The 141406-nt window shown below is 33.5% G+C and overlaps 14 protein-coding genes and 3 long non-coding RNA genes across 35 annotated transcripts in view; 11 read left to right on the forward strand and 6 right to left on the reverse strand.

Annotated features, from left to right (window-relative positions):
- The window catches only part of LOC110652192 (indole-3-pyruvate monooxygenase YUCCA2-like), a 4619-nt gene extending 4464 nt beyond the window's left edge, over positions 1-155 (reverse strand). The window contains exon 1 of the mRNA XM_021807747.2: positions 1-155. This exon is cut by the window's left edge and continues 907 nt beyond it. The gene's annotated coding sequence lies outside the window, so the exon portion shown is untranslated.
- An 11940-nt stretch (positions 156-12095) lies between these two features.
- Positions 12096-17397, forward strand: LOC110672480 (BURP domain protein RD22-like). Its single transcript, XM_058146369.1, has 5 exons — positions 12096-12209; positions 12699-12871; positions 12964-13066; positions 15959-16102; positions 16328-17397. Exons 1-5 carry the CDS (start codon positions 12096-12098, stop codon positions 17177-17179), a joined length of 1386 nt encoding a protein of 461 aa, XP_058002352.1. The 3' UTR covers positions 17180-17397.
- A 768-nt stretch (positions 17398-18165) lies between these two features.
- Positions 18166-24327, reverse strand: LOC110672478 (kinesin-like protein KIN-13B). The gene is made up of 12 exons (XM_021835270.2): positions 23772-24327; positions 23516-23692; positions 22666-22860; positions 22390-22497; positions 21604-21681; positions 21444-21525; positions 20322-20481; positions 19941-20243; positions 19490-19708; positions 18904-19405; positions 18748-18813; positions 18166-18672 (listed from the first exon to the last, which is right to left on the reverse strand). Exons 1-12 carry the CDS (start codon positions 23880-23882, stop codon positions 18493-18495), a joined length of 2181 nt encoding a protein of 726 aa, XP_021690962.2. The 5' UTR covers positions 23883-24327; the 3' UTR covers positions 18166-18492.
- A 3181-nt stretch (positions 24328-27508) lies between these two features.
- On the forward strand, positions 27509-39818 carry LOC110672482 (uncharacterized). The gene is made up of 2 exons (XM_021835275.2): positions 27509-27981; positions 39337-39818. The coding sequence occupies exons 1-2, from the start codon at positions 27706-27708 to the stop codon at positions 39529-39531; spliced, it is 471 nt and encodes a 156-aa protein (XP_021690967.2). The 5' UTR covers positions 27509-27705; the 3' UTR covers positions 39532-39818.
- Positions 39819-40572: 754 nt separating this feature from the next.
- Positions 40573-41126, forward strand: LOC131179085 (uncharacterized). The gene is made up of 2 exons (XR_009148081.1): positions 40573-40671; positions 40845-41126. It is a non-coding gene; the product is annotated as an uncharacterized LOC131179085 (long non-coding RNA).
- Positions 41127-45912: 4786 nt separating this feature from the next.
- LOC110672481 (uncharacterized) lies at positions 45913-50429 on the forward strand. Its single transcript, XM_021835274.2, has 6 exons — positions 45913-46195; positions 46291-46423; positions 46790-46893; positions 48019-48163; positions 48260-48400; positions 48646-50429. Exons 1-6 carry the CDS (start codon positions 46155-46157, stop codon positions 50077-50079), a joined length of 1998 nt encoding a protein of 665 aa, XP_021690966.2. The 5' UTR covers positions 45913-46154; the 3' UTR covers positions 50080-50429.
- Positions 50430-50926: 497 nt separating this feature from the next.
- LOC110672473 (ras-related protein RHN1) lies at positions 50927-54729 on the reverse strand. 2 transcript variants are annotated; one of them, XM_058146036.1, is made up of 8 exons: positions 54452-54729; positions 53962-54039; positions 53709-53876; positions 52936-52984; positions 52268-52341; positions 52007-52100; positions 51443-51572; positions 50927-51178 (listed from the first exon to the last, which is right to left on the reverse strand). In XM_058146036.1, the coding sequence occupies exons 1-7, from the start codon at positions 54488-54490 to the stop codon at positions 51475-51477; spliced, it is 600 nt and encodes a 199-aa protein (XP_058002019.1). In that variant the 5' UTR covers positions 54491-54729; the 3' UTR covers positions 50927-51178; positions 51443-51474. The 2 variants fall into 2 exon arrangements, with proteins under 2 accessions (XP_058002019.1, XP_058002020.1); XM_058146037.1 differs by having other exon boundaries at positions 54448-54570.
- A 208-nt stretch (positions 54730-54937) lies between these two features.
- On the forward strand, positions 54938-56125 carry LOC131179341 (uncharacterized). The gene is made up of 2 exons (XR_009148364.1): positions 54938-55753; positions 55866-56125. It is a non-coding gene; the product is annotated as an uncharacterized LOC131179341 (long non-coding RNA).
- Positions 56126-60178: 4053 nt separating this feature from the next.
- Positions 60179-63425, forward strand: LOC110654089 (uncharacterized). The gene has a single exon (XM_058146038.1). The coding sequence runs from the start codon at positions 60293-60295 to the stop codon at positions 60941-60943; it is 651 nt and encodes a 216-aa protein (XP_058002021.1). The 5' UTR covers positions 60179-60292; the 3' UTR covers positions 60944-63425.
- Positions 63426-65604: 2179 nt separating this feature from the next.
- On the forward strand, positions 65605-66797 carry LOC131179342 (uncharacterized). Its single transcript, XR_009148365.1, has 2 exons — positions 65605-66412; positions 66557-66797. It is a non-coding gene; the product is annotated as an uncharacterized LOC131179342 (long non-coding RNA).
- Positions 66798-73519: 6722 nt separating this feature from the next.
- Positions 73520-74657, forward strand: LOC110654088 (FRIGIDA-like protein 4a). Its single transcript, XM_058146039.1, has 2 exons — positions 73520-73722; positions 73814-74657. Exons 1-2 carry the CDS (start codon positions 73549-73551, stop codon positions 74399-74401), a joined length of 762 nt encoding a protein of 253 aa, XP_058002022.1. The 5' UTR covers positions 73520-73548; the 3' UTR covers positions 74402-74657.
- A 1339-nt stretch (positions 74658-75996) lies between these two features.
- Positions 75997-76747, reverse strand: LOC110654087 (multiprotein-bridging factor 1c). The gene has a single exon (XM_021809973.2). It carries the CDS (start codon positions 76589-76591, stop codon positions 76157-76159), a length of 435 nt encoding a protein of 144 aa, XP_021665665.1. The 5' UTR covers positions 76592-76747; the 3' UTR covers positions 75997-76156.
- Positions 76748-84246: 7499 nt separating this feature from the next.
- LOC110654086 (DNA mismatch repair protein MSH7) lies at positions 84247-95762 on the forward strand. Its single transcript, XM_058146040.1, has 17 exons — positions 84247-84686; positions 85154-85649; positions 86111-86206; positions 86346-86401; positions 86885-86951; positions 88025-88120; positions 88701-88832; positions 88928-88961; positions 89041-89088; positions 89817-90016; positions 90138-90264; positions 90379-90659; positions 91420-91614; positions 92365-92778; positions 92904-93000; positions 93819-93946; positions 95213-95762. The coding sequence occupies exons 1-17, from the start codon at positions 84349-84351 to the stop codon at positions 95687-95689; spliced, it is 3282 nt and encodes a 1093-aa protein (XP_058002023.1). The 5' UTR covers positions 84247-84348; the 3' UTR covers positions 95690-95762.
- Positions 95763-98409: 2647 nt separating this feature from the next.
- Positions 98410-102705, forward strand: LOC110653973 (ARF guanine-nucleotide exchange factor GNL2). Its single transcript, XM_058144784.1, has 2 exons — positions 98410-99474; positions 99555-102705. The coding sequence occupies exons 1-2, from the start codon at positions 98426-98428 to the stop codon at positions 102643-102645; spliced, it is 4140 nt and encodes a 1379-aa protein (XP_058000767.1). The 5' UTR covers positions 98410-98425; the 3' UTR covers positions 102646-102705.
- A 12586-nt stretch (positions 102706-115291) lies between these two features.
- LOC110654085 (probable protein phosphatase 2C 22) lies at positions 115292-119565 on the forward strand. 2 transcript variants are annotated; one of them, XM_058146058.1, is made up of 5 exons: positions 115332-115468; positions 115688-116051; positions 117455-117661; positions 117941-118152; positions 118674-119565. In XM_058146058.1, exons 2-5 carry the CDS (start codon positions 115887-115889, stop codon positions 119236-119238), a joined length of 1149 nt encoding a protein of 382 aa, XP_058002041.1. In that variant the 5' UTR covers positions 115332-115468; positions 115688-115886; the 3' UTR covers positions 119239-119565. The 2 variants fall into 2 exon arrangements, with proteins under 2 accessions (XP_021665660.2, XP_058002041.1); XM_021809968.2 differs by having other exon boundaries at positions 115292-116051; positions 117461-117661.
- Positions 119566-119697: 132 nt separating this feature from the next.
- Positions 119698-127967, reverse strand: LOC110654082 (pleiotropic drug resistance protein 1-like). Of its 17 annotated transcripts, none has more exons than XM_058146057.1 (24): positions 127639-127967; positions 127425-127545; positions 127232-127320; positions 127069-127153; positions 126562-126721; positions 126396-126472; positions 126216-126269; positions 126036-126126; positions 125634-125935; positions 125255-125536; positions 124618-124934; positions 124378-124538; positions 124184-124287; positions 123926-124082; positions 123785-123854; positions 123495-123600; positions 122609-122941; positions 121986-122276; positions 121813-121896; positions 121587-121720; positions 120998-121225; positions 120739-120910; positions 120263-120517; positions 119698-120059 (listed from the first exon to the last, which is right to left on the reverse strand). In XM_058146057.1, exons 1-24 carry the CDS (start codon positions 127965-127967, stop codon positions 119802-119804), a joined length of 4260 nt encoding a protein of 1419 aa, XP_058002040.1. In that variant the 3' UTR covers positions 119698-119801. The 17 variants fall into 17 exon arrangements, with proteins under 17 accessions (XP_058002040.1, XP_058002038.1, XP_058002039.1 ...); XM_058146055.1 differs by having other exon boundaries at positions 123495-123633; XM_058146056.1 differs by having other exon boundaries at positions 123495-123597; positions 123776-123854.
- Positions 127968-132242: 4275 nt separating this feature from the next.
- LOC110653972 (pleiotropic drug resistance protein 1) overlaps positions 132243-141406 on the reverse strand; it is a 9934-nt gene continuing 770 nt past the window's right edge. The window contains exons 4-24 of the mRNA XM_058146060.1: positions 141292-141376; positions 141030-141189; positions 140847-140923; positions 140700-140753; positions 137876-137966; positions 137441-137742; positions 137051-137332; positions 136564-136880; positions 136319-136479; positions 136122-136225; positions 135859-136015; positions 135679-135786; positions 135421-135593; positions 134831-135163; positions 134343-134633; positions 134186-134269; positions 133958-134091; positions 133522-133749; positions 133269-133440; positions 132831-133085; positions 132243-132747 (exon numbers count right to left, since the gene is read on the reverse strand). Of these exons, the coding sequence (XP_058002043.1) occupies positions 132490-132747; positions 132831-133085; positions 133269-133440; positions 133522-133749; positions 133958-134091; positions 134186-134269; positions 134343-134633; positions 134831-135163; positions 135421-135593; positions 135679-135786; positions 135859-136015; positions 136122-136225; positions 136319-136479; positions 136564-136880; positions 137051-137332; positions 137441-137742; positions 137876-137966; positions 140700-140753; positions 140847-140923; positions 141030-141189; positions 141292-141376 (3826 nt within the window). The 3' untranslated portion in view covers positions 132243-132489. The remainder of the gene's footprint in view (positions 132748-132830; positions 133086-133268; positions 133441-133521; positions 133750-133957; positions 134092-134185; positions 134270-134342; positions 134634-134830; positions 135164-135420; positions 135594-135678; positions 135787-135858; positions 136016-136121; positions 136226-136318; positions 136480-136563; positions 136881-137050; positions 137333-137440; positions 137743-137875; positions 137967-140699; positions 140754-140846; positions 140924-141029; positions 141190-141291; positions 141377-141406) is intronic.

Below are 141406 nucleotides of genomic sequence, written 5' to 3' on the forward strand. Positions count from 1 at the left end.
ATTTTTGGAAAAATGGATTACTTTGAGAAGGTCTTCCCTCCTCGTGAAATTACAAGGGGTTTGATCTTCTGGTTTTGTTCAATGGATGAGAAAACGAAGGGCGAGAGCTGCGGAACCAAAAACCAACACTTTGAAGGTGTGATTCACAATATGGAATTGAGTTGAAATTATAGGGCAACTTCACTCTCTGCATATATATACAGTAGAATCCTTTTATTTTATTTTTTAATTTTGTTTGGTACCATGACGATACTTCTCTAGCTCTGTTACTGTTAGTAATCACTAACTACCATTAACCAATTTCGTCCTCTCTTCATTGAGAGAGAAAAAATGGATTGCATTAACAACCAACAACCGAAGAAAGATCAGCTTGACAAGCCTCAACTACAGAACAAAGGCACAAGGACATCTAGCTACTCCCTTGGTCCTATTAATTACTTAAAACTTTTATAATAATTAGAATATGATGTGTAATTAATTTTTACATGATAATAAAAGACCTATTGGGTTGGAACTGCCCATTTGACCGCTTATGGTTGGGATTAGTTTTAGTTCAAAATGATTTTGATTCAAAATTGTTCTATTTTAAAACAAATTCGGTTTAAAATGATTTAATACAATTTTGGTTTGATTTTAATTTGATCAATTCGGGTATTATCAAATTATAATAAATTTTTAAACAATATTTATTTTATTTTATTGTGTAGTTGATCAAACTGATAAACTAATGTGAGCTAATCAATTCAACTAATCAATAACAACAAAATTTATTTACTATATATTGGCGAGAAAAAATAAACCCATAATTTTATTTTAAAAAAAAGTCTTTAAAGTTAAAAATAAATTGAGTTAATTTGGTAATTTTTTATTTTTTATTTTAAAATATAATCTCTTATTTTATAATAAATAATAAATATATATAAATAATATTTTTATTTATTTTTAACATATAATTAATATTTCATAAATATTTAAACATTCATAGAAATTTTTTTATGCACTACTCATAAGTATTAAAAAATTAATAATAATATTTAAAAATTAAATAGTTTTATATAAAAGTAGTAATAAAAGTAATAATATTTATTGATTTTTTTTATCTATATTTAATTTATTATAAATTTAAAATATTAAATATATAGTAAAATAAATCAGACCAAGTAATAATTTCCCTCGAATCTGAACTAGTAATTGTTGACACTTCCCATCCTAAACAAGCTATAGCATTGACGCATCAGGAGGTAGGAGATTCAAAGATAATATGACCCTGAGATAAATAGACGACATAATATTATTATTATGAACTAAGAAATGAAGAGTTTGAATTTTGAAATTATTATTATTATTATTATTATTATATTATGTGAGAAATGTGGGTGTGTACAAAAATTCCACAACTCCAATCATTTTTGAGGATTGTATCTAAAATAAATGTGTGAAGTACACAGTGGGATGGTATGTACGTGAGAATCAAAGTGCACTATTTTGCAGATCACATCCATCAATCACCTCCGAAAGAGTTTTCTTCCATGCCAAACATTATACAATTATACAAATAATATTTTTCTTTAAAAAAAATATATATATATATATATATATATATATATCCTTCCTCTCATCATCAGTGATTTGGGTTTGGTAACTCTCCAAAAAGGAGGGAGTGTTATCCCTTGACCTTTGCCAAGCAAGGGGTCAAAGGTGAGCATTAAGGGCTTCACTATTTATTTTTTATCCTTTCACTAAATTTAGCGGTAAATGTGAAATTATTTAATTAAAAATGAGTATCAAGATTTAAATAGTGGTGAGCATTCAATTTAAATTGAATTGAATTGAATTATTAAAATTAAATTAATTAAATTATTATATTTTAAAAATTAAATCGAATTAAAATATTTAAAAAATTAAATTAAATTGAATTGTCTCAAATTAGTTTGATTCGGTTCGAACCGATCGATTTTTAGGCTTTAATAAAAAATTTTTATTTATATTTGATTTTCAAGTTATTTGATCTAACTAATCTTATAACCATCAATCAATGAAATTAAATAATTTATATATATAATACATAAATTCTCTGTAAAAATAAAGTAATTTAAAAATCAATAAAATAATTTAGTTCAATTAATTTTTTTTCTTAAAATCAAATCGAATTAAAATATTTAAAATCTAAAACCAAACCAAATTACCTTAAAAATCAAATCAAATTACTGAATTAAAACGATTAGGTTTGATTGATTCATTTCAAAATGAATAGTGCTCGCTACTAGATTCAAATACCATTAAATACTATTTCATTCTTTAATATTTAAAAAATAACAACATTAAAGTTATTGTCATAAATTAAAGACAATATACATTGAGGTAGAGTGGCTCATATTAAAAAAAGCAATTGTACTAAAAATATCAAATATTTACATCAAATCATGATTATATTTAAAATTTTTAATTTTATTTGAAATAGTTAAATCTTTAAAATTTTACATAATTGTATGCAAAAGGATGAAATTGAATTTAAAAAGTTAATGGTAAATTATAATATATTACCTAAAGTTTTATATGATTAACAATACAAATTTTAAATATAATCATGATTTAACATAATGTTTGACATTTTTAATACATTGATAAACTTTATATTTAAAAAGAAAATATATTTTATATTTATTTTTAATTAACATTTTATACTAAAAAATATTTTTATTACTTTAAATTGACGTAATTATTTTTTAAAATTAAATTAAATAAATATATGTATATGAAGATTAACATTTTTTTCTTAAAAATAAAAAGAAAAAAAATCATAATTTGAATACATAAAGAAAAAAAGAAAAAAAAATCATAATCTTCATAATTTGGATATATAGATACATTATATTATTGGATTTTTTTTATTTAAACCCGTTTTACTATTGACCCAAGATATAAAATGTATAATGGGGTTCTCTTATTAAATATATAATTCTCATATATTTTTATATTAAATTCATAATAGATTGAGTTCAGTATATATATATATTCTTTTATTTGGCGCAGCTGAGCCATTCTGGACTTGAATCAGAGACCTCAACCGTGAAGTAAATCATCACACTTACGGTGCAACTAATTGGGAAAGAATTAATAGATTCCTTTTAGGAAGTGATTCATCCTTTTATTTATGTAAAGGAAATGTGTCACATATAATAATGTTTCTACAAACATAATGAGAAGAAATAAATCCATTCCAAAATGCACTAGTTAATGATTCTGAAAAAATGAATTAAAATTAAAATTTATTTATTTTATTAGAATTGGATACAAAAAGTTCTTGATTTGTGAATATACATTGTTAGGTGATCTATTTTATTTTCCTATTGAGGTCAAACTTAAATTTGTACTCGAAAGATAGATGTTCATACATTGATAAGAGATGCATGAATTCTCGAGAAGAGATGAGCCATGATGATCCTCTAGACTGCCCGAAGGTAGTATAGATATCATTATAGAATAAATTGATCGTTGAAATGATAATTGATATAACAGAAATACAAGTTATTAATTTTTTATTTATATATATATATATATATGAGCTCCCACAATATTTTGAAGCGTGCAATATAACAACTGTTAGCCTTTCCCTTTGGTTTTCTATTCCATGTTGGCATTTCCAATACAAACGCATGCCATGCTCTGCCTCTTCACGTCTATTAAAGCAACCAGTCCTCCATTATGACATGCCCACAAGTTCTCTTTCTGTCAGACCAATATTTTCTTCTCTTATAGTCTCTAGTTTGCATGATTTTGATCAGTAGCTTTTTTTTTTTTACTCACCCACAGACTCAACGTGAAGTGATGGCTTTTACTACTCTAGGCTTAAAATAATTACAGTTTGAGTAAGGTTTGAAGAATAATTATATATTCTTTTAACACATTTTGTATATGCTATTGTCTATTGAATTTGAAATGTGAATAAATATAAGTCACAAAGGGGTGGGTCTCATCTTTTTAAATTTTAAACTTTACTATTTTATATAAATATTTGATGTATTGAATATATTATTTAATTTGTCAAATTTAAATAAAGAAGAGGAAAAAAAAATCAAAGAAGAAAATTTTGGCTCAGTTTATGGATAATTTAAGTAGGCCCAATAAAACCCAGAGACAGAGAGAAATTATCTCCCAATAAGTGTGTGTAGATGACTAGCCCAACAGACAGAATCTGTATGCGGATGCTGCTGCTGGGCTATTTCTTTAGGCTCTAAGTTAGCACTTCCTAGGCTTTTCTCCAATCTCTCATCAATCACAGTCTGTCTTTAGTTTTTCCCACTATTTTTATAAGAATTTATTCATTGTATTTGTTTTATGTATAATGAATACACTTTGATCTTTAATTATAATAAAATTTATCATAATTAATGATCATAATACATCTATCATATAAATTTTTGCATTCTCATATGATAAATTAAACTTTTTAAAATGTATATATAAATGAATATAAGAAAAGGTTGAGGATGGTATAAGTATTTCGCAATACATTTTTATGGAACTCTCCTTGTTCATCTTTTATTTTAGTTTATTCATATCGCCCTTCTTAAGAAACTAGGCTCTGATACCAATGCTAGTGGGGAGCTTCTTAATCAAAACAAGACATAACAATACTCATGTAGTATCAAAGTAATAACACCCTATTAGCTGAGGATTATTTATGGGTGGCGTTATTTATTTATATTTTTTGTATGCTAAGTCTGCTTCAATATAAGTTTTCAATCTCTTGATTCTTGATTTATTTTTTCAATTAAATTGTTGACCAAATCTTTTTTTTTATTATATAAGAGTTTTGAGATCTGTATCCAATTGATTGATTTCTTTCTCTTTAAAAAATATCATTTTTGTTTGGTGTTGAAGGTGGAAGATTAAAAAAAAAGAATATTTAAAAAAAAGCTCTAAACTTTTTTTAAAAAATTATATTTAAATACGATGTAATTTAGCATTTCATGTTAATATTTAATGTGGAATGACAAACAAATAGTATTTAGATTAAGTATACGATTATAATTTAAAAAAAATAATTATAAGACTTATAAAATTATGAAACCTATTCACGTATATATATTTATTTAATAGGACTCACAAATGTTTATATGTTCGCTTATTATTGAATCATCATTCTATGTAAAATATCTTACATGAAATAATATTTTACTGTATAATTTTTCTTAAATCTAAATTTAATAAAGCTTATCTCTGTTAAATATCTTTATATAAAATATGATGATACATATTTAATACAAAAATAAATATAAAATTATTTTAAAAATAATTATTGATTAAATTTTATACTCATTTTTATCAATATATTTTATATTTATTAATTTATTATTTTCATACAAATAATCTTACATAAAATTATAGCTTTAACATATAATGATTCCTCTTTCTTCGTAAGTCTCTCTCTCTCTCATACGTATACTCTCTCTCTCCACTTGTCTCTCTCTTAATCTTTTTCTCAATCAATCTCTCTATACCATAAAATTTCTACAATTCCCTTTTAGTTCTCACTCTATTTTATCCAACATGAACTGACAAAAACATATCACAAATCAAATACCAATCCAATCCAAAACAATTAAGAAGATAACAAATAATCTATGGAAATAAAATTCACATAATTCCATAATCAAATTCAAGTACAAACCTAAATAAATCAAAAAGCTAAATCAATTTACAAATAATCAGAATCATAAGGAGAAAGTGAAAATTAAACAATATGAATATGCTAAAAGAAACCAAAAGAAACCAAAACAACTACAACAATGGTGACTTTATAGCCAGCAATCTCATTTCCCGGCTAAACCTGGTTCTTTGCATCATCTCCCTCGCTAATCAATCTTTGGAATCCTCTGTCTCCTCATTTCCCAGCCTAAAATAGACAAATTCTCCATTAATTGTAGTGGCTATTTAAGAAGACTGGTGATTTGAGAAGATCGATTCAAGGAGGAGAGGTATAAGGAGTGGGTGAGGAACGGTGTGTTGAATGCAAAGCCAAACATGGCTGCAACTGTTTCCAAAAATGGTGCCGACTTCCATGGTTTTCAAGGGATATGAAGGGACTAAAGTATTGTTGTTGTTGATGGCTGATTTAGAGGAGGCAGAGTCCTGGTCTTCATCTTGATTATGAGATTCTTGGCTGGTTGTGGGTTAGAAAGATTATTGCAAATGGAGGTGTTGAGGCATTAAACTATAAAAAAGAAAATCAAAATTAACTTAGAGATCTGGTGAAGATAACACATTAACAGATGCAAAATCCACTAAAAAAAAGGAAGGGATGAACCATCTTTCAATGGACAAGAATCATCTATACTCTCCAAATTTAAAGAGAAAAGAGAGGTACAGTGAGTGGAAGGGATGGCGTTATCACAGAGAAGAAAGGGACAGTAGGTGAATAGTTGATGGTGTTATCATAGAGAAAGGAGAGAGAGACTGTGAATGACTTTATTTGAGGGGTAACAAAGTCATCACATTTTCTCTTTTATTTTCTAATTAGTATAACATCAGCAAATTAAATGGAGACCGATTATCTTAGGTGATGAGGACTTTTGTGTTTAGCAAATTAAAGTTGTGGAAATTTTATATTACAAGTTAAAGTTGAAGGATAACACAGTTATAATATCTTAAGTTTAAGGTCAATCAAATAATTATAATTATATTTTAAAAAAATTATTAATTAATTATTATTTTTTAATTTATTATTAGGTAGTTATTATTGTATAGAATTCACTTTTATATATATGTGTTAATATTTTTTTTATTATCATTTTATATAAATTATCTTACATGAAATAGGAAAAAGGACAAATTTTAGTGCAATTTTTAAACACAATATAAAATAAATTAAATTAAATATCAACTTTAATAAAAATTAAAACTTTAATAAAAATTAAATTAATTATAATAAATTATTAATAAATAAAATAACTAATAATTTTTAAAATTGATAAATAATTTTATTAATAAATTTAATAAATAAAAATTTTACTAAAAATAAAAAAATTTTGCAAATAAATAATTATTAATTATTTTAATACAAGATTGTTAAAATCACTTTTTTAATATAAAATAGGTGAGTGATTGTAAAATCATATTATAAGATTGTAAGATTTTATTACTTACTTAAAATACTTTTTAAAAAATATATAATGATATTTATAAAAATCATATCATGGGCTAATAAGTAGTTCATTTACTCACTAAAAGGGCTTTGGCCACTAATGTTGATGAGCTCATTACTCTCTTTGATTCACTCCATTTCGTTGATTTTTCAGTTGGGTTGTGGCCGAGGGCCTTGTGTCCAATGGGTAGGACTCAAGTTGTCTAAATGAAGCAGCCTCTGCCTCTCTTGATCAACTTTTTCTTGAACCTGAATCAGGCCGAAGCCTATTGGACGATCCATGAGTTGAGTATTTGATCCATCTTTTGGCTAATGCGCGCGTGTCACCCCATTTTATTTTGCCCCGAGAAGTCCAAATGATTTTGGTGTTTGTTGGCTGCTCATTTGAGGTTCAGTGGTACGCATGAATATTTGCTAAGGCAAGGGAAGACGTGAATTGCATGAGAAATGGTTCACGTGAAGAGTTGTCATCTTGCATGGGAAGTGAGTTGGGCAATTGGAGAGAGTTCACGTGAAGAATTACATGCATGGGGTTCTTCAAAATGGACGTGAAGCCTTGAGTGAATTGCTTTGCATGGAGTCCTAAAGTGGACGTGGTGAACCTTGCATGGCATGGGAAAAGAGGTTCACGTGAAATGTTTCACCTTGCATGGGAATTGAGGGGGCGCACTGTCATGGTCATAGTGGTGTGCATGTGAACACTTGTGAGTGGAAATTGTGTATTGCATGGGAGATCACATGCAATGGCATGGGAAGCATGTGAGGCGCACTAAAGTGGTGTCCATGTCCACTAGAGATGCATGGGCCATGTGGCGTGAGATTTAATGGCCAAGTGTAGTGTGGAGTGCATGTGGCATGAGAAGTGGACGTGGATTTGCATGGAGTGGTTCACGTGAAGTATGGCAATTGCATGGTACACTAGTGGCGCATATGGACATCACATGCATGGAGAATACATGCACATGGGACTTTGAATTAGTGGGCGCACTATGAAAATCCAAAGGGACCAAGAGTGGCCATCACATGGGCCTTGCAAGGTGGAGCGCACCATGTGAAAACCATGGGACCAAATGAGAATTGGGGCGCAGCATGGCCTTGACAAGTGGATAGTTGCATGGGAATCGCTAGGTGGCAAGGAAGCATTACGGCAAATGGGAGTTGGGTGGCCAAAATTACGTGCATGGGAGTTGAGCAATTCATGCAACGTGAATGAGAACCAGCCCATGAGGGCGCATTTGTGATGACCAGCCCATGTGGGGCGCACACATGGCCAACAGCCCAAGTGGGGCGTGTGAGAAAGTGGCCAGCCCACTTGCCAATTGGAACCAATGTGTGGCGCCAAGTTTTCCCTCCCATTGCCCACTTGAAGTCTACGGCAGGTTGAGGTGTCAATGCTTGCCGGTTCCTCTTGTCCTTCCCCTTTGTATTTTATTCATGTTTAATTATGGCCACATAAGGACCATCATGGGAGCAGCCGGCTTATGTACATAAGGGATTTGTTTTCCCTTGTTCATGTAGATAGAGATAGAGAATTGTGAGAGAAGAGTGAGTTGCGGGAGGAAGCTTTGAGAGTGTTTTCTTTCCTTTGCAATTGTAAAGCTTGGGTGTGTAAAGCAATAAAAGAAGTAGACCCACTACTTCGTATCTCCTGCCTTCTACCTTTCTTTAAGCCTATTGTGATTGTGTATGGTTGTTTATTATGCATGGTTGTTGGCTTTGTGGCTTGTATATTGCGCATGGATTGATGTTGCCGTGTGGTTCTTGTTGCCTTGCGTGGGACTCTTGTGCGTGAATGGTCACTTGTAGCTTGTCATTGCCGTGAGGTAAGCTTACTTGCTTGTTACTTCGGATGCTTGGTTACTTGTTGATTATTTGAGGTGCATTGTTGGGTTGCTTTACCTTGCGTGAATCTTTGGCTTGCCTTGTGTTGGTGCTTGAGTAATGATGCGCATTGTGATGGTGTATTGCCTTGCGTGATTGTTGGACCCTTGTTGCCGTTTGAATACTTGTTGAGTTTACTTGTTGCTTGCGTGAGCTTGTGGTGCTCTTGGTGAGAGTTTTGGCCTTTGTAATCCAAGTGTGGGTTGTTGTTGCCGTGGGACACTTTGAAGATTTGTTGTAGCCGTGAGCCTTGTGTTTAAGGTTGGCATTTCACCTTGTGGACGTGAGGTTCCTTTGTGGTAGCCGTGGGGTTCACTTGGTGTTTGAAGGTATTATTGCCGAGAGTATCATTGTTGAGCTTTGGGTGACTTGTTAACCGTGAGGTTCTTTGAGTTAGGGTGACTTGCGGGACTCTTGGGTGTGGAGTTGTGCCGTGTGGACCTCTTGGTGTTGGGAGTTATTACCGTGAGCTTGGCTTGGTACACTTGGTGTTTGAGGGAGTTATTGCCGTGAACTTGGGTGACTTGGGTTTGGTGGTAAACCGTGTTGCCGTGAGGTTCATTGTGATCCTTTGAGGTTGGGATTGGTTGCCGTGAGTTTGGTGTTGAACTTGGTGGCCGTGAGGATCCTAGGGACCAAAGAGTGAGGCTGACTTGCTTTGGTGAGTGCAAGTGCCGCACGGGGTGCAGTTTTTGGGTTGAAAAAAATTATCCCGTGACAGTTGGTATCAGAGCCTTTGGATTGAGGTGTGTTTCGGCAACAATGGCTGAAGTGAGCAACAAGGCGCAAGGTATTTCTTCTTTGGTGGAGAAAACGGCTGGTGCAAAGGGCAAGGGACTGCCCGTGTTCATGAGCTCTTCCAAGATGAAGGAAGAGTTGGGCAACGTTGAGATGAGGCTGGACAAGGTGGAAGACCACTTGAGAAATGGAGATGGCAAATATGAGGACTTGGACACTCGTTTAGTGGAGCTTGGAGACGAGTTGGATGATACTCGTGCGGAGTTACAAGCTGCCATTAATATCACCGTTGAGAGGTTAGTGAGTGAAAATGAGACCCTCAAACTTGCACGTGACAAAGTGGCCAATGAAAGTGAGGTTAGGAAACTTGTTCACGCCAAGGAGATGGCCACCGTGAGAGAAGACAACCATGTTCTTAAAGAAGAGGTAGAAAGATTGAAGGGAGAAATGAAGGGTTTACGGGGAGAGCTTGAATTGCTTGCAAGATTGGTGGCCCAAAAATGTGGGACCAATCCTCACTCCACATTCTCTACCCCTACGGCAAGGGTGGTGAAACCCATGCCAGGCGCATCCGAGAGTGAAGGAAGCGTGAGGGAAAACTTCCACAGCCGGGAGAAGGACCGAAGAGGTTCAAGGGCAGTGTTGAAGTGTTACCAATGCAAAGGACCGCACAAGAAGCGGGACTGTCCGAAGAAGGCAGTATTTGTGGCCAAGGGAGAGGAGCCAGAAAAAACTTCTGCACCACTGGAGCCAGCAAGTGAGGGAAGCTTGCCGTGTGGGTCACTTGGTGCCATGAGTTTGGTAGGACCAAGTGAGGTTCCTAGCATGGATGCAGTGGATGTTTGTGGGACTCGAGAGCAGTCCGAATTGCCGAAGAAGCTGCCACCTGGGGGAGAGGTGGGCTGTGTAAGTGAACTAGCAGCCGGATGTCCAAGTGAAATGGTATTGCCGAAGCAAGAGAGGCCGAGGCAACCTCGCTCGAGAAAGAGGAGGAATAGGTGCAAGGCCAAGAGAGTGGCGCAGTCACCTAGCCACACGGACGGGGAAGGTGTTGGAACACAGCAGAAGGCCGATGGCAATGGGTCGCATGGACAAGAGAGAAGTCCTGGGCGACGAGGGAAATTCCGAGAGAATTTCGACCGGGGAGGTCGTTCATGGCAGTTGACCGAGTGGGCGTGTCAATTGGCCAGTTTGGTAGCAAACGGGCTGAAATTGCTGGATGAGAAGCAAGCCGATCGAAGAGAGAAGATTGGTAAGCCGGGAATTGCTACGGGCTCAAGGGGCAAGAAAGGAGGTTCACCGCCTAAGTGGAGGCAGTGTGAAGCACCAGTGAAGAGCCGTCAACTCGAGGCAACGGGGGCGTTGCCGAGTTGAGTGGGGGAGAGTGTCACCCCATTTTATTTTGCCCCGAGAAGTCCAAATGATTTTGGTGTTTGTTGGCTGCCCATTTGAGGTTCAGTGGTACGCATGAATATTGCTAAGGCAAGGGAAGACGTGAATTGCATGAGAAATGGTTCACGTGAAGAGTTGTCATCTTGCATGGGAAGTGAGTTGGGCAATTGGAGAGAGTTCACGTGAAGAATTACATGCATGGGGTTCTTTAAAATGGACGTGAAGCCTTGAGTGAATTGCTTTGCATGGAGTCCTAAAGTGGACGTGGTGAACCTTGCATGGCATGGGAAAAGAGGTTCACGTGAAATGTTTCACCTTGCATGGGAATTGAGGGGGCGCACTGTCATGGTCATAGTGGTGTGCACGTGAACACTTGTGAGTGGAAATTGTGTATTGCATGGGAGATCACATGCAATGGCATGGGAAGCATGTGAGGCTCACTAAAGTGGTGTCCATGTCCACTAGAGATGCATGGGCCATGTGGCGTGAGATTTAATGGCCAAGTGTAGTGTGGAGTGCATGTGGCATGAGAAGTGGACGTGGATTTGCAAGGAGTGGTTCACATGAAGTATGGCAATTGCATGGTACACTAGTGGCGCATATGGACATCACATGCATGGAGAATACATGCACATGGGACTTTGAATTAGTGGGCGCACTATGAAAATCCAAAGGGACCAAGAGTGGCCATCACATGGGTCTTGCAAGGTGGAGCGCACCATGTGAAAACCATGGGACCAAATGAGAATTGGGGCGCAGCATGGCCTTGACAAGTGGATAGTTGCATGGGAATCGCTAGGTGGCAAGGAAGCATTACGGCAAATGGGAGTTGGGTGGCCAAAATTACGTGCATGGGAGTTGAGCAATTCATGCAACGTGAATGAGAACCAGCCCATGAGGGCGCATTTGTGATGACCAGCCCATGTGGGGCGCACACATGGCCAACAGCCCAAGTGGGGCGTATGAGAAAGTGGCCAGCCCACTTTCCAATTGGGACAAATGCATGGCGCCAACTTTTCCCTCCCATTGCCCACTTGACATGTCATGGCAGGTTGAGGTGTCAACACTTGCCGGTTCCTCTTGTCCTTCCCCTATGTATTTTATTCATGTTTTAATTATGGCCACACGAGGACCATCATGGGAGCAGCCGGCTTATGTACATAAGGGATTTGTTTTCCCTTGTTCATAGAGATAGAGAGTGTGAGTGAAGAGTGAGTTGCGGGAGGAAGCTTTGAGAGTGTTTTTCTCTTTATGCAATTGTAAAGCTTGGGTTGTAAAGCAATAAAAGAAGTAGATCCCCCTACTTCGTATCTCCTGTCTTCTACCTTTCTTTGAGCTTGTGATTGTGTATGGTTGTTTATTATGCATGGTTGTTGGCTTTGTGGCTTGTATATTGCGCATGGATTGATGTTGCCGTGTGGTTCTTATTGCCTTGCGTGGGACTCTTGTGCGTGAATGGTCACTTGTAGCTTGTCATTGCCGTGAGGTAAGCTTACTTGCTTGTTACTTCGGATGCTTGGTTACTTGTTGATTATTTGAGGTGCATTGTTGGGTTGCTTTACCTTGCGTGAATCTTTGGCTTGCCTTGTGTTGGTGCTTGAGTAATGATGCGCATTGTGATGGTGTATTGCCTTGCGTGATTGTTGGACCCTTGTTGCCGTTTGAATACTTGTTGAGTTTACTTGTTGCTTGCGTGAGCTTGTGGTGCTCTTGGTGAGAGTTTTGGCCTTTGTAATCCAAGTGTGGGTTGTTGTTGCCGTGGGACACTTTGAAGATTTGTTGTAGCCGTGAGCCTTGTGTTTAAGGTTGGCATTTCACCTTGTGGACATGAGGTTCCTTTGTGGTAGCCGTGGGGTTCACTTGGTGTTTGAAGGTATTATTGCCGAGAGTATCATTGTTGAGCTTTGGGTGACTTGTTAGCCGTGAGGTTCTTTGAGTTAGGGTGACTTGCGGGACTCTTGGGTGTGGAGTTGTGCCGTGTGGACCTCTTGGTGTTGGGAGTTATTACCGTGAGCTTGGCTTGGTACACTTGGTGTTTGAGGGAGTTATTGCCGTGAACTTGGGTGACTTGGGTTTGGTGGTAAACCGTGTTGCCGTGAGGTTCATTGTGATCCTTTGAGGTTGGGATTGGTTGCCGTGAGTTTGTGGTAAACTTGGTAGCCGTGGGATCCTAGGGACCAAGGAGTGAGGCTGACTTGTTTTGGTGAGCGCAAGTGCCACACGGGGTGCAGTTTTTGGGTTGAAAAAAATTATCCCGTGACACGCGACATGGGGATATATTGTCGAATAGGATTTAGGGCACATTGGGTGAGAAAAATCGATTATAATTAAAATTTTAAACTAAATTAAATTATTTTAATTAAAATTTTTAATATAATTTTCAATTAGTTTAATTTAATTAATATTTTTTAAAAATCAAACTAATCCAATTTTCGATTTATGACTTTTTTTTTTGTTTTATGAGTTTTTATTTAATGCAATATGCAATTTATAAAATTTATAATAAACTTGAAAAAATAAAAAAAAAATACATAAACTTAATAAAATAAATTCAAATAGATAAATCAAACAAAACTGAAAATTTTCAATTCGATTTAATCTCAACTTTTATTCTATTTGATTATTATTATTATTATTCATTAATTTGATTTTTCTATTACTTTAGCTGGATTCAACTCAGAAATGAACTGATATATGTGTGTATTTTTCCACATTTGTGTTGCAGAATGACATGTAACCAATTCGTTTGTGCAACAAAAACCTTCGACTCACCTAATGTAATATTCATTTTGTTTGACAAATTGTAAGCTTCTTGTCCTAATTCATTATATTGTTTTTCTTTTCTTTTTTTTTTTTTGACCTTTTCTTTTGGATAGAAATCACAGGCAATCTTAACGGTAAACAAAGTAATTGAGAAAATAATTAGATGTTCAACTAGCAATTTAATAATTGAGTAAAAGCAACTTAATAAGATTAGCTAGTAAGGATAGAAGTTCTTTGTTATTAATCAAATTTTATTTTTGTTAAAAGAGAATTCAAGAATAATAATTTTAAATGCATTCGTGCATGAAAATTTAATTTAAGAATGTTTCTAATGATAATAATAATAATAATAATAATAAGGGAACAAAAATTAAAATAGCACCTCTTTATATTCTCTTTTTAATTTTGAAAAGATAAAGTCTATACTATATATTATATATAAAAAAAATGGAAAGCTTAATTTTAAGGATTTTTTTTTTTAAATAAAAATTTTAAGGAGTGTTGAACCATGAGATAAAGAGGATAATTTCCATGATAATGTAGGAGTTGAGCCGTTTCGGAGAATGAAAGTGGCGCTGGTTTGGCAGATGAGCCACCGGGGGGTAATGCTTTTTTGGGCTAGATTCAGCTAGACCCACTTAATCAAATTTTTAGGAAAAAAAAAATATTTAGTCTATTTATTCTAACGACATTAATTATTTAATTTTTATACTTTAAAAAATATATTATTTAAATTTTATATTTTATTTTTAATAAATTATTTAATCACTCGATTAAATTTTTTATTAAAAAATATTAATTAAAGTATTATTTAATTTTATTTTAGTGAAAATTAATTTCTATATTTTTAAAAATATTATTATTTAATTACACTATTTTAACAAAAATAATTAATTGATCCCTTATTTTAAAAAACCATATTTTTAAATAAAAAAATAAAAATTTTGTTATGTAAAAACTATATATGAATTTATATATATATTTTAACTGTTCAAATATAATTTCATTCAATTCCCTTAGTATTAGTTTTTTTATTTTCTTTATTGGGAATTAATATTATTGAATTATCACATTGATTATTTAAAAATGTATATTAAGTAATACTTTATTGAGTATTGTTCCCAATATAAAAAAAACATAAAAATAATGTTCAGGTAATTAAATGAAAATACTTGAATAATTTTAAAAAATATTAAGTTTGAATTTATTCTTCATGTGATAAAATTTATATTTTTTATATAAGAATATTTTTTTATAATATAAGGACCAACTAATTAATTTTACTAAAATAAAGAGACTAAATAATAATATTTTATAAAATATAAGAATTAACTAATTAGTTTCACTAAAATATATGGATTAAATAATAATTTGACTGGATAAAAATTTGTTCACTAATGGAAAGGTTGACTAAGGGAATATAATTTAACATATTAAAAATAAAAAAATTAAATATTATATTTTTAAAAAATATAAGAATTTCCATACAAAACCTAATAAATGGCATATGGTCCTTCACATAATCCCAAAGTAATTTCTGATTTTATCGGATCATAGTCTACTCATAAATAATGATGATGCGGAGCATAACTGTACCATAACATGACCATTACACTTCCAATATGATCCATGACAAGTCTATTATGTTTGCCATCACACAAACTATTTTTTATCAAGAAAAAGATCATTAAACTCTTGTTTTGCTTTGTCACCACTTAATTCTGTTGATTCAGTTTCATTATGTACGAGTTGATAGTTCACTTACACAATCATTATAGCTTTCTTTCGTCCCAAAGCCTCTATATATACGTGTTGTATTCTGAACTCTTTCTGTGCAAATGTATCCCTTGGTCTCTCTCTTCATTTCTGCACTAAACTGCTCTTTCTTCATCCTTCAAATGGAGTTTCGTTTTGGCATGGTTCTTTTCTTAACCTCAGTGAGTATAGAGTACTAAAATTTACAGTTGTTTCTTTAAATCTTAATTCTAGTTGCTGGTTGATTATTAAAAATTAAATCAATCATCGCTCTCTTTGCAGCTTCATCTTGCTATGAGTCATGCGGTTCCACCCCAAGAGGTCTACTGGCAATCTGTGCTGCCTACCACTCCCATGCCTAAAGCTCTCCGCGATCTTTTGCCATCTGGTGCATCTCTTACCTCAGATCTTCTCATCCTCATCTATGTTCTAATTTCAGCCTGATATAATTTTCAAGATCATCTTAGCCTTTAGAGCTCTTTCAAGAAATTGGCCATGTATAACTCTCAAAACTTTCCTGGTCCTTTACCGTCATCACTATCTTTCCCAACCGCTTCTAATATTTTGACAACAAAGTGGTGCATAGCTATGATCTGCTAATTTTCTTAAGGATTCTAACTAAATCTGATTTCACCTCGACTAACAGTGCAGATGAGTGATACTAGTGATGGAATCAGGAATAAACGACCCATCGACATGAGTTTCAAAGATCATGCTGTCACGGTACAAGTTGGCGGCATAGTCATAGATGTGGGTCATGGAGCATCTGTGGATCTCAAGCCACCATTTATCACAGAAACAAGTCCATTCTCGTATGATTATGGTGCCTCCAAGGATGAACTAAGAATCAATCGAAATGCAACTTTCATCTTCTTAGACAAAGACCTGCATCCTGGCACAAAAATCAACCTCTATTTCGCCAGAAGAGCAACTAAGACCAAGTTTTTACCTCGCCAAGTTGCCAACATGATAACATTCTCCTCAAACAACTACTCCGAAATCTTGCACAAATTTTTTATCAAGCGTTATTCAACAAAAGCTGAAATAATGAAGAAAACAATAGAAGAGCGTGAGAAGCCGGCATTACAGGGTGAGTCCAAGTATTGTGCGACATCATTGGAAGCAATGGTAGATTTTAGCACTACAAAGCTTCGAAAGAACATTCAAGTTTTGGTAACACAGATTGATAAAGATGGCACACAGCCGCCGGAATTTCAGATCAGCCAAGAAGTGAAGAAGATAGGAGGCAAGATAGTAGCATGTCATGTCCAAAACTATGTGTACCCCATATTCTACTGCCATGAAACGCATACTGTCATGGCTTACATGGTTCCACTGGTTGGAATTGATGGAACCAAAGTCAAGGCTGTTGCTGTTTGCCACTCTGATACATCAAAATGGAATCCAAGGCACTTGGCTTTCCAAGTTCTTAAGGTTAAGCCTGGGGCTGTTCCAGTTTGTCACTTCCTACCAGCAGACCACATCGCCTGGGCTGCTAAGTAGATAATGAAATCTAAAAGCTACATATGAAAGGAGACAAATGGTGATCATATTTTACTTTTTTAAGTATTTTGACTTCCCTGTGTGTGTTGCTTATATCAAGCGTGTCAATGAAAAATTCGAACCCACATTTCCTTGTTACATTTTTTTTCTAATATCCATCCATCAGTGTTTCAATGGAAATTATGGTTTTCCTAGTTGGAGTAGAATTCATAACATGATAAGTAAGAGTATATAATCAGAATAACCAGCCTATAGATACAAACATGATCAGAAAATGGTTAACAATCAGAGTATGAGTCAGGCAATTAAAACAGTTTAGTAGAACATGGATAATGCAAATCTGGACAAAAACCAAAAATAACAACAATGACAGAAAGTACATGTTACTTACAAGTTGAGTAGAACCAAAAACATGTCTTCCAGATTAAAGATCCAGATGACCCACATGAAGCAACTCTACCATCTCCATTAGCACATACCAAGAAGTTGAGAAATGCAGCTACTATATTATTCATTCATGATGAGCACCGATCCAACATAAGAGTCGGGCAAATTAAGCCATCACTACTGATTCATGGTACACATGAAAAAACCACCAAAAAAACAACCAAAATAGCAATTAACAGCATTTATATTTCAATTCCCAGACTAAGTTTTCACTATCAATAGATTATAACCAGCAACAAAGGGTCACCAGGATCGCATTTTTGTCGAGCAAAAATCTACTTATATCTCATATCACTGAACGCATATCTTTTAGAGATTGCATACTTTTTTCTCTCCTGACAAGTGAAGCAAAAAAGACCAAAAAAACCCACAAATAGACATTAAGGTAATGGCATGGCAAGGCAAGGGGCATAATAAAGAATATCCTGTTCTGCAATACTATTCATCCCACTGCAGAAAAAACAATGCTTTGGAGCCCAGATTTTAGTAAATTAGCGTAGATGCCAGCTATCAACATCATTAATGCTATAAAACAACAAACCAAACAAGATATTTTTACCAAAAATATATTACAGTGCCACACATGTTACAAAAAGAAGCCAGTGAGCACAGGCATAATTATCAGGTTTCTTTTAACTCAAGTCAGAATAGTTACTGATTATACAATAATAATAATAATAATAATAGGCAAACAGACAAGGCTCCGCCGCTAACCACTGTCCCCAAAAAAGCATTATTTCTCTGTAACCACGTGTGGTTACAATGCAGAAACCACCATCAATGAAGAAATGGAGTCATCACTTCACCTGCCTCCCAATATTTGCACTCATAAGTAACTGCATTCATTTGCACTCTCCAAGATCTGATCAATTACCATATGAAGATACCAAAACATTATGTTCATTCAGATGCCTCTGAAATTGAGCCAGACGAGTCTGCAGTTGTAGAATTCCTGCAGCCTTCTGTGCAAGAATCGCATTTAACTTGGAGATATAATCATCCAGCTGATTGCCTGGTTGATCAGCTTCAACTAGCAAGTTCATCTCCTGTATTGAGCATTAATATCAAATTAGGACAATTATGACAGAAAAATGTAGCAGACTGAAAATAGGTTCACTAACCTCCCTAACAATATCAATTGTCTCCTCCACTTGTTTACGGTGGGCAGATACAAGATCTTCTTCTTCCTAAAGAAACCATAGCAAAATTTTATCAGCACCTGAATAACCTTCCAGAGAACCAATTAGAAGATATCTAGAATGTGAATATGTGATTACCTTCAACAGGGCATTCAGATGATTATCATCTGAGTGAGAATTATTTGCCAAAAAGTGTGGGACATCTCTCCTTTTCATTGGAGCATCATTTCTTCGCTTATCCTCCAAAGCTGAAATTTCATAGCTTTCTGCTTTATTATTGTTCATCCATAATGGTTTTTCTTGTTCAAAAGCTTCCTTTGTGTAATCAAAATCATCCTCAGCAATGCCGTTTTGACCACCTGTCTGGGACTTGTAATAATCTGAATACACGGATGCAGCTGCATGTCCCTCTGCCCTGCCACTTGGAACACGATCCAAATTAAACGTCGGAGATGTTTCCCTTTCTGTTGGTTTAGCCCATGCAAACATGTTCTTTCCATTGGGAACATCAGCTATGTTATCATCAAAGGTTGCTTCATTAGGCAAAGCTGATGTCAAAGGCAATGCAGTTGAGTCTCTAAGGTTTGAAGAAGACAGTGGATCCCGTTTGGAGTTGTTCCCTTTTGAAAGACTCTTCACCCTGAAATATAAATATCCATCAGAGATTTTCAAGCAAAACTATCAGTTTCTTCCTGACATCTACTTTTTTTACAAAGAAGAATACCTATCAGCATATCTTAGTGTATTAAGAGTGTGTTCACATGATCCTGAGCTTGGTGAAATACATGATATCATAACAGTGCGTGAGTCACCAACGAACGAATCTCTAAGAACTTCAGTCAGCTTACTCCCTCTGAAGGGAATGTGACCCTGGTCACTGTCAAGAGCTCTAATGCATTCTTTCAAAGCCAGTAAGCTCTTGTTAATTTCAGCACCTTCCATTCTGTAAAGATGTAAAAGCAATTACTTGCTCTCTTAAATGCTAAAACATTTTGAGACATCAGTATTTAATGATGACCAAACGTAAAATACACAGAGAAAAGATTAGATCATTTATGAGCATTGCATGGGTCACATGCAATGTAGCACAGAAGGTCTGAAGGAGCACAATAAGCACAGAGAGTTTCAAGGAGAGAGAGAGGGGAGGGGAACCACCTAATCCAATCAATCCCCACCTCGTTTGTTTGTCATTATCAGTAGTATCTGCACCGCGCTCACTTCCAGCCAGATCTATGAAAGACAACTTTCCTACAAGTCGAGCAGGCTTTGATTCAGAACCATCAACTGATCTCTTGATGGCAAGCTGAAGTATAGCATGTGATCGGGAGGATTCCTCATTCGCACCAGTTGTACCAGTGCTTCTAGTGGCATTTCCTTTCTCAATGAACTCCCTGATTGCCTCAACATCTGATACTCTGAATTCCTGCAAACCCACAATGCACACTTGTTGTTTCCCATCTTCCCTCATACAAAGCTTTCTGCAAAAATGGAATTCCATTCAGATTAATCAACATAATTTCTAATCTACCCAAAAACTATAAGCATAATTAACATACTTCCGATCATTGAGGAGATCAAAAAGCTTCCCTCCATATATCTCAAAGAAACTGACAAACAATTGAAATCCCTGGTTCCTGTACATGTGGTGCATTAGTCTTAATATATCTTGGGAAGCTTTGAGAGGCAATGGTTGCATGGTATAAGTCTTTCCACTCCCTGACAGAAAAACCAGACGGAACCAAGCTTATTCACGATAATATAACATCTAATAACCAAACATAGTGATAGAAAGCAGATAGAAAACAAGTAACCACCTGAAAAAATAAAGATAGCTTTTGGTTTTGTCTCTAACATCCTTTCCCAAATTTTTCCTTTCCTTTTTTTCTAAATGGTTTTCAATTTTAGCTTTCCTTTTCAAAGAAAGAATAATGCACACTTAAATTCCATTTATTTTACTAAAAATATTTACACATTTTTTAGCATTTGAGACACTCAAAAAATAGGTCAACAAAAATATAAATATACTAAACTATTTTTAAGGAAAATGACTTTCGCTTTTCAAAAGAATAAGTTTTTTTTCTAACTTTATTAATATAAAAATGTGAGAACACTAATACATGTATGGCATAAATACATATTATTTATTCAACATTGCAACTAAACATGAAAAATATTTTCACGAAAACTATTTTCCATATACAAGTTATTAGGCTTAATATGTAAACTTTGTCCGAGCACCATCAACCCAAATAGTCAAGAGAGTTCTGTTGTAGTCAAAACAAAATAAAAACTAATAACATTGCAGGTACCCAGCACATCATCGGAATAAAAAATTGTGCAGTTCCCATTTCAGAAACTGTATGAGAATGACTTTGGAAAAATTAAGTGCTAAAAATTAGAGAAATTAGGATATGTTTGGCTTTATTGTTTGAATTGTTGTTGAGAAACTAGCACTTTAAATATATTAGTAAGAGGCTTTTAAAAATCGATAAACTAAATTTGACATGTTTTAATGATAGGAATTCCAAAGCAGCAAAATTATTTTTTCAAACTACTTTTCCAATGACATCTAAAATCACATTTTTTTTTCAAAAAAAAAAAAATAATAAATCATAATGCCTAATAGGATAGTAGTCAGTTTCCAATAGTGAAGTATCATTGACATCAAAACCACTTGCCTGTTTGCCCATATGCAAAGCAGGTTGCTTTTGTTCTATGGAAAATTAGAGGAACTATAGGCTCCACAGTCTCAGAGTACACCTACAGGGATAAAATAGAATCTGGTGAAATCAACTGAATAACATTCATATTATGGACTAACTCTCGTTGCATACTCACTTCATCATTTGAAACACCTTCATTCAGCACAGCATCAAAAACAAATTCATGTTTCTCCACATATTCTGTTAGGTCAACCTGCAAAATTGGTAGATTAGTAGAGGTGGCAAATTTTGAACCAACACGTTAACCAATTCGATCAAAAGCAACCAGTAATTTTTCACACAAAACTTGAAACAATCCTAACCTGAGTAACACAAGATTCAATTAAGAGTCTACTTGACATCTCAAATGATCCTATTCCAAGCAAGCTTGTTTGGATTGACCCGATCAATCCAATTCTAACATGAAAATTAAATTAATAAAAAAAAAATTTTCTGATTACATTAATATTTTAATCCAAAATGATACATAACCTGCATATTGATCCAAAACTAATCTAAAATCATTTTAATGTAGTGACTCGATGCATAATTTGAATCAATCCACAACTCAAAATAACTCAACCTAGATCTGCTAAAAAAAGAGACTCAAATGATTCACAGCCCAGAATAACCTAAACCAAAACCAGTTCAATCGAACCCATTCCTCTATTAGATTTTTGAACAAAGCAGAGAAAGGATACTGCTAGTGCACTTAAGGTCCCATATACCAACATTATATTAGAAATTGAAATTTAGACAATCTTGCAGTTATAATTAATTTGGTTGGAAGCAATTAATCAAAATATTACATAGCATGATAGCAAACTGATTAAGAATTTAAGATAGAAAACTAGAAAAACATTTAATCCCTTAAACAAGGAAAAGTTAAGCACTTAGTTGCAGTTCCTAGGCACAGACTCACTTTAAGTTTGGTTTCATGAACCGTGAGAGCATTGGAATTTGGCTCTATGGTAATGATATCTTCCTCTTTCTTTGATGTTTCCTTCTTATTTAATGGTCTCTTGCGTACCTAAATAAAAAATAAATAAATAAATAAATAAAACACCAGCATTTTTATTAATAAAAAAGGATTAAGAAAATAGCCCTATTCACAGAAGAAAAAATGAGAGTAAAAAACCAGATTCTACCACATGGTATCAAATAAGAGAAGCATCTGAACAGCCTCAACAAGACATACCAAGACTTTGATCTTTGCAACATTGTTGGCTCTTTCTTTGTCCCCTAAGAAACTTTTAAGAAAGTTATTCTCAGGCAAATTTCGGGCTGTGCTTGTCAGTTTGCTGGCTGCAAGATAAGATTCGGAGTCATCAAAACTTTTACCACGAGCAGGTTGATTATGCAAGTATCCCTCATGTAGGCTGGGAACGGACACCTACAAGGACATACATAATGAATATCAATACAAAAACCGAAGCTTAAAGATACAATATATTATCCTTCAATTAGGTTCTTTCTACTTCTTAATTGCACAGGTGACTTGAAATATTGAATGTCGCTAAATTTACAGGCTATGGGAGATGACTTGAAATATTGTCGCTGAATTTACAGGCTATGGGAATCAAAATAACTGCCCCAGTGCTGCACAAAATGCCCCAGCTAATAATCTATAATTAATTGTGAGCAACCAATAAATTTACATCAACGAAGAGCTCTGTAATTCTGACACACAGAAAGCACAGAATTCAAAGATTTTACAAAACCATTCATCCATAAAATTCATTAAGCGTAATTGTTCTTCGCAAAAGATATAAGATGAAAGTTTATGGTCCCATTGCAACAATGATGGTGAAATTAGTGATTCATTTCTTACAGTGACTTCGTCGCATATTTCAGTTTCAGATAATGGCTACTTAACATGCATTTTCTTTTGTAGCGTTTTACACAATGAAATCATAATTCTGCGTTCAAATAACATCCAAAACAAAAGCCAAAATTCTTCAAACAAAATATAACTTCCAATCGCGCCATGATAAAACGATCATCAACTGTGCGAGTATTTTATTAGCGAAAATAAAAGAATTTATTACCTCAGGCAATAGCTCAGTATCAAAAGAATGCAGATCGAGCAAGCCAGGGCTGAGCTCACACGGCGACACGTAATCATCGCCAATCTTCCTCATACTCGATGACCGCGAACAAACCGGAGGCGTCAACGGGTCCATTGACAGCATGCTCCGGTTCATCCTTGAGCCGTATCCGAAGTCCTGCGAAAGGGAAAAAAAATGTAAAAGCTACTTTAAATTAGCTGCAACTAACTACCAGTACAAAAGAAAAACTGTAGACCTGCGAAGCCGATTGAAGCCATCTGCCATTGTCAAGGAAATTATCGGAATACTGCCGGTGGTGATGCGCCGTCGAACTGGATCTCGACATTTGTCTCCCTGCCACATTCATCTTCAATTCAAAAATATCTCCCTCTCTCTCTCTTTCTCTCTCTCTAGAAAATAGTCTCAGCCTCTATATATCAAATTCCAAAAGAACAGGATACTGCCGGCCGTACAGTAACCAAGCCATATATACATATACATGTATGTACGAATAAATACATAAACAGAGAAAGGGGGAATTGCAGGGGCTTCTGAGAGAAGCTGTAATGGAGAAGACGGTGGTTGGGATTTTTATTTTTTATTAAAAAGTTTTTTTTTTTTAACTGGCAGTGGCAGTACATGGGAGAAATGATGCCTTTGAAACTTTGAAAAGAAACACCCGGGTTTACACCTCGCACCTCTCGAGGATGGCTTGCTCCTTTAACTCCATTGAGCACCTCGCGTGTTTTGCACCTTAGAAGCGGAGGAAGACTGGAAGTGGCGGGACCATGATGCTCCTTTTCGAATGAGTGAGGGAAATGGCACGTTCGGGTCGATGTTGGAATAAGCCTGCGCGCGGTCCATTCTACGCCGGAATTGAAGTTGGACAAACTGTTCGACACCAAAAATTGGATAATTAGAAATTATTTTCTTTTAATTTATATTGAAAATTTTTAATAATATTAATTTATTTAATATTTTTATTTTTAAAAAAATTAAATATAATTATTTATTTAATAATAATTTTTGAAAATATTAAATAATTATTAATAATTAAATTAAGATAATTAAATTATTGGCGGATGTTTGGATCCGCCCTTTTGACTTTGCGTGGTAACTGGCAAGGTCAAATAATTGAAGGGTGAACCACGCGCAAGGGTAAAAAGGAAATGGAATCACTCGCGCGTGGTTAAAAAGACTGAAACAGTCGTTCAGAGGGAACAGCTGAGAAGGCATTGGACTCTGATTAAAAAAAAAAAAAAAAGGTGTTGGACAGAGTTGCTGGTCCTCACGTCTTTGAGTGAAAAGGTGGCCCATTTCAGTGAATCGCGGACTCTCGATTTTTGTTGCTATATGATTTCTACGCCGTTGGATTGTCATCTGTAATTGTTGCTTTGGAAAGGTGGCACCGATTCACGATTGGCGTGTTATGATGATTGTCGTCCATGGAACATGATGCCTGATTTGTTCTGATAAGACCACGTTTGACGCATAACATTTTCGTTTAGCAGTGATGCAGAGGGAGGGATATTTGCATTTGAATTTGCAACTCTGTTTTGGGACGATAATAGCTCAAATTTTTATAATTATTTAATTTAATTAAATTTTAATCAAATAAATTTAAATTTTATGTAATTGAATTTAAATTTAAAAAATAATACTTATAAAGGGTTTATATCGATTTTAAGTTTTACATGCTAGATATTCTTTATGAATTCATTTATATAAAAACTTAATTAAATATAAAATACATATTTTTTATAATAATATTTATAAAATTTTATTTATTTATTTTATATAAAATTAAATTTAAATATTTTATGAAATTATTAAAATTTTAAAATATAAATTATTAATTAAAAAATATTTTTATACAAAATATTAATTAAAATATATAAAATTATACAGATTTAGGTTCTTTTAGACAATAATTATAAAATTTAGGACGAATTCAAATAGTTGATAATAAATTTTAATAAAATATAAGATATATTTAAATTTTGATAATATTAATTAAGATTGAATATAATAATTTTTGTAAGTACATTATCGGTTGCTTCCAAATTAAAATAATGAGGGTAGTTGTTTTATTGACATTTATCGGTAATGGACGTTTATAAGATTCGTCTACTTGCACATTGAAATGAAATATATTATAAAGTAATTCTTTTTATTTACATATGATTCAAGAAAAAACGTGAATTATTTTAACATATAATCGGGTAGTACATTAGAAGAAATCATAATAGTTAAGTTTAATATTCTAAGTGTCATGTTCGAAAGTGAAAAGTAATTTTCACGAAAAAAAAAGTTAAAAAAAAATTATTTTATTATTTTAATACTTTCATTACCAAAAATTATTAAATTTAAAATTTTTAATATATTTTAACTAATATATTTAAAAATATATATTTTTATCAACAACAACTCCAATAATAATATTAGACGGATCATAATTTCACATCAAAAATGAAAGTTATGTTTGGGTTGATATTAAAGTAATTCAACCATAACTTTTTACTTTTTTAAAATTTTTAATTTAGTGAACTTACGTACTGAGACCTCCAAGGGGAAAAAATAATAATAATAATAATAACATGTGCTACATTATTGTTTTTAACTGTGTTAGTTGTTTTATCACATACATCTATTTAGCATTGTTATTTAAATTATTATTAAAAAAATAAAATAATTTTTTTAAATTATTTTTTTATAATATCTAAAATCATATTTTTATTTAAAAAAATAATTTAAACCAAACAGGTACATAAATGCTAATACTAAAAAATAATATAATCTCAACTGCCAAAAGTGCAAAAACACGTGATTTTTTTTAGTAAGAAAAAATAAAAATATGATACTTTTGTGATATTTTTTCTGATTATTAATTAGTGCTCAGCATATGAAAATACTTTTAAAAAGCACTCTATATTTATTTACTATGCTCCACTTTGTTTTAAAAAAAAATTATTTTTTTTTGTATTTTCTAATATTTAGCGTGCTTAAAAAATAAATTAATAAAAAATATTTAAAAAAAAAAGAAAAATTAACTTATTTAAAAAAATTATTTTTCCTTATTTTTTATTTTTTATACTTTTATAATTTTATTAAAATATAAAAATACTTTTATATATATATATATATGATATAAATATATATTATTAATTTAATTTTATAACTAAATAACATAAAATATTTTTATAAAAAATATTGTTAATATATAAATTATTTTTCACGAGATAAACCAAATCTAAATGGATATAACCGATTGTTAACTTAGAGTTATTATTGTGATTCAAACCTGTGTTTTTTTTTTAAATAATATTTTAAATGTTATTTATTAGAGTTATTATAATTAAAATATATAAAATTTAACTTCAAATTAATTTTTAATAATCTATAACTTATATATTTAAGTTAATATATTTTTCCACAACAATTGTTCTCAATTTGCGCGTTAAAAATAAATTGTCAAATAGATGCATAGCAATCAAGAGAGACTAGTAAAAACTCTGGCCTCCATTCATGCTTTATATGGAACATGGATCCCAAGCTCCGCTTGTAGCTTGATTGTTCTGTGATTTGTACTTTTCTCCTTTGGCCGAGTATTTTTCAGTTCTAACAGTAAGGAAAGAAGCCTACTTTTCCAAGCAAGAATCCAAAATGTCTAATTTTGATCCTTTCAACACAAACACAACCAAGAAGGAAATCATCAGCAGGTCGTTTTCCTTTAGAGCTACATCCATAACAGATTTTCCACCAAGGTAGACTTTCATTGAGAAAATCCTCTCATTTGGGTGCTTCTCTCTTCCAAGCAAGGTGCATAGCAAGAGAACTTCTCGTCTAAACTAGGGTGTATATTCCCATTCAAATATAGCGGACTGGACTGGACTGGAGTTTGTAACTTTTTTAAATAATTCTAAGCCTAGCCCACTAAATGCAGTGGGCGTAAAGTAAGACCAGCCCACTTAAAGATCTATATGCGCACGATTAGGACGTAGGAATCGCCAGAAAAACCAGATGCGGATAGAAATGGAGTTGTGGGGTGCGTAGGGAGAGGTGGTTGGTTTATTTATGTTTTCCGTTACCACTTTCGATTCTGCGGGGAGCAAAACCAGACGAGAAAGAAGAAGACGACGACTTGAAAGTACAGCAACTGGGAGGAAGAAGATTTTGTAAAAACTCAGGGTATGGCATCTATTTACCTCTCAATATGCTCGACCTCGAAACCCTTAGTGGTGCCTCCTACATCTTCAGCCGCCGTTGCATCTTCTTCTTCTTCAACAAGCTGCCGTAGTTACCGCCGGTGGTCTCTTCTTTTCTCTACGCCGATGTTTGGCTCTGGACGCTTGATTTCTTCTACTAGTAGTAGGAATACCAATCGGAGCCGGCGGCAAAAGCAAGTGGTTTGTATGGCTCCTGATGAAGAAAAATTGACTCGCCGAAATCCTCTTGATTTTCCTATCGTACGTTTCTCCCTCCACTTCATTTAATTATTTATTTTGGATTATATGTTTTGGGAATTGTTTCTTGTTGAAATTGAGCTTTACTAATTAATCATGTGATTATGTTGATGTGTGTATGTGTTGTTTTAGTTTGTTTTGGATGGGATGATGGGATGATGATTCATATTGAGCTGTTTGAATTTTTTTTTTCTTTTTTCATTAAAATGGGTGTTTTATTTAGCGTTTAATTATACAATCTGATAGATAAACGATATTAGGGAGATGTAAGAAATAAGTTTCTTTGATTGAGAATTTATCTCTTTATCAATCAGAAATGTGATATGGGCATGGTACTCAATATCTATAGAATCAATCAGCTACAAAGATTTGTATAGCCAATGCTTAGACGATAGTAAAGCTCCTTTCTTTTTTTTTTTTTTAATTTTAGTCCTTTATTTGATTGAGAATTGTTGTCCCAAATATAGTCCAAGAGGGGGGGTGAATTGGATTTTAACAATTTTTCGGCCCTTGCTTGTAGCCTAATGAAAAATTGTGGCTATGTTCAACTAAGTGTTTCTCTATGTGTAATGAAAATAATATGAGCTTCAACAATGTGTTCCTAAGTTGCAATTTAACCCTCAATCAATGTATATGGCAATTTCTAACAAGGCATGCACCATACAATATACAATTGATTTCTCAAGTCACTTAATATGTCCTCAAATATATCAACTCAATCTTATTCAAACAACATTCAATATCATGTATAGCAAGAAAAATTTAAATTGCACAAGATTAAGGAGGTAAAGGTTAGAGAGATCAAACACAATGATTTTTATAGTGGTTCGGCTTAACTAGCCTACATCCACTCTCTCAAAGAACCATCTTTGAGTCTTGTCTCCACTATTTGCTCTTTTGAAGGCAAGAGACCAAAAGCCCTTTACAACACCAAGCTTTACCAAGGTAGCTTGAAACCTCTACAAGTGCTATCACAAGCACTTTCTCTCTCAAGCTTTAATAGGTGCTTGTACAACCTCTCTTGAATGCAATTTAATATTTCAACACTCACTCTTACTCAATACAAATCAAACTATAAAGAAGAGATGAGTAGATTTGCCAATGGAAGCTCAAAAATCTTTAAAGCTCTTGAATGAAAGCAATAAATGAAAAATCAATGTTGGAGTTCAATTGTTAGCTTTCATCAAGTGTAAATGAAGTAGAGAATGTGTATTTATAGTCCCAAATCATTTTAGACCGTTTGAAACCCTTTTGGAACGTTATACACACTGCCCAAGACAAAATAGCCGTTATTTTGTCCTTTTGTGCGAAGTTGAGCAGCTCTGATAAATTAGCAAACTAATAAAATTTTAGGAAGCGATCGATGGCTGGTTAGTAAACTAACGATTTTAGCAAACCAGTTAGCAAACTAAGTCAACATCTGCATATCTCAACTTGCAATGTCAAATGATTTAGACCTTAAAAAATATTTCAATGGTAGTATCCAAGGTCATGATGAGAAAAAAATAATCAGAAAATAAAATTTCATTTTTGAGCTCTATATGATTAAATTCTCATTCATTCTTTTTACAAAAGACCTAAGACTCACTCCTTAATACTATGCCTTTTATACCTTTTCTTTGAGTCTTGGCTTCCATAGTCTTGTTCTTTTCTTATTTTGAATTTGTCTTAAAATGCCTTTGAGTATCCTTTCTCCTTAGATGCAACTTCAAGAATTCTTTAGTAATAAGACAAAGAATCTACACATCACTTTTAAAGTTGGGTTAGATAGATTCTCTTTGAGTTTTGTTATCATCAAAATCAATGCTCATTTTGAGCTACACGGGGTCAACAATCTCCCCCTTTTTGATGATGACAAAACTCAACTGAATCAACAGTAAAAAATAAAAGTGTGTGAAAGTTTATGTGAGTATGTAAATCCAAGTATAGTATACCGAAAATGCTCCCCCTAAATATATGCACATAATTTCCAAGAAATCTGTCATAAGCTCCCCCTGAATTTATGCTATAAAGCATTTTCACAATTCTCAAATATAAACACCAGTATAAACACATATTCATCAACACAAGTATCAACACATATTCTCATATCATCACACTTCACAAGTATATCAACACATTTCCATATTTCCATATTTCCATCAACACAAGTAAGTATGAACACATATTCACATCAACATATTTCATATTCACATCAACATATTTCCATTCTCCCCCTTTTTGTCATCAATCAAAAAGGAAATAGGAGAAAATAATCCAAAAAGAAGCAGGTCAGCCCAAAGTAGACGCAGTAAGGTAGACAGTAGCAAACTAAAAACCAAAAGTAGCAAACAGACTAGTAAACTAAATATGCAAGAATCAGAACCAATTTTAGCAGAGGAGGAACCACCCTTTTCAAACCTTTTCTTTCTCCCATCGATTATGCGAATGTATTTCTCTAAGCACCATCAAATCAGTCCTAGAGCTTTCCTTAGAGACATTCACATTCAGCTCTTTAAACACAGCAGTCAAGAGATGTGCATAAGGCAATTTTCCAAATCCATAAGCTTTGCACATGTTCTTAAAAATCTAATATGCCAAATTCATTTTTACTTTGTTAACAATGTGCCACATGATACACATATCCAAGTGACTCAAATAACCATAGTAAATTGCTCTAAGTACCTTTTTCAAACTTAACCAAATTAAAGCCTGCCATCCTAGCAACATCCTTATGGGTGGAAATTTTATTTCCATCATTGGGCAATTTCAAAGCCGTAGCTATCAGTTCCATGAGATACATCATATAAACTGTTATTCAAAATCATTTGTACATTCACAAACAGCCATCCATCCTTGAAACTCAAAAATCTCTTTGAATTGAAAGTTTACCTGATTGAAGTACTCCCATTTGATAAATTTTCAATCTAATAGTGCTTTATCCACTGAGCCCAAAGATTAGGCAGCCCCCTTTTTGCGTTTGGTATCACTCTTTCGCATTTGCCGCTTCTTTTTCTTTTACGCGTCGTTCTGATGGGTTCGACAGCCTTGGATGGGTCGGAAGACCCACTTGTTAATTTCGATTCAGGTAAATTTTTCTTCCCTTTCAATTTCTTTCGTAATGCAGCGACAGGGATATCGTCGGAGGCTGATGAGGATGAGGAAGCAGCCGCAGCAACTGGAGATTTTCATTTAGCATGAGCCATTGACGAAAAAAAAAAAATGTGAAATTGAGTACTGGTTTTTCGGTATGTAAGAGTGGAGAGGAAAGGAGAGACGAGAGGTCTGATGGGTTTGGATATATTTTGCCGGAAAGAAAATGGGTTTATTTTGGAGGTTTCGTGAACCGAAGCAGAGGAGAGAGAGGGTGACGGTTTCGTGTGGCAGAGGATTTTAAGTTCTCTTGAGTCCCGCGCTTTTCTATTCCAGTGTACTTTCTCTGAACCTGTTTTCTTCCCCCTTTTTTTTTTTATTTTAAACAAGTCTATTTATCTTTATATGCACAAATAAATATTTTTACATGTCTGACACAGCATTGAGAATGTAATATCAAATGTGAAAAGATAAATGCATAACTGGACACGCAGAAAATTTCAGCCATAATCACGTTTTGGTTTGAGATTTGAACAGTACACGATATAGCAAACTAATTTTAGTCACGCAATATTAGCATACAACTTAGTAAACTAATTTCACAAGTACACAAACAAGTTAGCTAATATTCTTTAAAGATTTTTCAGCAAACTAATATCACAGCAGATCAATTACACATTCAATAAAATGTAGATACATGATGTCATTATGATTTAGATTTCAAGCAAGTGATTCACACATACCAATTTCCCTTCTAATTCTACAAAAGGTTTCTTCATTAAGAGGCTTTGTAAAAATGTCAGCAAGTTGATTTTCAGAGGTAACAAACTCAATCTTGATATTTCCATTTTGAACATGATCTCTAATAAAGTGATGTCTGATCTCAATATGTTTAGTTCTTGAATGTTGGACTGGATTTTTGACCAAGTTTATGGCACTAGTGTTGTCACACCTAATTGGAACAAGATTATATTTTAGACCAAAATCTTCCAATTGTTGTTTCATCCATAAAATTTGAGCAACACAACTACCAGCAGCTATATATTCTGCCTCAGCTGTAGATAAAGCTACTGAAGTTTGTTTCTTACTGTGCCAAGAAACTAGTGCATGACCAAGAAATTGACAAGTACCTGAGGTACTTTTTCTGTCCAGTCTACTTCCAGCAAAATCAGAGTCACTATAGCCAACAAGATTGAATGATTCGCACTTTGGATACCATAAACCAATTGATTGTGACCCTATGAGATATCTAAAAATTCTTTTAACTGCACTTAGATGAGATTCTTTTGGACATGATTGAAATCTTGCACACAAGCAAACACTAAAGTGTATATCAGGCCTAGATGCAGTAAGATACAAAAGAGAGCCAATCATACCTCTATAAAGCTTGGTATCTACTTCTTTACCTTTTTCATCACTGTCCATTTTAATTGTTGAACTCATAGGAGTGCCCATGCTCTTCAAATTTTCCATCTTAAATTTCTTTAGCATATCCTTGATGTACTTTGATTGATTTATGAAGATGCCATCTTTCATTTGTTTAATTTGAAGTCCAAGGAAGAATGTGAGCTCACCCATCATGCTCATTTCAAATTCATTCTGCATAATCTTAGAAAATTTCTTGCAAAGAGATTCATTAGTAGTACCAAAAATTATATCATCAACATAAATTTGCACAATAAGCATATCATTATGATGCTTCTTAACAAAAAGTGTTGTATCCACTTTGCCTCTTTGAAAATCATTTTGTAAAAGGAATTTACTAAGCCTTTCATACCATGCTCTAGGAGCTTGCTTCAAACCATATAAAGCTTTAGTAAGTTTATAAACATGATTTGGATGCTCATGATTTTCAAAGCCTGGAGGTTGTGCAACATACACTTCCTCATCAATATAACCATTTAAAAATGCACTCTTGACATCCATTTGATAAAGCATAAAATCCTTGAAACATGCAAAGGCACACAACATTCTAATAGCTTCAATTCTAGCAACCGGAGCAAAGGTTTCATCAAAATCAATCCCTTCCTCTTGGTTGTAGCCTTGAGCCACTAGTCTAGCTTTGTTCCTAACAACATTGCCTTTTTCATCCATTTTGTTTCTAAAAACCCATTTAGTACCAATAATTGAATGATCTTTTGGTTTAGGCACTAAATTCCAAACTTTATTTCTCTCAAATTGATTTAGTTCTTCTTGCATAGCAAGAATCCAACTTTCATCATTTTGAGCATCTTCAAAACATTTAGGTTCAATTTGTGAAACAAAAGCAACATTACCAAAATATCTTCTCAATTGTGCTCTAGTCATCATCCTCTGAGATGGATCATCAATAATGTCTTCTTGAGGATGGTTTCTATGGAATCTCCATTCTTTAGGTAAATCTTCATGTTGGGGCTCATTTACTTGTAATTCTTCCAAATTTGGCATTTCTTCATTAATTTGATCTTCATTGGCATCATGGACATCTATTGTAGTTTCTCCTTGAGTTTCCTCATCTTTGTCATCAACTTGTTCCATTTCTTGACTTGATATTGAATTTTCTTTTCCAAAAATCTGCTCAATGTTATCATCACAAGCATTTTTCCTTCTAATAGAAGGGTTAGTCTCATCAAACAAAACATGAATAGTTTCCTCAATAACCAAAGTTCTTCTATTGAACACTCTATAGGCTTTACTCTTTGTTGAATATCCAAGAAAGATTCCTTCATCAGATTTAGCATCAAATTTCTTCAAGTTATCCTTCTTGTTATTTAAAATATAGCACTTACAACCAAATGCTTTGAAATATGAGATACTTGGCTTCCTTCCTTTCCATAACTCATAGGGAGTCTTTTTCAAGATTGGTCTAATCAAAACTCTATTCAACACATAGCAAGATGTATTAACAGCTTCAGCTCAAAAGTACTTTGGCAAATTATTTTCACTCAACATAGTTCTAGTCATTTCTTGCAAAGTTCTATTTTTCCTTTCTACTACCCCATTTTGTTGTGGTGTTCTAGGAGCTGAAAAATTATGATTGATTCCATATTTGTCACAATATTTCTCAAATAAATGGTTTTCAAATTCAGTTCCATGGTCACTTCTTATAGATGAGATGCAAAAGCCTTTTTCATTTTGAACCATTTTACTAAACGAGGTGAATTTTTCAAAAGTTTCATCTTTGTGAGCAAGGAAAAATGTCCATGTATATCTTGAATAGTCATCAACAATAACTAAAGCATATGATTTTCCACCAAGACTAGTAGGAGTTACAGGTCCAAATAAATCAAGATGAAGCAATTCTAATGGCCTAGTGGTAGACACAATATTTTTAGATTTAAAAGATGCTCTAGTATGCTTTCCTAGTGCACATGCTCTACATTGAAATTCATTTTCATACTTAATCTTAGGAAGACCATTAACAAGATCTTTCTTAGACAGTTTTGAGAGTGTATGCATGCTTGCATGACCTAGTCTTCTATGCCACAAGTAACTAGAGTTATCAAGAGATACTAGACATGTACCATGATTAGTTTCAAAATTATTCATGTTAAGCAAGTAAACATTATTTGATCTATTGGCAATGAACAATGTGTCATTATCTAAACTATTGATTGTACATAGAGAAGAAGTAAACCTTACCTCAAAGCCTTTATCACACAGTTGGCTTACACTTAGCAAGTTGTATTTCAAACCTTCAACAAGTGAAACATCTTCAATACAAGGTTTGGTTCCTATTGTGCCATTTCCAATTATTTTTCCTTTCCCTTTATCTCCAAATTTTACGTATCCTCCATCTTTCATTGTGATTTTTGAAAACTTGCCCTTTTCACCAGTCATGTGCTTTGAACAACCACTATCTATGTACCATTTTTCACTTTCCTTCATCCCTTTGCAACAAACCTGAAATTTAATCATTTAGCTTTAGGTACCCAAGCAACTTTGGGTCCTTGGGGGTTAGTGACCTTAGGTAAGGTTCCCTTTGGTACCCATACCTTCTTTATCTTAAGATAACCTTTCCTAAATGCACAAGAGTTAATCATATGACCTCTTTTATTGCAATAATAAAATGTAACATTAGGCAAGGAAGATGTAGATGCTTTAATGAAATGATTCTTATATTTGTCATAGTTCATGAAACCATCAAAACCAATTCCATATTTTTCATGCGAAATTCTTTGGTTTCCAAGAAGTGCATCTAGAGTTTCTTTTCCTTTTGTAAACTTTGCCAAATCATTTGTCAAAGACTCTACTTTAGCTTCAAGAACTTTATTTTTCTCAATGAGCATTTCACAAGTTTCTTTTGAGGATTTCAACTCTAAGTCTAGTTCTTTAAACAAAGCAATTTGTCCTTTGTAAAATTCATTTTCTTTATACACATTGGACATGGCAATATTTTGTGATTTCAATGATTCAATCTCTAAATTCATTTTACTGCATTTTCTCTTGTAATTTCTATACTCATCATATACTCTAGCAAATGCAAGTTCAAGTTCTTCTACATTAGGAGATTCATAAGAATTTACCTCATTGTCGCTTTCTTCATCTTTTTGTGAGCTCTCAACTTTCTCCTCACATGCCATCAAACAAAGAAGAGCAGCCTCTTTGTCACTTGATTCATCATTTGAAGATTCTTCACTGTTGCTCCATACTACTTTCATTGCTTTCTTGCTCCTATCTTCTTTTTCTTTCTTCTTCTTGAGTAGTGGACATTTGGGCTTGATATGTCCAGGTTTGTGACACTCATAACATACAATTTCTTCTTTTGAATCTTTGAAATGTTTATCCTTGGGAGTATACTTCTTCAAGAATTTCTTGTATTTGCTTCCACCCTTCTTGAAAGCTCTTTTAAATTTTCTCGCAAGCATAGCCATTTCATCATCATCATCACTTGAAGCATTTGAGTTGTCACTTGAGTCAACTTTGAATGCAACTCCTTTCTTCTTATCTTCATCCTTGTTTGATTTGAGAGCAATGCTTTTCTTCTTCTTTTGCTCATTTTCAACTTCATCCTTCTTGTATACCATCTCATGTGCAATGAGAGAACCAATGAGTTCATCATAGGTGAATGTTTTGAAATCTTTGGTATCTTGGATAACTGTTGTCTTTGCTTCCCAAGACTTTGGAAGTGATCTAAGAATTTTCTTCACAAGTTCAGCTTCCTCAAATTTTTTACCAAGTGCTTTGAGAAGATTTACAAGATCAGTAAACCTTGTACTCATATCCGCAATTGATTCTCCTGGCCTCATTTCAAACAACTCATAATCTCGAATCAGAAGGTTTGCTTTGGACTCTTTAACAACATCAGTTCCTTCATAAGTCACTTCAAGCTTATCCCAAATTTCCTTAGCAGATTGACATCCTGAAACACGATTGTATTCATTAAGGTCAAGTGAGCAATGCAAAATATTAATAGCTTTAGCATTTATAGAAATTTTCTTCCAATCATTGTCATCATATTCATCTTCATGTTTTGGAACCTTTGTAGTTCCTGGACCATTCTTTTGAGGAACATGTGGACCATTTTTAATAATTCTCCATGCATCAATATCTACAGATTGTATAAAATTTCTCATTCTTACTTTCCAAAATGAATAATTAGTGCCATTAAAGAGTGGTGGTCTAGTGATTGAGTAGCCTTCAACTAATGGTGCGGGTATACCGGCAGAATTACTAGATGAACTAGCCATTGTGGATCACTCTAAGGTTGTAAGACCTTAAGCAAGAGAACCAGGCTCTGATACCAATTTGTTGTCCCAAATATAGTCCAAGAGGGGGGGTGAATTGGATTTTAACAATTTTTCGGCCCTTGCTTGTAGCCTAATGAAAAATTGTGGCTATGTTCAACTAAGTGTTTCTCTATGTGTAATGAAAATAATATGAGCTTCAACAATGTGTTCCTAAGTTGCAATTTAACCCTCAATCAATGTATATGGCAATTTCTAACAAGGCATGCACCATACAATATACAATTGATTTCTCAAGTCACTTAATATGTCCTCAAATATATCAACTCAATCTTATTCAAACAACATTCAATATCATGTATAGCAAGAAAAATTTAAATTGCACAAGATTAAGGAGGTAAAGGTTAGAGAGATCAAACACAATGATTTTTATAGTGGTTCGGCTTAACTAGCCTACATCCACTCTCTCAAAGAACCCTCTTTGAGTCTTGTCTCCACTATTTGCTCTTTTGAAGGCAAGAGACCAAAAGCCCTTTACAACACCAAGCTTTACCAAGGTAGCTTGAAACCTCTACAAGTGCTATCACAAGCACTTTCTCTCTCAAGCTTCAATAGGTGCTTGTACAACCTCTCTTGAATGCAATTTAATATTTCAACACTCACTCTTACTCAATACAAATCAAACTATAAAGAAGAGATGAGTAGATTTGCCAATGGAAGCTCAAAAATCTTTAAAGCTCTTGAATGAAAGCAATAAATGAAAAATCAATGTTGGAGTTCAATTGTTAGCTTTCATCAAGTGTAAATGAAGTAAAGAATGTGTATTTATAGTCCCAAATCATTTTAGACCGTTTGAAACCCTTTTGGAACGTTACACACACTGCCCAAGACAAAATAGCCGTTATTTTGTCCTTTTGTGCGAAGTTGAGCAGCTCTGATAAATTAGCAAACTAATAAAATTTTAGGAGCAGTCAGTAAACTGGTTAGTAAACTAACGATTTTAGCAAACCAGTTAGCAAACTAAGTCAACATCTGCATATCTCAACTTGCAATGTCAAATGATTTAGACCTTAAAAAATATTTCAATGGTAGTATCCAAGGTCATGATGAGAAAAAAATAATCAGAAAATAAAATTTCATTTTTGAGCTCCATATGACTAAATTCTCATTCATTCTTTTTACAAAAGACCTAAGACTCACTCCTTAATACTATGCCTTTTATACCTTTTCTTTGAGTCTTGGCTTCCATAGTCTTGTCCTTTTCTTATTTTGAATTTGTCTTGAAATGCCTTTGAGTATCCTTTCTCCTTAGATGCAACTTCAAGAATTCTTTAGTAATAAGACAAAGAATCTACACATCACTTTTAAAGTTGGGTTAGATAGATTCTCTTTGAGTTTTGTTATCATCAAAATCAATGCTCATTTTGAGCTACACGGGGTCAACAAGAATCTTACAATTTTTTTTTCTTAATTTGTTCATTTTTTTAGATAACAAATATTGTCGAAATTTGACTTTGAACAAAACTTAGCTTCATGAATCTTCAAAAATGAAGCCTTGCCTTCTGATCTTAGAATTCTTTTCTCATAACTGTTATGAAACTAAAATGTAAAATAACAATGGAACCAACTTGACTCCTACGAATGATGTTTGACGTTACAAGTTGAAGTTAATTGATCGGTCCAAAATTTAGTGATACGCATAGTGACCAGGATTGAAATTATGCCCAAAGTAGTAATAAGTTTGGCACAGTTCAGATTTTAATTTCTAGAGCCAAACCAAAGATATTCTACTTGTATGGCATATTTAGGTTTGATATGTTGATTTTTTCAACCGTGTTTTAATATTCATGAGCAAACATCATATCACTCGTATACCAAAAGTTTAGTGTTTACTACTGGATGGCTTTCAAACTGTATAATAGATTAGTGTTTGGCATGCCATAATTAGGAGGCATTGCAACTGATTTCTGGTGTTGTAGTTTTATTGCTGGATGGTTATCTAGAATGTCTTTGATTGCCCTTCGCTAATTTTAATGTGGCCTAACATCAGAAACTGTTATAAGGGGTATAATTCAGTGAAATCATGATTTTATGTTGTGAAAAAAAAAAAAAAAGAAATTAATTATGCAGAGTTTCCATGTAAATGCATATTATGCTGCCCTCCCCTCATTGACTAGTAATTGATTCAGACTTTGTACTGTTATTCTATGTGAAACACTTTTTCAGCCTTTACCCTTCAAGGATTACTTAATTGAACTTTTCTGAAAGGATGTGCCTGCTAGTCTACTGGTTGAATGTTTCCCATTTTGAGAAGTGGCTGTTTCTTCTCTTCTGAGATAATATAGCATGCAGTCCACCATTCCTACGAGAACAATATATACCTTATTTTTCTATGGTCCTTCAAATGCTTGGGCTATCTGTGAAGAAAGCATATGGTTGTGACCCTTTTGGTTGGTTTTGTACTTGAGATTTGCTTGTCACGAAAACAATAAAGTAAGAATTAGATATTATGTAAACTTCCTAGAGATATCATGTTTTTGAGAATTGGCTGTAGTGGGTCCGTTGTTTAATACTGTTTGATGTAGTACAGTGAATTATAATTTGTGATTTCACATTGCAGGAGTGGGAAAGGCCCAAGCCTGGACGCAGACCTGACATATTTCCCCAGTTTAGCCCTATGAAAACACCAATACCGCCCCCATTGCCATATGATCCTCCTGAAGAAGATGAAGAAGAAGAAGAAGAGAAAAAGAAAGAAGAAGAGGAGGAAGATCCTGAGAAGGAAGAAGAACCAGATAAGCCTGAGAAGCAGTAGTATTTTTGTCACCACTAAGGAGCCTTGAATTTCTCTATTTGTTCTTTATGTACTCTTGATAGTTATATCCAGCTTTAAGTGATGCTGATAGAGTGGATGAAATGCAATAATCATCCAGTAAGAGTTTTGTCATCGCTGTTGTCTCCCAGTTCAAGCTGAAAGGATCTTGCAAGCCTCCTTTCAGGACTTTTTAAAGGCCACAGGTTATAAGTAGCGTTTTCATTTCTTTTTTGGTTGGAATTTGAATATTGTATGATGTGTTTGATTAGTAAATTCCATTTTTGATATCCTGTTTTATGCGACTTCCTGAAATGAAAAATAGCCTGTCCAGGACCAAAACCGGTTATAACTGCACACAAGGTTTATAAGAATGCCATAACTTGTAACAGTACATAAAAACAAACAAAATTGAATGGCATAAAGTGACAAATGGAGAGAATCAAAGGGTGGGATATTGAAATCCTACAATTAAATGCATGTGGGATTTTATTGGTTCCATCCATAGTTGAGACTGAAAATACCCGGTGGGAGTGTCTGACAATGAATCAAATTATCCAGTTATGTCCATTCTCTGAGTTCACGCCTAGTTCTAGTCCAGGCAAACTTTGCCGATGGTTTCCTGCTTTAGGACTGGTAAATCAAAATTTACCCCTCTTAGCACAGTTTCAATGTCCAAAAGAAGTGGCAGTCGCATTCATTGACACTGCTTCATTGGAGTGCCATACAATTACTCTCTGCAGCCCTCCAGTGTGTGTGATATTCAGCTTTCCTTTACCATCTGAGGTGAGAACTCCACAAGAAAAGAATCAGGGATTGTATTATGGAATTCATTTCACCCCCAAAACATCTTAATATCTACTTGACAACGGTAGTCCTGGTACTGATGAAACCTAATTTGAAGAAACTCCTCCAGCTGCTAGGTTAAAATTGGCATTTTCCCACCAGAAATTCGCAGTTGAGAATTTTAGGTAACCTAAGAATATGGACAGTTAGGTCTGAATGCCAGTTGAAGACTGGCAGCTAGAGAACCCAATATGGTACATAGTACGTACACCTTCCCTTACCTTACTAACTATTAAAGAATAAGACTTCCATCTCCAATGTTTCTTGGTAGATATCGTCTCCCTCGCAAAACCTATGGTATGTATATATCTATCTTCATTAATTCTTCAGCTCCCAAAGGGCCAAACCCATTTCCATTTCACCGTTTCAATTTCTTTCATTGTGTTCTCAATATAATGGACAAATAATCCTTTCTTGAGATTAATATTTCTAGTTCGATCTTAATTTATTCTTGTTTCCATTTTGAGCAGTCTCTTTTTCCAGTGATGTTCCGGTCACTGGCGAGGCTTCTTACATCGTTAATAATTGAGCCTGCGGCTTCTGTCTCCACCGTACTATTTTACAGTGAACTTCTGCCTCAGAATATCATTTTGGAAAGACTAGTTCGACATGATTTGCTTTACAGTGAAAATTATCTGTTTCGTTTCCTCGTTAACTTCTTGAGATGCTTCTGGTAGATGAATATCATTATCTTCATATTGATTGTAGCTCAAATGCTTCTGCTACACTAATGCTATTGAAGCTTCAACCAACCTTTGTTCATTTCTATAAAGAATACTGTTGTTGTGTGCAATGTTACATTTTTTTTTTTATTAAAATAACAGAGTCAATCCTAAATTTAGGCATGCTCCATTAATATAACGAAACAATAGAATGAGAATGTCACTTAAAAAAACTTAGAAAATTTTCAATACACTACCAAATAGGCATCCAAAATTAATTAGGCCTATGTTATTGTTGTGGGAAAATTTTTACTAGACCTGGCGACCCAAAATATAAAATGTTTAGTATAATTCACTTATTAAATATATGAGTTTCATGTACTTATATTTTAAATTTATAATAAATTAGGTTTAAACAATAATTTTCGATATTGAGAGTTCAAAATATAATATATATAGTAAATTTTACATATAAAATTGATAAATTTATATATTTATATTTTAAATTCATGATAAAGTGAGTTAAGTATTTTTTTTTTAAATTGTGAATATAAAAAGTGCTTATTATTTAATTATTTTAAATTTCTTATAATTAAAATATTTCAAATTATTTTAAATTAATTTTTAATGTTCTTTTTTTTTTAATAAGAATGTCAAACAAACTCACAAATCTCAATTAATCAGTAAGAAAATTGACTTCTCATGGAAAATTTATTTTAAATTAAAAAATAATAATTGAAAACAATATGTTTATCGCATTTTCAGCGCTGAAGAATATGTATAAACTACAATTTAAATATTTTGTATTAAAATATCATTTCATATTTTTAAATTTATTATTTTTTTTACTGTAATTATAAAAAATTTATATTTTTAAATCACTTTTTTTTTAAATAATATATTTTTTTTCAAGGCATGAACATTGAGAAAAAAAAAACTCAAAAGACAAATTCACATTGTAAGGAATATTCTAAAATACACAGGTAATATTAAAATATAGTACTCCAACAAAAATATTTTTTTTAATTTTAAAAAATAAAATTCATATATTTAAATATATATATATATACACCCAACAATTCCTGCACATATAATGCACCAATAAAGTGATGCTACTAACTTCAACTACTATAGATGTGCCTTGAAGAACGTTAGTAAATGGAGTAAATGGTTGGCTGCATACGTTAAGGACCGAACAGTAATTGTCATCATGGAGAGAAACTATGATAGCTAGAGAAAATTAAATTTAAATCAAATAAAAAAAAATTAAATTATTTTAAGAAGAATCTCTTTAGTCTCCTTTCACTATCAAACACAAATACTTCTTAATCAACTCATTAAAAGACAACAAAATTAAAGTTAATTAATATGTAAGTGGACAAAGAATCATGCTCTTTTTAACTATTGGTGTGCAATGCAAGTGCTTGCTTTAAAGTTAAGGGTGAGTATCATTATGTTTAAATTAAAAAATTAAATTGAATTATCATAATTTAATAATTTAATTTAATTTTTAATATAATTTAGTTTAGTTTAGTTTGGTTCAGTTTTATATATAAAAATTTTGATTATTTTGATTCAATTCATTTTTGAAAAGAAAAAGATTAATTAAACCGAACCGAACAGAATACGTTTATTCATTTTTGAATTGATTTATTTTTATGGTGAATTTATGAATTATATATAATTATATATATAAATTATTTAATTTTATTGATTAATGATTATTAATTTTAAATTAAAGTTAAAATCAGATCAAATAACTTAAAAATTAAATTTATATTTAAAAATTTATAAAAAATTGATCAGTTTGAACCGAATCAAAATAGAATGATTTTATTTAATTTTTTATTTTTTTTAATTTAATTCAATTTTTAAAATATATAATTTAATTTTTATAATTTAATTTAATTTAATTCGATGTAAATCAAACATTCACCTCTATCTAAAATTCCATTACATATAGCTAAAAAAAAATAATAATAATAACAAATTATCGCCACGTTGACTGCCTCTTCTTTACCTTCTTTTGACACACGATAAGCTTTGGGGGATTAATTGAACAAAGTATACAGCTGGAGACTCGTATGTGACGCTGACAAGGAAGTGCAAACGTGACATGTCACCCTCTTTCTTTGTTTAAAAGATAAATTTGTTTTAGTCTAACTTATTGACTAATTAGTCATAAAAATATTTGTTTGTTAATAATAATGTTGTTAGGAATGGAATCACTCTTAACATCTAATCTACTCTTAAATACAATTAAGCATTAATTAATTTTATCTAAGTTCTCAATGCGTATTATCTATTAAAAAAAATTAAACCTATGATGTTGTATGCTATATTTCGAGTGCTCATATTAGTGTATAGAATTTAATTTTTCGAGATCATATATTTTAACTTGATAAAATTATTATGATTCTATTAAATGCGTATTGTTCATATTTTATGTGTGTTCTCTATATGTATAAATACTATTCTCTAATCTAATTAAATAGATGCAATATAGGGATGGCAACAGATCAAGTATTTGTGGTGTCTAATTTGATCGAATCTTAATAGGATAAGTTTGGATAATACATAATGAGGTTTATGAAGAATTTAGATTTGAAAAATTTATACTTATAACAGTTTTAAGTCAAGTTTGAATTATGTATATTAGATTAATGGAACCCATTTATGTAAATAATTAATTGACGATGAAATATATGTTTTTTTATAATATTATTTATATATTGTATTTTAAATAAATAAAATTTAAATATTTAATGAAATTATTATATTTTTAAAATATAAATTATTAATAAAAATATTTTTTATGCGTATTATTAATTAAAATATATAAAATTAAATGAGTTTGAATGTTTTTTTAGTAATAATAATCATATTTGAAATGAATTCAGATATTTGAAGATAGATTTTAATCGGGTTTAAGACTGTTTGGATATTGATAATATTAATTGAATTATAGTAAGACAAGTTTTGTGGGTATCCTATATAGTTTTTGTGAGTATTCTATCTATTACTATCCCTAATAATAGACAAAAACTGATTAATGACTTATGGGTTTGAATTGAAATAAAACAAGATATAAGTTGGATTTTAATTTCCTCGTTCATAATTTGAATTAAAATTAAACACAATTAAGAATGGCACCTGAAAATCACACTACCTAAATTTAAACCCATCATAAATTTGATTAAAATTTATTTTCAAGTATCCAAACCTATCATAAACCCGAGTATTATTATCAAAAAAATATTCAAACCCATTTAATTTGATATATTTTAATTAATAATTTACATAAAAAACAAATTTAATTAATAATTTATATTTTAAAATTTAATAATTGCATAAAAATTTAAATTATATTTTATATAAAATAAAATATATAAAATTTATAAATATTATTATTAAGAATATATATTTTATATTTAATTAAATATTTATATAAATGAATTTGAGTAACGAGTAATGAGTATCCAACATGTAAAATTTAAACTTATTATGAATATTAAATTTCAAACTCGAATCTATTTTAAATTTAATTATATACTACACAAATTCGCCTTATTAGAATTTGTTCAAATCGAATACCCGTAAAAGTTTGACTCATTGTTATTTATAAACACAATCCAATGAAATTATACAGAATAAAGGAAGGTAATATAATTGACATAACTGAAGAAAAGATTCCTTATTGCACTGGCCAGCATTGAAAAAATAATTTCAAATTTGTTAAGCAAAGGTGCATGATCATAGTCAACTTTTATGACCAAAACTCATAAGTGAAGGAATTATTAGGTGCATTCAGTGCACATACACCTTATTTCATAATTATATGAGATCAACTTTCTATATAATAGGAAAGATTCACTTTCTGTGAGAGAGGGAGTACTATTTTTTAGTACACCGGGTGCACCTAATAATTAGCCCATAAAATGAATCTTAATTATTGAATATATGGGTTGAACCATTGAGCTTAAAGAAGGGATCTAATCTTGATTAATGAGTAAATTAATTTAAAAATACTTCTAATTATATTAAAAAAGAAAACTCTAAACTGCTCTTTAATCAATTTCTTTATTAGCCAGCAAGCAACAATGGTGAGGTGAGTTAGGCAGAGCTAAATCTTGGGGGGTTTGGTCATCTACATACCAGCCTCGCCCGTAGGTGTAGGCAATGGATGAAATAAATATGAGTAAATTAATAAAATTAAGCTTTACCAGAAATGGCAATTATTGTGATTGCGATGCATGAACTAATAATGAAAAATCCCAAAACCATAAAAATTTTAAATTCATCACTGAAAACAATATTTTTACATTAAATTTAATATATTTTAATTATAAAAATTTTAAAAATAATAAGATACTAATTTTCTAAATTTTTAATAATATCTAAAATTATATTTTCTAAAAAAATAATTTTTAATATATGGAATAAAATAGTGATGGAAATTCCATAAAATCCAATCTATAAATTTTTTTCCTTATAAACGGAAATTAAAATTCTCTGGAAAAAAAATCCTAATTAATTACCGTTACAACCAGCGCGGCATTTTCTTCTTCTTTCTTCTGCTCTGCCTGAGATAATGATGCCAGCTCAGCAAACTCCTTCTCCATGCACAAGATCATTTTCAACCGTCCACTACGTGACCCCACCCCCAAAATCTTAAGCTATCAACGGCCAGATCATCGTGCTCAAGTAAATTTCGCCGCCTACTGTGCTCAGGATTCGAATCTCATGAGTTTCCCAAATTACCCTTCGAACTTAACGTTAAAATTTAACCTCCGTTTTTTAATGGAAAAATGGGGTCATTATTGTAATTAAGCTCAGTCAGTGAAGCGCTTAGCTGCAAAATACCAGAGAGTCATTTAAAAATTGTCTAAAAAGCGCACGCTATAGTCTTACATGGAAAGCTGTTCTTTTCCTCCACTACACACACTTCCCTGATCTTAAAAAAGCTCTGGTTTTAGTTTTTTACAGAGAATTGAGAGTTCGTTAATGGCGGACTTGGCTTTTTTCTTAGCTTCCGCTCAAGGTGTAGATTTTGAGTTCTCTTCTTTTTGAATCGATTCATTCATCGAGTCGAAGGAAGAAGAAACAAGAGTTTTGAAGATGCTGGACGGACTTCTAGGTCGAAGTTTCGCCTCCAAATGGTATGTATATCTTGTGTCCTTTTAGTTCTCTTTTTTTGTGGAATTTGATTGGGAGATATGTTTGTTTCATTTGGATTCTGTTTGTTTTGGTGTAGTAAATCGTTGATTAAAATGACAAAGAGTCGGATCGAGGTTATAAGGAGAAAAAGGAAGGCCACTTTGAAGTTTTTGAAGAAAGATATGGCTGATCTGCTCGCTAATGGACTCGATATTAATGCTTATGGCAGGGTAATTTTTTTTTTTTGGAGTAATCGCATTGAGCTTGTTTTCATTGTTTGATCTGATCTAAAATCGGATTAAGTTTAGTTTCTTTTTATCAATTTGTTTGGTGGATGAGAAAGTGTACGAAAAAGGAAGAAAACAAATTTTGTTTTCTTGCAAAAAGAGAATATCGGGTCTTATCTTCCTGTTTCCCAGCTTGTTTTTGTTCGTTCCATTCTTTCTATTGGTTGTTGTCTAGTTTACACAGCTGGTCTCTAATATGTGTGCATGTGCCTGTGTGTCTGTATCTTTGTGAGCTTTAACCTTTTACGTTTTAAAATGAATTGAAGATCTTGAAGAAGTATTCTCATTCTGCACCATGTGATGGAACAGGCTGAAGGGCTCCTAGCTGAATTGGCCCTATCATCTTGCTATGATTTTGTTGAGAAATCTTGTGATTTTGTGTCGAAGCATCTTTCAGTCATGCAAAGGATGAGGTAAGGATAGCTCTATATCAATTCAGTTTAACACAAAATTACATTGCTCAAATAGAAACTGGTTTAGTTTTGTGCTGTTCTTCTGTGACCAGTATCTATTATTTTATATATTGTTTGTAAGGCAAAATCAACTGGCTTGGGTTTGCAAACATATTACTAATTTACTATAATTGCTTTACATGGGCATAGGCATAATCTTTTGTAGATAATTGCCTCATGACCATAGTTGAAAATACCGTGCACGCATAATTTAGGTTGGCTAAATGCTGTTTATAGGTTTAGGTACAATACATATTCACTATAGATTGTTGTGGGAGGTAGCTTTTACAATGATAGGATGCAGATTTGCCTCTCATCTTTACATTCTTCTCTTCTTGTTTATACCAGAAGGTCACCACAACCATTTATCCCATGTTCTATAGTCATAGGATCAGTAATTAATGAAAGGAAATTACCGATGAAGTAATGTAAAAATTTTGAGTTGCATGGTCTTGTACATTGGCAAGAAGAATTCTGATTATCATATAAATGTCAGTAAAGGCACGTGCTGTTTTTTGTGGTTTGCCTAAGGAAAAGGGACCTGAAGCCAGTGGGTGAAATTTATATTTTTGTAAAACAGAGATTGGAACTTGATATCTGTGCATGAACTTTGTTCTGTTAGTATTGGCAAAAATATTCCATGCGGATACAACAAAATGCCATTCAATAGAAAAGGTTTTAGACGTTCTGTATCATAATCGTGCTGATAGTTTCATTAACTGGTAGATACTTATGGCTGGTCTGCTTCCCCAAGAGAAGTTTTGTGTATTTAATTGAAGTGTTTGGTAGCCCCTTTTTTCAGTTTCAGGAGAATCATATGCAACTCTTTTTGGCTATGGTATTACCAGAGTGAAACACTAGCGATGGGTGTTACTATGGGGGTACTAACAAATTATGCTTGTGATTGCTATGGATAGCCTATGATAGACTATTAGTTGTATGCTTTTGGCTGATGTAGTATGATATGAATGCTGCATTTCTCTTGCCTGATCTATTCAAATTTAACCTTATGGTTTAGTTAGAATGAAATGATTTTGACTTATAAGTTTGAACTGATATTTTCCTGATTCACTGTCATCTCCACAGGCACTGCCCTGAGGACTGTAGGGAGGCTGTGTCATCTATAATGTTTGCGGCTGCAAGGTTTTCTGATATGCCAGAGTTACGTGACCTTAGGGATATATTTTATGAGAGATATGGGAACTCTGTGGAGTTGTTTGCTAACCAAGAGGTAATCTTGATAAATTCACACTTATGGAGATTAAATGTCCGTAGTTGCCTTTCGACAAGTAAGTGAATAACTAACTTTCACATTTTCAATGAATAGTTTGTTGAGAATTTATCTTCAAAGCCATCTACAACAGAGAAGAAAGTTCAGCTGATGCATGATATAGCTTCAGAAGTCGGCATAAAATGGGAGTCCAGGTCTTTTGAACAAAGGGTATCTAAACCCTCTGCACCTGCACAGGTTTGTCCCTCTATTCTTTCTGTTTTTTTCCTGGCCTTACACCTGAATGGTAGGAGGGTTTGGGTTGCAAGCTGATATTGAAATTGTTTAGGTTAAAAGACATGGCTGTTTCAATTTCTTTCTCCTAATATTTTTTTAAAAAAGGAGTTTTTCATTTTCTTCACTTTGTTATCTTTTGGGGATTGGATTTGTAGGGGTTTTGGGAGGATGAATATTGGTCTCTTCTTTACGTGATTATTTTGCAGGAGCAACTTAAAATTTATGGGTCTCCAAATGTCCATGATGATCAATACAATTCAATTAATGGCAAGAACACTGTCCTGAAAGGCAAACATGATTTTTCGCTCAAAGAAAGGCTTGAGCGTGACAATGATGATTACAGATTACTTAATGGAAAGGATAGCAATGCCTCAAGAAGAAATGAGCTTAATTCTCAGTCCGGAAATCAAGTCCCTAGTAATGGATACAAGCTGATAAATGTCAGGGAAGAGCATATGCTGAAAAGGGAAACCCATGATAGTTTGTTCCAAGGAAAGCAAGAAGTTGCTGTGGAGAAGCGTGAACCCTCGAAGGAGGATACTCCCCTGAAAACAGTTAGATTAGGCAGTTCATCTCAGAGGAAAAGAATAGAAAGTTTTGATGGCGGAGACAAATTGCATGATGGTAGGGAGAATGCTGCACCCATAAGAGACGGCCAGGACAGTTTATCTCATGGAAAGCCAGATATTCTGCCTAGTTATGCAGGATCATGGTCAAAGGGTGATGCCAGAGATTCAGTGGCTGGTAATCATCACTCTGGCCAATATGATGCTGCAAAGTCAGCAAGAAATGTTCAGGAGGAAGCACGTAAGTTCAAACCGTACTATAATAATGCCATCCCCCCTCCTTACACTAAACCCAATGCCAAACTGAAAGATGGAAAATATGAAGGCAGTTTAGGATCTTCCTTTACAGGCTCTGATGGTAATGTAGTCTCGCAAAATTTTTCAAGGGACAACAGAGCCAATGCTGGTAATAGGTCTGAGAAAATCCTACAAGAAGCATATCATCCTGACCGTGAGAGGCAAAGTGTTATGCATACAAGAGCAAGTGATAATGTACATGAGAATGATAGACACCAGGATGAAGGTATTTGTAGTAACCCGATTCCAAAACCAAGATCCTCAAGGAGGAGGCACTCAAAATCACACACTAGCCATGATGATGTCGGCAATTTGGAAGACATAGGAGTTGTCAAGAGGAGATCAAAAAGCAGGAGAAGGGATGACTCAAGACGGGGCCTGCAAATCTTGTTTGATGACGAGCACTATCGGAATGATGAAGAGGAAAGAATGATAGATAAACTGTTGATTCATTACAGTAGGAAGCCATCAGCCTATGAACCTGGAAAGGTCAGAAGGAAGTCCAAAAGTCATCATGCAAATCACCAAGACGCCGAGGAGGATAAATCTCCACAGCATGGTAACAAAGACGGGCCTAGTGAAATCTCAGAGATTCTTCCACCACCCCGATCAATTTCCCTTCCTCGTGAGCAAACACCTCCTTCAAATGCAACAAAAGTGTTTACTCGCGCCGCTTCCTTCCAGCCAGACAAGTCAAGCACAGCCAAGCATGTGCATCCCAAGTTACCTGATTATGATGACTTGGCGGCTCGGTTTGCAGCCTTGAGAGGGATGTGACCATTTAGCAATCAGAATCAGCATGAGTGAATTCATGGTATCTTCTTGCGTTCTCCTTAATCGAGTGCCATGCAGCTTTTGTGTAATAAAAGACAGGTTATGCTCCAACCACGAATGGGCAATGACTGAAGTAGTGAGAGCATTGTGGGCCTTGCACCGTTGCAATTCCACTTCAATCAAAGCCTAGCCCATTTGTTGGGTTTTTGTTGGCATTACACATATAAGCAATCAATGTCTTCAGCACTTTACAGTTTGTACTTCTAATATCATTTCAATTTCCGGACCTCTAGACCGTAAAATTTGTAATCTGCATGTTACTTCAAATGATAAATATCCTACATATTGATTGATTTTTGCTATAAAAGTTGAGATAAGAATGCTCATGCCAGACACTGGTCCCACTTTATAATACCAATTGCCAGCAACTTTTTTTTTTTTTTAATTTTTCAATTGGGTTTGCTACAGTTTGTTTCATTGGGTTAGAAATTTCTTCAGCCTTAGAATATTATTATGTATCATCAACCAGAAAATTAGTTGGACAGGAAAAATAATTTGAAAAAAAAAAATATATATTTATTTACACATCTAATTGAAGAATTTAAGAGGGAGAATTGTTGCTGATGATATCACATCACATTGCCTTGTATTTGCTTCTAAATTGTTTGAGAGTAAAGCTCCTATTTATATCCATAGACATTAATTACCATTGCTTATGTATGCTTTTTGGTCCAAGTTTTTCTAAGATTGTTCCCCCACAATCCAAACGAGATTGAAGAAAGCTTGCCAAACCCTATTTTAATTTACACTCTCAACAGTTTTTATCCCAATCATGTTTTCAGATTCTCTATTTAAACAAATCAAAGTTTTGTTCTTTCATTTCAAGTTCAATAGCTTTCTTGCATATAGTTGAGCATGTTAAGTGTTTGTTAATGTCACAATGCATTTGTATTCGAGCAGTAACAATATACATTGATGAAACAACAGACTTTCGCAAGAATTGCATTCTGCAGAGAGCTGAGCAGCTTAATCTTCAATGCTGATGAACCACAATTCATTCCAATCTCATACACCAACATCCTCAAAAATAGTTAAGGAAATCCTGTCAAAAGATAGCAGTCAAAAGAATGAATTTGCTTTTAAAGAAAACTGTACTGATCTGAAAATTTTAGAAACAGATTACATCACCCACAGGGAAGCTCCGCTCATCAAATCATAAAATGATAAGTACTGATCAATATGAGCCACTTTAATCATTGATGTTATCTGATCAAGGGCTCCCTTGTAGGTGATGGAATCATGTTCTTCATTTATTCGAACAAGAATGGACAGATCAAAGTCAAAGAGCAAAGGGAAATTTACATACAAGCAGATGACAATTATCACTATTGTCATTCATTAAGAGCAACAGAGCATTCTTCTTCCACTTTCTTGCTGTCTGGTATGCAATTTCATTCCAGTTGGACGTAAAGGTGCAGCTTTTACCAATTTCTTAGCTGCAAGATGTTTCCACAGCTCCAAAAATAAGTTCCAAGTGAAAATTATAATGTAGCTCAATATCTAGTATATATGAGATTTGGTGATAATGGTAGATCACCACAAGAAGAATGTATTTTCTTGGTAATGAACTTGCAGAACTCAACTGTGCAATTTTGGACTTATTTATGGACCAAAAACCCACTGTTTGATATATAATTTCCATTTTTTCTTGCAGGCAAGGAATATTGCATACTTCTAATCCTTTCTATTTGCCAAAACTAGCAAGTACTATCTAAGGGTATAATCAACAACGGATCCTGCATGGAATTCTAGGCTAGTGACCACCATTTTGCACTAGATATGAAGATGACAGACAGTCCTTTAAAATGGCAATAGATTCCAATGGTTTTTTAACCTTTCGCCAGTATAAGTAAATACATGATGTGATTACCTATTTCATAAAAGAGCTCATTCACATTCTGTGCAGTTTTTGCAGACGTTTCAAGAAAAACCAAGCCATTTTCTTTAGCATATTGCTCACCTTCCTGCAACATTTCGTAGAATCACAAATTTGCATCATGTTTACAACAAAGATGCCTCTTTGTGCAGGCTGTATATGATGGATTTTAAAATCAATTATTTTCTTAAGCCTAACCCACAAATAGAAAAAAGAAAAAGAGGAGGAAGATAAGGTAATTAGATTGTCAAATACCTCACTTGCAACTTTTCTCTTCTCTTCCAAGTCAGCTTTGTTTGCCGCCAAGAACATTATCAAATTTGGATTACCTGAATAAGATGTGAACACCAAATTTCACTTAGATTGTTGAATTATTTGTTGTATGGTGAATAATTTTCTACATGATATCTGAAAAAGTCAGTTCAATGAAGTTAAATTTGAAATTCGTATATACTGCTGATCAAAATCCAAGCATTTAAAATTAAATAATTTACTAAAAATTTGATAAAAATACTTGATTGAGACCCCCATTAAGATGGTATATGACTTTGGTGAAACTATAACAAAGTGTCAAACTTCAGAAGCAGAAAACTCAGACAAACTAAAAGGCTGAAATGGCAATCCTTTGGAAAATGTCACAGAGAATATTAATGAAACCCAACTTTAGGAAAACAGGAAACAGAGGATCTAGCAACTAGCAAAGAACTTATGTAAAAGATGTGAAGGCCTACAACACATACAAATGATAAGCTTACAATCTTAAAAACATAAATATAAGAGGAGAAAAATAAAGAAAAACTAGAAAAAAGATTAGATGATAAAAATATTAAATTACAGGCATAACGCTACACCGGATCACTTAGTTAATTCTCAAGTTTAGGAGAAATCAATTCCAGAATGCTTTGTACATTTCAGTAAGTTACCTTGTCTTTGTAATTCTAGAACCCATTTTTTGGCGCGTTCAAATGATTCCTAAAACAGAAAAAACATATTTTACACTAGTCAGTTGAATTGTCCATTAAAAATAAGTCTAATAGAAAAAAAAAATCCAAGATAAATAATTGTCGAGTGACTAAAGCTAAACAATCCAGTTAATCCACCAACTTCAATGGTTTTCGCATTGTTTGACACATTAAACTCTCTGCTTCATTTGACATATAATTTGTATTTCAATAAATGATAGACAAGACCAAACCATCTAACAAGTCATTTAGGGAGAGAATTCATAGGAGAATACAGTCACTCCTTAGGCTACATATTTATGCAATATATCTCTAGCAAGTAGCAAGATAGACTACACAATTGCACATGATAATATAATGTATATTTGCATAATGTGTACATCACTTAACCAATGTCCAACCTCAGAATGTCCCAAACACAGCCATTTTTTCTCACAATGGACTCGTATTCTTAAAAGGATGTATCACTTTTCCCTTTCACCAAGGGAAAAGCTTAAAAGCTTCATGAAATTTGATATGCAAGAAAGTAAAGGACTTTCACAAAGAGAGTTAAGCCAATGTCCATTAAAATAAACTTATTACACTCATGATTGCATTTTACAAGGCCTAATTCCTATAAGTTTAAGCAACTACTGGCAAATGCAATAAATAACTTCGATAAGGAAGGACACCCACAAAGGTAAAGAGTAAAGACAGACAAAAATAATAGAAGCTTGATGAAAACTGAAAGCTACCATGCTTGTGATATCATAGACCACAACAGCAGCAGCTGCACCGCGGTAGTACATGGGAGCCAAGCTATGATATCTTTCCTGCCCTGCTGTATCCCATATATCAAACTTTACGGTGGCCTCATTTAGTGACAAAACCTGAGTGAAAAAGGCCGCTCCAATTGTTGATTCCTAAATATTGTACTCATGTTAGAGTTCATACAATGTAATGATACTGCAGTAGGGAAGACAATAGTAAATTGCATGGAAAATGAACCTGGAAATCGAAAAATTGGCCTTTGACAAATCTCAACACCAAACTTGTCTTTCCAGTGCCCATATCCCCAAGAAGTACCTGAGAAAAGCTTGGCAATGTCTAAAGCTCAGATACTATTTCGATCGTTAACCACTAATGACTAACCATACATGAAAAACATCATACCCACTACATTAAAGAGTTCCCCTAACAGAGACTAACTTCAAAATGGGAAAACTTGAATATTGATTCACATATGTAAGCAATTAAAATTTTCGGACATGTATACTTAAAGATCCGAAGATTGACTTGCTGAGATTGTGGTTCTTATCTATACTTGGAAGGACCAAGAGGGAAAAGCTTAGTTTTTTAGTGGACTAAGATCGCATCAAAACCCATGTAGAATTATTATGGAATAAGCTCGATCATGAACAGAAAAGGAAAAAAAAAAAACCATCATTTCTTATTCTGTTATAACATATATAATTAGAGAAGGGAAAGACATACCCACCAGCTTGGCTTGTATGTTCTTGTTGCTCGTTCTCGCCATTGCCAATCGATGAAAATTTCAGAGAGAGAATGATTTTTGGATTATAAGTTGAAAGCGAAACCCAAACCAAGGCAAAGAGCCAGCACGTAGTGTATAAAGGGCTAGCGGGTTGGGAAAGAAATGCTATTAACAGAGCCATAATTGCTGTTTCCAATGAGACTTAAAGGCGCTTGTCGTTTGATATTATGAGGGCGGGTGTGCTGGAACAAGCAAAATGTTAATGGTAAATAGTGCTTTTCATAGAGACTGGTAGTTTGTTGGTTGACTGGTAAGTTCTGATTATTGGACGCTTAAGCTTTCTGCTTTTTTGTCCTTACCACTCTCTCTTTGCTTTATCCATCTAACACCTTTTAAAAATAAAATAATAATAATAATAAAATTGGCTAATTTTTATCTTCTACTATTGATAATGTAAGATTGAAATTTTTAGAATAAATTATAGATTCTCTTATGAATAATTTGATTGATAAATTAACATAATCCACCAAGTTTAAATTGTTAACAGAGTGATTTATTGAAAAATGTGTGTTTTAATTATATCTCTATGCTTTTTGGAGTTCTAATAAGAGATTGACAACAATAAACATGAGGAGAGACTAAAAAAAAAACCAAGATTTACGAGTACTCGAAAAATTTGGGAGGCCAGGCCTCCTTGCTTATCACTTGTGTCCATCCCCGATTGGTGTTAGCTTGAACAAGCTATACCGCTTGATGTAGTGGAGTTATTTAGCTTGAGCTTCTCATGGGTCTAGTGGGTTTGCTATGCTCAAAAGCAGGGATTATTTGCTTGGGTCGTTTGTATCTCTGAAGTCTGCTTTTACACTACGATCGGAAAGGTTTAAGGCTATGAATTTGCCAGAAAGCTCTGCTGGCGGTACCTTTTTGAAGACATAGAGTTATGCTTTCTTCTTGTGATGTGGAGACTAAAGGTCCAAAGTCAATAGCCTATAATTCTGCAACCAAATATAGAAGAAGAGAATCCATGAATCCATTTGCCTATTGCGAAGAATACCTCCACCACTAGCAGCTCTTGGATTAGGAATACAGGTACCGTCGACGTTGATCTTTATCCAACCTCGAGGAGGAGCATCTACCCAACAAAAGGAGCAAGACTCCGAGAGTTTACAAGAAGGCCTCTTTGTAAGAGAAGCGAATTCAATAGCCAACTCATAAATGTGTTCCAACACCAATGCGACAGGCATCTGGTTGATTGGTTCCACACTTTCACATCTCCATTTCCAGACTTGCTCGATATTTGATCAGGTACATTACTTTTACAAAATTGTCATCAATTCCATATAACTCTCCATGCCCGAAATACAGACTTAAGCATTGAAGTGATCTTTCATGCTAATCATTCACCTTTGTTTTATAGGTTCTAGATCAAGCATCAAGCATTATAACCCTCTTTCCAAGTACAAATTCCTTTAGCAGAACAACTCCAAATAATTTGATCATTGATTGTCGCAAAAATAAGAGAGGCACTGCACAAATAAGCCGTTTCAGAGGAAGCTGAAATCCTCTTTTTAATTACCTGAATTAATTAAAATAGAAATAAGGTCATATTGACTCGAATTAATTTTTATGCAAGGCAGAGCTTATAATGGTTAGTGTAATATAGACGAGATTTTTCCAGGGAACAAAATCCAAATTACTGGAAACCTGTCCAAATGGATAACCCTGTCAACTTCTAACCTTTAAAATAAATTATTTACTATAAAAATTAATTAAATTTTATAAAATTATACTTATTTTTTAAAATAAAAAATTTTTTAATTAAAAAAATAAAAATTTTATTTTATTTATAAAAAATTAATACAAAATAAATTAATTGAATTAAATTATTACAAATTATATTCCAAACAAGGGATCAGCTAGAATGATTGAATTGCAAGCCACGCCCATGATCTATACGACGTCGTATTTATTTTAATTCTGAAATGCTCTTGGAGTCTTGAAGGTGACGACTAGGCTTGGAGTCTTAGAGAAGACGTGTGACATTATATATATATATATATTTCAGCAATTGGATAAATCGAGAGAATCTAATACGTGTGCAAAATACAAAAGCCCACATCAACATCCCACATGAAATACCTTATCCATTTACGCGCCCTCTCACGTTTCGATGTGCTTTCTTCCTTTTCTTCATCATTATACCACTCCTTATGATTTTAATTGTAAATTAATTAAGGCTTAATGCCCCTTACTAGAGATTTCAACTTCAATAATTGAATCCCCACTGTGAGTTTAGGCGATCGGATTGGATAATCTTTACAATAATTTGATTAGACATTGTATTATCCAAATCACACCCATTCTCCTTTTTTTTTTATATATATCAGTGAATTTAATTGCCAATTATAGCTAAGAAATTTTTTTTTAGCGTGACGTCTAATTTGAAGAAAAATATTAAAATATAATATTAAATGACGTAATTATATAATTTAAATAATTAATTAATATAAATTTATTATATTTTTCATAATGTTATCTACTTAAAATTAATAATATAATTTTAATTATTGAATTAAGTTAAATTAAATTAATTTTTATCTTTTATATTTATCAATGTGTACTAATAATTTTAAATTTTTATATAACTCATATAGTGGTATGATATTTTGAAAAAAAAAAACTATACATAATCAATAAATTTTATTTTAATGGCATTAAAATTATTTTTAAATTTATAAAACATCAAATTAATTACTTTAAATTTCATTTAAAGTCAAATAAAAAAAAAAAAAAAAAAGTTAGAGGAAGTACCTAACAATATCCATTTGAGACTTCATACATTGCACGAAATAGACACTTTTGCACTGGTTGGTTATAATGGGGACAAACAAAATAGAATCGTTGAGCCACAACTTTATTGGATTTGCTCATTCTCGAATCCCTTTGAATCGGTTCTGAGTCACAATTAGTGATTTCCATTCAAAATTCAGAAAAAAATTTTAAAATTTTATTTAAAAAATAATTTTAACCAAAAATTAAATCAATAAATTCAATATAATTACAATTTGATTTTATATTAATTTTAATTAATTTAATTCTAATCAGATTTGATTTAATTATAATTTCAAATTAAATCGATTTGATTTTAATTTTAAACCGAACCGTCACGAGGAGGATATAATTCTCTTCATGCTAATCCATACCTATAGCTCAGCATCAGCTCTGTGTATATATAGCTTCACGCCGAGTTCAAATGTTGCCCATTTCCACTTTCCTTAATTTTTGATAAACATATGGCGTCCCATAGTAGCGTCGCTGTTTCTACCTCTCCGAAAGGCGGCGCCAACGGAGAAGGAGCCACGGCGGGGTCGAGCTCACCAAAAGGCCAATGCCTGTGTTCGCCGACGACGCATGAAGGATCATTTAGGTGCAGATTTCATCGGGCAAAGTCGTCATCGTCATCTGCTTGGATGAAACGATCAAAGTCTATGCCCACAAATCAAGCTGTAAATTCTCTCTCTCCCAAGTCACTTGACTCTACTTGAGATTTTTATGTAGTTGATGTTTTAGATCGATAACAGCAACCGATCCCGCTCATAAAAAATAAAAAAATAAAAAAAAAACACCTCAAGGATTTCTCTTTTGCGATTGCTAGTAGTGATATATGTGATATATGTGACTAATTTGTGGCTTTTCTTTGTAATCTCGGTTGGCTGTGGGTATGATTTTGATCTGTGGTGATTTTTTTCCATTACTGATTGATTGAAATTTGAAATTGAAAATTTAAGAATTTATAATTTGAATTTAATAGTATTATAATTATCTTAAAAATTACAAGAAATTGAATGGAATCTCAATAATAATATCAAACCTAATATGGATGAATCCTGTTGAATATGTGAAGATAGAAAGATCAAAGAAGGAGAAAAAAAAAAACTGATTATTATTAATAATAGAAGTTGAATTATAGTGTCCAATTATTGATTTTTTTCTTTCAATTTGTTCAATCAATCAAATCCATTCAACGACCACTGATTTATTACTGGATCATTATCCACAAACTGAGTCTGAATTTTTGTTTCTTCGTTGTTTGGTTTGTGCCCACTCATTGCATACCATATCAAAGCGTAAGGAGAATCTTGAGATATGCTTTGAATGGCCTAGAATAAGCTTATGACAACATGAAATCACGAAACCTTCTTTAAGTAGCCAAAAAGATGATGGCCCTAGACTGTGACAGTGGGGGAAATGAAAACTCAAATTGGAAAATTATTGGCAAAATTAAATACCATATGATTTTTCTATATCATAAGAGACTCATCTTTGAATGTCGTATTCTTGGGGTGTCCATCCTTTTGGAAATTTGAGGCTCAAATCCAAATCATGCACTTTGATTTTTAGAGCAGCTATCAATTTACTCTACGTGGCCACTTTTGGCATTTAGGAATAGTAATGGATATGAAATTTGCCAAAATTGTTTTATTTGAATTTAAATTTAATATTAAGTATTTAATTTTACATATTTTAATTAAAATAATATTTTAAAAATTTATAAATATTATCATAAAATATATATATATATATATATATATTTATATAAAATTTGAATTTAAATCCATTATAAATATTGTATTATTATAAAAAATTATTTTAAATCCAATTACATAATACCCGAAATGATTTTATTAAAATTGAATTGATTGGATGATAAAAAATACCAACCCATTGTTATCCTTCCATTGTTTGTTTTCTAAGGAGAATACAATTAATACCACTGCGAATTCGGATTACTCTATGCAACGTGTTCTAGGTTTTCAGATTTAATTCTCGTTAGAATTCCCATGCCCATCCTCCTTTAGATTCTCATTTCATGGCTGACGTCATAATTAGTAATTTTTTTTTTTTATTTAACAGAATTCGGGTTGAATTTGACTATTTTTATATAGATAAATATATTTATGCCTATTTATATTTGTGTTTGCATATTTTTTTATATTTATATATATGTCTATCTCAAATCAGATTTATGATTATTTTTCTATATATCTTTCTTTAATTATGTTAATATTTATTTGTATGTTTGCATGTATATCGTATAAATAAAATGAGAGAACGGAGAGGATGGGATAAAATAAAATAAAATATAATGATGGAACCATTAGTGTTGTACGCTTGCAGCCAAATCTCACTCAGGTGACATGGTTAGGTACGAATTTACACAAGTCAGTACCATAACTCCACACTTGTTCTGGAGACCATAGCACGAAGAGAGGCAATTGTGCTAGCTCCATCTCAAGACTTTTGGAAATTGAAATAAAAGATGATTCTAAGCAATCCATCACAGGATTAGTCCCCATTCCCTTAGAAATTGACTCTATTGTTAGAAGACATCTTGCCATTTTAGAAGTGTTTTTATCTCTTCTTGTTCTATTAAAGTTTATCACTAGAACGAGCAATTAGGCTGTAGATAAATTGGCATGAATAGCCTTTTAAAAAAAAATTTAAAATTAAGATTAGATTGAAATCGAAATAGAATTGACTAAACTTTTAATAAATTCTTACACTTATAATATCCACGTAATTAATAGAAAATTACAGATATAAATTTTTGCAGAAGTTGCCATGATTTTTAATTTAATTGAAAAAAAAAACTTAAATTAATAAAAGAAATGTCCAGTAGCAGTAAGATATCGCCACATCAGAAAACACCCAACAAAACTTAAATCTTTTTTTTTTTTAGTAGAACTAAACTTTCCTTGTACGCAAAGGGGCGTTTGGTTTAGCAATCACATTAAGCCCAGGAGCAGGACAACATCAGCCGACGTTTCCCTGAAATCTGAAGCCATGACTTCAAAATCCTCTTCCGTTCCCTACTCTTCTGTACCTTCTCACCCTGTTCCCCAAAACGTCATCGTTCTATCCTACTACCGCCCACCTCCCAACCCTTCACTCGTCTTCCTCCGCCGCTGCATCCTCTTCGCTTCCGCCATCCTCCTCCTCTCTGCTGCCGTTTTCTTTCTCTACCCCTCCGACCCTACTCTCCAAGTCGCTCGAATTCGTCTCAATCACATCCGTGTCAACTCGTTCCCGAAACTCACTCTCGACCTTTCTTTCTCTATTGTCATCAGGGTTCGAAACAGTGACTTCTTCTCTTTGGAGTATGACTCTCTCGATGTTTCTGTTGGGTACAGAGGGAGAGAGCTAGGGATTGTGAATTCTCAGGGAGGGAAACTTAGGGTGAGAGGATCGTCGTATGTGAATGCCACGCTTGATTTAAATGGGCTTCAGATTATACACGATGTGTTTTACTTGATCGAGGATTTAGCTAGGGGTGTTATCCCTCTTGATACCGATACCAAGATTAATGGAGAGCTTGGGCTCTTGTTTTTCAAAATTCCTATCAAGGTTAGTTCTTTCTTCTTTCTTCCTTCTTCTTGTTATTTTTCCTTTTCTTTTGATTGTTTGCTTCTTTGCCTTAAATGCTATTCGGCTTAATTAATTTTTACGCTAGAAGCTGTTGTTTAATAGTGAATGTATGAATTGTGGACATCATTTTGATTGTCTTTAGAGTTGTTGTAACGGGAAAGAGCATTGGAATTTGCAAGCAAAGATGTATAATTTGACGAGATAAGCAAAATTGAGTTAGTGTTTTGGTTATTTTGTCAGAAACGAAGTTTATTATGCTAATTTTGAGTTGAAAGCAGTGAAATTTGCCCGTAGCAATAAATCTTATTTTGACAGGAACTCTCATTTATTTTGATTGAAACTCATTTCATGCTTGGCGTATGCTGTTAGCCCCTGGATAGGGAAGAGAGGGGTACCATTATTTTATCATTATGGAGAACCTTTGAAACCTTTTAGTTTAAGAATAGATAAAATGTGCTTACCTGTCGCTTAATTCTCAAAATGAAGCAGAGAAGGGAGAATGATCAATAAGAATGACATGCATATGACAGCTTCATGTGACATTCTTTTCAGATTGGATTTAATCAATTCTTGAAGATGGACTGATTGATGGGTAGTTGCACTCAGGAATACAATTCAGTGCCTGTGGAGTCTTTTGTGGTCATCCAAATCCAATTCCTGGAGCAATAGACTGCCATACTGATCTCACTCTTACACATTCTTGCATATTTAGATTCATATCATTTGTGCATCAAGATTATCACAGACCAAAAAGGAAAATAGAAGTAGAAAAAAAATGCCTCTAATCATTAGGATAGGATTTTATCTCACTTTAATGGGGTTAATTTTATGAGAATGATAGATGAGTATTGAGTAGTAGACTTGGAAATTAGAGTAGAATTTGGATATTTTGAGTGTGCCTGGCTTGTATCAGCTTACCTTATCACATATTCACATCAATCTGGCTTGGTTTTGTGATTGCTTACTCCATCACCAGAAATTAAACAAACAAAAACGGAACAATCGATGGCAGCAGGAAGAAGATGGAGATTTTTATTCAAATACCCAAATGGATCCAGGCGATTGCAAGAGAAAACTATGCCTCACGCACTCCAACAGTAGATTACTGGCCCCAAGCTTCATAATTTTCTCTTCCCTCAAACACTCACACTCTCCTTCTTCTTGTAGCCTTTGCTGAGATGTTGTTCCACGTGATATTGCCTCTCCACTTTCTCCTTCAGGAGGTTAATAACAGAATTTTGCCCAGCTGTCCTCCCCACATGTGCTTCCTCCAGAGATTTCTTGGGTCTTGTAGAATATGACCCACCAGCCCTGAGTTCCTTTTCCTCTGCTTGCAAACCCAGCTAGACCCGTTTTCCTATCAATATGTGCACCAAGATTATTACAAAGAGCTAAAAGGAAAATAGAAGTAGGGAAAAAAAAATTGCATTAGGATAGGATTTTATCTCTCTTTAATGGGGTTAATTTGATGAGAATGATGGATGAGTATTGAGTAGTAGACTTGGAAATTAGAGTAGAATCTGTATGTTTTGAGGTTGCCCGGCTTATATCTGCTCACCTTAGCGCATATTCACATTAATCTGTGCGGTTTATCCAATAAGAGAACAATCCTGGCTGCAGCGAGAGTGTACTTTTGCATTTAAGCTTTTTTTTTTTTTTTTTTGCATTGAATACCTTGATTAACTTTTTGGGAATAGTAATTAGTTGCAAGTAGTAAACTTGTGCCATCATTACCATTGATTATTCCATTCTGTTTTGCTTATTCTGCATGCTTGATGATAGTTCCCTTGTCTCGGTAAGTCTAATTTATGTTCTTGAAAATATTTCAGGCAAGAGTGTCATGTGAAGTGTATGTGAATACTGACAACCAGACTATTGTCCGTCAAAACTGTTATCCTGAGGTGAGGAACTCTTTCTTAATGATAAATAAGCTGGATAAGCTGGAGTCACTAATTTAAGGGATTCATGCAATTACTGCATAATTTGCATGCATATTGATAGTCCCCTCGTTAATTGAATTATTCCTGTTAAGTGTTAATTTATGTGATTTTGATATTCTTTATGCTTTTTGATTTTGATACTCTAATAGCTAAAATAAGAAGTGGGTCATATTCTGGTTTCTGATTCACTTTTGAGTGGTTTTCAATATTTAATCTGATTGAACAGAATATATCATTATGATATGGCTAGACTCCATAGTTGGCTTTGCTCATATAATATTAGTCGTCCTAGATATAGTACCATCGTCTAGGCTGTTTTGCTAACCCACAAGCTGGCTTCTGATATTTTTCAGTGATATGGGGGCCATCATCATTATCCTTGAGATTCTGGCAGAATGTATAGAAGCGGAAGGACATAGAGCTGCGTGCTGGGGGTAAATATTTTGACGTTTCCATTAGCCCTTTGAGTAACTATACTAATTGTTCCATCCGTTAATTGCTTGCCCCATCTGTGCAAAGGATTCATTTACCAAGGAACAACAGTATCTATGTATTTTAACCTAACTTCTTGTATGAAAGTTACTCATTTAAAAGTTTGTTGCTTCTGTGTATGCTGGTTGGAGCCACGTGAGTACATCACTGATAAACTAATTAATTCTGCAACTGCAAATATATATATATATATATATATATATATATAATTTTTAAGTAAGAGCTGTAGGCTATTCAGGAACTAACATTATAGTCCTAGAGCTATGAGATTTCTAGAGCAAAAAAAAAAAAGAGGTAATTTACACAAGAATTTCTGTAATTCCCTGACTACAGTAGCAGTGAGAGAATTTCTGTAATTTGCAGACTACGGCAGCAGTGATTCTATTTTGAAAGGGGGACATGCTTTTAAAGCTTTTGAATGCAAATTACAATAATATGCTTGAAACTACCGCTTCTTCATTTCTCTCAATTGGTAATTTGGAAAATGCACGTGTAGTTACTATTCGTGTTGGATCGTTCCTCAGGGCAATGCAGAGAAGCGGAGGTGAAAATAAAATAAAATAAACCATATAGTATTTATTTATCGGCCATGCAGGCTGGGCCGAGTTAGACTTTATCTTTTAGGCCATGTTTGGGTTAATCGAATGTTGGACCTACTTGTAGCTATGAGAATGGCCCAATTGAATAAAAAATATTTAAAAATATATACAAAATACATCCTTTTTTTCTTTTTCGTGGTGCCGGACTCCAAGAGGCTTCAAGGAAATCTGACTATCATATTCAAATTCAGCTACCCCGGAAACGGCTCTTGCAAACTAGGAAGTTTGCATGCACCATTAAGATGCTATGATGGGTAATTCACTGCAAAGTCATCGTTCTTTTTAAAATGAAATCCTTTATCTATCTTTAGAAAATCGTTTGCTTTGACAGAGAGAGGAGTATAGGAAAAAGGAGAAATTGCAGAGTAGGAATCCAAGAAATTGTGGAAAGAAGAAGCATAAGATGAACACCCACATCGTTGTGTGTAGTTTATACACCTGAAATTAGATCTTCGTAATTATAATTACAAACGTACTCACTTCTTTGTTATTCTACGACTCCACTCGTAATCAGCATGGTGGTGCCTGCACCTGAAGGATCCTGGGTGCCTCGTTGGTGAACATACACACCACTTTATCAACCCACCACCACCACCAACAGCGACTGTTTCTGTCCTTGCATCTTCAGCCACTGTTGTCTCAACTGCCGGGAAAACCAGCCATCTTCGCTCCTCCACCAAGGTCCTTGCATGGCTGACCAAAGGCACAACTGGGTTGCACATTTTTCCTCAAAGTCTTCCTCCTACCTGGAGCTGTAAGTAGTGTGTGCTGGGAGACCAGAAATGAAGAATCTGTGAACTGGGGTTATACAAAGAAAGAAAGGAAGGACTAAGTAAAGTTTTAAGGGCATAAAGTGCTTTTAGAAATTGAGATCGATTCCTTCCTAATCCTATATAAAGTTTTTGCCTTTTGCATAATTGCGTTGGTAAGGCGTTTTATGGGGTTGTGAGAATTGAGACCGGCACAGAAAGGGGGCAGCCACTTGCACTATTACACATCCACACATCCGAAGGAGACAAAGAAGCCACTCGAACCGTTACACCTTCACTCATCCAATTCCAAACCAAAGCCATAGCCATAAGCGTAACAAGATAGCAAAGACGCAGAAAGTAGGAACGCAGGCCCACCATTATCCCCTAGAAAAAGCAAGCTGCCTGCTTATCTCGACACGCATTAGCCACAACTGCCAAATGGCCCATAAATATAAACCACTCGAAGTCATGCAAGTTCCACTTGCTCTATGCTAAATGGCAAGAACACCAGGTTTTGTATGTAGCCGATTCTTTTTTTGCCTTCCATTGCATGGGTTGATTGAATTCGTATTTGATCGTCAGAAATTGGTTGGTTATCGTTGGGGATAGGCATTCGATTAGCGGCGAAGTTTTATACATGGAATGGGACAAACATGCTGATAATTTTCGTAACCAGATTATTAAGATTTATATAAATTCTTTTTCCGTCGTTAACTATATTTTAATATTAATTTTGTAATTAATATTTAAAAATTATTAAATTTTTTTATATTATTTTTATATTTAAAAATTGACACATAATTATAAAAATTCAATAAATTTTTTACTTTCTTTATATATATATAGTTAGGCTTTTTATGTTAAAAAAAATGAATAAATATTTAATTATTAAATGATTAACTATTTATGCATTTTTAATTAATGGTATAATTTTCAAATACGAAAAGATGGACTTTTCAATATTTATTTTCTCTTGAAGAAGAAAATTTTATTTTTTTTTCCCCTTTTTGGGCAAAGCCTTGACCAAGAAATTCAATGGTACCCATCATTATTGATGAGTTTGGAAAATCTTTCCTTATTTTGCATAATATTAATATGTAAAGATGTATGACTAATCCCATTTTGCGTGTACGGCTATTTTCTAAATGTTATAAATATTTTAATTTAATTAAAATAATTATAGTAAATGAAATAATTAAATTTTAATTTTATTTAATTTGTACTAAATAAAAATTCCTATAACAAAATTCTAGAAAATTTTGGTCAAAGCATTTGCAAGAATGAAAAATAAAAAATGCGATTCTTGTCCTATCCAAAGCTTAACATGCCACGCGGCAGCTTTTTAGAGGTAAACTCCGGGTCCGAGTCAATGAGCCGCCAACCGAGTCAAAAAAATATCGCGTCCACCACGCGAAATTTCACACCAGCTCTGTATTTTTCCCACACTTTCCTAGAAAATTCATTGGCACTTCAAACTTGCTCCTAAAAAATCCATATAAATACCCTCTAGTCTTCCGTTCATAGTCATCTTCTTGATTCGCTCACAGGGTTTTTCTCTTTCTCTCTGTCTCTCTCTCTGAGTCTTGATTTCGCTACTAGATCTTCCTGGAATAGATATCTGTTGGCTTTTGAAGATGAGTCCCATGAATTTGTATGCTCTCCCGATCATTGGGTTTATGTTCTTGGCACTGATGCAGCTTGGCTATGGACAAGGCATGGCTCCTTCTCCTGCACCACAAGGCCCATCCAGCGATGGTAAGTTTCTCTCTCATAATTTCAATTCCATTTGAATCAATTGAGATTCAAACTCAGATTTAATTATGTGAAAACTATTTGGTTAGCGTGAATTTGATCTTTTTCCTAATATAGATTTCTGGGTTGATCTTGTTTTTGTTGCAGGCTATACTATTGATCAAGGAATTGCTTACATCCTTCTACTAGTGGCTCTTGCAATTACCTACCTCTTCCATTGATTCCTTTCATTTCTTCCTTTAATTTATTTATTATTTTTCCTTTATAAATTCTTCTTGTATTTTTCTCCTCACATTTATTTGGAGAAATTGCAGCGATTTTGTATCTATTTATTCTAATCTTACCTTTCATTATAATTGATTAATTATATTATAACAATTTTTATATTCCTTTTTTATTATTTTTATATTTTTATTATATTTTTAAAATAATTAAATAAAAATAACACTACAATCTCATCTCATTTGTTAATCATTGAGCAAATTATAAAAGAAATCTATAAATAAAAGTTAACTATAAAAACAAATCATATTAATTTTAACAAAATTTACATAATTGAAATGAATTTAATAAACAAATTCAAAATCAAAGTCATTATAATCATGACAAAAACAAAAGTCTTCATAAAGTATACCAAACAATATGTGAAACAATAAATTAAAATTTTAACTATAAATTTTAAATAAAATAAAAATTTAAGCCAAATGGGTTAGGGTATTCACTGCTTGTTACCTTGTTAACTAAACGAGTTGGGTTATATACATACATACCAATATTATTAATTATTGCATCATTAATTATTTATTTTCTCGTATCAAATGCCATTAACTATGACAATGTGAATTATTCTGTAATCGTTTTAATAATTATTTTTTTAAGACTTAGAGAAGTAACACTAAACTTCTAAAATTTTAACTTTATACTAAACATTTTAGACTCGCTCAAGTATTTTTCAAATAACAGCTACAATAATAATGTCAAATGGATAATTAGAGAATGTTTGGTACAAAATTAATAAAAAGTAATTATTATCTTTTTAATTTTTAATCGTTTAGATGCTCAAAAAGATTATATTTATTGAGGGGTTAAATATTAACCTTGGGAAACTAGGTTAAGGGAGACTGGATTAATAAAAAAATTAACCTAATCTCTTTAAGTATCAAAACAAAATTAATAAGGGATTAAAAATTATAAGATAATAATCACTTATTGTTCACCCACACTAAACGCTCCCTTTTTTAACGGTTTATCAAACACATTCTTAATAGGCATAGAAAAATTAACCTAATCTCTTTAAGTATCAAAACAAAATTAATAAGGGATTAAAAATTATAAGGTAATAATCACTTATTGTTCACCCACACTAAACGCTCCCTTTTTTAACGGTTTATCAAACACATTCTTAATAGGCATAGAAATGGGTGACACTATTTTTTTTTATTTTTTATTTTTACATAGAGGAAAGAATACAAACGGCTCATTGATAAGAATAGACTGCTATTAAAACTATTACAATTTTAACAGAATCCTTGTTCCCATGTGAAATTCTGAAAAATCAACACATGGGACACAAACGGGCATCACTATTATTTGTTGCAACATAATCTCTTTCTTTTAGTTTTTTTAAATGTAACACATTGATTGAGCATAGCTTGGGTTTTCATTGTGTTGATTGGACCTCCTTGTTCATAGAGAATGATGGGAGTAAAACTGTTGAAACCATTGAATATATGCACACTCAAATATTGGGTGGAATAGTTAGTAATTGTAAGCTTCACTTGATTCTTTAATTTGCAGCTTCAGTAAACTAATTATCTTGAAAACATAGTATTATAAATAGCTTGTATGTTAGACAGTATAGAGAGAAAGAATTCATATATTGTTAAAATATAAGAAAGTGAATGAATGACAAGTAAAATATGTATAGAATTATATATATATAAATAAATATATATTATTCTATTATAATACTTGGCATGTATATGTGTGAAATAAAATAATTATCTCATTGTAATTTTCATAAATAAATTACGAATATATGTGTTTATTAACAAGTAGATATGTCTGTTAATAAACAGACATGTCTATTCTATATAAACAGTCACAACTGTTTGAATAGGTGCCTGTTAATAAACAGACATGTCTATTCTATACAAATAGTCACAACTATTTGTATAGGTATCTGTTAATAAATAAATATATATTTTACACAAACAGTTGTATCTATTGGAAATAGACAGATGTGTCTATTTAGTAAATGTGCCATGAATTTTCATTCTTTATAAATATTGATGAGTTTTTCAATCCAGATATATACTACTTCTACTTCTTATTCTTTTATTCTAGTCTCTCTAAACGGTTCGTATAAAGAGTTCTTAAGGGAAATTTTCAGGAGTTGCTGTCTGCAGATTTCAGGTTTTGTTGTATCCTAGAGATATATTGCCATAACCTTTCAGCAATCTAGTGGGGGCAATTAATATCTTAAAGATAGTGATTTATCATGCCTCAAAGCCTATTCTACACCCACTGCCTCAAAAATTTTAAGGTATTAATCGCAATAGAGTCTAAGGTTGTTTCCGTAATGAATCAAGAGTTCGTGAAACTTGATCATTTTAAGGAATAAATTATGTTCACTAAGAAGGTAAAAGCATATCAGGAAAAGAAGATGAATTGCCATGCAGAGGTCATATTCTCAACAATTTATCAGATAGGCTATAAGATTTGTTTACCTCTGTCAAGTCTCCAAAAAAAATCTGAAATTTATTAGAATTCGAATACAATACAGAAAAAAAAATGTATGGATAAATTTCTCATTATGAAATATTTTGAATTCTAAATACTTGATAATATGCCTGTTATGGATAAGTCCATGAGTTGTGTATCTTTATTTCAAAGTTTAAGGATTTGAAAGTGGTAGTTCCTAAATCACTACAATTAAAGAAATAATAGCACATCATACTTCTAGTTTGAATGATTATAGGAAGAAATTACTTTACGCCACATACGACTTTTCTCTTAAAAATATTAAGAAAAACTTACACTTTAAAAAGTTTTTTATATGATAATTTGTTTTATGTTGATGATATGCTTATAATTAGAAGAAATATAAGATTATATTATGATGCTAAAACTCATGGTGAATGTGTTAAAGAAGGTAATATGATTTATGTGCATAAGTCGAAAAACAATTTTATATGCATAAATCATAATTCATATTAATTATATCTATCACTAACTAGGTGGGGATATTGTTAAAAATATTAGTGATAATAAAATTTATCTCATTTTAAAAGAGTTATGTCTGTTCATTAAAAGACATCAAAATAAACTATTTATTACCGATAGTTATATCTGTTTTAAAAGATGTAAATGAACAAATATAATTATTCTAAGAGATACAAAGTGAATAGTTGTATATGTTTTAAGAGATATAAATGAATGGTTGTATGTGTTATAAGAGGTGTAAGTGAACGGTTGTATATGTTCTAAGAAGTATAAGTGAACAGATGTAATTTTTCTAAGAGATACAAAGTGAACGATTGTATCTGTTGTAAAAGGTATAAGTAAACAAATATAATTGTTCTAAGAGATACAAAGTGAATAGTTGTATCTGTTCTAAGAAGTATAAGTGAACTGTTGTATCTGTTATAAGAGACATAAGTGAACAGATGTAATTGTTTTAAGAGATACAAAGTAATAGTTGTATCTGTTGTAAAAGGTATAAGTGAACATATGTAATTGTTCTAAGAGATACAAAGTGAATGACTGTATTTATTCTAGAAGGTGTAAGTGAACAGATGTAATTATTCTAATAGATACAAAGTGAACTGTTGTATACGTTCGAAGAGATGCAAATACTTTATAAATAGCAGTTTGGAGGAAAAATTTATTAACTTTTCTTTTTTGTCTATTCTCTTCATTTTTACCTACAATCAACATTATTATTCTTTAATTTATTATTGGGAGAATTTTAAAATTGCTGTCTATATTTATATTTTGGTTATTATCCTTGAGGGATCTGCCTAAAACTACTTAGCTGTAACATAGCGGGAGTTTTACTCTTTGTCAATTTCATTATATTGAGGGAAACAAATACTCCATATGATATTTATTACAAATTAACTGGAAATTTTGGTAGAATAATTACTCAAATTGAGTGTACTAGTGCTATTGGTAGCTTAATGTATGCTATGCATTGCACTACTCCTGATATTATTTTTTGCAATATGTAAATTGTTAAGATATACTAATAATCCTAGTGTGGAATATTAAAAAGAAATTTCAAGGGTTTTTGAATATTTAAAAAAAGGAATTATAAATTATAGATTATTCTGCGATAAATTTCCAATTTTGTTAAAACCATATAAAGAGTTGTATCCATGTAAAGAGTTGTATCTCTTTGCCAAAAAATGTAACCAAATTAAAAGATGTTATTCTTCTTAATAGTTACATGTATGAAGAGATGAATTTATTAGCAAAAAAGTTGGTACTTTATGAGTAGTAAAAATAAAAGCCTTACAAGTCATTTGTAAGAAGTGACAAAAGAACAAATGAGTATGCATTTGTGTGTGTGTGCAAGTTTAGCTTGGTTCTTTATTTTTGGATGCTCTCATTTTAAATAAGTTATGGAGCAATTTATTTCTGCAATTAAGGTGTATATCTATACTGTGAATTATTTATGTAGTTCATGTTATAAACATGTGATTATATGGTTGACTAGTGAAACAAATATGGTAGAGATCCTAGAGTTATACAAATGCCAATTGGATAAGTAGTACTAAGGATAATAAGTCAACCTTTGGTTGGGTGTCCACTTTAGGTGGAGTTTTTTTGGGCACCAATGAAACAAATTTGTATAACTCATTCTACGGTAGAATCCGAATTTATAACTTTGATGAATGTTGGTAAAGAAGCAGAATGACTGAGAAACTTGTTATCGGATATTAAGTTGTGGCCACAATCTGTGCCATCTATTTCTTTATAATGTGATAGTAAAATCATGATGGCTAAAGCATATAGTAAAATATACAATTGAAAGTATATACATATAAGCTTAAGACATGAAAATGTAAGACAATTAGTCTCTAATGTCACACCTTACCCCTCCGTAAGGCATAACATGATCCCGTAGAATACTTAATGAACTACCGAACTTCACCTACCGATAACTCATTAAGTGCCCTACAAGGAATTTTAAAACAATTTTCTTGCATTTTGGAAGTGGTGAGCATTTTAGTGAATTAAAAACCATGTATTCAAAGCTTAAGGACTAGTAAAAATTTTAACAGAGTTTCCTCTGTATTTTGAGAAACTAGTTCTTCAAATACCTGTAAAAAGCACTCCCAAAAATGTTTCACATCTCCCAACCTCCAATAATTCACAATTCAACTCAAATCAATTCATTCCAAAACAGTTCCACAATCCAAATCAAATTTGTCAACTCAGAATATTTAATAATTTCATTCACAAAACATAAAGCAGGAAATTCATATGTACAAATATTAAATTTACAGAAGAAAATCTAAAATAATATTATTACAATTTATTTACAACTGCTCGACTTTATATTGATACATACAACATTTCCATATTTACATCAAAATTTATCTACAAGGGCATAAAATAATACCCGTACAAAAGATCAATGTAATCCTCGATTTAATCGCAGCTCATTCTGCTGCTTTTTCCTTGCTCTTATCTGCGACGGCAAAATAAGCCATCGCTGAGTATAAAAATACTAAGTGGTACACAATAAAAATTTAAAATGCAATAAATAAATCATTCATTGCCAAATACAATTCAAATGTTTCTCAATCACATTTCGATAATGATCAAAGTTCATAATAACACCATTTTGTCAAATAATCTATTAAACACAGTTTAGTCAAACAATTTCATAAACACAGTGTAGTCAAACAATTTCATAAACACAGTGTAGTCAAACAATTTCATAAACACAGTGTTGCCAAAGTCATACACAACTTAAGCAATGACACAAAATTTCCGAGCAATGCCGTATTGTATACCACGACAAAGCAATCTCAACCCCATTAATCGAAACCAATGAGGGAGGTGGCTAGCTAGCTAATGAGTACTCATCTGATCTACAACCTCAACTGGCAAGTCAGAGAGGGAGGAAAATAAATGATCTTAACCCCATAAATGGAGGAGGAAATGTGATACTGTCATGCTAAGTGTGAACATAAAATCCATTTCAAACATTTCATTCAAATATTGCATACAAAAATCAAATCAATTTCTAAAGTTACAATTTGATCACAAGGTGGCAACACAAAAGTTCATGCAATTTCTTCTAGTAATCATTCTGGTATGCTGAGGATTGAAATAGTGTTACAGAATGGCACTGTGTTTCTGCACAACACAGTGCTGAAACTTTAATGTAAGGGAGCTGTGGTCGTTTTAGTATTAGTGATGGGGGAAGATGGAAGCAGTTTTCGTCCTTTTCTTGAGATGGCAATATTATTTGGTTGGGTGAAGCTATACCAGTCCCAGTAGTAGTCTTGTGCTTGTTGGTTATTGTCAAGAATATAGGTCATCTCATGGATGATGGACAAAGTTGTAATTGCCTTTGTGCCTTCCAGTGATGAGGCACTTTGGATGTCCATATCATCTTATTCTTAAAGTCAAACTTATAGTTCATTAAAATTTCGTTACTACAATTGAGGACTATGAGAATGTAAATGAAAGCAAAATTTGGAGCTTCTAAGTGGAAATAGAAAACTGCTACAGTTGACAAGTGCCATTATCAGATTATGTAACTATGCGTTACCCTTGGGTCACAATAGGAATGGGTAAAGTTGCTTTGTTTATTTGTCTTACTTTGTCTTCTATCTTCACCTTGTTTGGTTTCCCATCAGGCATGAAGCCTTACATTCCAAGTGCACAATATGATGCATCAAGCTCCATTTAGAACACAAAATATAATTAAAGGAAAAGAAGAAAGAAAAAAAGAAAAACTGAAATACTTGATGCATGTATAATGCATAAGAGTGTGCACTAATTGCTTTCACTTCCCAAGTTCCACTTTTTACAAGTAATAAGTACATCAATTTTATCATTCTTATTGCATAAACGCTAACGTGTATGGGCTTTGTTTGTCCAATCTAATTTTTACAGAAATGATAGATGAATTGGTCAAAAATGGGAAGGAGATGGAGGCTGTGTATTTTGCTTCTGAATCAGGTTTGACTGAAAGATTTCCTCCTGTTTCTCTGCTCAAGTCTCACATTAAGAACTCCAAGAAGAATACATCCAATATCTTGAAGAATGGCAATTTTAGTGCAGCTGCAACGGTGTGTTAATATGAATTTATGTTGTATAATTTTCATCAACCTGAAACATTGTGGTCTGCCAAATTTCATACTTAATCAATTGAATTTTCAGGAGGAGTCAAATTCAGTGGAGCTGAATTCTATTAGAGCTGTCATCAAATGCGTTGAAGATCACAAGCTTGAATCGGACTTTCCTCTTGATAACTTAAGGAAGCGGGCTTCTAGGCTGGAGAAAACCAAGGCAGAGAGGAAGAAAAGTTCAGCAACAGCAGTTGCTAAGTCTCACAATAAGCGGGGCCATGGTGGTAGTGGTGGACCTAGTGGCCGAGGAAACAGGCCACCTGCTTTTCGTCCTTCCAAAGCTGCTAAATTTTCAAATGCCTATTCCCCTTTTGGTCGTCGGAACCCTGCTCCACCACCACAGCATAGCCCAGCTGCAAGATATTCAGGGCCATATGATTACCCTAGCCAGGGTGTCTACGAAAGCCACTCAGCTGCCCCTTATGCAGCAACTTATGGCGCATCCCACAGTCAAAGCCCTGCTGCAATTCCTCAACAACACTATTCACTTCCTGTGGACAATGCAGGTGGTGCTGCTTTCCGTGCAAGTGGTTCTTATGGGGGACAGGCCAATTATGGTGCATATGATTATGGCACAGGTACACCACCTACATACCAGCCTTCATCGTACACACAATAATGGGGAATGTGGACCAGTCAGATGATCAGTGGTGCTATGGTGCTATAATGCTCAAAAGAAGCGGGGCCATGGTGCTAATGGTGAATCTGATTTCCTTTATTGATTTGTTTTAAGTCATCCTTTTTTCTGTATGTTTTCAATCATCTTACCATGTTTTAGTTTTCAAAATCGTTGTAGTCTATTTGAAAATACTTTTGTATCTTGTCCATTTGGTAGTGGTATATACTTTGAAGAAAGACCAGTTACAACTAAAGAATCACAATGTTACCCGAAAAGCGCCCTTGCCACCAAAGTTGTAATAGTTAGCTTTTACGCCACGCTCTTCATTCCTCATTTTTTATTTATTGCAAAAAAATTTAAAATTTTATTTGACAAAAATTTAAAATATATATAATAACACATGTCTTTATTAAAAATAATAAAATTATTCTTTTAACCTTTAGTTTTTATTTTTATTTTCTTTTTTTACCTTTATGATCAAATTAACTAATAATTATTTATTAATGAAATTATTTTATTTAATAGTTTCATTACTTTTAACTTAGAAATTTACCATTACATGTTAAAGTTTTATAATTTTTTAATAATAAATTAAGAATGAGAGTTAGAAGTTATATTTAGTATTTTGGTTAAAATATTTATAAGTAATTGATAAATAATTAATATTTTTGATAAAAAATAAATTATAAATAAAATTATTATTAAAATAATTAAAAATATATTAAATAAGAATTATAATAGAAATTTTAAAAATTAAATAAGAATAATATAATAAATTATTTAATTAAAATATTTTATAATTTAATTTGATGTAATTAAAATTATAAAATAATTTAATTATATTATTTAATTTTATAAAAAATTATAATATAATATAATAAAATAAAAATTATATAATATATTTAATTATATTTAAAATAAAATAATAATCATTAAATATAATTATAATTATTTAATTTATTTTTTTTATTTATTATCAACATCATTAACGTTATTATTACAATCACCATAATCATTTTATTACCACAATTGTTTCACGAATATCATCACTTTTATCACTATTTGATTATTATCATTTTCTTACATATTATTACAATTATTATTACTATCCTCACTTGACTATTCTAATCACTAATATTTAACCAATACTATTACTTAATAATTATTATCACTTATTTTTAATATTATAAATAAATTAAATCTTTAAATCAATTTTTTTTTAGAACATCTTGAAATCAAAATTATTTTATTATATTATTTATATTTTATTATGCAACTAAATATAAAAAAGTAATTTATTTTTTTAATTTATAATCTGAGCCCAAAATATATTATAATTTTCAGAGCTTATAATCGTACAAGCAAACGCCCTCACAAACAATCCTCAATTGTGGAGGTTTCTATAAAAATTATCTAAATAAATAGAGGAACAAATATATCTCAATCCTCGATGACTACATCGCATGGAAATATTGAATGGATATTATGATAATCATTCTCCATTTCAGATTTTGTTTTTCTTAATATAAACATTATAATCAGACTATTTCTTTTGGCAATGGATTCCATTTTTGTGCAATGAACTAAGCATAGTCTTTTGGAACATGCAGTATAATTTGATTATAGATTAGATTTTTAACAGGAGGACAATCACAGCTTTAAAACATCTATTGAAACCCAACCAAGACAAAAAACACATATATTCAGATGAAGAAAACACCCCCAAATACAAGCCGGTTAGACCTTCAGCAAACGTTACCTCCCGATCTTCCCCCTGAGCTTAACGCCAAGCACTTTCTCCATCTTTGCCAAAACGGCCTGGTTAGGAACCGCCTTACCATTCTCATACTCCTGTACCACCTTGGGCTGCTCGTTAATCAACTTAGCAAGCTCCGATTGGCTCATCTTCTTCTCCAGCCGAGCCTTTTGGATCGCCTGCCTTACCTCCACCGACACCTTTTCCAACGTCGCCGGCTCCGTTCCCTCGTCCAACTTCCTCGCGCTTACCACGGGGGCTGATTTTTTGTTAGAGCCAGCGTCGAACTTCCTGATGGCCTGGACCGGCACACCTGACCGTAAGGCTTGGTTCACCGCCTTGGGATCGCGCAGGTCTTGGGCCTTTGTTTTTGACTTGCGCAGTACCACCGGCTCCCAGTCCTGGCTGATCACTCCTGTCGATCTGCTAGGCATTTTCTTTGCTGCAGAAATAAAAAAAAAAAAAAAAACAGCGAAGTTGTTATATCAAATCTGTAATCTTCTGATCGAATCCAGAAATGGCTATGGAAGATGATGATGGAGAGCCGAGGCGCTGTAGTGTGCTTTATATAGGAATCTTGGGATCTCGAAAGTTCTTCCTCGCGAGCAAGGCATTGAAAATGGCTGTCGCAGTTTTTTTTCGGCATCTGGAAGGTTCGAGGAAAATCTTCTATGGTATTGCTTACGTGGTGAATTGTAATTGGGCACTGTTGCTGACTCGGAATCTAAACACTGCGTAATCCTAATCAACCGTAATCCTCCAGTGCGTGGTAAGCAAGTAAGCGAGCAAAATATCCTCTTTTTATATATTTATTTTCTATTAACTCATCATTTTGTATAAAATTTTACATAAGATCACTCCTCCATTGTAAAAATTTCTCGTGTCTTTCAATAATAAATTAATAAAGAATGTAAATTAGGTTTTAAATTGATCTAAGTCTATAATTAAATTAAATAAGATAATAACCTAATCGATTTAGCTATTGAATTAGTGATTTGGTTGCTTCAATTAATTCAATTGGTTAACAAAAGTAATTTTTTGATTTAATATTAATAAGGATAATCGAATTGAAAAGTTAAAAAAAAAAAAGAAGACAATTTTCTTATTTTTTTTATAAATTAAGGGTAAATTATTTTCATGAGAAATTAATTTCTTATAAAATAGACAATTTAAATCAAATAAGACATATTTTTATAAAAATATTTATACCCGACCATGATAAAATTAAAAAAATTAAAATCAAATTGATCAAAACCAAAATTAAAGTTAAATCAAAACCAATCAAAAATTGAATTAATAAAAATTGCCTTAAAAGGCAAATTTTGTTCTAGGCCCTTTTTTTATTGCTTTAAAAAATATTGATCTTTAAATTTGATAAAAACAATATCAAACTTGCTTAAAATCGAAATTGAAATTGAGATGATTATGTGATTTAATTCTAATTTTCTTAACGGTCAATTTTAACTAGTGATTGACTCAGTGACCGTTCCTAATAAGAGGTTCGTGTTTATTAACAACATTATATGTCATATAAAATTAAATTTAAAATGATAATGTTTGACTGATTGTCACGACCCAACATATGGGCCGGACCGGCACTAGGACCTGGGCCAGCCTAAAGCCCCCGAGGCCCGTAGTAAGCCTTAACTATTCATTTACCCAACTCTAAGGCCCATTTGGGCCCAATTTCAAGAAACCAACCGGACAGAGTCCGGCCATAAAATGGACCTACCAACGGGGAGTTTTTGATTCACCCGACCTGTAAACACAATAAACAATCCATTGGGGAGCTCAGCTCACCCTCCACATACTCATATCATCATAATGATAAATGGGAGCTCAGCTCCCTCATCCAGTCCATCAAACATGCATATAATAATTTTACAGGTCCACAATAATAATTTAGTTTACAGGCCCAAATCAAATAAACATTTCTAATACATGCGGAAATTCTAGGAGTAAATAAAATTACACAAATATTGACAAACAACTTGCGAGGAAAGGAAGCAGGTTAACCTCAAAAATATCCTCCTGTGGCCTGGAAAAATTATTGAACAGGAGTGAGCGTTCGACTCAGAGAGTAAAATATCAATTTTAACCATAATCTCTATAACAATCTAAAACTAATGCACCCTGTAGAGTGAAATGCAACATCAACAACATTTTCACATCATAACATCGAAAAGGTAATTTGGAGCACTCACGCATCCTGTAACATCAATAATAATATATGGGAGTTGATCCTCTTTACAGCTCTCTTAAATCCAACCTGGTGCCAGCGAAGAACTCAGCTCGGACTTCCACTTAATAACCAAATCGGAGTCCCAGCGAAGAACTCAAGCCGTGTCTACCCAGAAGGACCGGGTCCCAGCGAAGATCTCAAGCCGTGTCTACCCGTCCTATCCATAGTCCACACCACATCACACGCACGCCAACGCACGCACACTGCTCCAAATTACCACAACAACATCCATGGCACGCTAACAGTTATGAATGCAACATAAATCGTGCCTAGAGTTTAACTATATAAATATATGCATATAAGTGATGCATGGGCATGCTTGAACATATAATAATATCGAAATTACAATTAAAATTAATATTTTACTCACAGACTTGACGGTGGTCACTGAGGCGGCTGGGCGGAAGAAGAAGGCTGTCCCGGCTCACCTGACAATTTTATTACAATCATTTAATAAATTTGACTCCATACAACAAGGAAAAAGACCAAGTACGTCCTAAGTCGTGCCGAAAATCCGGCAGAGTCTCCCCTATACCTAGGACCTACCCAACCTGCAAAATGGCTCAAAATGCACTTCTATATTCACAATCCATATATCCACAGCTCAATCATATCACACAGCCCCTCCTGGGCCCATCAAATCAGTCATCCATCACAATATGTAAAATTTCAATTTAGTCCTTATAATTGATCATTTTTGCAAAAACTACCCAAACAAGCTCTAAAAATTCTAAAACTTTTCCCCGCGGTCCTTAGCAATATTACTAGGCTATTGCAAAAAGAATCATAATTTTCTAAGCTACCACGAATATTTTATAGATTTTTAATCCTATTTAAGCACTAGAAAATTACGAAAAAAGCAAGGTTTGGGTTTACCTTTGCTGATTCCGACTTGGGGGACGCGCTCGGGACATCTGACAATGGGGGGGTAGCCAAAACCTTGGTTCAATTCGGAGACTTTTCCGGTAACGGGTCTGTTTGGCCCGAAATTTGCAGACTCGGTCAACTGTCGAATTTCCGCGAATTGAGGATACCCACATGAAGCCCACAACGCGGGGGTTAGTACATAAATTTTTTCAGAATTTTCTAAGCTCATTTAATGCTCGAAAAGACACTGCGAAGTTCCGTGGGACCCAACAAAAAACGGTGTCGGAAAATTTTGAAATTTATGTCGTCGCGAAGCTCTCGACGAGTGGAGCGCTCGGGTACTCTCGGTTTTCTCATGGGGTTTACGGTTTGTGAGAAATTTAGCCCAAAAGTCGAAATGGGCTAAAAACTTCCCGAGAAAAATCGGACAAACCGCTCGATGGATTTCGGTGTTCTTGGTGTCTATGGAAAGCTCTCGTCGAGTAGATGATTTTAGACACAAGACCCGGTCCGGTTGGTGGCCGGATCGGCCGGATTTTGGCCGGGGAAGCCGAAACGCCGCGCGCGCGAGGGAGGGAGTTCGCGCGCGTTTTCCGACCGTTTGGGGAGGCGGCCGGGTGGTGGGAGGTGGGAGGCGGCCGGTGGGAGTGGCAGGGGGAGGTGGCTGGCCGGCGGTAGGGGCAGGAGGAGAGAGAAAAGAGAGAGAGAAGGAAGAGAGGTCGACGCGCGGGGGGAAGGAAAGAAGAAAAAGGAAAAGGCTGGCCCGATTCGACCGGTCCGATCCGGTCCGGTTCGATTCGGCCGGTCCGATTCAAGATACAAAATTTTGAATTTTTACTCTGCCTCGGGACCGAAAATAAGGTCCAAAAATTTCGAAAAAATTTCGAAAAACTCAGAAAAATACGTAGACTCCAAATATATTTTTAGTTTTGCCACATGGTCTTTAAATTAATTTTTAAAAATCATCAAAGTTTATATTTTCGGAAAATCGAACCCGATTTTTAAAATCCGAAAAATCTAAAAAAAATTCCTAAAATTTAAATAAAATTAAAATACCAAAAATACTCATAAAATTTAAAATTTTGGGGTGTTACACTGATAGCTTTGGACATAATGAAATAGGAATTAACACATTCAGAGGATGTTTGATATTATTATTGAAACAGTTAAAAAAATAAAATTTTATTAAATATATTATCGAAAATTATTTTAAAAATTAATATATTTTAATTTTAATAAAATAATTAGATATATTGGTTTTTTTAATTGGGAGTAAGTAAATTAAAAAAATAGAATTTTAAAATAATATTGTTTGGTTTGCATTATGTAGGGGTGGGGCGTGATGCGAAATATCATCCATTAGAATTATATAAAATGCACCAGGTAATGCCCAGGAAAGATGGTGGAGTCACAATGGTCTCACTTAAGTACCACCTCCTTAGACAGCATTTCCTAGACATGCACTTCATACAATCCTAATAGAATCAAACCACTGGTAAGTACCGTCTTCCCATAACACTACCACGGTACTAAGGATTTATGCCACAAAGGCATAGATAGACAGGAGTCGCCACCCGGGTAATAACCGGGACATATTCAGTGTTTATTCCGAGGGTCATGGATGGCAACTTACTCCTTACAGAGTTTCCACAACCGTCGTTACCATAGCCCAATGTCTAGGTTCGGGATAGTGAGTACGTAAGGGGAAGGTGTTAGGCACCCCTTACGCCTGGTCTAACCTCGTTAATTCGAGTGCCAGTCCTCTACTAATATTTCTAGAAGTCTTGTTTATTATTCCCTTATTAAACTTTATCCTAAAAATGCAATTCTAATCCTACACACGCAAGTAATTCACAAAAGGATTGTTGTTTACACACAATTTTCATGCACAAGTAATTCCTATCTATGGGGTTGCTAATTATTTAAATGATATTTACCAGATGACTAAAATTAATTTATTATTGAGAATTTAATTCACAAACAAATTCAATTTCAAATAACCCTACGTTTCTATTTAACATAATTAATTAATTTTTACCAAGTTACCCTAAGGATAATTAAACTAAGTTAATTATGTACATGTGTAATTTATTCTAATATCACATAAGGCCCAAACAATCACAACCTAATAAAGATTTCTAACATGCAAATTTATTTTACAATTACCAAGTATTAAATTAAATTTATTTACATGCCAATGTTAGTTTAATTTACAAACAAGATTAATTTTAATTTACAAAATATTTATTTAAATTAATTACATGCAAAAGTCAGTTAAATTAAAAATAAAGTTAATTTTAATTTACCAAATAAAAGTTCTATTATTACTACAATTTCATGTCAATGGTTATTCGAGGAGTTTAGAGCTACTTACCTGTTGGTAAATGCAGTTGCCATTGGGGCAAGCTACCCTTAAAAAAAGGGTCTTCTCTTCTAGCATGTCAATGATATCCCTGGCTTACTCCCGTTTAGCTCCATATAAGCTCCACGCAAATGCCCTCTTTGGTACTTACCTTATGGCTACTTACTAATTTTGTTTGTAATAAAAAAATAAAGAAACTAAAGAAAATAAAAGAAATAAAGAAAATATTAATAACAATTTACATTGGATTCTAACTCTGGTCTCCTAAAGGGTTAAGACTCCTAATTAGTTACAACTATCTAATAGTCTAAGTCTTCTAACATGATCCAAACACTTCATAACACTTCTTGAATTAAAAGAACACAGAAAAATAGATCAAATATCAATTAAAACCTAAGAAAATACAAGAACATGCATAAATATACAATTTCTAAATTCTGGCAGATTAACGGTAGCAAGAAATCCGATTTTTTAAAAATAGTTGCACATGTCTAAAAATCATAAAAAAATTACAGAAGATAGCCTATATATCATACAAGATCATAAAATTTATAAATCAAATAAAACCCTAGCCGAATGGTCTACATAAATCGTAACTTTTCTAAGTGACATAATCGTACTACTTTTTTGTAAAATTCATAACTCATTAACCACAACAGATATGAATGCAAAGCCAATTGAAAAAGATTCATAAGATTCTAAAGTTAATTTTAGACACTAGATTTGTACAAAAATATTAAGGAACAAGGGAGATATGGGCTCCACAAATCGGATATCCTGCAAATCAGATTTTACAGGAACCCTAACTTCAAACAGCTATAACTTACAAAATATTAAAGCTTTTTTAGTGATTCTTAAGCCTAAAATTAATGGAATTTTGTGTAGAATATGAATATAATTTTTACAAATTTTTTACAGATTCAGAAAATAAAGAAAAATAATAAAAATACGAGAGACAGAAACTAAATATGTGCAGAGTTGTGTATCCCCTCAAATTAAACATGATTACATGATCAATATGAACATATAAAATAAATTGAAGACAAAGAGCATAGAATTAAAATATTGTGTGACATAGATCTTGAAAAGAAAACAATAAAAACTGACCTTCTAGAAATCTTGTATGAAAATCTTCTTGAAGAAAAGAAAAAATAAGGAAGAACTCAAAGAGTCTTGAATATCTCTAAATTTCTTATAGCTCTGAATTTTCTCTTCCTCTTTCCTCCCCTCTTCCCCTTCTTCTCTTCTCTAGTAGGGTATTTATAGGGTTTTGGGAGAGAGGTGTGATGGGATTTGGAGTCTTAGGATGATAAAGTTTAGATGACTTAAACAACTACAATTGCAGAATTTGAATAAGACTGGGATATGGGTGAGGTGTTTCAACCAATAGGAAGACAGAAAAAAATGGAAGGCACCAATAGGGAATGAGGAAGAGGTGTGGTAGGATTTGGAGTCTTATGGTGATAAAGTTTAGATGACTTAAACAACTGCGATTGCAGAATTCAAATAAGACTGGGATATGGGTGAGGTGTTTCAACCAATAGGAAGACAGGAAAAAATGGAAGGCACCAATAGGGAGTGAGGAAGAGAGTGGGGTCAAGGAGGGGAGAGATATTTTGTTATTTTAATTTTTAGAAAATAATTAAATGGGTCCCATTTAAAATTCCTAACTAGGCTTTCTTAGGCCCATAGAGCCCAATTAAACTTAATTAGATCCATTTAAGAACTACCCATATTAAATTTAAATAAAATAAAATTTTATTTAAATTTAATTAAATTAATTTTCCCAAAATTTTATTATTATTTCTATTTTTTTCAAGATCATGCCACGGAATTAATAATTCAGCTCCATGCCTCCAATTACATCTTACAGTCATATAATTTTTCATCATCGGGTTTCCCACGGCCTCAATGCACATATTCATCACAAAATAAGGGTCTTTGCATTATTAAATCAACTATTAGTAAAATAGAATATTCTACTTTCATTTATGTAAATGAAGTAACTTAGTTAAGTAAAACTTGGTAAGTTATATTTTACTAGTTAAATATAATAAATTTGCTAATTTTTTATTTAATTTATTATATTTTAAATTATTTTATTGATATTATTCTTTTTTAAAATTTAAAAATAAATTACCAAGTTATTATTTTATTGATTACATTTCAAATTATTTATTTTATAATTTCTCTTTCTAGAAAATATATATTTTTTGGAAGTATTAGTATAATGAGTTGACATACACATTGAGCACCATTCGCCAATGAAAATTTGAGGGAAAGAAAAATAACGGGGGAATCAAACATAAAAGATGATTGAGGTTTTCTCTTATTTGGAAAGGGAGAGGAATTAAGGGGAGGATATAAAATAAATATATAGAATGAATAATTACAAATTACCCATTTTTCAAAGTTATTTTTGAAAATATATAGAATAAAATTATAAATTTATTATATATATTTTTTTTCTTTTTCAAAAAAAAAAAGCTTATTTTTATCTATATCCCATTAATTTTGCTTATATTCAAACAAAAGAAAAATAATTCTTTATTTTTATTTAAAAAAAAATCTTTATTTTTCATCCTTTATTTCCCTTTCCCTCTAAAACATTTCCCAAACAGGGCGCCAGGGCAACAATTTGGCGCCAATATTTCGCTAATTTTCTTTTTTCCATATTACCCGAATCGTACCCGCACTATCTCTCTCGTGGAATTTAGAAAATGCAGCGACAGAAATCGATCCTATCATTCTTCCAAAAACCCTCGCCGGCCAATCAGAGCTCCGGCGCCGGAGACACTATTAACGGGCAGAAACTTCATTTCCTGGCAAAGCAGCAGAAACAAGAGGTCACCTCTTCGAGTGAACCTGAGATTCATAGTCATGGTTCACTGGACTCGTCTCTGGAAATTAGGGGAACCGATACCCCACCAGAGAAGGTGCCACGTCAGATTCTCCCCGGGAGCTTCAAGCAGAATGAGAGCAGCGGTGGTTCTTCACTTTTCTCGAGCATTATGCATAAGTTCGTGAAGGTCGATCACAAAGAAAAGCCTCTGGAGAGGTATCTTCCTTTCTTTTCCAATGATTTTTGAATTTATGGTCTATTTTTTTGCTGTGACCGGGTACCTAACTCTGAGAACTCACAACCCTAGAAATGATTTCAGTTCCACTTAGCTCATTGGTTACTATGAATGATTCTTAATGTGGTAAGATTAGTTTGTACTCGTTGCTTTCCTCATCAAATTTTACACTTGAGTCTCATTTAACTCCCAGATTTTGAAAGTAATAATTGTTACCAGTTAATAATATGTGATGTTACCTTGTATTTAATGGGTATGTGTGTGCGTGTGTGTATAAATAAATATTGGCAAGCATATGTTCCAGTACACTACTGATGTATTTATATGTTATTAGCTTCTGCTTTCTGTAATAGCCTACTTGATTACTTGGCATTTGTCTATAGTCAAAGGAAATGTTGTAGGATCCAGGCTAATTGCAATTCCATTGATATTTGCTTGTTTCTGGTAGTTTTACTGATCCAGAAGGACTCACCAAAGAAGAAGCAGCTCCTCAACATTCTGAAAAGGACAATGCTTTCAGCTCCAATGGGGCAGTTGATAATGGAGGCATAGTACTTGTCAGAAGCAATGGTGATGTTCCTGAGCCAGAGACACCGGGTGTGCTACCTCTAGTTCCTCGTTTGAAGCGAATTCAAGAGGATGGTTCTAAGTTTGATGGGAAGAATGGTCTTTCCTTGTTAAATGCTGGCAAGAGAGTGAAACTTCTTCTTGATTCAACATCCCCAAGCAAGAACCATGATGGAATATCTGATTTAACTACCAAATTTGAGTGGCTTGACCCTCTGCGAATTAGGGATGCCAATGGGAGAAGGCCCAGTGATCCTCTCTATGACAAAAAGACACTATATATACCAGCTGATGCATTAAAGAAAATGTCAGCATCTCAAAAACAATATTGGAGTGTCAAATCTCAGTACATGGATGTTGTTCTTTTCTTTAAAGTGGTCAGTTAATGCTGGTTCCATTTTTGAAATTTTTTTGTAAACATACTTATTTCAATTTGTTGAATTATATTATTCTTTAGAGCATGCCATGATCACTATTTGTCATTTTCTTAAAAAATTATGTTTATTGCCTTTAGGAATTTTATTAGTCTGATCTCTGATATAAATCATGTATCATGTCATGTGTATCATAAACAAAACAGTCCAAAATAGGAAAAAGATATATTGCTACTTTGGGGCCAACACATATGGTCCATGCTGGCTTGTCATGCTTCAGTTTATTCTAATTTGGGTTTTTGGTAATGATACTTGCATTCATTTCTGTTAAGGGAGATTTATCTCTAGACTGAAAAATATCTGGCTTTATTGAGAATGATGGACCAACATATTTCCTTTTTAACTTGCATCTCTGGGTTTCAGAATTTTATTTATGTTTTGCTATGACTTACTATCAAATGTAGGGAAAATTCTATGAACTTTATGAACTGGATGCTGAAATTGGCCACAAGGAGCTGGATTGGAAAATGACATTAAGTGGTGTGGGGAAGTGTCGGCAGGTGATTTTTTATTTCTAGATGAAAATTTGTTTTCCTATAACTTTTTTTGTCAAAATTTCTTTTCCAACCTGTTTTTGTGTGCCCTCTATACCATGTTTTTCTGCCTTATCTGCATAATAATTTCATTGTTTGTGATCAGGTTGGTATATCTGAAAGTGGGATTGATGATGCTGTTGAAAAGCTGGTTGCTCGTGGGTAGGAACAGTGACCTTTAGCTTAAACATGAAATGTCTTTTTCCTCCTTGGCTCCTTTTCTGTCTCCACATGCTTTAACTGTGCTGTCAAGTGGAACAACTGATTGTGCCTGCATGATGTACTTAAAAATCTTTTCACATGTGTCTCCAAAATGCATTAATCTGGTTGAAATATACTGAAGTATGAAACTAAGAGTAAGCATGTGCTTTATTGGCTTTGTTTCGTGGGAAAAATTTGTTGTTTCATATGTAAGAAAAGATGCACAAAAGAAATAGGAAAGAAAATATATCAACTTGCTCTATTATGATTTTCTTTTGTTGGCCCTAAATTGAGCAAAGAGATGAGATCGCATTCAGTTGCCCATCTCCTAGTAGTAGTTGGATGAGACTTATTTGTTTACATGTTTATCTGTCCTTTTTTTTTTCTTCTGGTTCAAACCAATTGCAATGCACTTCACATATTGTTTCTATTTCTTTTACCAAGATATAAAGTTGGACGAATAGAGCAGTTGGAAACATCTGATCAAGCAAAAGCTAGGGGTGCAAATTCTGTAAGTTTCTCATACTGCTTTAGTAAAGAAAAGTCTGATGAATTTTTTTTCCCTTCTATTTGTCTCTCAATGATTGACAGCAAAGATTTCTTTTGTGCTTGTGTTCTTAACTATAACATCATTTTGGCTACAAATAGTTGTATGGGAACACTCCACTCTTAAGGCATGTCCACTGAAAAATTGAAAATAAGGAGGAAACGAAAAAAAAAAAAAAAAGCAGAAAATGATAACTACATAAAATTTTGTGTTATCTATTATATCCCTGTGATAATTTTAAGTTAAGGATTTCATCTTAATTTCTCATTCATTTTGATCTTCATACGTCTTTAAGGCTGAAATTGTTACAGGATGGTGGGAAAGATGATCAGACTTCTTGTTCTTTATTTAGCTTTTCCGTTCAATTTTAATGTTTCAAATTCTTTTTCAATACAATATGCACATGTTAACTTCAGCCTTTTTGTTGCAATACTGGAGTTGTAGACTGTATAATGCAGTATGGGAAGATAGAATTTGGGAATTATTCTCATTGAAAAATTAGGAAATTTAAGAGTTTTATTATTTAGGAATTTTATTCTTATTAGGTCTATTATTTAAGAATTTTATTATTTCCTAGTTTATTTTGGTTTAATTAGTATTCCTAATTAGTATTGAATTAGGGTTCTAAAATCCTAACGTGAATGAGATTTCTAATTCTATAAATAAGACCTAGGATTTCTATTGTTATTAGATAAGTTTTGTTATGACAATTTTTATGATATCAATAATATCATGAGAATTAGTTCTCTCTTTCAATGATTGATCCTTAATTTCTCCTAGTTCTTTATTCCTTTTTATTTGTTCTACATCACTGTAACATGCTATTGTTTATTGGTTTTCTCTTTTTTCTTTTTGAGGTTCCTTGAATTCTCAATATAATTCCCAAATTATTCTTTCTTGTTGGTTTTCTATTTCATATTCATTTGTTTATGTTATGATTATTTACTGTGTCATTTCTTTGCTTGTGTAACTGCCTAGCAACCATTATTTATTTATTTAATTTTTGGCAAAAAAGCAACATTAGCGTTTGGTTTCAGGTAATTCCAAGAAAATTAGTTCAAGTTGTGACACCATCTACATTAACAGATGGTAACATTGGGCCTGATGCAGTTCATCTTCTTGCTATAAAAGAGGTCTGCAAGATTTCATTTTAATTAATTTCGAAACACTAGTGCAATATATTATTTCTTGTAGTGAATTCAACCATGCAGTTGTGTGCATGATACTTATAGTTTTTGGCAAGCACATTATCCATCTACCTCTTCTCATGTGCTCTTGAGTTATTGCATTTTGCTTATCTACAATTTCAAAATCATTAGACTTCCATCAATGCAACTTTATTCTGTGACATCATCATGTAACTTTAGAAGAGTTTTTTTTTTTTTTTTTTTGAATAACTTCCTTCTTGTCATTTGTTCCTTAACATTTAGCTATCAAGGGTAGCTCCTGAACTATGATGAGATGGTTTTTCTTCTTTATCATTATCTTCAAAGTTTTAGTTACATTTCTTTGCATATTATATGTGACAATGAGAGAGTAGTTGACTTTAATGTTTGCTCCCAGGTATTTTATTATTCTGCTCAAAATTTTCCTTATTGGAAAATCAATGCTATTGCTGCTTCATATGCAGATTTTATTCTGTTTATTGCCATATTTACTCAAAATTTGTCAAGCTGTCTAATATGTTTTTTTCCCTTTGGATATTGTCTTTAGGGAAATTATGGGCTGGATAATGGGGCAACTGTTTATGGATTTGCTTTTGTTGATTGTGCTGCTTTACGATTTTGGGTTGGTTCTGTCAACGATGATACTTCCTTTGCTGCTTTGGGGGCATTATTGATGCAGGTATGCTTTTTAATTTTCTTGCTTATGTAAATGCCTAGCTGTATTATGTAATATTAAAATAAATTAAATTATTTCTCATTGGAATTTGGTTGTAGGTGTCACCTAGGGAAGTTATATATGAAAGCAGAGGTAAAATATATACATTATTTTCTTTTGTATATGGTAAAATTTTCAGTTTGTTTCAAGCTTCCGGATTTCTATGTTACAGGCATGTCCAAAGAAGCACAGAAAGCTCTCAGAAAATACTCATTAACTGGTGAGTTTAGATAAATGATTTAGATGCCAGGTATGTGTTTATGGGTGAAATGAAGAATTTTGCAGTATAAAAGTGCACAAAACAATTTCTTAAGTGTATATGCATAGTATTTTTTTTTTTGGCTGGAAAACATGTCTTCAGTTCTATTTATTCAGTAAGGACTAAAGGAGATTTATTTATGATTTTTTACTTCTCAATCAAAAGGAAAGACTCTGTAGCTTGCCTTGAAGGGTGTATTACTTCTTTAACTTCTTTTTAGAAGAACATATTTAATTATTATTTGTACGGTGCAGTACCAAGATTTCAGGTTCTTTCTTAGCATCCGTATTTAGTATAAATCATTTTGCTATTTTTAATGTCATTTGTTTGAGAAAATCATGCCAAAAAATGTGTAATAAAATTGTGAGGTACTTTTTGGCTTTTCTGGTCTTGTAAAACTGGCAAATGCAGTCTTATTTTATGCAATTCTGGGCTTTCCCGGTGGATAATATTTGAACTTGCATTAAGCACTTAATTTTCATGCTTAGCAAGTGGGTGTCACTGTTTGCCTTCATCTGCTCCCATCAGAGTTTGACTGAGACACTGAGTAAAAAATTAGAGTAACCTGTGTAACCCATATCATCTGTAATATGTTATGATACCTAGTATGTGATGTCTAACTGTGCTTGCTAGTAAAAGTATTTTCTTTTCCACCAATTATTGCATTGATATTTTTTTTTTCCCTTCAGGTTCAACAACACTGCAGTTGACACCAGTTCCACCCACCAGTGATTTCCTGGATGCTTCTGAAGTTAGAAATTTGATTCAGTCCAAGGGTTACCTTAGAGGGTCTTCTAACCCATGGAATAATGCACTTGACAGTGTAATGAACCATGATACAGCCCTATGTGCTCTTGGTGGACTTATTGATCATCTGTCCAGGTTGATGGTAAGCTTGTCCATGGTCTCCTCCCACCTCTTCTCCCTTTTCCTCACTTCTCCCTCTTGTAGTTTCTGAGATGGCCTAAATATGTATAGTTCATGATGATTGTGGTGTTGGTTCTAAACAGTTAGACGATGTTTTGCGGAATGGAGATATTTTTCCCTACCAGGTTTATAAAGGTTGCCTCAGAATGGATGGACAGACTCTGATTAATCTTGAAATTTTCAATAATAATGCTGATGGTGGTTTATCGGGCAAGTATTCTTACCTGTTCATCTCCATCACAACAGTGGAGTCCTCATATCTTCGTATCTTCTTTCAGGCTTTTAATTAAATTTCAAAAAGTTTTACTCTGCATCAATTTTCAGGTACATTGTTTAAATATCTTGATAACTGTGTGACGTCATCTGGTAAGCGGCTTTTAAGGAAGTGGATCTGCCATCCACTGAAATGTGTTGAAGGCATTAATAATAGGCTTAATGTAGTCGAGGATCTAATGGCAAATTCAGAAATTATGTTAGTTGTTGCACAATATCTACGCAAGCTTCCAGATATAGAAAGGATGCTTGGACGAGTCAAGGCAAGTTTTCAGGCATCAGCTTCTCTTGTAGTACTCCCCTTAATTGGCAAGAAAGTGTTGAAACAGCGAGTAAGTTGCCTTCTATCACATCAAGTCTTTTCATGTTGAGTGTGTTTTCAGAGGATACGTGTGAAATGTCATTCACTGTTACTCTGTTAGATATTTGTCTTTATTGTTTTTAAAAACCATGCATTTGGTTAGTTCAATAACTTTCCCTCTTTAACTTTTATTTTTATTTCTTCTTATTATTTTTTTCACTAAAGTGTTAAGAATATCATTCTATGTCTTAGAACATGATGATTAACTAGGTCTTTAGTTAGTTTCCCTCCTTCTATGGAAGTGCAGTATGAAAGTTTGTACTTAGGTATCACTGCATTGCTATTTACTTGAAAATTATATTTCTAATATGATATCAGAAGTCATAAAGTGCATTTCAATAAGTTATCACTAGTGAGAATTTCAGGAATTGTACCATCAGCAAAACATGCTTGCTTTCATTCTCTTGTAGTAGGTACATAATGAGCCCTTATTATGGTGATCTAAATAAATTGTATGATTGAAAATGTAGAAATGAGTCTGATTTTTATTATTAGATTTTCTATTTTCCTAATCAATTATTTCTTCCTCTTTCACTTTATTTTTTATATTTGTTTAGATGTTTGAATGACTCTTTTGGGGTTCAAGCACTCTCCTTATTGAAACTACTCAGTGCAATAATCAGAAGTGTTTCTTTCTATTGCAATTATACATTTTGTAATAGAAAAAGAAATTGAAAGTGTTTCTTCTATTTAGATTATTCAAAATTTGTAACTTTTTTAGTATTGGATAGGTGAAAGTGTTCGGGTCTTTGGTGAAAGGACTTCGAATTGGAATGGATTTATTATTGCTCTTAGAGGAGGAAGGCAAAATAATGTCATTATTATCAAAAAATTTTACACTTCCTGAGCTAAGTGGAAGTGCTGGGCTCGGCAAATTCCTTGCCCAATTTGAAGCAGCTGTGGATAGTGAGTTCCCTAATTACCAGGTCTGGTTCTTTCTGCTCTCTACCCCCCTAAGGCGCCCGTTCCCCCAATGCTTCTTTTTTTTTTTTTTAATATCTTTGACTGAAATACATGCATTGTCATGTACTAGTAACGGTCCATTTTAAGTGCTACATTCTGCATTTATTAGGATTTAACAGTAATAGGTGGTTTTCGGTGACTAGGAATCCAGCTTCAGTATCCAGTCCAGTTTGCAACTATACTCCCACTTTAGTTAGGTTTGGTATCATCAGGCTGTTACCAATTTGTCATAACTCCCTTAATTCACAATAGTAAGTTAGTTGATTCTTGAAAGTGCCTGATAAGAAAACAGGCCTCTATTTGTGAGTTGTGACCCACAAACAAAAACAGTGGGGCAAAGGTCAAACAAAAGTGGCAATGATATGAAGTCTGATCTATATATTTTTATATTTATTGTGGCGTGCTAATGCTGCTTTCTTTTGTCAAAGCTGAAAGTTCCTTTCCAGTGGCATCTTCCATTGTTTTTAAGATGCCTTTGGTAGAAATCTAGGTCAAATAGCACTTTGTTTGGGATTGTCTTTCTTTTCAAAATGACTTCTCTCTCTCTCTCTTGAATGGACTTCTTCATATTGTTAAACAATATATTCTTTTCAATTTTGAAGACTATCATGACATGAAGTGATGAAACTTCTTATCTTACTTGGGACGGATAATGCTTTTAGTACCTTTTCTACCTGCTTCTGTCTCATTACTGACGTGGCATTTGATACCAGAACCATGATGTAACAGAGTCAGAGGCTGAAACACTATCTGTGCTGATTGAATTATTTATTGAGAAATCTGCGCAATGGTCTGAAATGATCCATGCTATCAATTGTATCGATGTTCTAAGATCTTTTGCGATCACTGCAAGCATGTCATCTGGATCTATGTCCAGGCCTGTTATTTTGCCTGAATCAAAAACTGCTGCCTTTACCCAAGAAACCAGAGGACCTGTACTTAAAATTAAAGGTCTGTGGCATCCATTTGCTCTTGGAGAGAATGGAGGACTGCCTGTCCCAAATGACTTGCACCTAGGTGAGGATTCAGGTGGCTACCATCCTTGCACTTTACTGCTGACTGGACCAAATATGGGTGGAAAATCAACCCTTTTGCGTGCCACATGTCTGGCCGTTATACTGGCTCAGGTTTGTCTTGCTATTTATAACTTGGATTTAAACATAGTAGAAAATAATTACTTTGAGCCTTGGATCATTTGAACTTTTTTCATCAATTTTTATCCCTACTGTTTTTATTCTGTGTTAATTTGCAGCTTGGCTGTTTTGTGCCTGGTGAGAAGTGTGTTCTCTCAGTTGTTGATGTCATCTTCACACGGCTTGGTGCCACTGATCGAATTATGACTGGCGAGAGTAAGTTCTAGAAAGTTAGCAGTTACCTGGTCTCACTAGATGCCCGCTTCTCTTTTGGTGATCCATGGCTTTTCTGTGCAAATTTTGTGTTTGGGTTTTGTTTTCTCCTTCAATCTTTCTCATATCACATTGCAAGAGTACATTCTAACATGTTGATGTTTATTTTTTATTTTTATAGTTTGCTTCTCTTTTAGTGATCCCAAATTGATTTTGCAGCAAACTTTGTTTTCTTAGGTCCATTTTACTGTTTATTACTTATGCTCATTTGATTTTATTAGCTTGTTATTTATTGCATATAATCATGTGCTGCAGTCGTTGAATGCTATTTTAATCATGCTTTTGGCTGCTTGGAGTGGTGACTATGAGATTGGAGTTGGTGTTATACATGGTGGTTATGTTTGTATTGGTGATGGTGATAGCATTGAGGTGTATTGGATCTTTTCCTTCCAACTTGTATCTTATCAAGAATTATAAATTGGCATCCTATGATTATAAAATTTCATATTGATCAATAAAATAGAGAGATCAAATTTACATGTGGCATAATATCCTTTAAAAGGAATTCCTTGATTTATGACCACAATCATTTCACTGTAGTAATGAAAAACATGGTCATTGCTGAAATGAGGCATGGTTGCATTGCCTTGGCAAATCATTTGGAATTCATCTCTTAATGCAGACGGTTCTCTTTCATAGATTGAAGCTGAGAATTTTAAAAACACGTGCACATGACGCAGGCAGTTGCATAAATGAGTATGATCACGCATCTAGGCTTTTCAAGTTTTATAATTTGACTGGAAACACATTTACTTTTGCAGGTACATTCTTCATTGAGTGCACAGAAACAGCGTCCGTTCTTCAAAATGCCACACAAGATTCTCTTGTTCTTCTTGATGAACTAGGTCGAGGAACAAGCACTTTTGATGGATATGCCATTGCATATGCAGTGAGATTTCTGTCTTTGTTACTTACCTATCATCACTGAACTGAATCAGCATTGCATCTCATCCCTTTGCTTTTCTTTTTATCTTTCTTGTCATGTCATACTTTTTTGGATATCCTAGTTTACATAGGCAGGTAAATAACATGTACATAAAGTGCAACCATAAACTGTCTACTAGATAAAGGCAGTAAACATGTACCTAAACGTTTACCCCATAAACAATGTACATAAAGTGCAACCATATACTGTCTACTAGATAAAGGCAGTAAACATGTACCTAAACGTTTACCCCATAAACAATGTGTTTTATAGTGTGAGACAAAACATTTGCATGCAGATTTGATCATTGGTTCATTTTTTGGCCATGCACGTACTGTTGATCATCATAGTCTCTCTGTTGCTGACATAGCTGTGATTTATTTCAGAGCAGTAATTAATGATGTCATTACATATTGTTTCATTGAAAGTCATAACACATAGCACGCTTTGACAATTGCAAATGCATAAGCATCATCCACAAGGATTGGTAGCTTTTCGAGCAGCATATAAGCAGATTGAGTGAATTGGTCTTATATCCTATATATTATTAACTACCTCTGTGTTTTTTGTTTTTTTGGTTGAAATAACGACCTCTATGTGTTTGCTATGAAAATAATCTCACAAAATTTAAAAACATAAAATTTAAAGTGGTTCGGCAATTTACATTATAAATAAATCCACCATTAAAACAAAAGATATTATGACCACTAATCACTGTCACAAACCTTTTAACCCAATGCACTCAACGGTGTTTACCCTGTTAGACTAGTGCTTTTTCTAGCACTCACACAGTGAAACTTAGAGAAGCTTGACCTCAACTACATTCATACACGCCTCTCTCTAAGCTTAGGCGCAGCAACATTGAACACTCACCCTCACTTGCTCCACTTGATCATGAGCCTTTCTGCCTCCCAGCCATGCAAATGACCCTTTATATACCCATAAAATAATTGGTCTCCAAGCATGAGTGGTCCCTAAGGTATAAATTGCTGCAGATTTATGCATTTTGCCACATTCTAGAAAGCTTCCAAATCCATACATCATCAAGAAATTTCTTTAAGCATTTCTTTCACATTTCCATTTAATAATATTATTTTATTTACTCTTATTTATGGGCTTGATTATAGTAGTATACATTGGATTTCGAAACAAATTTATCTGCTTCTTGTCACTACAGTAGATCGCTTGATTTCATTAGCAGTTAAAAAGGGTCACCAAATATTTGTCCAGGTGTTCCGTCATCTTGTTGAGAAAGTAAATTGCCGATTGCTTTTTGCAACACACTATCATCCTCTCACAAAGGAATTTGCGTCTCATCCACATGTCACACTGCAACACATGGCCTGTGCTGTTAAGTCAAAATCAGAAAACTATTCCGAAGGTGACCAGGATCTGGTTTTTCTATATCGGCTTGCCTCTGGAGCATGCCCTGAGAGTTATGGATTACAAGTGGCTATTATGGCTGGAATCCCTGAAATGGTGGTGGATGCTGCTTCAAAGGCTGGCCAAGTGATGAAAAAATCAATTGGAGAAAGTTTCAATTCAAGTGAACAGAGATCAGAGTTCTCAACTCTCCATGAAGATTGGCTGAAGACTTTACTAAACGTCTCACAAATTGGAGATTGTAATTTTGACAACGATGATGTTTATGACACGTTGTTTTGCTTGTGGCATGAAGTAAAGAGCTCATACCAACCGTGTAAATGAAAAGAGTAAGGGTTTCATGTACATATTACCTCAAAAGTTGCTAATTTGAGAGAAGAGGTCAGTTCGCTCTGCATTTAGTGATTAAAAGTACTTGCTCATCGATTATATGAATCAGTTGAAATTTTTTGGAAGGGAATAAGGCTATTAGAGTTTAAACATTGAACTCTTATATTATGAGATAAACATTTTATTATTAAGGTATTAGTTTAATAATATAAAAGTTGATTTATTATTTATTCAATTATACTAATACATAAATATTTAATTCATAAATATATTTGATAACTCATTTAAAATATATAACATCTGTTTGTCAATACATTTTCTTTACATTTTTGTGTGTACTGTAAATAGATTATATTAAATAGAAAAAAATATTATGAGGGCACATGCTTTCCAAAGTTTCAAGGAGGATTGGGCTTTAAAGAGTTGGAGATGTTCAACTGGACTCTCTTAACTAAACAAGGATGGCGGATCCTCTCTCAATCTCAGTCTCTTATAGCAAGGTTTTTCAAGGGTAAATATTTTCCCTTCTCATTTTTTTTATAAGCTTGACAAGGTTCTCAACAATCTTGGGGTTGGTAGAATATCATGTGGGGCTGATAGTTACTGGAAGAAGGGATTAAATGGAGTTTGAATGATGGAAAATCTATTACATAAGATGGAAAAATGGATCCCAAACTCATTTCCTTCATTGCCGAAGTAATGCTGATGAATCTATTGTTTGGGTAGTCCAACTCATTGATGAGCATTTGGCTCCTTGGAATGTAGATAAACTTAAAGCAGTTTTTGAAGAGGAAGTTGATAATATCATGTCCATTCCCATCAATTTTTAAAGAGGAGAAGATTCCTTGATTTGGCACTTTTCAAAATTTGGTAATTATTCTGTTAAGTCTGGTTATATTCTTGCATGTAAGAAACGTCAAGAAAATGGTATTAGTAGTCTCCCTGCACCAGGCCCAGCCTCTGCACTCTTCAATGCTCAACTTTGGAAAGGTCTTTGGAACTTAAACTTCTACCGATGATTGCTATTTTTATGTGGAAGTTGTTAAAGGAGAGGTTGTCGACAAATGAACAGATTAACAAGATCTTGCCTCATGTCTCGAGAGTGCAAATTTTGTGGTGATTGTGAAGCTCATGAGCACTTGTTTTTCAAATGCCCAAGAGCAATGCAATGTAGGCTTTTGTCCCCTGTTATGCTGCGTTCTTCCTTCATCAAGGGTTCTTCGATGGCAAACTATTGGATTCAGTTACATTCAGCTGTCAAGGATAATTAGCATGATCAGGGAACATTGATACTGATGATGTTCCTTTTGTGGAACCTTTGGAAGAGCAGGAACCAGTGTCTCTTCCAAAATGAGAATTTAGATCCTCATCGAGTGGTTTGTTCAATGCTTGCGGATTTTGATGACTTAAATTCTAATCCAGTCTCCATGTCATTTCCTCAAATGAAAATCCATCAGCATCCATAACTTTGGTCACCCCAACCCCACCCCACCCCACACCGGCCCTCCCCCCAACCCCCCACCCCGGTAAGGAATCATGAAAATTAATTTTGATGGAGCAGTCTCTCAGGGTAAAAATGCTGGTGTAGTGGCTGTTCTTGCCAGAGATTCAGGTGGTAGGCCACTGGGATAGAATTGCAAGAGGATTTAGGGCATCTCAGATCCTCTGGTTATAGAGGCTATTGCATGTAGAGAGGCGGCTGTATTAGCAAATAGCATGAACCTTCAAAGCATCATTATTGAAGGTGATGTGCTCTCTGTTATCAACCTGTGTAGAGGCTCTTGCTGCCATCACTGCATTCAAGGAATTATTGTTGATACCATTCGTTTAAGCAAGATTTTGAGATGGTAAACTTTGTTCATTTCAGTAGGATGAGAAATTCTGTAGCACATTGCCTAGCTACGAAATGTTTAACAGATGATTCTTTCTATGTTGATCCTTTGACTCAGTTTAACTATGTAATATCTTCTTTGCCCAATTCAAGTTGATTAATGCATTGTACCTCTTGGAAAAGAAAAAAAAAATTGGGGGCAATAGAGGCAAGTGCCCCATTGCCCTACCTTAGATCCTTCCTTGTGTTTCAATTATAAATTCTATTTAAAAAAAATGATGTCTGTTACTGGTGGATTAAAAATAATGCATTTTATTTTCACTTTAAATGAAATTACTCATCAAATCGTAGAAATAGTAAAATATTTATCATTCCTCAGGAGATTTCTCAAATGAAATCAGTAAAATCAGGAGAAAAATGGTAGAAATTTTCAACTATTCATCCTCAACCACAAAAATTTATTAAAATAAATTAAAGAAAAATCAAAATTAACCACTTATTTAGCAAATAATACGGCATCTTTTTCTTTGATCTTGTTCACTCTCCATATCAACTTTTCCTTTATTAAATTATTTCTCGATTTCTCTCCCTATTGAAACTCAACAGCTAATGGATTCTTTTCCTACACTTCTTTCCTTAGCTCTTACATAATATTAATGGTGTTTCTATATTTGAAATTGTCTTGTGTAATCTCCCTTTTAGTTTTTTCCTTTACAAAAAGCATCTCACACTTGTGGGTTGGGAAAAGTTGTTCTGGTAATTTTATCATTCTTTAGAGAGGCCGCTTCAGTGGTTGAAAGCATAACCTCTAAAAATCTATAGGAAGCTCTTGTTTAACTTCCATTCCCTACCTAATCTTTTTTTTCTTTAATATTCACATTAGTCCTGATAAAAAAGAAATGGAGAAAGTAGCAGAAGAGGAAGAATACAAGTTCTACTCATGGAAAGAGAAAAAGAGAAGAAAAGAGTTAAGCCTCTCTTGCATGTTAAACACTGAACTTAGTGCTGTCCTTGCTGTGATTAGACGGCCACAAGGTTCCACAGGTTCCATGCTTCCCCATGAAGATAGCTTCGACATTAGCATTCTCCAATCTTTGAAATCCCTACGAGCTCTCATCTTCAATCCTCAGCAAGAATGGAGGACAATAGATCCTTCAGTTTATATCTCCCCGTTTCTTGATGTGATACAAAGTGATGACATCCCTGCCATGGCTACGAACGTTGCTCTCTCAGCCATTTCAAAGATTCTCAAGCTCCATATCTTCGATGAAAAGACCCCCGGAGCCAAAGAAGCTATTAACTCCATCGTGACAGGGATTACAAGTTGTCGCCTGGAGAGAACAGACCCTGTCACTGAAGATGCAATCATGATGAGAATTCTACAGGCTTTAACAGCTACCATCAAACACAAGGCGTCAATCTTGCTCGCAGATCATGCTGTTTGCACCATTGTTAATACATGTTTTCATGTTGTCCAAAAATCCGCAAATAGAGCTGATTTGCTTCAACGTGGTGCAAGGTATGCAATGAGGGAAATGATAGAGGTTATCTTTGCGAGATTGCAAGATGTAGAGGTGAAACTTGGCGAGGAGTCTGAGTCTGATACGGAGGATATTGACATTGACAGCAATATGGATTCGGGATATGGAGTTCGTTGTGTGGTTGATATTTTTCACTTCTTGTGCTCTTTGCTTAACGTGGAAGAAGTTGTAGAGGTCGACGGGGTCTCATCTCGTACAATTGATGAGAATGTTCAAATTTTCGGATTGATTTTGATAAATTCTGCTGTAGAGTTGAGTGGAGATACCATTGGGAAGCATCCAAAGCTTTTGAGAATGATCCAAGATGACTTGTTTCATCATTTGATTCATTATGGAGTTTCTTCAAGTCCGCTTATGCTATCTATGATTTGCAGTACTGTTTTGAGTATCTATCACTCTCTTCGAAGGTTAATCTAGATTGAATTGCTAAGTTTGCTTCACTTTTTTGAAATCTGCAAATTACAGTTGTGGATGCATTCTTGTGCAGGTTCATTCGTGTTCAACTAGAAGCATTTTTCGAGTTTGTACTGTTGAAAGCTGCAGCCACAGGAAGTTCATATCAACTTCAAGAAGTTGCACTTGAAGGAATTATAAATTTTGTTAGACAACCAAGTTTCATTGTTGAAATGTATGTGAACTATGACTGTGATCCCATTTGTCGAAATATATTTGAGGAAATTGGGAAATTGCTTTGCAAGCTCTCCTTTCCAGGGTCTAGCCCTTTGAGCTCTATGCAAGTTCAAGCTTTTGAAGGGTTGCTAATCACAATTCACAACATTGCAGATAATGTCGACAATGAAGATGATTCAAGCCCTTCTGGACCATACCCTGTTGAAATTACTGAGTATAGACCATTCTGGGAAGAAAAGCCTAATGAAGAATTAGATACTTGGGTGGAATATTTAAGATTCAGAAAAGCACAAAAAAAGAAAATATTGATTGCAGGGGACCATTTCAATCGAGATGAAAAGAAAGGTTTAGAGTATCTAAAGATTTGTCAATTGGTTTCTGATCCAGCAGATCCAAAAGCCTTTGCTGTCTTCTTTCGCTATACACCAGGACTAGATAAAAGCATTATTGGCGATTATCTAGGTGATCCTGATGAGTTTCACATGCAGGTTCTTAAGGAATTCACAGAAACTTTCAAATTTTCTGGCATGATTCTTGATACTGCTCTTCGTACTTATCTTGCAACCTTCAGATTGCCAGGGGAGTCCCAAAAGATTCAGCGCATCCTTGAAGCATTCTCCGAGAGGTTTTATGATCAACAATCTTCTGATACTTTTGCTACTAAGGATGCAGTTTTCATTCTTTGCTACTCTCTTATTATGCTCAATACCGATCAACACAATCCTCAAGTCAAGAAAAAGATGACAGAGGATGAGTTCATCAGGAACAATAGAGCAATAAATGCAGGGCAAGATCTTCCTAGAGAGTATCTCTCTGAGCTTTTTCATTCAATTGCAACTAATGCAATCACACTTTTTGGTCAATCTGGTCCAGTGGAGATGAACCCAGGTAGTTGGATTGAGCTAATGAATCGATCCAAAGTTATCCATCCATTAATCCTGTGTGATTTTGATCGCCGGCTAGGGAGAGATATGTTTGCATGCATAGCTGGTCCATCAGTTGCAGCAATTTCTTCCTTTTTTGAGCATGCTGATGATGATGAAATGTTGCATGAATGCATCGGAGGATTGATTTCTGTAGCCAGAGTGGCTCAGTACGATCTGGAAGATATCCTTGATGAGCTCCTCGCTTCTTTCTCTAAATTCACCACATTACTAAATCCATATGCCTCTGCAGAAGAAACATTATTTGCTTTTAGTAATGATTTGAAGCCAAGAATGGCTACTCTTGCAGTTTTCACTATTGCCAACAACTTTGGATACTCGATTAGAGGGGGTTGGAGGAACGTTGTGGATTGCTTATTGAAACTCAAAAGGCTTAAGCTTCTTCCTCAATCTGTGATTGAATTTGATGAAACTTCTACCTCATCTGATGGCCTAAGACACAAGAGAAACGAATCAGGTATATCACCCTCTTATGATCCTAAATTCGGTTGTCGTCGGAGTTCTGGCATGGTTAGTCGTTTCTCACATTTCCTAACACTAGAGAGCATGGAAGATTCAATATCTCTCGGGATGAGTGAATTTGAGCAGAACCTGAAGATCATTAAACAATGTCGAATTGGCAGCATCTTCAACAATAGTTGTAACTTACCTGATGATGCAATGCTGAATCTTGGGCGTTCTTTGATATTTGCAGCTGGTGGAAAAGGCCAAAAATTCAGCACTCCAATAGAAGAGGAAGAGACAGTAGGGTTCTGCTGGGATTTGATCGTTGCCATTTCTTTTGTCAACATTAATAGATTACATAATCTTTGGCCTTCCTTCCATGAGAATCTACTGGGAGTTGCTCAGCTTCCTCTATTTTCACCAATCCCATTTGCTGAAAAGGCCATTGTAGGCCTTTTCAAGATTTGTGTCAGGCTTCTTTCTTCCCCCCGAGCTGAAAGACTCCCAGAAGAGAGCATTTTCAAATCCATAAATTTAATGTGGAAACTTGATAAAGAAATTCTCGACACGTGTTGCGAGTTCATAATAAAGTCTGTTAGCAAGATTCTCACAGAATACCCTGCAAATTTACAAACCATTCTTGGTTGGAAATCATCTCTTCATCTGTTGTCTGTCACTGGTAGACACCCAGAAACATATGAACTAGGTGTCAACACTTTTATCACACTGATGTCTGATGCAACCTACGTTTCGCGGATAAACTATGCCTATTGTGTTGATTGTGCGTTTGGTTTTGTTGCACTCAAGAACAGTCCATTAGAGAAGAATCTGAAGATCTTAGACATTCTATCAGATTCTGTGAATTTACTGACCCAATGGTGCAAAGACTACTCAGACTCAGGGAGCAATTTTAGCATTGCAAGCAGTACAAGTAATTCCTCAATGGATGATAGCTCCAAAGGTTTTACTACTCCCAACTTTGCTATGAATTTATTCATTAAACTAGGAGAGGCATTTAGAAAAACTAGCTTGGCACGAAGAGAAGAGATAAGAAACCATACAATCTTATCTCTGCAGAAAAGCTTTTCTTTGGCTGAAGAACTTGATTTCTCACCTCTCAACTGTATCAACTGTTTTAACTTAGTGATATTTGCAATGGTTGATGACTTGCATGAAAAGATGGTAGAGTATTCAAGGCGTGACAATGCAGAAAAAGAGATGAGAAGTATGGAAGGGACTTTGAAGCTTGCAATGGAACTCCTGACAAGTGTGTACTTGCAGTTCCTGAAGCCAATAACAATGAGTCCTGGGTTTAGAACATTCTGGCTAGGAGTATTAAGAAGAATGGATACATGTATGAAGGCTGATTTGGGTGATTATGGGGAAACAAAATTGCAAGAAGTAGTACCTGACCTACTAAGAAAGATTATTACGAAGATGAAGGAAGAAGAGATTTTAGTGCCCAAGGAAGACGATGATTTATGGGACATTACCTACATTCAGATACAATGGATAGCTCCTTCTCTAAAGGAGGAACTGTTTCCTGATTTAGAAATTTAAAAGAACATGAAAGGGCAGTTGATAATGTTAAAATGTTACGTGAGAAATAGCAAAAGAGTAGTTGGATTGATTATTTATGTTTTTTCCTTGCAAAATTTATGTGTTATAATCGTTCACTTTGGTAAATATACAAACTGATTTTCACAACAGGCTTCTGTGCAGTAAAAGCTAATTCCAAAACACGCTTAAATTTAAGGCTCATTCAATTAGAGCAAAACTTTTCCATGCAAATCATTTCCATTTCCTCAATGGAAAGTATTCTTTAGGAGAAGTGAAGAAGTGAGGAAGCCATTGATGAGAACTGAAAAGTAGTATGCTTGGACTTAGCTTTTCTCCACACAACTTTAGAAGATACAAGGACTTTGGGTATCCCAGGGCTTGCAGGATAGGGTGGTGCATCCAGTGATAGGAGTAAGAAGACAAATTTATTTTCACAATTCAGTAGAATGCTACTTCAGCTGTTGACAAGAGGATACACCTTAAAGAGATGAATTCAAGACGAATACAATACGAAGGGTGCATTAGCTTGAGGAAGACCATGTTGTCGAAACTCCAACCAAAAGAAGATGATGGATACCAATAGAAAACCACCATGTCCATCACATTAATAAAACCTTGGGCTTCCAAGGATATAACTCTCCAGTTAGAAAAAAGGGTGGAGAAATTCCTTTTTCGATATAACACTTGTATGATGCTCAGATCTTACCAAGGTTCTAAACATTGGAATGGCAAGAATTCACCTTCAAAATCTGTTACAAAAATGCCACTCATGACAAAAGTGGGCACACCAATTATCTTGCCATCACAAAAAACAACTAACATAGAAGGGAAACCATGATTTTTAAGGTTTGTAAGAGGTAGGCTCTGTTTGGATGAATGGAATGAGAAAATGGTAAATAATAGAAGGGTAAGAAATGACAAAGGAGGAAAAGATTGATGAGTGCTGTAATAAAAAAGGTTAATCTTTAAAAAAAATAAAGAGAGTAACGTATATTCTTTATATTTATACTTTCCACTATGCTTTCTCTTCATTCTTTCCCTTTTAACTCTTTCTCATTCTCTCTTGTCTCCGCTCTTTTAATTTTAATTCTTTATTTAATTTTATATTAATATCAACAAATATAAAATTAGAAAATTCAATACAATCCAAGAACCAACAAATGCAATTGAAAAAAAAATCTATGTTTGATTGTTAAAAAAATACAAGAAAATTTTGGAAAATTTTGGGAGAGTAAATTGGAACAACACACATTATCTAGACTTGAAACTTTCTTCACAAACAAACTGAACAATAATTTTGAATTTAAAAATGCCAATCAAGAGAGAAAATATAAAAAAATTTAAAATTTTATTTATATAAAATAATTTATATATAAAATATATTTTTAAACAAAATTATTTTCTTAGAAAATATTTTTTATTTTTTAATTGTAATATTAAATTAATAATAAGTGTTGATATCATATATACATAAATATTTTTATATTCTAATAAAATTACGAAAATTTGAAAAATAACTTTCATTTTAATTTTCCCATTAAGTATAAAAATATTTTCTATAACTCAAAGTACTCAAATATTAAAAAATAAAAAATATATATATTTTTAAAAAATTATTTTTTACGAAACAAAGAAGCTTTTTACGCGCGAAATGAATAACTAACACTTGACTTCGTTTAGTAGTAGTAATTGTCAAATTTTTTTTCTTGTTGTGATGATTTTAGTGATTGTATTATTTATCTAAAATACATGATTTGCAAACAGTTCTTTATGTTTTACATGGTAAAGCAATTGCTGCTGCCGCTGCTTTTAACTGTAGCTTTAATTGCCGGGGCCAGAAAATTCTTGGAATTACCAATATCCACCCATCTCCGACGAGCCGACAGCCTTGTAAGGTTCTCTGGTACAATGGTGCTTAGTGCCTTGTCTGGTATTCTGTTTTAAGGTTTAAAATTATTTTTTTAAATAAAAGTATTATTTTAGATGTTGTTGAAAAAAATAATTAAAAATTTTATTTTATTATTTTACTGTTTATATAATTAAAATTTATTAAATTTAATTTTAAATTATTTTTTAATACTTTATAACTACTATATCTAAAAAAGTGTTTTTCTCGGTAGCAATTCTAACAACAATGCCAAATAAGTCCTAAGATACCATGGAGGATAAATTCTTTTGTCACTCCATTTGTGACCCTCAGGATTCTTTTTTGATTTTACAAGTTTTTTTTTTTGCCAGTAAATGCACATACACACACGGTTCAATAATGAGAATGAACGTTTTATTAAAATTATGATAATTTTAATAACGTCATTGTTTCTTTGGTTCTACAAGTAAATATTGGAAATTTTTGGCTGTGGCAAGATTTCCTTGAATCGTCAAATCTATTTCAACCCCAATTATAATAGCAGGCCATGCTTAGTAGGGTTGAGTGTTCGGTTCAAATCGAATCAAATTGAATTAAATTATGAAAACTGAATTACATATTTTAGAAATCAAATTGAATTGAAATGAATGAAAAACTGAATCGAATCGAACAGCTCTATTTCTGTTCGGTTTGGTTCAAACAGGTTGATTTTAATTTTTTATTAATTTTTTAATTTAGACTTAATTTTGAAGTTATTTGATATGATTTTGACTTTAGTTTAAACCTAATAACCATTAATCAATGAAATTAAACAATATATATATATATAATTACATACAACTCATAAATTTCTCATAAAAATAAATCAATTTAAAAATTAATAAAACTAATCAATTCAGTTCGGTTTAATTGATTTTTTCTTTTTAAAATTGAACTGAACTAAAATAATAAATATTTTATAATATAAAATTAAATCGAATCGAATTATCTTAAAAATTGAACTAAATTATTAAATTAAAGTGATTTAATTTAATTTATTTAATTTAAATTAAATAATGCTTACGTCTGACGCCCAGCACACATTGGCTTCTCCACTTGCCGTTCTCAAACCTATGCCTAGAAAGAGTAGTTAATACATGTTGTAAGTCTTTTGTTGAGAGATTTCTTGAGTTTGTGATTGGTCTTGAGTTACCATGCAACTTGAGTATTGGAAGAGCCCTCAGGAGAGGTTGGACCTCAATTTATTATTAAAAATTTTTTAAATTTTAATTTTATTCTATAAATTTTTTTTAATTTGTAATTAAATTATTTTTTTACTTTTGTTTCTATCATATTAAAATAAAAATTAATTAATTTAATTATTATTTAAATTTATCATAAAAATATTAATATCATTGTAAAATTATTAATGTGATTGTAATATAAATTACCGAGAAGGACTAAAAAAAAAAAAAATTATTGAGAAAGAGCTTTAACTGACGATAAAATTTTTTCGAAAGGGTAACGGTCGAGGTGTTGGGAGACTTGGTTTGGACCCTTCAATCAAGCCACCTTTGATTACTTGTCGTCTTCCATCTTCCCGAGCGCGTGTTGGAAATGGCTTCTTGTAGCTCTCATGCACCTTGACAAGACATTCGCGCGCACCCTGACTTGCTTAAACATTTTATCAATCAAATCTGCTGGTGCGATTTATTTTTTTCATTACTATTTATTAATTTAATATTTTTTGTGAGTTAAAAATATAATAAATTTTTGAAAATATGATAAAATAAGAATTTTATTAATCATATAAAATAAAAAAGTGCTATTATTATTTTGAAAGTTATTTTATTTTATTTAAATTATTTTTTAATATAATATTTTAATTATTTATATTTTTTCTCTTATAAAAATATTATGTTGTACTAATTTTATTATTCTAATAAATGAAATACTAAATTTCTTCTAAAAAAAAACTTGCTTAAATATTCTTCCTTTAATATAAATATATAAAGAGTGATTTTTAGTACAGCTATGAAAAATTCAAGTACCATGAAAATGAATTTAATAATTATTAAATTAAGTTTTTATATTTAAATTTATATATTTATTATTTATATTTTAATTAATTTTATATAAATATTAATATAAATATTTAATTTAATAATTATTATACTTATTTTTCTATAATATCAAATATATATTAAATATATCAATAATTTTTTTAAATAAATTAATAAAATGTAATCACTAACTCATTAATATTGACAAATTTTAACTTCTAAAGAGTGAGATGGGATGATAGAGGTCTTTTCTCCTTTAATAAGTGGTCTCGAATTTAAGCCTTGAATATAGAACACCTTTAAAACTTGAGAGGAAGCGCTTTGGCCTCCTTTTGTAGGTCTGTCCAATGAAAATCCGAATTAATCGGACCAATGACTTTGGATACCAAGTAATTTCTATTGAAAAAAATATTGACAAATTTTAATAATTACATAATAATTTATTTTTCAAAATTCTTTTAACTTTAATTAGCTTCACATCCTTGGAAATTAATTGGGCACCTTTAAATTAAAAATTCAATAGATTTTTTTTTTTATCAGAAGATAATAGATTTCATTAAAACATAGAGCTAAAGCCTGATTACAAATCTTGAAAGAAAGCATAGTCATACAAGGCTATTGGTCTAATACTAAAAAGGCCCTAATATTACCCAAATCACTTAGCGCACAATAGACCAAAAGGTCTCAACCAAACATAGCCCTAGACTAAGAGATTGGTTTTCCAACCCGAATGAATATCCAGCATGGCAAACTATCAACGTCGCACCAACTTCAGCAAATCATCAATTGCCGAACCAACATCGCCACACAGTTGGATTCCTGCTTTTGATGGCTTGCATTGACGAAGACTAGTTCATTTCCAGTCAAAAAATCAGAAGCACGTGACGCAACCACCAAAAGCTGTAGAAGTTAGGGGCACTTATAAGAGCAGACCTAAGATCCTTGAACCCAAGGGAGAACCAAAAGCCACCAAGGCAAGAAAGTAAAAGAATCACACCGACAGAGAGAAATGGGCGACGATGACTCTGATCGTTTGTGACCCACTCGCGCCATACCCTTACTCTAGCTAGCAAGTAAATGTAATGATCCTTCCCACCCCTTGTTTAACCGTTACGCACACAAGATAATAGTAAGAAAAAGCCCTCACCATTTAGTCCAACCTGCAACAAAATCACAAAATACAATAAAAAAATTATATATGCCCCACCCACGGATGGGAATGGACAAACCCACGCCCAGGAGAAGGAAGGGGAGGCCGTCCCCTGCTCGGAGGGTTAGAGGACAGCTGCTGAACCGACAGAAACTGAGACTAGCTCCCAACAAAAAAGATAAAACAGAGAGAAAATCCAAAACTAGAGCAATTTTTTCGTAATCATTATAGAAAAAACTCAATAAATTACAAGAATGATATTTGCAATTATCAATGATGTTGACATGTTTAAGCAATTTGATAGTCCACGGTGGAAGCTTTGTAGCTAAAAAGGTCAAATCACAATTAGCATGTGCTAATTAATTAAAATTATTTTTAGAATTACGAGGAGTTAAATTTTTTATTTTAGTGACAGCCAAATAAATGAAGCATGCAATTATTATAAACTGAATCATAGCCGATCTATAATTTTTTTTTTAACTTTTTATATATATATATATATATATATAATTTCCAAGTGTTAGAAATAAATATTTAAAAATTTAAGTATAAATTAAGGCAATTTAACTAATTTTTACATCAAAGCAAAAGATAAAAAAACTAATCAAATTCAAGCAAGACGCGCAAATCAACAACATAATTTTAATTTTTATAAAAAAGATTCTCAATAATTAATTTTATATCTATAAGGAACAGTTAAATGAATCTCTATTTTTTATTGTGCATATGCTATCAAATTTAATTTTATATAAAAATATAAGTAGAATAATTATTAAATATTTATATTTATATACTTGTTATATACATTTTAATTAATTATAATTTAAATTCATATAGTTTTTTTTTTTGGTAAAATAAAGAGACTAACAAAAAAGCCTAAGAAAAGCGAAACAAAGACAAGCTCTTTGCATCATGCTCCAGCCAACACCTCAAACCATCAGGAGGATTCTTCATGAATATCGCACCCTACGACACATTAGCAGCAAAAGAACTTAACCAATCAGTGTACTTATTCACCTCACGTAGCATATGAATTAGAATAATCTCCCAACTACAACTCAAAAGCTCCCTTATTTCCTTCAAAACATACTTAACATTCAGAGGGACATAAGTATCAAGAGAATTATCATTTACCATCTTAACCAACTCCATGCTATCACTCTCAACTAAAATTCTACAATGCCCTTCATTCCATGCAAGAGATAAACCCACAACCAATGCTAAAGCTTTGGCTTTTGAAATAGAACCACACCCCTGCCTTAAAGCAAAACCCGAACACCAATTACCTCTGCTATCCCTAATCAAACCTCCACCTAACACCCATCTATTAACACCCTTCACAACCCCATTCACATTTAACTTATGCCAGCCCTCTTGTAGCATATTCCAATAGACTTTCATAACTGCAGGCTTAATTTCTGATCCAATCGCAGCAGGATCACAAGCATAGATTTTCCAGCCTTCCTTAGCTCTTCGCAAAATCTCTTCAACAATTTCAGGAATAGATAACATCTTATTATTTGAAATGACATCATTTCTATTCTTCCACAAAAACTAGCTAGCCATCCCAAACACTGCAGTCCAAGGAACATGATCATTATCTCCAGTAACCTTCAAATTATAAATCAACCAATCTTGTACTGTTTGAGCATTCTACTCAAAGCACCTTCTGCCCGAGATATTAAACAAACAATTCCACACCTGCCTCACCTAAAAACAATCCCTAAGGGAGTGAAAAATGGATTCCTTGTTTTCACCACATAAATGACACAAAGAATCACTACTAATATGACGTCTTACGTTATTAGCATTAGTAAGTAAACCATTATTCGCAACAAGCCGCAAGAAAGATTTAGCTCTTTGTATACCTAGCCATTTCCATAACATTGACCACAATTTTGAATCTTGGAATCTCCTTATCTTTTTACAAAAAAGAATAGGCACTCTTTACAGTAAAATTTCCAGAAGAAGATCCATAAAAAAAAATCATCTTTCTCTTGAAACATGGAAGGAATAAGCAATTTCGAAAGCAAATCAATAATTTTCTGCAATAAGAAATTCCTCAATTTATTTAATTCCCACCCTCCATCAAACGCCACATAGTAAGCCATACAATCATCAGCTATCTGCCTTCCTACTGGCATCCTAACATAGTTAATTAAAGCTCCATAACCTAGTAACCACACATCCTTCCAAAATCTTATAGTACATCCATTCCCTATGGACCAAATCAATCCATCTCGAAAAGAATCCCAAATGTTACACAAACATCTCCATAACGTCAAACATCTCTCTTTCCTTAATTCTGTAGGAACCACCTTCCATCTCACTTTATATTTATTGCAAATTACTTAAACGCAGAGAGCATCCATTTTTCGCACCATACCCTAACACAACTTTAACCCAAAAGCATCATTCATCTCACGCATACACCGAATTCCCAAACCCCCACACACCTTATCCTGAACATTTTTTTACCAAGGCAATAAGGAAATTTTCCTATCTTCCTGAGAACTTCCCCAAATAAAACTTCTGCACGTCTTTTCAATAGAATCACACGCTGTAACAGGCAATGACACAGATTACATAGCATACATAGGAATAGTAGACAGAACTGATTTAACAAGAGTGATTCTTCTCGCTAGAGATAATTTTTCTGTAGACCAGCATGTTAAGTTTTGTTGACCTCTCTCCAATATATAAGCATAAGTACTTCGTCGAACCCTTGAGTGTAACAAAGGCACCCCTAAATATTTCCCCAAATCATCACAATCCTTGAATCCCAGATGCTCACTCAATAACTTCTTTTGCTAAGCATTAAAATTTTTAGAGAAATACACTCTAGTCTTAGCTTGACTAACCTTCTGACTTGAGCGTTCACAAAACATATCCAAAACTTCTTTAACAACATCAACTTGATCAATAGAAGCCTCAGCAAGAAGAACTAAATCATCAGAAAAAAATAAATGTGATAACGATGGCCCACCCTTACTCAAATGAATAGGTCTCCATTTACCTCTACTAACTGCATCAAAAATCCCATGCGCCAAGCGCTCCATGCACAACATAAAAAGATATGGGGATAATGAATCCCCTTGTCTAATGTCCCTAGTTGGATAAAAAACATCTGACAATCCTCCATTCCAAACCACTTGCATTGAAGTACTTGACACATATTCCATAATAATCCTTACAAGCCCATTTGGAATACCCACATCTACAAGTGTCTCTTGTAGAAAACTCCATCTCACTCTATCATAAGTTTTTCCAAGATCCATTTTAATCACCATAAAACTCTTCTTACCCAGCTTAGTTCTTATAGAATGGATCACTTCCTGAGCAATCACAATATTATCCATGATCTGCCTTCCTGGAACAAAACTAACTTGTGTAGGACTAACAATTCTAGGCAACAACTTCTTCAATCTATTAATCACCACCTTTATAATCACCTTATATAACACTGAACAAAGACTAATAGGTCTAAATTGCAAAAATGACTCTATACTCGCAACTTTAGGCATTTAAGTCAGAAAAGTCCTATTCATAGCAACATCAATAGGTCCCCCCATAAAAACTCTCCTCACCTCCCTACAAATATCTCCCCCAACAATAGAACACTTCTTTTGGAAGAAACCCACACGAAGCCCATTTGCCCCAGGAGCCTTCCACGGCTTTATCCCATATAAAGCCTCCTTAACCTCCTTATCACTTACCAGATTAACCAAATCTACCATTATCTTCAGGAGCAAAAAGGAGGGAATCCACCTTTCCAAGGACAAGAAATAGAACTCAACAGCCATTCATTTCAACTCTCCAGGGTCATCATCCAATCACCATTCTCATCTTTTAACATCTCCACTTTATTTCTCTTCCTTCTCCTAATAGCTTTCAAGTGAAAATAAGTTGTGTTTTTATCCCCCCATTTAATCCACTCCGACCTGCTCTTTTGATACCATAACAATTCTTCTTGATACAAAGTTATCTCCAACTCCCTCTTCAATTCCATCTCCATACATTTTAAATTATTCGTCATTCTATTTTCTTCAATTCTTTTAATATCATTTAATCTTGCTAAAATCTGCTTATTTCGAGCTATAATATTACCAAAAACCTTTTTATTCCAATCTTGTAAAGAAGTAACCAAATTACCCACAGACTGCATGATAGAATCCCCGGAATTCCACTTCTTTGCCACTACACTATCAAATTGGGGATGAGACATCCAAGCTGCCAAGAACCTAAAGGGTTTGTCTCTTTTAGATGGAATAGGCGATCAAGCAATTCTGATCAAAATAGGCCTGAGATCATATTTGATTTTAGCCAAATAAAAAATTGAAGCCTCTGGAAAATTCAATCTCCAAGTAGTATTACAAATTGCCCTATCTAATCTTTCCCACAAACTTCCCCTACTCCATGTAAAAGTAGGCCCTTTAAAACCTAAATCATGCATATCATTTGCCTTAAACCAATTAGAAAATAACTTACACACCCCCAATTTATTAAGAGAACCTCCTTTCCTATCTGAAGGATGCAAGAGAGCATTAAAATCACCTCCTAATAACCATGAAATTGAGTTTGAAGAGACTAAACTATTCAACTCTGGCCACAAAAAAGCCCTTTGACTAGCCACTGGATGACCATAAATGGCAATAAATTCTATTAAAAGCATCTTAGAATCGAAAATATGCAAATGAATAAATTGTCGATGATTTCTCACCACCTCAACCTTCCACTCCTCATTCCATAAAACCCATATTCCTCCAGAGAGCCCTTGAGCCTCCACTCTATGTGAAAAAGGAAGCCCAAAACTAGTAATAGCTATATCGGCTTGAATGCCACTAATACGAGGCTCTAGCAAAACCACCATATTAGGCTTATTCAAATGAATCAGCAACTTCAAAACTCTCTTAAAACTCTTACTTGCAGCTCTGTGACAATTCCAACACATTGTAGACATTCAAAAGAAAAATAAAAGGAAAACCACCAACCATTAGTCCCTCATATAGGGATCAAAAGGACCTTTCTCCTTCGATTTATACTCCTTATCAAAATCTTCCCCTTCATCACTAACATTCATATTGTCATCCTTGTTAGCACCAACCATTTGTTGATCTAAATCGACATCTCCTTCAGAAGAAAACTTTGCCTCTATCTCTAAAACATAATTGAAATCCGGAGGACGCCTATCATAACTCCCTTTCTCCATAACACTTGTCAAAGAGGACCCTTCTTTTCTTCTCTCTCTCATAGGCTCCTGAGAATCCACAATTCTCATAGCTGAATGATGCTGTGGCATCAAAGAAGTAACCACCGGAACTACTTCAACTCTCTTCCCATTTGCTCTCCTCTTAGTCCCATTATCAGCCACCATAGTCTCCATATTTAAAGGATTAAAGTTTTCCTTTTCAATATTCCCTTTTCCAAATTGCCCCTGTTGCTTTGATGTTTTAAAAACTCTAGAAATGTTGCGTTTTGAATTATTAGTTATCCCTCTTTTATCAAAATCCACGAAGGGAATGCTATCTTGTATGCGTTTCTCATTCCCACTAAGGCCCAAAACAGCCTCCCCCCTTTTTGTGCCCTCCTCGTCCACATGCTCCCTAAGAAATTGGAATCTCGAGCCACCACCCTCAACCACCGGCTCTGCCTTCCACGGGTTCTTGACAAGAAACAACCATCCATGGCCCATAACTCCCTTTTCCTTCCTGATTATTACATCTACCTTCTTCATTAATCCCATTCTTATCTCTATTGTTCTCACTCTGCTCCCCTTTGAAAGTACACATAGGAGTCTGATGACCATAATGACCACATTGAAAACACACCTTTGGCAAACATTCATACTTAATAACTTGTTATTTACCATTCAACAAAAACTTTGGAATCAATGGCTCTCTCAAATTAACAAACACAGCTAACTGAGCAAATTTTCATTGAAGAATATCACTTATATTATAATCAACCTTCATGATATGACCTACCACCTTCCCTACCTCTCTTAGCACTTTCTTGTGATAAAAATGGATTGGAAGCCCAGGAAGTCTTATCCATGCCATAACCTACACTACTTCTTATTTAGAAGGATCAAAATCCATCAACCAAGGCTTCACCAATAAGTAACTACTTAAAACTACCCAAAGACCATCATATAGAGCTCTTTGGTAGTCTGCATCTATTGAAAACTTAACTAGAAACCACCCAAATCCCAAGTTTAACACTTTAAACCCACTCAGCTTCCACATTGCCTGGATCTTATCACATAGCACCTTATATCCAATTTTCCTTCCCAACAACCTCACTACCACTGTCTTCTTCCAAGTATTCGCCAGACCACTTTGCAATTCTTTGGAAACCTTCACCTGCGGTAAAAAACCTGTCCTATCAATTACCACATCCTCCTTACTCGCCTCAACCTCAGTATACTCCTCCATTAAATCCAACTCCATCCTCGCACCATTAATCACTGTATCTCTGAATGAAATTCTATGGGCCTGAGAATCCTTCTCCTCAACTATCGATTCTCTATTCTTAACCCTTTTTGTCGCACTATCATCCTCCACCCTAGAAGAAAACTCACATTCTAGAGAGAACTCACGTGAATTCATCAATCATCGTTAAAGTAGTATTTATAATTAAATTCATATAGTTATTTGATATTAAGACTGTGCATGATTTTTTATGATTCCAAATTTATTTTAATGCTTTAGATCGGTTTTGGTTCTTTAATAAGAGTTGCATCAAAACTTAACTAGAATTATACTGAATTGAAATCGAACTAATAATTGATTTTATACATATGTTTTTTTTATGATTTTTAAATATATTATATATTTTTAATATAATTATATGTTTACATGTGATTGTTTTATATATATATATATATATATATATATATATATATATATATATATATATATAACCTAATGTTTTACTTTATTTCATTAAATTTCTTAATAATTTTAGTTATAAATAAATTAAATTATCTTATAATTTTTAATTATAAATGCATACATATGCTTAATTGTAATATATTTATATCTTATACGTAAAGATTATATAATAAATAGCTAAAATATATTTTATATGATATATTTTATATGATATATTTGTGATATTATATTATAAAATATACTGAATCCTATTATATAGTATCTTATAATTAAAAATTTTATTATTTAAAAATAATTAAAAAATATATTATATGATATATTATATATCAATAATTTATTTTAAAAATTAAATATTAATTTAAATTATATAAAATTATTTTCACAATCATACATACTTAAATGTGGGTCCATACAAGAAAAATCAAAAGCAAGCGTATACTCCACACCTTAAGGAAGAAAAAAGCCACCATCAAATTAAGGTACCTTTCCTTCTCTCTCCTATTATTTAAAATCTATGCAAAATCTTAAAGATATTATAGTATAAATTATAAGTTGTATTTAATATAAAATCAGTCTTATATAATTAAAATTAAAATATAATTTTGATTAGATGATGTTAATCTAAAAATTATGTATATTATCTCTCATCAGAAGGATATATGCAAAAGCCACAAAAAGGCTGTTTATTGTACTATATTATATTATATTATATTATATTATATTCATCCATCTCTAAAAGAAGAAGCGGCAGAAGCGCCATGCTACCCGAATTGCAACGTCGTCGTTTAATTTACAAGACCCTGCTTCTTTCTGCTTCTGCACCGCCTCTCCCGTCTTTAAATTCTTCGCCTGGAAAAATCAGTGCCGTCGAGTAAGTGGCCCCCAAATCTCTCCTATTTCTTTATGGATCTCTCTTCTGTAATCCCTAATACCCTAATTTAATTTTTGTTTTTTTCTTTCGTTTTTTTTTGTTCTTCTTCGTCATCACCACTTGAAAACCCTAATAAATCCCTAAATCAAATTTATTCTTCACATTATTGAAATCTTGGATCGGCATTTCTGTTTTCTTTTTATATTCTTGACTTCGCAGCTGAGTCAACTCATTGACCCACTCACCAGGTCATCCCATTCACGTTAGTTTCTCCATTTCCATACTCTACTTGTTTTAGCTGTTAGCATCCGGTTTTCAACTGAGTTAACTCATTGGCTGTCTCAGTGAGTTGTTGTTCAAAGAAATTTTGTTGGAAAATTCGAGATTTTGAAGTCGTGGTTAGGTACTGAAAAGAGGGATGGGAAAAATGGAGGGTAGCAAAGGTTCTGGTGGAATTGGTGGGGATAATGGGAGCTCCAGCGAGGGTCGGCCTCCGAACCCTCTCGCACCGTGTCGACAGTGTTTTGGCCTCGATAATAGTCCCGTTTCCTGTAAGAAGACGCTTGTTCGGCACCAGTCCCTTGTAAATTTCTTTCTCAAAATTTCTGCATTTTCTCTTTTTTTTTTTTAATTGTTACTGGGTACTGCAATTGCTTGTTTGCTCAAATTTGTTATTGTCATTCATAAAAAATATATTTTATTGAAAAAAATTTCGTTGAATAAAGTTTGGTTTTTGTTTTCATTGAATGAATTTCATAGCTTCCTGGTATAGAGAATATTCTTTCTTATCTCTTGTTATTCCTTTATTTTTTTTGGGGTTGATTTCTGGGTTTTATTTTTGAGCTAAAGTCAAGAGAGGCACATTCTGTTAAAAGGGTCGAAATTATTCTGGACAAAACAACTGTCCTTTTCTGGAGTTTAGATGAGCTATCATCATAATTGGTTTTTTAATTTCTATATCATAACTGGTTTCATAGAGCTGAATTATGTGCACCCGATAGTTATATCTGACCCAACTGGTTTGATTAACGGTTTATAGAGTTCTGATGAACTGAACCAGTCGTATTTCTATTTGTATTATTCTGACCATATTACAAACATATTTTTTTTAATGGTGAAAAATTTTGAAGCTAAGATTATTTAGCGTGTTCATTGCCTAAGGTTCTGCATGGGAAGCTATTATTGTGAAACTTGTTATTTACTCTATATGGCCTACTTCTTTTTACAAATGTATTAAGAAAATATTTTTAATATAGTTAAAACAATTAATTTTGTTTAGTCTTTTCCTAATATATCCTTCTCCACTTATATTACCCCATTAAAAATTAAAAAATTCACGTTACTAAATTATTATTGAAACTATTAAATTTTACTTTTCCAATATATATTAAACAGGGATATATTAGTAAGCTAATAAACTCCTAATTTAAAAAGAAAGTGGCCTATAGTTTGAACAGATAAAAAATGAAAGTAAGCTTATCTTTGTGGGACGGATGGAGTATTCATTTTAGTTTGCAACTTATTAGTCAAAGCATTTTTTTTTTTCTGATTCTCAGTGATACTGATTTCTTTTGTTGTGCCATTAGGTACCATTGTCCAATGGCATGGTTTATTTTTATGCAATTTAATTTTACATTTTCTTTTACTGTATCAATTGTCAGGGATTAATGATAATTCCTATTCTCATCGTCGCGTTGAGCTTGTTGCTAGAGAGCTTATACTTCTAACTAGATACTAAGTTGAGCTAGTGCATACAAATGGCTCTTATTATGTCAAGGTTTCTGTGAATCACAATTTTTTTTCTTGGATGAGTTTCCTTCCCTTTTGTCGTTCGCATAAATTGTTCTGTTTCTTTTTATGGTTGTTCCTTTGGTTTATGGAAGTATAGCATTGCCTTTCTCACAGTTAAAGTCAATTTCTTGCTACTCTTGTCCGTCTATCCTTTTTTTTTTTTTTTTTTTTGAGGTTTTGACAAGTTGTTGTCAGGTGCAGACAAGGACATCAGATATATCTGTTGAACCTGAACTTGGTGCAGAAAATCAGGACACAGATTTCATTCCAATTGTACGTTCTGGAGCATGTGAGGACATTGGTTTTCGCCCAAGCATGGAAGATGTGTATATATGCATTGACAATTTTATGAGTGACCGTGGCCTTGATAATGTTGTCAATGGGCCCAATGCCTTCTACGGGGTATTTTTCTTTTCTTATGCTCATGGCACTCGATGCACTTATATATTATCAATATTTCATTATGTACTTTATATATATATATATATATTAGTTTTAAGGTGTCAAATTCTCGAGAAATTGTAAGTTGTGATGGTATTTGATGATGGTGGTACTGATGATGGTAGTGTTGCCTAGGACACAAGACATGGATCATATGTATATAATAGTTTTGGTCTTGCATTTGTTTTGAGATTCAATATTTGGGCAATTAATTTAACATCAATTTTTACTGGCTGTAAGGTGTTTGATGGACATGGAGGGAAACATGCGGCTGACTTTGCATGCTACCATTTACCAAAATTCATTGTCGAGGATGAAGAATTCCCAAGTGAGGTTGAGAGGGTTGTTGCTTCTGCATTTCTACAAACTGATGCTGCTTTTGCAGAGGCTTGCTCCCGGTATGCAGCCCTTGCTTCTGGCACCACAGCACTGGCAGCTCTTGTTATTGGGAGGTAAGTGTTCATCTTACCCACCAATTATACTATCTTATTGATTATTAATTGTTTCAAATATTTTCTTTTCCTGGGATGATTCAATTGTCTTTGATCTTGGCCTTCCTATTACTGCCCTGAATTTGCTAGCTTGTGTGTTTAGTCTCCTTTTTATGGTATGTAGAGGGGTATTCTACTGGCTAGATTCTTAATAATCTATGTGCTTTATTGTGGAGCTGAGAAGCCAAATATAAGAGCAATGTAGGCTATATTGAGTCAAAAATGGTTTAGGCTGATTTCATGTTCATGAGAAGACTAGTTTTTGGCACATTTCTTTTAGAATCTGACACTGATTAATTGAAGATCACAAGAAGCTGCAGCTACGAGTGCAGCTGTCACATTCAGAAATCTAATCATCCATAATATCACACTGGCATCTTCTAGTGCACTTTCCTCTTTTCTGAAAGCTAATTCACGAGTGCTCAAAATGTGTAACCATTTGATGCTGGTTATATGTTCTTGGTCTTACTATCTGATGACAGGTTGTTGGTGGTGGCAAATGTTGGAGACTGCCGAGCAGTGTTGTGTCGTCTTGGCAAAGCAATTGAAATGTCTAGAGATCACAAACCAATTTGCAGCAAAGAGAGGAAGCGTATCGAGGCATCAGGGGGGCATGTTTATGATGGTTACCTCAATGGTCTACTTAATGTGGCTCGCGCTATAGGAGACTGGCATATGGAAGGAATGAAAGGCACAGATGGTGGGCCACTTAGTGCAGAACCAGAGCTTATGACTATTCAACTGACAGCAGAGGATGAATTCCTCATTATAGGTTGTGATGGGCTCTGGGATGTGTTTAGGAGCCAAAATGCTGTGGATTTTGCCAGGCGGAGGCTTCAGGAGCACAATGACCCCATCCTGTGTAGCAAAGATCTGGTTGATGAAGCTTTGAAGAGGAAGAGTGGGGACAATTTAGCTGTTGTTGTGGTGTGCTTCAGATCTGGGCCTCCCCCTAACTTGGTTGCCCCACGCTCGAGAGTGCATAGGAGCTTCTCTGCTGAGGGTTTAAGGGAGTTGCAAAGCTTCTTGGATAGCTTGGCAAATTGAGATGGTGATGAATGCTCCTTTTCAGTTTCTTATTTCTTTCTTTTTGTTGTCCAATTTAAAGTTTTAGTTGTAGTTTTAGATATTGAGAGAGTTGAGGTCGACTGTAACATATGCGGCAGCAAGTTGGTAGCATAATTTGTTGCTTTGCTAGGAGTTCAATTTGTCTTGATTTTAGGCTTTTTGGGTTTTGTATGAGCTCAGATATTTTAAACGGAATTAGTTATTCCATGGAGATAGTTCAATGTGCTGGATTTAATTAACCATGCTTATTCTATTTAGGCATGAAATTACTATTATCTGTATCAAAGGATTCAAAGCATTGCGCCCTTTTTTTTTTTCTTTAAATTATGTATATATATATATATATATATATATATATATATATATATATATATATATATAAAGTTTTTTATTTTGGACAATTAATAAATAATTTGTGCAAATGAGCCCAAGGAAAATGGAGCCTAACTTGAAAGTTGGGCCAAGGCTGGGCAACAATGAGGATAGAAGCTCCCATAAATTTATCTACTCTGTTTGAAAGCATACTGACAGGTTGGAAATCCTCATCTGTGCTGGAAGTTAAAAACTTTGATGGAGAAGGCAAAGATGAATCCAAATAGCACAGCAATGCCAACAATAACAATTGCAACAATTCCAACAAAGTCATGTCGAAACCCAAAATAACTCCTCAGGAAATGTTCCACAGTTTCACCACTTTCTAATGGTTCCTTTATGTCTCCATATTGTGAAGCAACCAATCCATACAGTGTCCAAGCAATAGGGCATGCCCAATAGTTCCATCTCCACCAGACAGGAATCCTCTGTCATATGCAAGTTTAAGTCTCTTTTAGTCATAGTCCCTCTTGAAATTTACTAAAAAGAAATCCATGGTGTAGTGACTCATTGCAGTATGAAATATAGAAAGTGAATGAAATATATGAAAATTCTGTTAGTACGACACTATTCATTATAGTGTCACTATACCTAGCGAAATTCAAGAAAATAAATAACATTAGGGAGTTACCGTTCGAGGAATAATAAATCCTGAGAAAATGTTCCATATTCCATAGAAGAAAGATGAAACTATTGCAGCAATGTGGTGGTTGGGTGTAATGGCCACAGTCATCATCCCATAGAAAGTGAAGTATGCTAAGGTGAAGTACATGATGAATATGTACCATAAGAACTTGCTGATTGTCCATTCAAACCCAAGCATAGCATACACTATACCTCCATAAGTTATAGTCTGCACTAAAATGTATGGAAGTTCAATCATAACCTGAAAGGCAAGGCAAATGATTAGTTGATGAGACAATGTCATCAAACTCCAGAAGAACCATGGGAAATGCAGAAGTCTCCCATTTTTTACCTTTTTCATTTACTTATTATGCATTGCCATTGACTTCTGGACCTTGGTAATTTTCAATCTGAGAAATTCCTTAACCCCAAGCTTTTAATTATATAGAATTATGGGTCAGGAGTTGATAAACTTTAATTTACCTGTCCAAAGGCATATGGCAGTTCAGAATACATTCCAGCAGCTCTTTCTCTGTAAAATACCGTTCTCTCAATAGCCACAACTGGCTGTACCGAAGTAGAATTTTGAAATCCTAAGAAGAGAACAGCAGCATACATGGAACCCATTGCATTAAAGAGGTCTTGTTTTCTGGTACTGCAATGTTCAAACCTTTCATTCAAGTTGGAGAGCAGGGAAGCAAGGTGTTAGCCTTTATTAGAAAGTATGCCATAATTATCGTACCTTTTGGAGCCTAGATTCCAGAATATTGTCCCAAACATCAATGCTATGAATACTGTGAATAAGAGTCTCACTGCAGAGTATGGAGGGTTTCGCCAGTATGACCAATGCTGCTTCCATAGGCAAGCCATACACTGGGTAAAGAAGGACTGTGAGTATTGAGTTGGGAAGTATAGATCCTTTGAACCTGGTGAAGGTTTGCTTAGTTCGTTGATCAACGCCTTGTTTCTCCTGAAATTTTCACACATTATGTAATGTTAGTACCTGCATAACAGTTAGAGATAAATATCCCACACTGAGATGATACAAAAGAAATTACAGCTCAAAACATGACAGATCTCCATGTAAGAATCGTATTGGTTTGGCGAGATAAATATTCAACATTGAAATAATATAAAAGAAAACAAAGCTTAGCTTGAATTTCTAAATAATAATAAAATCTGAATTAGACACTGATATACTTTTATGATTCCTACCAACTTCTGTTTTGCAAAAAATAAAAAAATAATTTATTAATTCACATCAAAGTTACAAAATTTAACCCCAATAGTTCACAAAACCCTTTCCTTTTTTGAAGTTAAGGTGATCTGACCTGTATAGTTCCGAGTTCTTGTATATATCAGAGAAGTTAATACCAAGAGCAGCTTCTTGTGCTGCAGTAGTAATTTCCAGCATCCAAGTAGCAGGATTATAACCATCCTTAATCTTCGGAATTCCCTCAATGTCCTTAGAAAGATTTAAGTCATCATTGTCAGCAATTTAGCTGTTAACTCTAAAAGATTAGAGCGTCTTTAGCATCATGCATTTACTAGCCTAACCTCAAAATATTTGATCAGGTGGCAAGCATGTCGACCAACTGGACCCACATAAATTTCTTCCCCTCCCCTCTTCAACAAAAATAACTGTAATGTGGCATTCAAGGTATTAGAACTTGAACATAGTCAGGAACCCAAACAGATTATTAGTTCCTTATTAACAGAGAAATTCTCACCTCATCAAAAGCATCAAATATGTCAATGCTTGGCTGGTGAATGGTGCACACAACAGTTCGCCCAGTGTCCACTGTGTTCCTCACTGTTCTCATAACTATTGCTGCTGCCCTGGCATCAAGACCAGAGGTTGGCTCATCCATAAAGATTATCGATGGGTTGGCAACAAGCTCAACCGCAATTGTCAGCCTTTTGCGTTGCTCAATTGATAGGCCATTTACACCTGGCAATCCAACAAGTGCTACTCTTAAATTGGTCAGCTCCACAAGCTCCATGACTTCCTCAATAAACATCTGTAATTCATCAATTAAATTTTACTGTTAATAAGCTGACACTTAAACAGAACAAAAACGCAGTTATGTGTTCTGATTTCTGTTGGTCTATTGTTCTTTATAAACGTTATAATTTGCAGCCTTGATTTTCAAAACTATTATCCTAAGACTAAGTCCTCTACCCATGCGATCTTAAGGGCACACGTTCCAAATCTGCATTTAGGAATGGAGCCAGTGGAGTCGCACCCTAGTTGATCATGAAGAGGAGCTCCATTCTTATCAACTGAACTAATCCTATCAGGTATTATTTTCTTTCTTTTAGTAAAGGAGTAAGGAAGATGACTAAAACTTACCTTTCTTGTATCAGAATCAACCTCAGGAGGTAGCCGAAGCCATGCAGAATAGAGCAATGACTCGTAGACAGTCACATGTGGGGAATGGATATCAGTTTGCTCACAGTATCCTGATATGCGAGCAAAAGTTTCTTGCTTCTTTGGATATCCAGATATTGAGATGCTTCCGTCAATGTAACCACCCGTTTTTCTTCCAGCCAAGACATCCATTAGAGTGGTCTTTCCAGCACCACTCACACCCATTAGAGCTGTTAGGACTCCTGGCCTAAATGCACCGCTAACACCCTTCAAAAGCTCTAAACGATCCTCAGTAATACCTTGAGCCTTCATTTCCTGCAAGTATGATGTAAAATTCAGGATGCAGGCACATCTGGTAATTCACACAGTGACTGAAAGATTATTAAAACTAATGATACGCGATAAAGCTAAAACTATTTTAAAATATTCTGTGAAATAACATTGTGCTAGGCAAAAAGAGAAAATGTTAGCTCATGTTTCAACGTTTTCTTTTTTTTTGGGCACATAGCTTTGTTGCTGGTGGAGTTGATGAGATTTAGTAGGTAAAACTCTATGTGCACAAGTAAAGAAATGAGCCATACCTAAGCATGGCATTAGTTGAGAAAAGAAAGTAATATTTCCCTATAAAAAGGAAATGTTGCTACTGGAAAAAGTGTGCAGAGAAAAATTGAGAGGGCTGGAAAGAGTGTTTTGAGAGAGCTAGCAAAATGAGGAAGAAAAGAAAGAAAGAAAAAAAAAAATCTTTGAATGTGTATATGTATATCCTCTATTTTAGTGATGAATTTATGGTTTTCTTTTTCCTACTTGTTCTAGCATAAATTTCTTCCTCCAAATCCAACAGTTGCTTTGTAAAAATGCCTCAAGGTACCTGTGGCATGTCTACAGCATATCTGACTTCATCAAAAGTGATGGAAAGCGGTTGAAAAGGTAGAATCATTCCCCGTTTCCTGTTTTGATTGGCATCACTAAAGCTGCTCACTGTTGTGGAAGGTGTCCTGGATGAGGCACTTCTTTGGCTCGCACTCCCTCTTTCTGCATTGTGTTTATAATGATCAATGATATACACCTTGAATCATAAAAGGAAGAAAAACAACAAAAACTGGAGCGTCTTGTGACTTACCTAGAGAGCTCTTCCCTTTTGATGATAGCTCAATTGACTCTCCAGTTTTGGCAGCATTTTTCTCAGCATAGGCCTCTTCCGATATTAGTGCTTGAGGCCTGCCAAATGCTGCAAATTGTTCAATCATCAGAATAGAGGCCATATGTTTGAGAACTGAACATGGACAGAGGAATACTTACGATCAAGATATTTTAGTGCCAAAGTGAAAAGGAAATTGAATAGGAAGATATATCCTGTCAAAGCTCCAACTGCAATCCAATACCAATATGCTTCAGGGAAAAGTCCACGAGACTTCATGAAAGCAACTCCTAATGCCTCTGTTGAATTAGGAAGAAACTGAAACCATAGAATTTCCAAACAACGGTTAACAATATTTATCAATTATCATTTTCTGAAAAATTCAAATTTGGGTTCAAATTTAAGAAAACGAAGCTTACATGGTTCCAACTGTTTCCAAGAAATTCATTCACAGATATACCATTCTGCACATACATCATTGGTGAGAACCAGTAACCCCATATCCACCATTTCTTCACACTATCTGATGCAACACAATATATTCATCTCTATCTGAATTTACATCACATCAAATTGAAGAATGAAATAATGTTAACAAATACATTTAATTCACCTCTTGATATGATAAATCCACCAAGAATTAGCACAGCAAGTAATGCAAATGACCCAACTGTGTTAGCAACAATAACACTCCTTCCTAATGCAGCTGTCAGTCGAAACATTGCTGATGCCATCTGGCTAGTAACTAGGAGTATCAAGTACTGCTTGAAAAACCTGCCATCAGGAAATTTAAGTAAATTCTGGAACCAGAAGTACAGAGATGAACAAATAAATGAGATTTCTGGTTACACACCTTCCAATGTTTGGATCAAAGCCTATAACATAATATGTCATGACCACCCATACAGCAACTTCTACAAAGGAAACAGGGATCTTGAGAATCCATGTGGGTAGCGCATATGCCCATGCAGGATAGAAGAGAAGGTCTCTTTGCTTGTAGAAGACAGGAAGTTTCATGATGGTCATTGCAAGCTCTGAGAATCCATTGAACACAGTTACGATGATTGTGTAGAAAAGGGCACCCAAATAAATTCCACCATCTGTTTCTGTGTTTCGGTGCATCTCCGTTCTTAGAAATATTGTCATTGTCACGAAAGCCATTATAATAAGCTGAAAATAAAGGAAGACAACTAAGCAATTTCTGTCACATCCATGAACTTGCATTATAATTCTGGTTGTCAACCATTTGCAAGTCCTGGGCAGGCATTATAGGATGCAATCTCTATCAAAACTGGAAATTTTGTTCTTGAATACTAAAAGGTGATCCAGTGCACGAAGCATCCCCCACTTGTGGGCTCTGGAGAAGATTGATGCGTGCAACTGTACCCCTTTTTCGCAGAGAGGCTGTTTCCATGTTGTTCTTGCATACTAACTAAAATATTTCCATCAAACAAGAAAAAAGAAAGAAAAGATAGCATACTGCTACTCACTTGGGTCATCTTGAAAATGTATACAAACGAGTTCCTCTTCACGAGTAAATATTCCCTGGAAATGCAAGCTTTCAACAGTTCCTTCTTGCTGATACCATACTTTTTAGTTGTTAGAGAATCAGGGTGAGCTTTGGTTTTGTCAAATGGTATGGCAAGTTCATCACCTAACTTTCGACCAACATGGAATGATTGAAATGCTTCAGCAAATTCCTTCACTGCAACAAAGCTATAAGGCTCATCTTTATGTGCCCAGTACTGCTCTTGATCTTTCTTTGATGTTACCTATCACATCCCAATAGAAGAAGCTTGTTAATGATTTCAACGTGTCATAAATATTGACACAGTATGCATGGCAGATTGCAACTTTCAAAGAAATTACTTCTTGTAAAAAGTCAGCAACTCCTTTCCTCTGAGGACATCTGAATCCCCTGTATTCAAAGAACTCAAGCACATTTTCGCGTGGCCCTTGATAAACAATTTGTCCATCAGACAGAAGAATTATGTCATCAAAAAGATCATATGTTTCTGGTGCTGGCTGGAGAAGAGAGACAAAAGCAGTTCCATTGAGAATGTGGATTGATTGCCTGAGTGAGTTAACAATTTGGAAAGTAGTTGAACTGTCCAAACCAGTTGATATCTCATCCATAAAAAGTGCTCTTGCTGGCCCAACCAGCATCTCCCCTGCATTGTATGACATAATGAAAATTTGGGGATCTTCATGCGAAATGAGAAAGAGATTGTGTACTATTGTCTATGATATCATACTTGTCTAATATTTTACCTGTTGTAACTCGTTTCTTTTGTCCACCAGAAATGCCTCTTACCATTTCATCACCCACCAAGATATCAGCACATACTTCAAGTCCTAAAATCTGAAAAGTTTTAAACACAGAAAGATTGATTATATAGATATTCCACAAGTGCATTTTTAATTATTCTAATTGGACATTTCACTTTGTACCTTGAGAATATAATCCGTAACAACATTTGCCTCTTGCCCTTCTAGTGCAGCTGCCTATAGAGTTTCAAGTATTAAAGCATATTTTAAACATGAAAAAACACTTCCTTGCTTTGTGGAATCTCACAGATATTAAATGTCCATTAGAATTCACAATTTTACATGCAATTAACAGCCTCTTACCTTCATGTAGATATCAATATCTGTGTCTGGTTTGATATTTGCTGCCTTTTCCCTTCTTGCTAATTCTGCTAACATTTCTGAACAATTTCAGAGTTCAAGAATAATCAGTTAAACCATTTATAACTACTCTGCTGGGGGTATATTTTAACAATTATTTGTTGCTGACCATAACCGATTCCAACGCCTTGACATCTTGCAGAGAAAGCCAGTGTTTCTCTCACAGTCATTTCTCCTATGTGGAGATCATATTGACTTATATAAGCTGATGTCCTCTGTGGTACAAACTCTCCCATTCCATGTCCATTGCACGTCACTCTTCCTGAAAACTAAAATTTCAAAAATATCTATATCAGATAATAAGGCAAAACATTTTTTCAAAAATATGAAACAGCATGTTGTTCGGTTAAGAAGCAACATAAAAAATTTTTCCTTAACTTTTACTTCACAGCAACCAAATGTCAAGGGAAAACCAAGAATGAGGCAGTTGCCTATGGCTCTAAAATGAATAAGGTAGTCGACCAATTTAAAAGTTAAGGATCATGACAATTATGGCATTGAAACTCAGACATGCAAAATATTTGATTCCTTGTTATCATAGAATGAGGTAGAAATTGGTAGAAGAAAAAGAAAAAAAATGAGCTTTAACGGGAAATGGAAGAGAATGGCTACTTACTTTTAGTTCTTTACCCAGTTTTCCAGCCAAAGCCAAAAGTAACGTGGTCTTGCCTGAGCTTGGTGGGCCTAACAACAGCGTCATTCTGCAAAAGTTGGGATAGTACATGAATAAGAAACGAAAATGCTATGATAATTTGATTAACACAAATATTTACGGTCACCTTCGAGGCTTGATAATTCCACTAACATCATTGAGGATTGATAATGGTTTCTTTCTACTTGGAAGAACATGAAGATAATTCAAGAATCCCTTTGGAAAGAGCCAGTATGCAGAGTAAATGAATTACTTCTTGCAAATTAGCTACCTAAACATAACCAAATATGCACATACATGATTCTGAAAAGTTGTTATACCTCAAACATGTTAGCAGAGAAGTTGAACATTGTCGGTAATGCTCTGCTTCCAACATATGCTTCCGTTTCAACACTTAAATGCTCGAACCGGACCTCAATTGTTGGCATGTCAAGCCCAACTCTGCATTATAAAAACACACAAACATATAATCAAACACAAAAAGAATATAAATTTGCAGCTGTTTAAAGATGTTAAAATTATGTATATACATACTTTTCAATGCGGTCCTTGAGCTTCAACAGGAATTTCTCATTATCTTGCTCTGCAATTTTGACTAGCCTCTCAAGAAGATTCCTTTTTTCTATTAATCCTAGGCTGTTTACATCAATCTCTCTAGATTGACCTTCTTCTTCGGTAAGAATGCCCCTCCTTACACGCAAATAAGTAGGAAGCTTCTCTAAAGCAGCCCATTTGAGAGCTTCTTCATCATCTTCAATATGAGAAGAAGACTTGGAGAAAACTTCCAAGGTAGTGTTCCTCCATATATTAGAACTACTTAGACGAGCACTACTCACTCTACTGGTTATATCGCCACCTTCCATTTTCAGCTTTCAATGCTAAAAACTTCAACTTCAATATAATCAGCAAACAAGAACAATTTTCATGTGGCAAAGCTGGTTGCTGTTTCTCTTTTAAGTGTTTGTGCAAAGGGAAAGACTAAATGTCTCTCTCTCTCTCTTGCACTGTTCTTGAGTAGAAGGAATTATGAGGTTTTTATTCTTTGGAGTTTCTTGCATTAAAAGAAGAATCTATATATACATATATATAGCAACCAACAAAATAACCTGAAAAACCTACCAACAACATTTCTTCAGGCAAAGTGGGGTTAATGTGATCATGTCCACCTAACCTTAATTTAATTGATTGATTGATGCAGAGGACTTCTCTCTCTCAAACTTGCTCATCAGAAAATTTCTATTCATTATGGTTTCAAGTGATAGGTGCATCTCACTATATCTTGAATCAATAATAGATTGAAATTAAATGAGAAGATTTATAATCAAAAAATAGTAAATAATAGAGACATTTTAATTAATTTGAGTATTAAACAATTATATTATGTAATGATACTCCAATCACTAGAGAAATTGTTCGTTTTGGCCATAAGGTCCCTTGGGTAAATCACACATCGCCAAAACACTGAGATGGTCTTAGGTTCAAAAAGTAATGATATATAAAATGTGGGAATTAATCACTAGAGAAGCCTTTTGTTGGAATGGCCTGGAGAGTTGGAAGAACTCCAGGATTAAGCGTGCTCGCTTGAGAGAAATTTAGGATTGGTGATCTCCATTCCATCTATGGGACAAAACCGTGAGGCTTATGGCCAAAACGGACAATTTCTCTAGTAGTTCGAGTCCGATCGTTACATATTATTAACTCATGAAAAAATTAAAATGTTTTTTTATAAATAAATTATATGATTAAATATGAACAAGTCAATCACATATGGTTTTAAGTAAGTTTGGAAAAATGATTAATTGCATTCTCCTAAGCACTGAATAATGCAATGAATGGTCAATGAGAATAATTTGATTGGTTTTTTTTTTTTTTTAAATTATGAATTAAAATTTATTTATTTATTTATTATGAAAAATTAATTATCTTTATTATGAGAAATGGAGAGAGTTATCTTTTTAATGTATAGTCTATTAATTATTATTTAGTATATTAAGTATTTATTAAACAAAAAAATACTGCATAGCTTATCAATTATATCTAATTTTATTTTAGTTCTATGGTTAAATCTTTTCTTTTGACTTGTAATGGGAAAACGACAAAGCAAAAGGGCAAGCTGACCTATAAGGCTTCTAGAAGAAGTGGTAGCTCCTTTTTGATTCCCTATTTTAGTGTTTATAATAATAATAATAATAATAATAATAATAATAATAATAATTGGTTTGTTAATTTATTTTTGGGTGGTTGCACTGCACTTTTGAGATCTCATATTATTGTATGTATGAATGGTAATGAGTCAAATTTTTGTGAGCATTTGATTTGATTGGATTATAATAAAATGAATTTAAGTAATGTATAATTAAATTTGAGATAGGTTTAATTTGAATAATAATACCTGTAATAGATTCAAATTTTGTAAGCTGAACATTGTTATTCAAATTCATTTATTTAAATATTTAATTAAATATAAAATATATATTTTTTATAATATTATTTATAAATTTTTATATATTTTCTTTTAAATGAAATAGAATTTAATTATTTTATGAAATTATTAAATTCTAAAATATAAATTATTAATAAAAAAATAATTTTTTATGTAAATTATTAACTAAAATATATAAAATTAAACAGGTTCGAGTTTTTTTTGAGTAATAGTAATCGGATTTGAAACGGGTTTAGGTAGTTGAGAATAAATTTTAATCGAGTTTAGAATGGGTTTGAGTTTTAAAAATATTAATCAAATTCGAGTTCGGATATAATGATTTTCACGGATATCCTATCCATTGCTATCCATAATTGTGTGTGAGAGACATAAAATTTAATATATTTTAACAAATTTATCATAATTTTATTAAAAGGTGTATATCTTCTCTATCTTACGAATGTGCGTGTGTCATTAACTAATTAAAAATAATAATAATCGGTACAATGATATTTAATTTAATTGAATTTGTTTATTTGTATATTTTAGATACAGATGGTTGACTAAGTATAGATGACTTTTTTTTTATTTAATAATTATAATATTATTTTAATTACTGTACATAAAATCACTAACTAATCCACAGTGACATTTAAAATTGGATAATTGCAATTTGCAAGTTAAAGAATAGAACAATTTTAGATTGAAGAGGCATGAAGCCAAATCCTGCTGAGTGGAATCTTATTGTAAGTAGACTCTTTTTTGTTCCTTATTGGTATCCATAACTGCAACATTTCACATCACCAACAAGAATTTGAAGAATTAGTTTATCAGTAGAGTTGAAGTCTCAGACTTTAAATTTAATTTTATTTATTGTTAATTGTCATCTAATAATGTGTCAAATTAGTCAATTGATATTTAAATATTAGAGGATTATCATAACAACTTGATTAGGAAGCTTACTGGAGTCATAGAATGAGCATATTCTCTCATAAAATTGATGTTATTCCATCTTGCTAATTGCCAATCTGGTGAAATATTCTATTGTATTTATAATACTGGGCTAGCACTTCATTTGAATCTCTTGTATTATAAAATAAATAGTCAATTATTGGATTAATTTTGTTTTTGACATTTATCACCGTCTCTTAAAAAAGTTGAGTATTCGATTATTGTAAATGGGAAAAATTTTCGTTGGGAGTTTATCATTGGATGATAGCGGTGGTGGTTGTTGGAGGCGAATGCAGGTGGGGTGGTAATGATAGATTGGTGGTGAGGGTACTTGGGTGGTGGCTAACTCCATTATATATTAAAAAACTAGATTAATCACAAGATCTTTACCTTTTAGGTTGTGAAGTTGGAATCAGCTCCATCATCTGATCTATTAAGAAGAAGAATTGATTACAATCTGTTACTAACTACTAATAACATTTGCCAATTCAGCTAACTACCAGTTTCTTAGCTCCACTAACCAAGTAACCCATGCCTTTATCTCTGCCATATGATCCATGCTAACATCCACAGCATTGGCTTCTTGTTAGAGATTAAATCATAAGAAATATACGTTTCATGCATACATAACCCCCAAAATCCATTTTTGCATTACTAGTCCAAATCATTATCAAATATACAAGAATCATGCTTTATATTTCACTATAAGAGTTACCTTTCCTGTAGTCTACCTCCAATATATAACCTGAGAAAGAAAACCAATGAAATAGAGCCACTTGTGCTCCCAAACTAGCAGCATAAGTGTCCTTCACAAAGAAGCCTTGGAGCATGTGACTTCGGCTTGGGTCCTTGACCCATCATGGGTGGACCTGGGCATATTTCTTTCAGGTTCCAATATTAGCTTCTATTTCAACATTTGAATGGTCAAGCCTTACCAATGGTTGGCAAATGAAGTCCAACTCCCCATTTCAAGAAGATATCAACATAAATATATTTGAAGCTAAGGAGACTAAATTTATTTCTTGAATTTTGTCATACCAACCTCTCAATGAGTTCCCTTAGCTTCAATAAGAATTACTCATTATCTTAACCTCTGAAATTTTCAGGGTCCTATCCAGCGGATTCCTCCTCTCCATAAATCCCAAGTCCTTGAAAGCTCAATTTCACTCTTGGGATGCCTTAAATGGATAAGTTCTTAAATGGATAATTAAATTAACAATGTCTTACAATGTCTTATTTGGCTCTAAAGGTAACTGCCAAGGGTTTAAAAGAATAAACTAAATTGATAAGGGTTTATTTGACTCTAAAACAACAATTATGAGGGTTTAAAAGGATTAACTAATTGACAAGTACTTATTTGACTCTAAGAGTAATTGTTAAAGGCTTAAAAAGGCTTTTTGCCAGACAATCTCAACTGCAGAGAGAACAACACAAAATCCTTATTGCTTTTGGGAAATTTCACAACTCATATTGTTTTGGGGAGTAAAAAGCCAATGACCATTTCAGTCACATTGGTCTTTTGTGGATTCAGTTTCATCTCTAGATTAACATGGACAACCATTAGTACCAGTAAAATTATAGACCATCCACAAATCACCTTATCTTGTTGATCAATTCAATGACAATATTAGAATCATTCACTGTCAATGCCAGAATGGTTAAACATGATGTCTCGAAATGTCTAATTACAGTGTTTGGATTGTGAGAAAATGAATAGAAAGAGGGCAAAAGTAAAGAAGGAAGAGAGAACTAATAAGAGAAAATCTAGAGTAGGATTACGTTTTTATTTTAATAGAATTCTGTTATTGATATTCAACAAGTGTTCCTTCTTACATATCAGAAGGGTCTTTTAAGTTGGCCATATAAATCAAATCCTATTCCAGTAACTAAATAGTCACTAATAAAGTGAGGCAGTGGAAAATCAACATCCACCACATTTCAACTTGAACAAAATCAACATTGCAAGTTGAGGTAGTGGAAAATTTCCTTTACATTTACATACACAAAAGGCCTCATCTTTTTTGGAAATTGAATAATTTGATAGATAAGGCAAAGATGCATCCAAAGAGCACAGAGATTCCAACAACGACAACTGCAGCGATTCCAACAAAGTCATGTCTAAACCCGAAATGTCTCCTTAAAAAATGATCCACCATTTCACCAGTGTCTAACGTGTCCTTTATGTCTCCATATTGTGAAGAAACCAATCCATATAAGGTCCAAGCTACCGGGCAAGACCAATAGTACCATTTCCACCAGACAGGAATCCTCTGTCATGAACATGTTTATGCTCTTTAATTAGAGCTCTTTTTGATAATAGATAGAAGAAAATAATAAGATGACAGGATGTTACCGGTAACGGAATAATAAATCCTGAGAAAAGGTTCCATATTGCATAGAAAGCAGATGCAACTACAGCAGCAATTTGGTGGTTGGGTGTAATGGCTGTGGTCATCATCCCATAGAAACTGAAGTATAAGAAGGTGAAGTACATGAAGAAGATATACCAAAAGAACTTGCTTGTTGTCCAATCAAATCCAATCATGGCATAAACTGTGGCCCCATATATGATAGTTTGGATAAAAACGTATGGCAGCTCAATCATAACCTGAAAGTAAGAGCAAATGGTTACATGAAAAGGGAAATATGCCCAAACTTTTAACTGAGTAATCACAGCAAAGGGAAATGTCCCCAAACTTTTTAACTGTATAAAATAGCACATTCAATTCATGATTTCACGAGTCTTCCTCAGCTAACAGAAAATGAAAAATAAGTAAAGCAATCAATTTACCTGTCCAAAGGCATATGGCAATGCAGAGTACATTCCAGCTGCCCTTTCTCTGTAAAAGACTGTTCTCTCGATAGCCACAACTGGCTGCACAGATACAGTATTCTGTACTCCTATGAAGAGAAGAGCGACATACATAGAACCTATTGCATTAAAGATATCTTGTTGCCTTCTTCTACAAATTCAGACGAGTTAGAGAGTGAAACACGAAAAATATTTAGCCTTAATACAAATAGTATGTTGCATTTCCCTGTACCTTTTGCATCCCAGATCCCAGAATATAGTTCCAAACATCAAAGCTATTACTGTTGTGAACAAGAGTTTCACTGCAGTATATGATGGGTTTCGCCAATATGACCAATGCTGCTTCCATAGACAAGCCATACACTGGGTTAAGAAAGGCTGTGAGTATTGAGTTGGGAAGTACAGATCTTTTGAACCTGTTTGAGGTGTACTTATTTCCTTGGTCAAAGCTTTGTTTTTCCTGAATTATTAACCAATACATCCACATTAGTAACTTCATAATGAGCTGTGCAACAAACAGTGATTTAATCTTATTAGACTTTAAAGTTCTCCTTTCAAATTTGGGTAGATTATGATGTTTGAATTAACTATTCTCATTAGCTATACCAGTATTGCCACAAAATAATGTTACTGCTACAGATAATTTCATCAAAGTTAAGGTGACTGACCTGTATAGTTCTGAGTTCTTGTAAATATCAGCAAAGTTAATCCCAAGAGCAGCTTCCTGTGCTGCTGAAGTAATCTCCAGCATCCATGTTGCAGGATTGCAACCACCCTTGATCTTAGGAACTCCCTCAATGTCCTTATAATATTGTAAGTCCTCAAATTCATCAGATAAGCACTAAATGGGGGAAAGAATGCAATAATTTTCATTATCAAACATCTATTAAACTAACCTCAAAATACTTGATCAGATGGCAAGAATGGTGGCCTATTGGACCTGCATAAATTTCTTCACCTCCCCTTTGCAATAAAATTAACTGCAAAGTGGTAATACAGAAATTAGTACTTGAATGGGACAGAAATTTCTTGATGATGAAAAATATGCCTGACCTCATCAAAAGCATCAAATATGTCAATGCTTGGCTGGTGTATTGTGCACACCACAGTTCGCCCAGTATCTACTGTGTTCCTAACTGTTCTCATAACTATGGCAGCTGCCCTGGCATCAAGGCCTGAGGTTGGCTCATCCATGAAAATTATAGATGGGTTGGCAACAAGTTCAACTGCAATCGTCAGCCTCTTGCGCTGCTCAGTTGAAAGACCGTTCACACCAGGCAATCCTACAAGTGCTTCTCTTAAAGAGGTCAGCTCCACAAGCTCCATAATTTCCTCAATGAACACCTGCAGTCCATCAACTATGTTTAGCTTCAATAATATTATGTGTGAACAGAACAAAAATACTATCCTGTTTCTTGATTTCTGTCTGACTTTTGTTCTTATTTATGATGATGGGCAGCCTTCAGTTTTAATGCCATTGCTTTTATTCCTCTAAGCTGTCCAGTAAATATAAGAAAAGGTAAAAAATTATCAAAATGTACCTTTCTTGTATGAGAATTAACCTCAGGGGATAGTCGAAGCCAAGCAGAATAAAGCAATGACTCATAGACTGTAACATGTGGAGAGTGAATATCTGTTTGCTCACAGTATCCTGACATACGAGCAAAAGTTTCTTGCTTCTTTGGGTACCCAGATATTAAGATGCTTCCCTCGATATAACCATCTGTTTTTCTTCCAGCCAAAACATCCATAAGAGTTGTCTTGCCAGCACCACTAATACCCATAAGCGCTGTTAGGACTCCTGGACTGAAAGCACCGGTGATACCCTTAAGAAGTTCTAAACGATCTTCAGGAATACCTTGAGCTTTCATTTCCTGCAAGTAAGATAGAAGTTAATGATGCAGGCATATTCAGCAATTCCACTGTAATAAAATAGCATTTGTCCCAATGCATCAGGCTTTTCACAATTTGCATACTAAAAGAATGATTGAGAAAAATAATGATAGATGACAATGGTAAAACCATTTAAAAGTAGGAAATTCAACTACTTCAAACTTAAGAATTTCTCAACTCTCCTAAAAGTTAAATATTTCAGTTGTTCTTTCATGATCTTGATTAAAGCCTGAGGTACCTGTGGCATGTCTACAGCATATTTTATTTCATTGAAAGCCATAGAAAGGGGTTGGAATGGGAGAACCATTCCCCATTTCCTGCTCTGATTAGCATTGCTGAAGTTGTCCACTCTTGCAGATAGTGTGCTGGATGAGATACATGAGATACTTCTTTGGCTCTCATTCCCTCTTTCTGCATCAGTTTCATAGTGGTTAGCTTGCAACTAGATTCATGTGACAAAAAAAAAAAAAAAGGAAGGGAAAGTCTGGTGACGCACCCGAAGAGCTCTTTCCACTTGTTGATGATTTATTAAACTCTCCAGTTCTATTAGCATTTTGCTCAGCTAAGGCCTCTTTTGATAGTGTTGCCTGAGGCTTCCCAAATGCTGCAACCAGCTCAATCATCAAAACATTGGCCCCAAATTTCAAAATTGAAAACACATAAAATCGACACTTACGATCAAGATTTTTTAGGGCTAAAATGTAAAGGAAATTGAATAGAAAAATGTATCCAATTAGAGCTCCTACTCCAATCCAATACCAATGTGCTTCAGGGAAAATTGCATGAGACTTCAAGAGACCAACTCCTAGTGGCTCTGTAGAGTGGGGAGGAACCTGCAACACAAGCATTTTCACATGACTGTCCACAATATATAGTATTATTATTAATGAAATTTTCATATCCATTCCTCAGTAAAACTTTTAAAGAAACGACGGCTACATGTCTCCAAGTCTTCCCAAGAAATTCATTCACGGATATAGCATTTTGCACATATGTCAAAGGTGAGACCCAGTAACCCCATAACCACCACTTCTTCACGTCATCTGATGCAAAACAATGAGGACTTCAACTTCAGAATTTAAGTAACATCAGGAGGACAAATGTCTGAAATAATGTTGTATAAATATCAATTTCACCTCGTGATAAGATGAATCCACCCAAAACCAGTATTGCAAGTAATGCAAACGATCCAAAAGTGTTAGCAACGATTATATTTCTTCCTAATGCTGCCATCAAACGAAATAGACCTGACGCCATCTGGTTGGTAAATAGGAGTATCAAGTACTGCTTGAAAAACCTGCAATTAAGGAAAATAAATTCTGGAAAAACATCAGTTCCAAACATTAGGGAAAAAAATCCATTGAAGATTTCCATTTCCCACCTTTCAATGTTTTGATCAAAGCCTATAACGTAGTAAGTTATGATCACCCATATGGCAACTTCGATAAAGGTGACTGGAATTTTGAGAATCCATGTGGGTAGAGCATATGCCCATGAAGGGTAAAATAGAAGATCTCTTTGCTTGTAGAAGACAGGAAGTTTAATGATGGTCAGTGCAAGCTCTGTGAACCCATTGAACATTATGGTAACAACAGTAAAGAAAAGAGCACCAAGATAAATTCCTCCATCTGTTAATGTGTCACGGTGCAATTCCGATCTCAGAAATACTGTACTTGATAAGAGAGCCATAATAATAAGCTGAAAGGAAAGAAGAACAATTAATTATGCACTGTCCCACCCTAAATTCAGAATTTCAGCTTGTAGGTAATCTCTTTTATTTCATGATTTGAAATAAGATTTTTCAAATACACAAGTTCGTTTCTGAATAGTGAATACTGCTTTCCATGAAAGAATAGAGTGCTACTCACTTGGGTAATTTTGAAAATGTAGACAAATGAGTTCCTCTTCATGAGCAGAAGTTCTCTTGAAAAGCATGCTTTCAGGAGCTCCTTCTTGTTGATACCGTACTTCTTAGTTGTTAGAGCAGCACGATGGCATTTGGACTTGTCAAATGGTGTAGCAAGTTCATCACCAAGTTTTCTCCCAACGTGAAATGACTGAAATGCTTCAGCAAATTCCTTCACAGAAACATAGCTGTAAGGCAAATCTTTATGTGCCCAGTACTGCTCTTGGTCTTTCATTGACGTTACCTAATGCATCCCAACAAGAAAAGCCGATAAAAAATTGAAAATATTCTAGAGATTGATATTATGTTTCAGCAAATTCCTTCACAGAAACAAAGCTGTTAGACAATTTACCTCTTGTAAGAAGTCAGCAACTCCCTTCCTCTCAGGACATTTGAATCCCATGTATTCAAAGAACTCAAGCACATTTTCGCGTGGACCTTGATACACGATTTGTCCATCAGATAGGAGAATTATATCATCAAAAAGATCATATGTTTCTGGTGCTGGCTGGAGAAGAGAGACAAGCGCAGTTCCGCTGAGAATGTGGATTAATTGCCTGAGTGAGTTAACAATTTGAAAAGTTGTTGAACTGTCCAAGCCAGTTGATATTTCATCCATGAAAAGTGCTCCTGCTGGTCCAACCAGCATCTCTCCTGCATTGCATAGACCATAAGAGAAGATAATAAGATATATAAAGATTAGTGCAGCAAGTCACTGCAACTAAAAGCATCACACTCAAACTGATATCTAAAGGAATGTAAATGGGTAGTTAAGAAGTTTGATTACCAGTTGTGAGTCGCTTCTTTTGTCCGCCAGAGATGCCTCGTATCATTTCATCGCCCACCATGGTATCAGCACATACTTCAAGTCCTAAAATCTGCAAATTTTTTAATCATAAAAATCCTCAACTGCATTTTCAATTCCATCCCATTATCAATTTAGGTTATAATTTTCGTTTTTTATTTGGTATCCATTGTATTCACCCTACACCAGTTGGGAATGTCTCTTGTCCCTTCTCATTGCCCTCGCTTAAGGCTTATCGGCTCCGGTGGGAGGCTGTAGGCTTGCATAAATTTGCGGTTTTTCAGTTGAACGAGAGAAAAGATGAAGAGCTATTACTGTCAAACGGCAGCGTTTAGGGAGTTCTAAGACACTCCCAGCCAGCAACCTCAATTTTTTTTTTAAGAAAAACCTTATAAAAAGAAATTCGTAATTATTGTAAAGGTTTTGATTTTTTTCTAGTGATTAAGATTTATTAAATTTGGAAAGATTAAATATATAGGTTTAGATTCTGTTTGTTTCAAGAAAAATAATTTGTATATAAAAAAATATTTTTTTATTATTTAATTATAATATTAAATTAATAATATCTGTTTATTTAATGTATGTATAATTTTTTTTTATTTTAATAAGATTATCAAAATTTAAAAAAAAAATTTTTTATTTTTATTTTAATAAGAGTATCCCTTGGTACATGATGTTTGATAGGGAAGGAGTTAGTTTGGATGGAGTGATACTGTCACAAAGTAATCACTTTAAATATCTCGGCTCAGTCCTTCAAGTAGATGAGGGATGTGAGGAGTATGTTAGTCATATGATTAAAGCCGGATGGTTGAAGTGGAGACATGCCACGGGAGTTTTATGTGATCGCAAGATTTCTAATAAGTCAAAAAAAAAATTTTTACCATACAGCTATACGACCGGCCATGTTATATGGTAGTCAGTGTTAGTCATTGAAAGAGTCGTATGTGTTTAATATAAGAGTTGTGGAGATGAGAATATTAAGATGGATGAGTAGCCATACTGAACTAGATAAAATCCGTAACGAGAGTATGAGAGAAAAGTAGGAGTGGTAACAATTGATGATAAGTTGAGAGAAGGGAGATTGAGGTAGTTTGATCATATAAAGCGTAGACATATGAGGCTTCAGTTAGACAAGTAGAGCATAGTTGGATAGAGGATAGAAAGAAAAGAATGGGTAGACCTAAACTAAGTTGGAGGAAATTAGTACAACATAACCTAAAAACATTCCACATTTCCGAGAATTTAACTCAAAATCGTTTTGAGTGGAGAAAGAGAATCCATATAGCCGACTCCAAATTTTTTGGATAAAAGTTTAGTTGAGTTGAGTTGAGTTATTTTCTAAAAAAAAATATTATTTTCTTTAAAAATTACTTAATTTTTACCTTGATCAAGAAAATATTTTCTATTTATCTATTTTTCTGAGAGCTTCAAGTGAATAATATTTTTCAGAAAAATATTTTTCGTAAAATAAATGGAGATTAGTGTGGATAAATTATACCGAGTCATATTGGATTTAGCACTATTATTTAAGCTGTTTAAAGAAAAATAATTTTTTTAAATGTATTAATTATAAGACATTAAAATTTAAGTTAAAATTAAATTTATTTTTTTTATCATAAAAACTTTAAAATAATTAAAATTACAACTATTATAAAGTTATATAAGAGCAAGTTTAAGGCTCTTAAATTAAATATTTACACCGAAATTCATATAAATTAACATACTCATTATTTAAATTACGTGTACATTTAAATTAACCTGAATCTTATAATCTTACTTGAAAATTAAAATTTATAAAAATTCAATTAAATTAATTTTTTTTTGTTAATTTTTATATTTAGAAAAGTAATGGCTTTGGTTTAGGAAAAAATTTTTTTATAAGAAAAGAATTTAATTCAATTTTCATATAATCATCTTATTTTTTACTTGATTTTTATTTCTTTTAAAATAATTTTTTTAAAATAAAAATAATTAAATTCTTTTCACTTTCAACCATGAGGATTTAAAAAAAATTAATTGAATTAAATTTTTGTAAATTGTAATTTCGAAACTGGGGAAATAGGTAAAAGAATTTAATTTTTTTAATTTTAAAATAATTTATTTAAAAATAAAAATTCAAGAAAAAAATAATATAATTGTGTAAGAATTAGATTAAATTTTTTTTTCTTATAAATTATTTTTTTACAAACAAAGTAATAATATATATTTCATCTAAGAGTAGATGGGCTTCTTCTTATAACAAGAAGTTTATAGCAGCCGCATCCATGACTAACTTTATTCAATAATATTTAAAATAACTTTTTTAAAATAATAATTTATAATCTTTTCTAAAAAATAGCGTTTTGACATCGTAACCACAGTACCAAAGAATGTTAATAATTGAAAAAATTATAAAATAAAATAGATGTATGTATAATTGTTTTATTATAATTATTGATTATGGTAAATTTTATGTGTATTTTATTATAGTAAAAAATTATAATTAAACCGTTATATGTACAATGATTTCATAGATAAAAATTCTAATTATTGGAGATTTTTCTTATCTAAAACTGGTCTACAATCGATTCCAGATATAAGATGTATGATGGGATGTACTGATTAAATATATAAATTTCATATAATTATGTCTTAAATCTATAATGGAATGGGTTTAAGCAAGAATTTTTCTAAAAAAAAAGAACACATAAAGATAAAAAAATTAATTTTTCTTAATTTTAATATGTAAAACTCATGTTTTTTTAAAGAGGTGTGTATGTACGCGTACAGCACCTAATAATCTCTCGCCAAGGAGAGCATATTGTACCTTAATAAAATAATCTGTGACTATATTGGTCTCTTGCCCTTCTAGAGCTGCTGCCTGCAAAATTCCAGGGCATGAAAATTGATTTGAGTTTTAACTCTTTAAGCTATGAATATCTGAAAGATAATTCTAATTTAGTTGTCTTCTCACCTTCATGTAGACGTCAATATCAGGGTCTGGTTTGATATTCGCGGCCTTTTCCCGTCTTGATAATTCTGCTAGCATTTCTGCATAATTTTACAATTCAATAATGAACGATTAATTCAAGCCCTTCCATAACTTTTTTACTTGTCTGAGGATTGTATCGAAAGAATTAATGGCGTTTTTCCTGACCATAACGAGGTCCAACCCCCTGGCATCTTGCAGAGAAAGCCAGAGTTTCTCTTACAGTCATTTCTGGTATATGAAGATCATATTGACTTATATAAGCTGCTGTTCTCTGTGGCACAAACTCTTCCATTCCATGTCCGTTGTACGTAACTCTTCCTAAAAACTGGGATTTCACAAAAAGTTGCAATGTATCAGATCATGAAGCTAATTAGCACTTTCCCAGGAAAGCTAAGTTTATGCCATGGATGAATTTCTATATCCTTACTTTGAGATCTTTACCCAGTTTTCCAGCCAAAGCCAATAGTAACGTGGTCTTGCCTGAGCTTGGCGGGCCTAAAAGTAGGGCCATTCTGCAAAGTTTGGATTAATTAATAGCTGTT

This window comes from Hevea brasiliensis, chromosome 4, assembly GCF_030052815.1.
Source record: "Hevea brasiliensis isolate MT/VB/25A 57/8 chromosome 4, ASM3005281v1, whole genome shotgun sequence".
In the NCBI taxonomy this organism is placed as follows: domain Eukaryota; kingdom Viridiplantae; phylum Streptophyta; class Magnoliopsida; order Malpighiales; family Euphorbiaceae; genus Hevea; species Hevea brasiliensis.

What these genes read in the sequence shown, in the direction of transcription:
- LOC110672480 (XM_058146369.1), top strand. Translation starts at nt 12,096, where the DNA reads ATGGCCAACAGCCCAAGTGGGGCGTATGAGAAAGTGGCCAGCCCACTT. An exon ending in CACTTGACATGTCATGGCAG is followed by an intron (nt 12,210 to 12,698) that starts GTTGAGGTGTCA and finishes TGATTATTTGAG; the next exon opens with GTGCATTGTTGGGTTGCTTT. An exon ending in ATCTTCTCATCCTCATCTAT is followed by an intron (nt 16,103 to 16,327) that starts GTTCTAATTTCA and finishes CTAACAGTGCAG; the next exon opens with ATGAGTGATACTAGTGATGG.
- LOC110672478 (XM_021835270.2), bottom strand. Translation starts at nt 23,882, where the DNA reads ATGAATGTGGCAGGGAGACAAATGTCGAGATCCAGTTCGACGGCGCAT. An exon ending in TTGCAAAGATCAAAGTCTTG is followed by an intron (nt 22,498 to 22,665) that starts GTATGTCTTGTT and finishes TTTTTTATTTAG; the next exon opens with GTACGCAAGAGACCATTAAA. An exon ending in ACACTAAGATATGCTGATAG is followed by an intron (nt 19,406 to 19,489) that starts GTATTCTTCTTT and finishes TTTATATTTCAG; the next exon opens with GGTGAAGAGTCTTTCAAAAG.
- LOC110672482 (XM_021835275.2), top strand. Translation starts at nt 27,706, where the DNA reads ATGGCATCTATTTACCTCTCAATATGCTCGACCTCGAAACCCTTAGTG. An exon ending in ATCCTCTTGATTTTCCTATC is followed by an intron (nt 27,982 to 39,336) that starts GTACGTTTCTCC and finishes TTCACATTGCAG; the next exon opens with GAGTGGGAAAGGCCCAAGCC.
- LOC110672481 (XM_021835274.2), top strand. Translation starts at nt 46,155, where the DNA reads ATGCTGGACGGACTTCTAGGTCGAAGTTTCGCCTCCAAATG. An exon ending in ATATTAATGCTTATGGCAGG is followed by an intron (nt 46,424 to 46,789) that starts GTAATTTTTTTT and finishes GTGATGGAACAG; the next exon opens with GCTGAAGGGCTCCTAGCTGA. An exon ending in AGTTGTTTGCTAACCAAGAG is followed by an intron (nt 48,164 to 48,259) that starts GTAATCTTGATA and finishes TTCAATGAATAG; the next exon opens with TTTGTTGAGAATTTATCTTC.
- LOC110672473 (XM_058146036.1), bottom strand. Translation starts at nt 54,490, where the DNA reads ATGGCGAGAACGAGCAACAAGAACATACAAGCCAAGCTG. An exon ending in AGAACATACAAGCCAAGCTG is followed by an intron (nt 54,040 to 54,451) that starts GTGGGTATGTCT and finishes AGCTTTTCTCAG; the next exon opens with GTACTTCTTGGGGATATGGG. An exon ending in TGAGCTCTTTTATGAAATAG is followed by an intron (nt 51,573 to 52,006) that starts GTAATCACATCA and finishes AACATCTTGCAG; the next exon opens with CTAAGAAATTGGTAAAAGCT.
- LOC110654089 (XM_058146038.1), top strand. Translation starts at nt 60,293, where the DNA reads ATGACTTCAAAATCCTCTTCCGTTCCCTACTCTTCTGTACCTTCTCAC.
- LOC110654088 (XM_058146039.1), top strand. Translation starts at nt 73,549, where the DNA reads ATGATAGATGAATTGGTCAAAAATGGGAAGGAGATGGAGGCTGTGTAT. An exon ending in ATTTTAGTGCAGCTGCAACG is followed by an intron (nt 73,723 to 73,813) that starts GTGTGTTAATAT and finishes TTGAATTTTCAG; the next exon opens with GAGGAGTCAAATTCAGTGGA.
- LOC110654087 (XM_021809973.2), bottom strand. Translation starts at nt 76,591, where the DNA reads ATGCCTAGCAGATCGACAGGAGTGATCAGCCAGGACTGGGAGCCGGTG.
- LOC110654086 (XM_058146040.1), top strand. Translation starts at nt 84,349, where the DNA reads ATGCAGCGACAGAAATCGATCCTATCATTCTTCCAAAAACCCTCGCCG. An exon ending in GTGTGGGGAAGTGTCGGCAG is followed by an intron (nt 86,207 to 86,345) that starts GTGATTTTTTAT and finishes GTTTGTGATCAG; the next exon opens with GTTGGTATATCTGAAAGTGG. An exon ending in AAGCTAGGGGTGCAAATTCT is followed by an intron (nt 86,952 to 88,024) that starts GTAAGTTTCTCA and finishes GTTTGGTTTCAG; the next exon opens with GTAATTCCAAGAAAATTAGT.
- LOC110653973 (XM_058144784.1), top strand. Translation starts at nt 98,426, where the DNA reads ATGGAGAAAGTAGCAGAAGAGGAAGAATACAAGTTCTACTCATGGAAA. An exon ending in ATCTATCACTCTCTTCGAAG is followed by an intron (nt 99,475 to 99,554) that starts GTTAATCTAGAT and finishes ATTCTTGTGCAG; the next exon opens with GTTCATTCGTGTTCAACTAG.
- LOC110654085 (XM_058146058.1), top strand. Translation starts at nt 115,887, where the DNA reads ATGGGAAAAATGGAGGGTAGCAAAGGTTCTGGTGGAATTGGTGGGGAT. An exon ending in TTGTTCGGCACCAGTCCCTT is followed by an intron (nt 116,052 to 117,454) that starts GTAAATTTCTTT and finishes AGTTGTTGTCAG; the next exon opens with GTGCAGACAAGGACATCAGA. An exon ending in GGCCCAATGCCTTCTACGGG is followed by an intron (nt 117,662 to 117,940) that starts GTATTTTTCTTT and finishes ACTGGCTGTAAG; the next exon opens with GTGTTTGATGGACATGGAGG.
- LOC110654082 (XM_058146042.1), bottom strand. Translation starts at nt 127,967, where the DNA reads ATGGAAGGTGGCGATATAACCAGTAGAGTGAGTAGTGCTCGTCTAAGT. An exon ending in GGAATTATCAAGCCTCGAAG is followed by an intron (nt 127,154 to 127,231) that starts GTGACCGTAAAT and finishes CAACTTTTGCAG; the next exon opens with AATGACGCTGTTGTTAGGCC. An exon ending in GGGAAGAGCTCTCTAGGTAA is followed by an intron (nt 123,649 to 123,742) that starts GTCACAAGACGC and finishes AGAAAGAGGGAG; the next exon opens with TGCGAGCCAAAGAAGTGCCT.